The sequence below is a fragment of the Cervus canadensis genome, chromosome 10, assembly GCF_019320065.1.
Source record: "Cervus canadensis isolate Bull #8, Minnesota chromosome 10, ASM1932006v1, whole genome shotgun sequence".
In the NCBI taxonomy this organism is placed as follows: Eukaryota; Metazoa; Chordata; class Mammalia; order Artiodactyla; family Cervidae; genus Cervus; species Cervus canadensis.
This window is the reverse complement of record NC_057395.1, coordinates 75,583,087-75,708,354: the sequence shown is the minus strand read 5'-3', so window position 1 is coordinate 75,708,354 and position 125,268 is coordinate 75,583,087. Positions and strand designations below refer to the sequence as shown.

Sequence of the window (125,268 nt, the reverse complement as noted above, 5' to 3'; positions counted from 1 at the left end):
CCAATGTTATTCTCAGAGAGTTGAAGTGAATGTTCTCAACATTTAGTCTTAAGCAATATTCTACTTCTGAACTGTGGTACCAGCTCAAGATCGGTTTGCTAATGTCATGTTTTCATTAATTCCACAAGTATTTATTGAACTCCTGATTTGCTCCAGCCTCCCTTCTACACACTGGGCGCATTGCCCTCTCACTCCTCCTCTCTCCCTCTCATCAGAACCAGCCATTCTCGTGAAGTTGAAGTGTAGCCTTCCTAATGATGCTACCATATCCTCATTGTACAGGTGAAGAAACTGAGACACAGGGAGATGAAGGAAATTGCCCAAGGTCACACCCTTGGTAGGTTGTAGAACCAGTTCAGTTCAGTCGCTCAGTCCTGTCTGACTCTTTGCAACCCCATGGACTGCAGCACGCCAGGCCTCCCTGTCCATCACCAACTCCCAGAGTTTACTCAAACTCATGTCCATCGAGTCGGTGATGCCATCCAACCATCTCATCCTCTGTCGTCCCCTTCTCCTCCCGCCTTCAATCTTTCCCAGCATCAGGGTCTTTTCAAATGAGTCAGTTCTTTGCATCAGGTGGCCATAAGTATTGGAGTTTCAGCTTCAGCATCAGTCCTTCCAATGAACATTCAGGACTGATTTCTTTTAGGATGGGCTGGTTGGATCTCTTTGCAGTCCAAGGGACTCTTGAGAGTCCTACAACACCACAGTTGAAAAGCATCAATTCTTTGGTGCTCAGCTTTCTTATAGTCCAGTAAAAACAGATAATAAGTAAGATGAAGAAGCCAAGGGAGGTTGATAAGGGGACTGTTCCAAAGCAGAGAACTGAAGGTGAAGAAAGGCACCAAATGAAGCTTTCTTGGAAATCCTCCCCACACACCCCAGCCTTAGGCACCCACTAATCTACTTTCTATCTCTATGGATTTGCCTCTTCTGGAAAACTCATGTAATTGTATAATATTTTGACTGGATTCTTTCATTAGTTTTTTTCTCCCAGGTTAATCCATGTTGTGGCATGTATCATTACTTCATTCTTTTATACACAGCTCAATAATCCATGGTATGGATATGCCAGGTTTCATTTATTATCTGTTTTTGTAGAGTGATTTTAATGGTATGTGAATTACATCTCAGTTAAAAATAAAGCAATAGATTATAACCTGTTCAATACAAGAGAAAAATAAATTGAAAGTCTGTATCTGTACAAACTACTGCGCATAAAATAAGGTACAAGGATATATTGTACAGCACAGGGGCTGTAGCCAATATTTGTAATAACTGTAAATGGACTATAATCTTTAAAAATTCTCGAACACTGTGTTTTACACCTGAAACATGAAATATTGTACATCAACTATACCTCAATGGAAAAAATTTTTTAAAGAAAGAAAAGTCTGATGAGGAATACGATATTTACGTAACTTCAAAGTGCCTCTCTACAAAATACATAATAAAAAGGGAAAAAGAGTAACTATACAGATGTGAAGCCCAGCAGATGCCGCCGGAGTCAAGCGTGCAGAGTGAACGCCGTTAGCGAGGGGACAGGTCACAGTCCCACGTCGCCTGGCCAGAAGTCAGTGAGAACATTCCATTGTTGGTGTTTGATTTTCCTGCCAAAGACCTGAATAGAGTCATGAGGAAACCTCAATTAAACCCAGATGGAGGAACATGTCGCATGTTCCCCTTCGATCTTCAAACGTGTCAAGGACGAGAAAGTTGAGGAGACTGAAGAACTGTTCCACACTGAAAGAAACAGAACAATCCGAATGCAAAGATCTTATAGCTGGAAGTTACATGATTTGGAGAATCGGCAAACCTGAAAGGGGTCTAAGGATTAGATGATAGTTCTGTATCATATTAACTTTATTTGGCTGTGTGTATCACATAGCAGAAAGTCCTTGTTGCAGGAAATACGCACTAAAGTGTGTGGGGATGATGAGGTATCAAGTTATCCTTTACCCTCAAATGGTTCAGGACAAAATATCTGAACCATATTTGCAACTTTTTTCTGCATATCATATTGTTTTTAAAAATCCATACACCAGTTTCCACTGACCCCACATGCCACAACTACTAAAGCCTGGGCACCTAAAGCCCATGTGCTGCAACTAGAGAAAAGCCCTTGCAGCAACAAAGACCCAGAACAGTCAAAAAAAGATAAAAATAAACAAATTTTTTAAAAAGAAGAAAGAAAATCATCCATCCATACTGTTAAAAAAAATTCATATGCCATTTTCCAGTGTGGTTTCATACTTTCTCAATTATTTTAACATTAATCTTCACTTTATAATCTTATATCTCATTGAATATTAATAATAGCTACCATCTATGTAACATTAAATTCTTTATACATGTGTGACAACACGCATGAAAAACCCTATAATTTATCATATCACATAGAGTTCAGAAACCTGCTGTAACTTAAGCAAGAAAAGGAATTGACTGGAAGGATGTGAGATATATGGCAGGCTCTGCTGGAAATAGCTCCTCCCTCTACTTAATAAAAGTTTGTTGATCTTGGGCAAGTGACTTAACTACTCTGTGCCTCAGTTTCTGCATCCATAAAATGGAAAAAATTATAGTACCTACCTCATAAGATTGTTGTCGGGAGTTAATTAGGACATGTAAAGCACTTAAAAGAGTGCCTGACACATAGTGTTCCTCCATAAATGTTATTTATTATCATTAACTGACTTGTCCAAAGAAACCAGTGAGTGGTTTCAGTGCAGGATCTGAACCGAAGTCCACTGGAAACCAAAACCTGAACTTACCAGCGACACTTTGTCCCAACATTAACTGAGCCATGATTCTCCCTCTCTTCTCCTAAGCCTTGGTGCAAGCTGAAGGACGTTCCTTCTCCTGCCCCAGGAGCAGTTACTTCCTTTTGCATTCTTCTAAGCACTGATAGCACTGATGAACACAAACTTGTCAAGCCAGCTCCACCCTTTCAGAAGGCCTGTGTCCACACCCTCCAAAAACTTTTGCTTCACTGGTACACTTTGTTTGCCTTGGGTAATATTATTCTTTTAAGTATGGAGGACACTTAATCTAAGTGACACTTTTCATGATCTTTGATCTAGGCCTGCCACAGTGCAGCTATGAGTAACATACTTGCTTTATGCAACGTCTACCGAAATATTACTCTTCCTTCTCATGGATGTGTGCTAAGTCGCTCCAGTCACGTCTGACTCTCCACAACCCCATGGACTGTAGCCCACCAGTCTCCTCTGTCCATGGGATTCTCCAAGCAAGATTACTGGAGTGGGTTGCCATTTCCTCCTCCGGGGAATCTACCTGATCCGGGGGACCGAACCCGCAGCTCTTATGTCTCCTGCATTGGCAGGTGGGCTTTTTACCACTAGCGCCACCTGGGAAGCCCCTTCCTTCTCATATTTGATGGAAACTATTAGGTTAGCATCTGAAAGAGTAATGCAGTCCCCTGGGAGGTATAGTATTGATCATGTTTTAAATTTTATGTATTTTTCTTTTGTTATGATATCTTAAAACACGACATCCTCATGGTCCAGGGGTTAAGAATCTGCCTGCCGGCATGGCGACGTGAGTTCAATCCCTGATCCAGGAAGATCCCATATGGCACAGAGCAACGAAGTCCATGTGCCACAGCTACGGAGCCTGTGCTCTAGAGCCTTCCAGCTGCAACTACTGAATCCACGTGCTGCAGCTGACGAAGCCCGTGAGCCTGGAGCCTGTGCTCTGCAATGAGAGAAGCCACTGCAATGAGAAGCCCACGCCCTGCAACAAAGAGTAGCCCCCCACTCACCACAACTAGACAAAGCCTGCACACAGCGACAAAGACCCAGTGCAGCACCCTCTCCCCCTCCAAAAAAAAAAAAACAACTTGTTGATAGAGAAGAGACTGCTCCTCCCAGAGCTACTCAATCCTTAGAGATAGCAAAGGGCTCAGCTCAGAGCACATCTTTCATACACAAGCCAACAAATCTCTAGTCTATAACTCTAATCACCTCCTTATCTAACTCATTCATCAAGCCAATATACTCATCAAACCAATATTTCCCCTGCCCTACATCATCCCAAGGCTAGGTGTAATATTAGGAATGATAGAGAAGTCATTTTTCAAGGCCTTTTTATTGACAAAAGCAGTTAGCCAGCCAAAGTGCCTTTCACCTACATGATACATGTGTGGTCTCACTACCGCAGTAGGTCAAACAGAACAGAAGGTGTAAGAGCCAAAATTTCTCTGCTTTGTAAATACAATTCTATGATAGGAAAAGAGTTGTGTGCTTTCTGATAGCTCTAGAGTTTGAGAACCTGACAATATATAATGTTTCCCCACCACCAACAGCAAGAAGAAAGAGGAGGAGGGGGAAAGAAAGGCAGAAAAGAAAGAGAGAGAAAGGGAAGAAATAAGAGAAAAGTTGGTTTCCCATCTAAGTGTAAGGTTCTAAGGAACAGATTTCCACTCCCCCCATCCCCTCTGCCAGAATAAGATAGAAAAATTCTGTGTTCTGAAGGGACAGTGTTTTCTAACCTAAAGTTCTATACCCAGCCAAATTATCCATGAACTGGGAGGATAGAATGAAGACATTTCCAGATATGTAAGCTCTCAGCATCTTTTCTTTCTCAGAAAGTGAATGGAGCATGAGGGAGAGAGCCATGAAAAAGGAACTTATGGGATCCAGAAAACAGGAGATCTAGCTCAGGAAAGAGGCAAAAGGAAGGGCTAGTGCTGCCACTTCTAGCAGGCTAGAGAGGAATCAGTCCCAATCAGAGCAAGAGGACAGAGAAGCACAGGGGAATGTATCCAGGACAAAGAAAAAGAAAAACATTAATAGACTATCTTATGTATTTGAATCTATTGAGAGGTTTTCTATTCCTGTCAGAGACTTTGTGGGTCGACTGGTGATAAGCACATAGAAAACGAAGTGTAGCCAATTTGTTGAACAGATGGGACCTATGAGGTGTAGGCAGAAAAGAAGTTTATTCTTGGATGCAAAGTTTATTCTTCGCATCTTCAGATTGTCTCTGGGAAGCCAGTTCTTCCCTCGTACCCATTTGATGAAGTCTAGGGCAAACCTCACTCTGAGGTAATAAAACTCTCTTCATCACTTAAAACTCCCAAGCAGTCTCAGTTCAGTAATTATAATGTCCCCTCTTATGCATTCTGCTGAATCACATGAAATTGTCATTCTCGTGAACATAGGTGGTTGAATACTGGCAGTTTCACTTGATTCCCTCTAATGAGTCAAAACTTTCAAATTTATTTAAAATAAAAATCATCTCCCCGTCTGCCTCTTGGGACTGGTCACCTGAGGTGAGAAGGGGCAGCCTGGTGGGCTTCTCTCTTTCCCCACTCAGGCCTTCCACCACCCTCCTCCACTCAGGAGTCAGCCTGTGCTGCCTCCAGGAATGAAGCGGGCTATGGAGGCAAAACAGAAGAGGCGATGTGGGTGCTCTGTGACCTTGGCAGGTGTTCACAAGGAACTCTACCTCTCCCATCTGTGAGGCTCCAGAGACACTCCTCCAACCCCCCCCCCCCCACCTACCAGCGTGCACTCCACTCCATGCGTGGGGCCTTGGTCAACCTGAAGACCCCTCGATTTGATGACTGCTTACAATTCCGCCTTTAGCCCCCAGGCATCCAACCTCTTTGATGGGGTCGCCTCACACCACAGGGAAAGCCTCTCAGAAAAGATGCAAGCTGGTGTTTCCCCAGCCCAGCCCAATCTGGTCCTCAGGACACTGTCCTGCACCCTTGAACACCACCTCCCCATTCCCTCTGCCTCTATCAAAGCAGTCGGCCAGTCTCAGGGCCTTTCATCTACGCCTCTCAGGCGTGAGTCAGACAGCACTCACTGTGTCACCTGGGCTTCCAGGGACACATCAAGCTCTTCAAGAGGTCTTACTGGAGTGCCTTTCTTTAGGCTCAAAGAAAAAACATCTTTCTCCTCCCCTCCCCACAAACGAGCAAATGTATTATCACATCTCATTCTCTCCAAACTTTTTTTTTAATAATCTCTGGAAATTTCAACCTTGCCCTTTCATGCTCTTGAATGGGTAAGGGACCAAAGATAAAATCAGTTTTTTGTTTTTTTTAATTTAGTAGATTTAATTTATTATTATTTTTAGAGCAGTTTTAGGTTCACAGTGACATTGATCAGAAGGTAGAGAAATGTTCTGTGTATGCTCTGACCAAACAGATACATAGCCTCCTCCTCTATCAATGTCCTGCACCAGACTGGCACATGTGTTACAATCACGAACCTACTCGGGGGTTTCCCTGGCAGTCCAGTGGTTAGGACTCTACGCTTCCAATGTAGGAGGCATGGGTTCAATCCTAGTTGGGGAACTAAGATCCCTCATGCCACTTGTAGTGACCAAAAATTAACAACAACAAAAACCTACACAGACATTATTATCAAAGTCCATAATTTACATTTGGATTCACTCTTGGTGTTATATATTCTATAGATTTGAGAAGATATATAATGGCATGTATCCACCATTATGGGGCTTGCCTAGTGGCTCAGCTGTAAAGACTCTGCCTGCAATACAGGAGCTGCAGGAGATGTGAGTTCAGTCCCTGGGAAGATCCCCTGGAGGAAGCACGGCAATCCACTCCAGTATTGTTGCCTGGAGAATCCCGTGGACAGAGGAGCCTGGCGGGCTACAGTCCATGGGGTCACAAAGACTCAGACGTGGCTGAAGCAACTGAGCACGCACGCATCCATCATCATAGTGTCGTGTAGAATAGTTTCACTGCCTGAAAAATCCTCTGTGCTCTTTTTATTCATCCCTCCTTCCCTCCAAGCCCCTGGCAACTATTAATCTTCTAACAGTCTCCACAGTTTTGCGTTTTCCAGAATGTCATACAATTGAAATCACATGGTATGTACCCTTTTCAGACTGGCTTTTTCTCAGTAATTTGCATTTAAGTTTTCGTCTTGTCTTTTCGTGGATTGATGCCTCATTTCTTGTTAGTGTAGAATAATAGTCCATTGTCTGAATGTACCACAATTTATCCATTCACTTACTGGAGGACATGCTTCCACATTTTGGCAATTATGGATAAAGCTGCCGTAACCAGTTTTTAATCACCTATTTTACAAGTCCCGCCTGGGTGGATTTAACTTTGGAATGGGGAAGCATCAGTTGAAACTGAGACTGAAATAGTTCTCTATTACATCCTGTTACATGAGGAAATGAAAAATCAAGGCAAATAATAACTTCAGGGAAGAAAATGTATGTAGGAAATGCAATTTAACCATATTACTCTATATAATCAGTGGTGAATACCATTACTTATACAGTCAATATAAATATTGAATCAAGAATTGTGATAGAAACATGTTGGAGGGATGAGAAAAGGAGAAATTTGTGTTGTGGAATGGGTTGGAATAGGACTAAGAGAACAAAATTCTCTATACCATGGTGAGCAAGCAACAGTAGAAGTCTAAACTGAAGAATCAAGAACTATCTGCACAGGCATGTCATTTAGAAACACAAAGGAAGAGACTTCCCTGGTGGTCCAGTGACTGACTCCACGCTCTCAGTGCAGGGGACCGAGATTCAACCCCTGGTCGGGAAACAAGATCCTACTTGCCTCAGCTGAAAGTCCTGACCACAGCACTAAAGATCCCAAGTGCCACAACTAAGATCCAGCCCAGCAAAATAAAAGAAAGAAAGGAAGACAAAAGAAGATACCAGAAGAGCTGAAAGAGTTCACAGTGAGTGGGTTGGGGTGTTGGTTCATGATAAGCTTCTTAAAACTATTTGACTCTTAAAACTATGGATGTATTACATTGAGTAATTGATTTAACTTTAAAAACTGTAATAAAATACATGGCTTCCCTTGTGGCTCAGCTGGTAAAGAATCCACCTGCAATGCGGGAGACCTGGGTTCGATCCCTGGGTTGGGAAGATCCCCTGGGGAAGGGAAAGGTGACCCACTCCAGTATTTTGGCCTGGAGAATTCCATGGACTGGACAGTCCATGGGGTCGCAAAGAGTCAGACACGACAGAGCAACTTGCGCTTTCACTTTTGCTTTCCTTTCAAGCGATTTAATTTAAAAAACTGTAATAAAATACAAAACCTATCTAGAGACTACATAATATTTGAGTATAACAAGAGCACTTGTGGGAATCTCCTGGTGGTCCACTGGTTAAGATTTGGAGCTTTCACTGCCGTGAGCCCGGGGTTCAATCCCTGGTCAGGGAAATAAGATCCCAGAAGTTGAGCATGACAGCCAAAAAGAAAAGTGCCCTTAATGAGAAATTATTTGCACGAAGCCAGAAGTTATTTTGCATGCCCAGAAAGCTTTCTAGTGTTACAGATAAAATTGCTCCCTGTAGCCTTCTGCTTGCAGGATAATATAAAAATACATCATCTTATTTCCAAATAACCTTGAGATAAGCAGTGGATTCTCCTACAGGCTCAATTTAAACTTATATCGTGAGGGATCTGTTTTCCCTACTGGATTATTTAGTAATAAATTTGAGAGATAACCAGATCGGCTAAGCCAACAGGGGCTACCTCATTGCCCTAGAAGTAACTCATGATCACTACTTCTCACCTCACTTATCCTGGAGCCCATAACTTCCCTAAAATGAAACTCAAGCAAGATTTTTTAGGACAGGGACCTCCCTGGAAGTCCAATACTAAGACTCCATGCTCCCAATGCAGAGTTCAGTCCCTGGTCAGAGAATTAGATCCCACACGGTGCAACTAAAGACCCTGCATGCAGCACAGTCAAATAAATAAATTTTTTTTAAAGATTTTTTTGGACAACGGGCAGGAGAAAATGACCAAAAAATGAAAAAGAGAGGTATGTCCTTCATGTAACCTCCATGAGAACAGGGGTCTGTCTTGAACATTTCAGTATTCTCAGTGTCTGGCCCATAGTTAATGCTTAGTAAATATCTAATTTTGTTTATTTATTTATTTATTGAATAAACAAATCAACAAGTGACCCTACCTCCCCAATTTTCCCCAAGATCTAGGTGCATTGGAAAAAAGTTATATCTACCATAAATCTAGAAAAATCAACAGGTAAGAGCCCTTAGATAAGGTTACCTCACTGGGTATTTTGTGAAACAGCCAATTACAAATATTGGAAACGTAAAATCTACCAAGTGCATGAGGAGATATGTGAAGATGTTGACACTAGTATTAGTTATAATAGCAAGAAATGGCACTAACCTAAAAGTCCATCGAGAGAAGCCTGGGTAAATACAAGATGGTATACTCATTTGATGGGATACTCTATAGCAGTGACAATGAACAGACTCAATTTATATGTATATAAATATAGATGAACCACCAAAAAATGTAATGTTGAAGGAAAAAAAAAGCAACTCGTAGAAGAATTCAAATAGTATGATGCCATTTATATAAGATTTTTAAATATACCAAAGAATATTGTTTCCAAAGGCTTCATCTGCAGTGAAAGTATAAAAATGCATGTTGTTGTTGTTTAGTTGCTAAGTCATGTCCAACTCCTTTGTGACCCCGTGGACTGTAGCCCACCAGGCTCCTCTGCCCATAGGATCTCCCAGGCAAGAATACTGGAGAGGGTTGCAATTTCCTTCTCCAGAGGATCTTTCTGACCCAGGGATCAAACCCGCATCTCCTGCATTGACTGGCAGATTCATTACTGCTGAACTACCATGGAAGCCCCAAAAATGCATGGAAATAAGAAATACTAAATGTTGAATGAATGAACCTGTGCTCCCTGCTTTCAATTTTATTGATGTCCGCTCTTTGTTATTTCTTTCCTTTTGCTTGCTTTGGGTTTAATTTGGTCTTTTTCTATCTTAAGTGGAGACTTAAGAAAGTTTCTTAAGAGACTAGGATTGAGACTTTTATGCTGTGCTGAGATAAGCATTCAACACTACAAATTTTCCTCTCAGTTCAGTTCAGTCGCTCAGTTGTGTCCGACTCTTTGCAATCCCATGGACTGCAGCATGCCAGGCTTCCCTGTCCATCAGCAACTCCCAGAGCTTACTCAAACTCATGTCCATCACATTGGTGATGCCATCCAACCATCTCATCCTCTGCCATCCCCTTCTCCTGCCTTCAATCTTTTCCAGCATCAGGGTCTTTTCCAATGAGTCAATTCTTCGCATCAGGTGGCCAAAGTATTGCAGTTTCAGCTTCAGCATCAGTCCTTCCAATGAATATTCAGGACTGATTTCCTTTGGAATGGACTGGTTGGGTCTCCTTACAGTCCAAGAGACTCTCAAGAGTCTTCTCCAACACCACAGGTCAAAAGCATCAATTCCTTGGTGCTCAGCTTTCTTTATAGTCCAACTCTCACATCTATACATGACTACTGGGAAAACCATAGCTTTGACTAGACGGACCTTTGTCAGCAAAGTAATGTCTGTTTTTTAATATGCTGCCTACGTTGGTCATAGCTTTTCTTCCAAGGAACAAGCGTCTTTTAATTTCAGGGCTGCACTCACCGTCTGCAGTGATTTTGGAGCTCAAAAAAATAAAGTCTGTCACTGTTTCCACTGTTTCCCCATCTATTTGCCATGAAGTGATGGACCAGATGCTATGATCTTAGTTTTCTGAGTGTTGAGTTTTAAGTCAACTTTTTCACTCTCCTCTTTCACTTTCATCAAGAGGCTTTTTAGTTCCTCTTCACTTTCTGTCATAAGGGTGGTGTCATCTGCATATCTGAAGTTATTGATGTTTCTCCCGGCAATCTTGATTCCAGCTTGTGCTTCATCCATCCTGGCATTTCGTATGATGTACTCTGCATATAAGTTAAATAGGCAGGGTGACAATATACAGCCTTGACATACTCCTTTCCTGATTTGGAACCAGTCTGTTGTTCCATGTCCAGTTCTAACTTGCTTCTTGACCTGCATACAGATTTCTCAGGAGGCAGCTCAGGTGGTCTGGTGTTCGCATGTCTTTAAGAATTTTACATATTTTGTTGTGATCCACACAGTCAGATAGACAGAGTGCCTGAAGAATTTTCCTCTAAGTATTGCTTTAATTGTATTTCCAAATTTTTTGATGTGTTATAATTGCATTTTCATTCAGTTCAAAATACTTTTAGATTTCTCATTCCTATGAGGAACAAATTTACCAACTAGAACTAGTGTTTTTTATTTTTTCTTTTTAATTTTACTTTAATGCGAGTGTTTTTATGCAGTTCTTTTTGCCATTAACTTTACAGTTACCAGTCAAAACACCATTTTCCAATGTTATTTAGGTCAGCTGCTTTTTTATCTCACCCCATCAGTGAGATCTATTTGTTACATTCTTCATTCCATCTTGGAATCTTTGTTGATTTTTAAACATTTCCATACGATAAAGTTCATTCTGTAATGGTTTTGGAAAATGCAGAGTCACATATCCACCACTTCAGTGGCCTGCAGACCAGTTTAATCACTTAAACACCTAGAGGTTCTTCTTTGTAGCCTTTTGGTCCACTATATCCCTTTCCCCCAACCCTGGAAACCAGTGATCTGTTTTCTGTCCCTATAATTTTGCCTTTCTCAGAATGTCATATGATCGGAGGCAAACATATGTAGGCTCTTGGGTTTTGTTTTTCTCATCTAAAGAGATGCAATCTGGATTCATCCTGTTATTTCACAAACTTGGCTCCTATTCCTTGTCATTGCTTTGCAGTGTTCCACAGCGTGGACGGACTGCCATCTGTTTGTCCGTTCACCTGTTGGAGGACATCTTGGCTTTACCCAGGATCGACTGCTATGAAGTTACAGTAAACATTAGTGTAAGGTTTTAATATCTTTTTAATTCACTTGTATAAATACCTAGAACTAGGATTGCTGGGTTGTATGATAAGTGTGTTTAACTTTATAAGAAACTGCAAGCTGTCTTCCCAGTGGCTATACTGTTTTGCATTCCCATCAGCAACGAATAAGCATTCCCGTTGCTCTGCATTCTTCTATTTGGTGTTGTCCTGTATGTAATAGTATCTCATTGTGTGTGTGTGTTCTATTTGCATTTCCCTAATGACAAATTTTCGTGTGTTTATTTGTAGTTCATGTGTTTATATGTGTTCATGTGTCTATTCAGTTCTTTTGACCATTTTTTTCGCTCAGGTTTATTTTAATATCATTGAATTTTAAGAGTTCTTATGTATTCTAGAAACAAATCCTTTATCTGGTATATGACTTGCAAATACTTTTCTCCAAGTCTGTCTTATTTTTTCATTTTCTTTATGGTGTCTTTCATCATTCCTCTTTTTAAAAGAAACCATTGATTATTATTCCACTGTATAAATTCATCATAATTCATTTAGCCAGTCTCTGGTTGATGGACATTGATATTATTTCTAAACTCTTGCTATTAAAATCTGTGTTTTCTTGGATTCATGTTTTATTTCTAAGAACAATTTGTTTTTCATTTCCCATGAGCTGTCTGATGCTATCCTTTAATTCGTTTTTTTTTTTTTTTTGGCTGCACCATATAGCTTATGGGATCTTAGTTCCCCCATCAGGGATTGAACCCAGGCCCTCAGCAGTGAACCTCAGAGTTGTAACCACTGACCGCCAGGGAATTCCTCTATCCATTCTTCTTTTGGGTTACTAATTGTTTTGTTATTCATAGAAACTCTTCTTTCCCCAGTTTTACTGAGATGTAATTGACCTACAGCACTGTGTAAGCTTAGGGTATACAACATAATGATTTGACTCACATGCATGTCATGCAGTGATGACATGAGAGGTGAAAGAGCATCTATCATTTCTTATTGAGACATTCAAGAAATAGGAAAAAAATTTTTTTCACTTGATAAGAATCCTTAAGATGTAGTCTTTTAACAACTTTTATTTATAACATGCAACAGTGTTAATCATCTTTATCATGTTGTATATTACATCTCTAGTACTTATTTACCTTATAATTAACTGAAAGTTTGTGCTTATTGATGACCTTCACCTAATTCCCCTCCCCCTACGTCTTAGGTCCTCTTTACATGTTATAAAATTTGCCACACTATGCCGCAGCTTATGAGATCTCAGTTCCCCAAAAAGGAATGGAATCCAAGCCCTTGGCATTGAGAGTGCAGTCCTAACCACTGGGCCACCAGGGGATTCCTGAAATTCGCCTCTTCTGTAATTGAGATGCAAGTCTTCCTCCCGTTGGTCATTTGTCTTTTTACCTCACACGATTATTCTTTGTATCTTCATGAAGTCAAATACATCGATCTTTCCCCCTCAGGCTCCTGAATTTTGTGTTATAGTTACAAGGATCTTCTCCACTTCAAGGTTATAAAAGAATTCTCCCAGGGATTCTGCTGGTACTCACTTAAAGCTTCCCTTCTTTCCATTTAAATCTTTGATCCTGGGGATTTCCCTGGGGGTCCAATGGTTAAGAATTCACCCTTCCACTGTAGGAGCCATGGGTTCCATCCCTGGCCTGGGAACTAAGATCTCACATGGGCAAAAACAAAACAAAAATAAACTTTTATCCTTTGAGTGCTTTTCCGGGTATAAGATGTGAAGTACGGCCTTAGTTATTAATGTACGTATTTATTTATTCAGCTGCACTGTGTCTTAGTTGTAGCACTCAAGATCTCCAGGTGCGGCGTGTGGGATCCAGTTCCCTGTGGTTGTTGTTCAGTCACTAAGTCCTGTTTCTTTGTGACCCCTTGGACTGCAGTGTGCCGGGCTTCCCTATCTTCCACCATCTCCCGGAGATTGCTCAAATTCATGTCCACTGAGTCAGTATTGCTCTCTAACCAACTCATCCTCTGCCGCCTCCTCTTCCCCCTGCCTTCAGTCTTTCCCAGCATCAGGGTCTTTTCCAATGAGTTGGCTCGTCACATCAAGTGGCCAAAGTATTGGAGCTTCTGCTTCAAGATCTGTCCTCCCAATGAGTGTTCAGGGTTGATTTCCTTAGGATTGACTGGTTTGATCTCCTTGCAGTCCAAGGGACTCTCAAGAGAGTCTTCTCCAGTGTTATAATTTGAAAGAAGCAATTCTTCAGCATTCAGCCCTCTTAAAAAAAATTTTTTTTTAATTTTTAATTGGAGGATAATTACTTTGCAATATTGTGTTGGTTTCTGCCATACATCAACATGAATCAGCCATACATATACATATGTCCCCTCCCTCTTAAACCTCCCTCCCATCAGCCTGCTTTGTGGTTCAACTCTCACATCCATACATGACTACTGGAAAAACCGTAGCTTTGACTATATGGACCTTTGTTGGCAAAGGGATGTCTCTGCTTTTTAGTATGCTGTCTAGGTCTGTCATAACTTTCCTTCTAAGGAACAGGTGTCTTCTAATTTAATGTTTGCAGTCACCATCTGCAGTGATGTTGAAGAAAATAAAATCTGTCACTGCTTCTACTTTTTCCCTTCTATTTGCCATGAAGTGATGGGACCAGATGCCATGGTCTTCATTTTTGTTTTTTTTTTTTTTTTTGGTCTTCGTTTTTTAATGTTGAATTTCAAGCCACCTTTTTCACTGTCCTCTTTCACTCTCATCAAGAGGTTCTTTAGTTCCTCTTCCCTTTCTGCCATTGGGGTTGTATCATCTGCATATCTGAGGTTGTTAATATTTCTCCATGCAATCTTGATTCCAGCTTGTGATTCATCCAGCCTGGTATTTCGAATGATATCCTCTGCATATAAATTAAATAAGGAGGGTGATAATATACAGCCTTGACATGCTCCTTTTCCAATTTTGAACCAGTCCCTTGTTCCATGTCTGGTTCTAATGGTTGCTTCTTAACCTGCTTATAGGAGACAGGTAAGGTGGTCCGGTATTCCCATCTCTTTAAGAATTTTCCAGTTTGTTGTGATCCTCACAGTCAAAGGCTTTAGGGTAGTTAATGAAGCAGAAGTAGATGTTTTTCTGGAATTCCTTTGCTTTCTGCATGATCCAGCGAATGCTGGCCATTTTATCTCCGGTTCCTCTGCCTTTCTAAACCTAGCTTGTACATCTGAAAGCTCTCAGCTCATGTACTGCTGAAGCCTAACTTGAAGGATTTTGAGCATAACCTTACTAGCATGTGAAATAAGCACAGTTCAGTTCAGTCACTAAGTCGTGTCAGACTCTGTGACCCCATAAATTGCAGCACGCCAGGCCTCCCTGTCCATCACCAACTCCCGGAGTTTACCCAAACACATGTCCATCAAGTTGGTGATGCCATCCAGCCATCTCATCCTCTGTCGTCCCCTTCTCCTCCTGCCCCCAATCCCTCCTAGCATCAGGGTTATTTTCAAATGAGTCAACTCTTCGCATCAGGTGGCCAAAGTATTGGAGTTTCAACTTCAGCATCACTTCTTCCAATGAATACCCAGGACTGATCTCCTTTAGGACAGACTGGTTGGATCTCCTTGCAGTCCAAGGGACTCTCAAGAGTCTTCTCCAACACCACAGTTCAAAAGCATCAATTCTTTGGTGCTCAGCTTTCTTCACAGTCCAACTCTCACATCCATACATGACCACTGGAAAAACCATACCTTTGACTAGATGGACCTTTGTTGGCAAAGTAATGTTTCTGCTTTTTAATATGCTGTCTAGGTTGGTCATAACTTTCCTTCCAAGGAGTAAGCATCTTTTAATTTCATGGCTGCAATCACCATCTGCAGTGATTTTGGAGCTCAAAAAAATAAAGTCTGACACTGTTGCCACTGTTTCCCCATCTATTTCCCATGAAGTGATGGGACCAGATGCCATGATCTTAAGTTTTCTGAGTGTTGAGCTTTAAGCCAACTTTTTCACTCTCCTCTTTCACTTTCATCAAGAGGCTTTTTAGTTCCTCTTCACTTTCTGTCATAAGGGTGGCGTCATCTGCATATCTGAGGTTATTGATATTTCTCCCGGCAATCTTTATTCCAGCTTGTGCTTCTTCCAGCCCAGCGTTTCTCGTGATGTACTCTGCATATAAGTTAAATAAGCAGGGTGATAATATACAGCCTTGATGTGAAATAAGCACAATTGTATGGTTATTTGAACATTCTTTGGCATTACTCATCTTTGGGATTGGAATGAAAACTGACCTTTTCCAGTCCTGTGGCCACTGCTGAATTTTCCAAAGTTGCTGACATATTGACTGCAGCACTTTAACAGCATCATCTTTTAGGATTTGAAATAGCTCAGCTGGAATTCCATCACCTCCACTAACTCTGTCCATACTAATGCTTCCTAAGGCCTACTTGACTTTACAATCCAGGATGTCTGGTTCTAGGTGAATGACCACACCGTTGTAGTTATCTGGGTCATTAAGACCTTGTTTGTATAGTTCTGTGTATTTTTGCCACCTCTTCTTAATCTCTTCTGCTTCTGTTAGGTCTTTACTGTTTCTGTCCTTTACGCTGCCAGCCCTTGCATGAGATGTTGCCTTTATATCTCCAGTTTTCTTGAAGAGATTGCTGGTCTTTCACATTCCATTGTTTTCCTCTATTTCTTTACATTGTTACATAAGAAGGCTTTCTTGTCTCTCCTTGCTGTTCTCTGGAACTCTGCGTGTTTCAGTTGGGTATATCTTTCCCTTTCTCCTTTGCCTTTCATTTCTCTTCTTTTCTCAGCTATTTGTAAAGCCTCCTCAGACGACGCACGTCAGGTTCCCCAAGCAGGGGTCTGGGTTCTGTCTCCTCACAATGTGACCTGACCTTCGCCACCTGACCACCAGGGAAGTCCCTGAAGTATGGATTTAACTCTTCTTATTTTTTTCTTGAAGACGCTACATAGCAGTTTTCTCAAACAACTTATTGAATGAAATCCATCTTAACCAGTTTGGCACCTTTATTGAATACTAAATGCCTACATGTGTTTGGGTCTATCTGGGAATTTCTTTTCTCCTCCACTGATTCATGGAACTTATTAGGTACTAGTACCTAATAGTCTTAATTATAATAGTAAAGGCTTTATGATACATTTGCTACGTGGTCAGGCATTTTCAGAAATGTTTTCTTGTTGATTTTTCCATAGGAATTTTAGTCGTGGTTAATCTAGTTCTAAAACAAGATCCTGTTTGTGTTGTTCTTGGGCTCTTATTAAATGTCTATATTATATCTCATTAACTATCTGATATCTTAATAATGTAGTGTCTTGCTAGCCATCAACATAGCTTACATTTCTAACTGTTGAAGTTTTTCCTGTGTCAATCTATGGAATTAAAATTTTTCTTCACATAGGTTGTGAATTTTTGTTGTAACGTTTATTCCTAGGAATTAAATAGTTCTTGCTTTGCAAATGGGGTCTTCCATTATATCTTCTGTTGCATCCCTAAGATGTCTGAAATAGCTTAGGAAATCAGTCTGCCATAAATAATCACTGTGACTAGCAAGTAGTTCTCAACCAGTTTCCCCTTGCAACATGTACTATAGGTGACCTTGACATACGCCATTCAATCCTACAGGTGTTGCTTGTTTTTTAGAGACTAGCAGAGAAAGCGAGGCTCTGGTTCTTCAGCAGTTGATGGAAGTTTATATGTATCAGATATTGTGTTGACAGTTAAGGATACCATGGTGACCTGAGTCCCCACCCTCATGAAAGCTGATCACATAGTCCTAGCCAAACAGGACAAACTCAGCAAATAACTGAATAATTATAAAGGTGCAAAGTTCTGCTAAGGGGCTATGAGATTGGAGCAGTGATAATTGTCAGGTGTTAACATCAATTAACACCCACACTGAAGGCTTCAATTACCTCCCAAATGCTGCTCACTCACCTGCCTTGTCTCCAGTCCTGACTTTCCCTTAAACTCCATTTCCACTTCTCCCTCAGGAAGTAGAGTCTAATCGCCCTAACCCAGTCTGGACTGGCTTGTGTTTTGCTTGTAGCCAATGAGTGCAGAGTGAGTGGGCCAATGAGTGGCTTAACGCTCAACATTCAGAAAGCTAAGATCATGGCATCCGGTCCCATCACTTCATGGCAAATAGATGGGGAAACAGTGGCTGACTTTATATTTTTGGGCTCCAGAATCATTGCAAATGGTGATTACAGCCGTGAAATTAAAAGACACTTACTCCTTGGAAGGAAAGTTATGACCAACCTAGACAGCATATTAAAAAGCAGAGACATTGCCTTGTCAACAAAGGTCCATCTAGTCAAGGCTATGGTTTTTCCAGTGGTCATGTATGGATGTGAGAGTTGGACTATAAAGAAAGCTGAGTACAGAAGAATTGATGCTTTTGAACTGTGGTGTTGGAGAAGACTCTTGAGAGTCCTTTGGACTGCAAGGAGATCCAACCAGTCCATCCTAAGGGAGATCAGTTCTGGATGTTCATTGGAAAGACTGATGCTGAAGCTGAAACTTCAATACTTTGGCCACCTGATGCGAAGAGTTGACTCATCTGAAAAGACCCTGATGCTGGGAAAGATTGAGGGCAGGAGGAGAAGCGGACAACAGAGGATGAGATGGTTGGATGGCATCACCAACTCAATGGACATGAGTTTGGGTAAACTCTGGGAGTTGGTGATGGACAGGGAGGCCTGGTGTGCTGCGGCTCATGGGGTTGCAAAGAGTCGGACACGACTTAGCGACTGAACGGAGCTGAATGAGTGCTGAGGAATGGATGCTTTTGAGCTGTGGTGCTGGAGGACTCTTGAGAGTCCCTTGGACAGCAAGGAGATCAAACCAGTCAATCCTAAAGTAAACCAACCCTGACTATTCATTGGAAAGACTGATGCTGAAGATGAAGCCCCTATACTTTGGCCACCTGATGCAAAGAGCCGACCCATTGGAAAAGACCCTGATGCTGGGACAGATTGAAGGCAGGAGGAGAAGGGGACAACAGAGGATGAGATGGTTGGATGGCATCACTGACTCAGTGGCCATGAGTCTGAACAAGCTCTGGGAGATGGTGAAAGACCAGGAAGCCTGGCTTGCTGCAGACCATGGGGTTGTGAAGAGTCGGACAGGACTGAGTGACTGAACAACAAGTGAACTACAGTGGGTGTGGCTCTATGTGCCATCCAAGGCTCAGGCAGATAAAGAGTGTAGGTCCGCCTTGCTCTGTGGGATCCTTTCTCTTTAAGCCTTCAGCTGCCAAGTAAACAATTTGATGGCCCTGAGGCTGCCATGCTGTGAGGAAGCTCAAAGTAGCCCATTGAGAGATCGATCACACGGATAGGCTTTCCAGAGGCCCAGCTGGCATCCAGCCACTCTATCCCCCAGTGGTCCGTTTCACACTAGAGATCCCAAATTAGAAGATCCTCGTCAAGCTCCTTCCAAACTCCAGACCCACAGATCTACTAGAGATAATAAAATGATTGCTGTTCTTTCAAGCTACTAAATTTGGGATCGGTTTGTCTGGCAGTGTAGTAAGGGGACCTGGGCCACGTTTCCCCACACAGGGCTTTGCACATGCTTTCCCTCCTACTTGAAACACTTGCACTGCTTTTCCCTAGTTATCGCCTACGTGTCCCCTTGGATCCTGGTAAAGCTACAACACTTCTGGAGGCTCCACTCCCCTAACCCTGAAACTGGGATTTCATAATGCCCCCAGAACACCAGACACCGCTGGTACTTGTCACAGTTGTACTTAGAGATTCTTTCACTTGTCTTTCTGACAAGTCTTCAGCTCCATAGACCAGCATTCAGTCCATGCAGTTATAATGTAGGCCAGGTATTGTAAACTCAAACATCAACAGGAACAGGGGAGTAACATAAATGAGAGATGCAGGGAGGGCAGGGGTTTTGGTGAAATAAAAGTACTCATTCCTAGGGCACAGGTGCCACTCAGCAGGCTCTGTGCAGCCAAAGCTGTCTCCTTTTTTTTTTTAATTTATTATTTATTTATTTGGCTGCACTGGGTCTTAGTTGGGACACTTGGAATCTTTAGTTGTGGCATGTATCTCCACCAGGGATCGAACTCGGGCCCCAGTATAGCATGTGTGGAATCTTAGTCTACTGGACCACTAGGGAAGTCCCAAATCTGCCTCATTTTTAAGGAAATGACATGACACAAACCCAGATTATTATGTGAATGTTACAATGACAGCTTCCCTGGTGGCTCAGATGGTAAAGCGTCTGCCTGCAATGCGGGAGACCAGGGTTCGATCCCTGGGTTGGGAAGATCCCCATGAGAAGGAAATGGCAACCCAATCCAGTACTCTTGCCTGGAATATTCCATACATGGAGGAGCCTGGTAGGCTACAGTCCATGGGGTTGCAAAGAGTCAGACAGGACTGATCGACTTCCCAATGACAGCAACAAATTAAAACTAAAAACCAGAAGAAAGAAAAGGAGAGAAAAGATAAACAACAATCACCTGAAGATTTGATACTCCTTCTTTTTTTAGAACAATTTTGAACTCTCACTTTGCATAACCAAGGAACTGTATTTAACTGAGGCACAGGTTAGCTGTAGGCTGGCTGGGTGGGGATTAGGAGTGGGTCACTTGGATTTGTTTTTCTCTATTTGTACCTAGAGACTGTCAGTCAAATTTTCTTCCAAGGGCCAGAAGACTTGACTCTTGCCTAATTATTAAAAAGAAAAAAATTATTTTTAGGAATTACTTATTTTTCTTTAGGAAGAAGATGGAAGTAAGGAATTGTGACCATTAAGTTACACTAAATCCTGTGTATCCCTTCCCAGAATTTACATTATATGTATTTGTAATAAGGAATGGGAACTTGCAGAGCTCATGAAGGTCCTGTGAGAAGCTGATTTTTATCTAAAGATCATACCTATTATTTAACGTATCGGTTAGAAAATAGAGAAATGAAAAGGCTTGATATCTTTTCAAGGAATCAAGGAGGATGGAATTCCTGGCCGTCCAGGGGTTAGAACTCTGTCCTTTCACTGCAGTGAGCTGGGTTCAATCCCTGGCTAGGGAACTAAGATCTTGAAAGTCACACAGCATAGCCAAAAAGAGACAAAGAGCAGTTAGTCACCTTTGCTGATCACAGCAGCATACTTAAGTCTTTACAACACTAAGGTGAGTCCTTTGAGTCTTTAGATGGGGAAGCTGAGAAAGGGTGTCTTCAAATTACTAATTCTCATGACCCCTAGGTCAAATGGGAACTTGTTCCTATTTAACTAAGAGGAAAACTGAGGCCCAGCTGTATTGAGGCTCAAGGACTGCACTGGGGCTGGGGGATGGGGAAGAGAAATATCCCCCTCAATGTATAGAAGGAGGGAAGAAAGCTGAGTCTGGGAGTCATGGGCCCATCACCTGGGTCACCAGGGGTGATGTACAGTGGGTCAGAATGCTACCTTCTACTTTTAAACCTTTGAAGAGGTTGTCTGATTGTGCAGAGACCTCAGCATTGGGTTTAGGGAAACATTTCTGTGCTCTTTTACCCAAGTGAATGATAGGATCAAGCTTGCTTGAAAATTAGAAAGAAAAAAAAATTCACCTTTAGCAGAGGGCTGGACAATATCTGAATATTGCTTAGCACTGTCTTACATGGGTACTAAACGGACAGCGAAGTTCCTTTGACTGTTTTTGGTGTCCTAAAATTCAGGTTCCTTTTTTTTTAAGACTGCATAAAAGTGCCTTTTTATTTAGCTAATTTATTATTTTATATACAGTTTATAAGTAAGGAAAATAACAAGAGATAAAAGTCACTTTTTTAGATCAATGGGGAAAAATAATAAAACTTTTAACTCAATTACTTTCTCATCAACAAGCTGTTATTGCAATTGTTTTTGAATCATTTTCTTTTTTCCCCCTAACTTTAAACTCTTTATTTTGTATTGGGGCATAGCTGATTTAACAATGTTGTGGTAGCTTCAGGTGAGCAGCGAAGGGACTCAGCCATATATACATGTATCAGTTCTCCCCCAAACCTTGTCCCCATCCAGACTGGCAAATAACATTGAGTAGAATTCCATGTGCTATACATGAAATTCTATACGTAGGTCCTTCCTTGTATTTTATAAGGAGCAAAGTCAGGAGGCTTGCCCGATCCAGAAAAGGGAGTCCTCTATCTATTTCTGGGGCAAGGTCCCAAAGCACTGTTTGGAGCAGCCCCGTCAGCCACTTGATATCATGAACTCATGCAAATTAAACTATATTGCCCTGGCAAGAGAGACTGAGCAATAGTTAGATTGAGAGATACTGACAGAAAGATAGAGAAACTATTTTTAAATAGTAAGGACGCAGTCCTAGAATAAGCAAGAGAGAACGTGCCTGGACATCAGCAGTCCCTTCGCTTACTGTTTCCTCGACCCCCACAACGTGTGCAGTTCTTGACTGCGTCTGATTCAACGTTCCCCATGCGCAAATCTCAATCTCTTTTTATTTATTTATTTATTTATTCAAATCTCAATCTCTTATACGAGGGCTGCAAAACACTACTTAGTTCATCTAGAACTCGGCGAAAGAACTAAAAACCCGGCCCTTCTTGCCTTTTATTTATTTATTTTTTGCCTTTTAACTCACTATAGAAGTTGGTGCTTTTATTGTGTTTTACCCTCCCTAGAACGTGAGTTCCATGAGTGGAGGGGTTTTTGTCTGATCACCACTATATTTTCAGCCCTCGGAGCAGTGCTCTGCATGTAGTCGGCGTTTCATAAACATTTACGAAAAGAGGAATTGACAGGCGAGAAGGGAGTAACGCACGTCGGAGGAGACGAAGACGGAAACGGGAAAAGGGAAGAACGAAGCGGAAGGAGGAAAGAAGGAAGGCCCAGCCTCCGCTCCGCTCCAGCGGGCAACCCACACCTCCCCCCGCCCCCCAGAGGACTACAACTCCCAGCAGGCCTCGGGCGCCTAGGGCCGGCCGAGGAGGCCCAGGCGGGGTCGGCCCGGCTCCAGCCAGCCCGGCTCCCGTCGTGCCTCACGTGACGGCGGCCGCCGTAGCGCCCGCCGGGACCTGTAGTCTGGGCCGCGGGTGGGGGTGGGGCTGGCCACGGAGACGGGCGGGGGCCGGGAGGGCTGGCGCAGGCCCCTCCCCCGTCACTTCCTGCGGGGCTGCGGGCGCCGGGGCGGCTCTTCAGCGTTTGCGCCGGCGGCGGCCGCGTCTGGCTAGGCTCCCCGCCTCCTTCAGACCCCCCGGCCCGGCGGCGCCCGCCTCCTTCGCTGCCACTCCGCCTCTCCCCACCCGCCGTCCCTTCCTTCTGCCCCTTCCTCCTTCCTCCTTTCCCTCTTCGCCGCCTCCCAGGACCGCCGGCCGGGGGACGAGCCCGGGGCAGCAGCCAGGTGAGACGGCCGGGCCTGACGGGGCCGCGGGGGCCGGTGGGCCGCGCGCCTGGGGCTTAGGCCGCGGCGGGCCCGCGCGCGCTCGGCCTTGCTCCCCGCCACCCCCCGCCCGGGCCTCTCTCCCGCCCGCTGGGCCTTCCCGGAGGAGGCGGGCTCTTCCGCGCCCCCCAGCCCCGGGGCGCCCAGCGCGGCCTGAACCCCGGGACGCCCCCAGCCCCTCCGTCCCGCGCTGGGGGGCCCAGAAAACAGGTGCCACGCCGCCTTGTCTCATTCCTTTTCCTCGCGCGGCGTTGCCGAAGTTATTCCCGGGGCCGGGGCGGGAAGGGTGAGGCGGGTCCCCCCGCTTCCAGTCCCTGGGGGATCCGGGGCACCCAGATCACCTCAACCGGGTGTGGAGCGTGATACGAGCGTGGCCCAGGTGTCCGACGCGGGGGTTGGGGGGCAGATCCGAGCCCTGTCCCCCTCCCTTCGGCAAGTCGCTGGAAGTCTTTTGTGTTTTGGTTAGTAAAAAAAGGGGGTGAATGCCGTCCGTGTCTCCGAAGGCTGGTAGAGTTCAGTGAAACGGGGCGTGGGAAGCGCTTATCAGGGTGCCAGACCCACAGCGTGTCCCAATACACCGCCTGCATAGTTTATTAGCGTGATATTAGGGTCTAACTTAATGGGTAGAGAGATCGGACCAGAGTTGACCTACCTACCCGTTTTGGGTTTCCTTAGAGGCGGAAACGTTTCAGCTTCGTGCCCACCGCCAGCCCCGGGGTATTGTTTTGGGGTGGTCTGCATCTAAAAGGGGCGTCCGTTTCATGGGGACACTGTAAGCCGGCAGTCTTTGAAAGATAAGTGTTATTTCCATCTCCTCCGCTGAGTCAACTGCAGGATTTTCACCAGTTCCCTCAAGTCTATGAGCAACCTGTGCTTGTTTTGTTTTTTTTCTTTCCTTTTCCCCTACCCATCATCCGGCTTCTTCTTGTCATTCCATTTCTGGGAAAGTTTCCTTGAGTTTAGCAAACCATTCTGGAGCACTTGCTGTGTTTGTCAGGCTCTGGAGGGAGGGTGTCCGTATCCGGAGCTGGAAAAATGTCTTGTCTTTTCTCGCCGCTGCATCTCTTAACTTCTGACTTTTTTTTTTTTTCCTCACCGCAGCTTTGCTTTTAAGTCCCCTCTGTCCCCGCGGGCCGGCTTTGCTTTTAAGCCGTTGCCCCACCTCAGTGTTGCAGAGTTGCGTATGTGGAAGGTTTCTTCTGTTCGGGCGAAGATGTGTGCTTCGGTCTGTTCTGCCTGTGTTCTCTGGCTCTGGGGACGTTTTTAAGGTCACTCTTGCCCTTCTGCTTGTCGCTTTCATCGTTTAGAGGGTGCTGGAAAGAGACCAGATTTTTGGTTGATTTTGGACTTTCCAGGAATCAGTGTGCTTACCAAAGGTAGATTGCACTGCAGCTTGTTGAAGTCAAAACTAAAAATACAATGGGATGGTGGAGGGAGCTTCAGTCATCCTGGTCACGGGTGGGATTTTTAGTTTTTAGTTTTTATTTCTTTTGGTGGTGGTGGTGATTCAGTTGGAGCATTATTGCTTCCAACGGTTGTGTTAGTTTCTGCTGTCCAACCTTGGGAATCAGCTGTATGTATGCATATATCCCTTCCCTCCTTAGCCTCCCTTCCCGCAAGTGGGGTTTTTAAAGCAGCAGCTTGATTTGAAGATACTGAGTTGCTTTTGATTCTGTTTTCAGTTGTACAGTTGTCCTCTGTCCCCTGTCCTTTCATTAACGAAACTTAGTTTATGGGGGTTCTTAACTCACGGAAGGCTGAGGAAGGTGTGTTTGCTCTGCTGACTGAGCCTCCTATTTCATAGGATTGTTCTAGGTAGTACATTTCCTTCTGAACTCAAACTCTTTTGATTTACACCCATCTCTCAGTAACACACCGGCTGCCAAGTGGCCTCCCAGATTTTGACGTTTTCCTAGAATTTTCTGACACAGTCTTACACCCAAGAGATAGTTTGAAGTCTTTGTTTGGATGACTCTCTAAAAACAGCTATACACGCAATACAAACCATGTCTTCTGCCATATTCAAAATTGTAGTGCTAGGGAAATGACTTTTTAACCCTGCAGTTGATAATCTAATTTAAAGAAAAATTTTATTATGGAAAACATACAAAAGTTGAATAGTATAGAGAACCCCCTGAATTGATCATTCACATTTGATAATTATTAACTCATAGCCAAGGTCAGTCTTGTTTCATGTAGTACCCCCTCCCCCAAACTGGGCTATTTTGAAATAAACCCCAAATATCATACAATTTTACCAGATTGCCCCGGACTCTTAATCTGTCACAAGGTTTACCTTTAGTGGAATCATAGTTCTCATTTTGTTTGTTGGGGTTCTTATCTCTGTTTATACATGATTACTGTATATCAGGGGGGAAAAGAAAAATTAACCACTCTCAAAGACGTATCCAAAGTGCTGCCCTGCTTCTTTGTGTACAGTGGCAACAGTTCTTGAGCTATTAATGACTGTAATTGAAAAGCAATCAGGAATACAGATATCCCTAATCTTGTTTTGGTGGAGGCCTACCTGTTAAACCACTTTTAATGGAGAAAAGCTTTGTGTCACAGTTAAAGTACAGTTAATAATTCATTATGAAATCTCCAAAGTTTCTTTACAGTAGTTGTGTAAATATACTGCTATCACCTTAGGTTAAGAATTAAGCAAAGGATATTTTATTTCAAAATTGTTGTGAATTATTTTTTAAAGATGGCCACTCCCCACAATCTGCTGTATTTACAAACCAATTTTGTAAATAAGAATGAATTCACAGCATGAATATTCATGTTTTTCTTTCTCATCTAAAAAGAGATCTCTCTTAGAATGGAGGTTGACAGGAATATTGTGTTTGTTACTGTTACTTTTGAAATTTCTGGTTATGAACAGTTTTCAACTTGTAGACCTGTCACATCATTATTTCAATTGTTCAAATTTACTTTTGAGCTTAATCAGTTAATTTACTTGTTAGTTACTACAGCCTGGGAGATGAGCAGGAATATGTCTGCCTCTTAAAATTATGGAGGGGGGGAAGCCCAACCATTTTGATATCTTAAGAAAGGACACAAAATATAGCTTATTTTAAAAAAATGCATAGTGCTTCCCAGTAGGCCTTAAGTAAAACTTTTCAATATTTGGAATTGTTACTGTTTGTTCAGACTAAAGTGCTCGCTTTTAAGATTCGGCCAGAAAGCCTATTTATATACAGATTATCTGAAGTTTAGAAATGAGCATGACTCATGGAACTCACCCCCGCCCCACTCTGATTCTGAAGTCTAAGCCATTAACATTCTGGATATAATTATTAAACATGGGCTATAGCATGCTGCTTTATCCAGAGTTTCTCCCCAATAAGACTTGACGATGGGTGGAGGCATAGAGTGGGTCTCAGCTTGTGGGGCAATTTTCTCTGATGTGCTTTGACTGGATGGAGTGAGAAAGAGTGAAATTCACCAGCAGAAAGATGCAACTTTCATGAAAAAGGTATCTTTCTGTAGGATGTCATATATCAGTACTAGAAGCCTAGTTTATGAATCTCCAAACTGGATCATATTTGATGTCCTACTTAGTAACAAAAAATTGCTCTATTTGGGGAAATATTAATTTCTCTCCCTCAAATGAGAGCTTTTGGAGTTGCTTTATTTCTCTCAGAATAAATTTGGGGGCCTCCAAAATTATTTAGAGAACTTTTGTTTCACTTATATATGTATATGTGTTATATATGTGTGTTCATTGAATTGTGTACAATTATTTTTTCAATCAGAAGTTCACAAGCTACTGTTGTTAAGTTGTACTGGTGCAGATTCACCTAAAAAAAAGTTTAGAGAATTTTATAGCATACTTTTGTTTCACATTAGATCTATAACAGATTGTTTCAGATTAACTTCTTGTGACAGAGACCTTTGTAGTTAAAATGCTTCTGGTGTAATTTTCTGCATGGGCTTCTCCTTAAATGCTTGGTTTTGACCAGGTTTTATTTATGCTGTTGCAAAAAATATAATTTATACATTTAACCATGAGAAGACATTTTAGTTGCTATGGTTATTTTTCCCTAACATTTTGTTATGAAATTTTTCACACATATAACAGAGTTTGAAGAATTTCAGTGTACACGTCTATATTTACCACCTACTTTCTGCCATTATTTTACTGTATTTGCTTTATCACGTGCCATTTCTGTCTGTCCGTCTCTTTCAGTTCATCAATCTGCTTTATTTTCAGTACATTTCCAAGTAAATTATAATATCAGCACACAGCATGACTATCTACCAGAGCTACTCTTAAATTGAGACAATTCTACAAGGTATTCCTTGATCCTGAAAGCCAAGAGCTTGGTTGACCTTTGTTTCCAAATTTTATTTTAGTTACAGAACTCTTTGCTTTATTTTTTTGGCTGCACTGTGCATCATGTGGAACTTCCCAGACCAGGGATTGAACCCGTGCCCTCTGCAGTAGAAACCCAGAATCTTAACCTCTGGACCACCAGGGAAGTCCCAGAACTTTGCTTTCTAAAGGGAATTGTTTTAAGAACTTTTTGCATGAAGATGTGCTTATCCATGTATCAAGTATTATAAAGTTTGAGTAATGTTGATCAGATCCTTTCTTCTCACATAAGGAGATAATAAGATTATAAATATGCAGCTATGTTGATCTTAACAAATGCTGCCAGATGGATGGCTTGGATATATTTTGCTGACAGCTTCATGCTCTGAACTAAAAAATGCTCTGAACTATCAAAGAGAATTATTTATTTTAATAAAATGATAGAATGAGGAAATTACTGCCAATAGCTTATTTATTTTAAATATGTACATTTCCATAGAAGTGAATAAGGCTGATGTAAAGTGATTTGTGTCACCAGATAAATGGAGGTAGAAGCAAACTCTCTTCAGACTTAATTATATTTTCTGAAATAAAACATGTTCAGTTGTTAAAGGAGTATATTCAGGGGACTCCCTCAAAGTATATTTACTGAAAACAAAAGTAGGAAAATCTATCCAAGAATGTATTTGCTTTCAATTAAAAATTGGTCTTCTAAATATTAAATCTGTAGCCCATCTGCTTCTGTTTAAACTGGAATCTAATTTGGAAAAGTGTGATGACTTTGTGAGTTTTTAACGGTAATGAAAGCAAAACAGAAAATTATTTTATCATATAATAGAGGTCATAATTATCCCAGAGGCCTTTTGAAATATCTGCTGAACTACAAAGTCTGAGAAAACCTATTTAAGTGCCCTGGGGTCTTTTCCCAAAATGAAAATATTTGCTCATCAGATTGTCTGTCTACCTGAGGTATCGGTACAGTTGGTTACCCAGTGAGTGTGCGTTGATTTTAATCAGCATGTTCTCTACTTCCATTAAAAATGTTTTGTTTTTTTACAAGTGGTATGTAACTGTAAACTTATATTTATAGATGTTTTATGACTGAGGACAGGATCAGTGAATTTGCTGGATAATAATATTTGCTGCTATTTATTGAGCTCTTACCATGTGCCAGGTTAGGATTACAGGGTGAGAGTTACTTGATGCAGCAAAGGAATCTGAAAGGTCAGATTGAATGTTTTTAATAATATAAAAGCTGCTGTTCATTGAGCTCTTCCTTTGTGCTAGAGGTTGAAGTGGACACTTTATGTTGTATTTCTGATCCTTCTGAGCTGTCTTGGCAGTAAAGGGTTGTAATAACTGAGGTGCTGAGGTCTGTCCAGGAGGCCCAGTTACTGGAGCGGGTCCTGAGCGCTTTCTACTGAGCAACACCATCTCTAATTATTCTCAGGTGATTTTTGTTTAGGATAATTGATTCTGTGTGTCAACAGTGCTTTCTTCCCAGTTCTCCCACCCATGGCAGTTAGGATGAATTTTGTTCACTGAGGCTTTAGACCAATTTGGGAAAAAGTCTGGCTCAGTAATAGTCTTTTAAATGAATGCTGTGTCATTTCCTTGAAGTAGCTTGGATTTACAGTTTCCTTTTATTTCTTGTGATAGATTGCTCCAGTCAACTTAAACTCTTAGGCTGATTCAAAGGTTGAGGGTAGGGCTTAGAAGTAAATGGGGAGGAGGAGGTTTCATTAGCCTTTCCCTAAATATTGCTATAATTCCCCCTTCATGAAGTTTATTATAAATGATTGATTAACTATAGACAAGATTGTTGCTAAGAAAACTAGTTTCTTTAGAGTCATGTTATTTTGCTTTATTGGAAATGAGTTAACAAAGCCTCTAACTTTATAGGGCTGTTGCCCTCTTTGGTTCCCAGCCATTTCTAACATTCATTTCCTGGCTGACGGTACTCAGAATATTTAATGTAACTTTCTATTTGGTATTGGACTGCCTCTTAAACAGTTTCTTTTTTACTTTCTTTGAATCCATGGTCCTCTGAATGAGAAGCCTCTTTGGTTCTCCAGCTCTGCAGTCGTCATCTCTTACGGCTAGTCTTAAAAGGCTAGATCAGTGAAACTGAGTGTGCCTTTGGTTTTGGGGTTTCAGCGAGATGGTGTTTGAGTTTCCATTCTGTGTTTAATCTCAGCCAAGGTGTTTTAGGTGTGTCTCATTAATCAGGAAAAGGTGTTGGAAATAGGTCTTTTCTGGGAAGGGAGTGAGCAGATAATGCTTCTTAAGTGGTTACTGTATTAGCTCCTCTCAGGCAGGAGCTTTGGGATCTACCTAGATCTTGTCTAATTCTCGCACATTTTTTCTTTTTTGAAGTCCATGCTTTCTATAGATTAAAATTAACTGAGGCATGAATTTTCTACCCTTGCAGATTCCATCCTGATACAAATAGGGCCACTGTCTGCCATTGCCATTGTGATTTGGTACAAAATGCTAGGTGGTCCTTTCCTCTGTTAGCAGAGAATTTATATGTAATAATAAGTCTGATTATTCTTGGAGGCTTATGTTCTTCGTTGCACAATTTAACCTGCTCATGAAGCTCCATGACACTTTACCTAGATGACAGTCAAATATGGTCAGGTAAATAAGTTACCTTTTGGTTTATAGTAGAATGAATCTTTAGAGTCTGAAACAGAGGATGACTGCTTCAGGGAACTATTTTTCCCTGTTAACTCAGAATTTATTAAACATCAAACAAAAAAGAATAAAGTAAAAAAATTTTTTTGGAGGGGATGAGGTTGTTTTTAAGTTTGCTACAATCTTTTTTTGCCCTGTTACAAGGCATGTGAGAGCTTAGTTCCCCAAGCAGGGATCAAATCTCCACCCCCTGCAGTGGAAGTATGGACTCTTAACCCCTGGACCCCCAGGAAAGTCCTATATATTTTTTTTTCTTTCTCAAATACTGTATCTTTAACATAATTTATTAGTATTACAATGTTGGTTACTGTGTACCCTAAGAAAGTGATGTTTAACAGCTGACTTTGGTGTGACATGTCATCGTTTACAAGCATTTCACCTACATTACCAGTTAATCCACCCAGGAATAATATGATTAAGATTTATTAATCATATGAAATTGGTGGCAGTAACCCTATTTAACATATTAAAAGGTTGAGCGTACAGAGTAAGTTGTTCAGGGTGATTCAGCTGAGCACCAAAGTTGGGACCCAGGCTCAGATCCCCAGTCCAGAACTTTCTTGGCCACTCCTTCTGGGTCGGCCTGCCCTCAAGGCCTTGAGGGTGCACTATCCTTTGTTTACCAAATAAAATTCTGAGCTGTAATCAAGCTGTTAAAAAAAAAAAAGAAGTTTTCTGTACCTCACCCAAACAGCCGTGTAATAGCTAGCTTGCCCTCATCCTGCATCAGTGTCTTGCAGCCAAGGTGCCTTTTATGTTTTGTTGTGTCTTCTTTAGTGATGAGGTAATATGTATTACAAATGATGTTTCTACCGATTAAAATGCTACTGTAAATGATTTATTTAAATTTGTTTGGGTTCAGGGTTGTTCCTCTATGCCTGTGGAGTCCGTGCGGACAGGAGCCGCATCTTACTTGTGTGCCCCTCTCTCCCTGGGGCCCAGCACAGGGCCTGCGGTGTGGTGGGTGTTGAGGAGTGAGTTGTGGAGTGAATGCAGCCCTGAGTTCAGTTCACTCTCTTGCTTTCTAGTGCGTTTCTTGAGTGGGAAAGAAAGGGAGTTGGGCTTACCCTATAGTCTTCTCTGCTGCTTCTTGGAGTGAGTGCTATAAACACTCACTGATAATAACCATGATGGCTTTGGAAATGGTTGGGGGTTTAAAGAAGTTTGCTCATGGAAATGTGAATGTGTTGTGTGAATCTCAGCTATCACTTATGTGTGGTGAGACATTTGAAATCCAGGTGGTTGTAGACTGCCCCCCCACCCCTGTTTTCCTTGCTGTTAAGTTGCTGGCAGTTGTTTCTCACTGTTTTCTGAATCTATTAATAGCAGCTGCTTTATTCTATTTAAATTAAAAAAAAATACTAATTAATTTATTTGACTGTGCTATATCTTAGTTGCAGCATGCGGAACCTTTTGTTGAAATGTGTGAATTCTTAGTGGAAGCATGAGATCTAGTTCTCCAACCAGGGATCAAACCCAGGGCTCCTGCATTGGGAGCACGGAGTCCCAGCCACTGGACCACCAGGAAAATCCCTTATTTTAGTTTTTTAACTTCAGGTTTGGGCTGGAAAACCAAAGCTACCAAAAGCATTCAGCATAGATTTAGGTGGGCTTGAATTGAGGAAAGCTCCCACTGATCAAAGTCATGGGCTCTATTAGGTGGTCTCAGACATCTGCTCAGGCTGTGCACAGGCCTTTTCAGTTTCCATTCATGCTAGTCTTTGAATGGGCAAGACTGGAACAGTAGGGTTCTAGATTGGAAAACTGTTAGTGTAGTATACTACATACAGAAAGAACTTGGGTTGTTAAAATACTGCAGAACAATTAGAACTCATGATTTTATTTCTGAAATTAGTTGGACAGCAAAGCTACTTTTTATTGCTTATTAATCACAGTAGCAGTGTGAAATTGAAATGAGCAACATTAAAATTATTTTATGTTGTAAGAATGCAAAAAACATCTCAAGGTAAGGAATTCTGTTTGTTACTGACTATTGGCCATTTAAAGAGGAGGGGCTGCTAGGTAAATGAGACTTGGGAGTTTGAGAGTTAAACGTGTATGTTAACCTGAAATTCAGTTCTAAAGAATGATTATGATTTTAGATTTACTAGAGGTAATGTGTTTTTTCATATTTTGCAGTTTAATATAAGAATACTTGTGTACAGAGTGCCTTTTTGTAAATTTTCCCATGTAATTGCATTTGAATCATCAAGCGTATGGTAAGGACATTTATGCCCTAAAATATTTAACCAGTAGTTAAAAGAGGGGGGCTGCAAATTTATGGAGTTTGCTCAGTGTTCAGATGTTCTTTCGATGAATTTGTAGGGGAGAAAGCGGTCTCCCTGTCCTATTCCTCCGCCATCTTAGCTCCTCCTGGGGGGGCTGCAAATTTAAAAATCAGACTTGTGTGGTTGGAAAGTATTTTATGTTCAGGTCCTTTTTTTCCTTTTGGGCCACGCCATGCAGCTTGCAGGATCTTAGATCCCCAGTGAACAATCGATTGAGCCCGTGCCTTGGGCACTGAGAACAGTGGAGCCCCAACTGCTGGACCGCCAGGGAGTTCCCTTGAGTTCCTTTTAAAAAATTAATTTCCGAGGTATTCATAGTTCTCTTAGCAGGAAGTAATTAAGACTTAAAAAGGAAATTTCTATTGTCTCTTAGGTTTGTGTCTGCAAAGTGCTTTGTTCCCAGGCAGTTGTGTCTTCTAGTAGACGCTACAGTGTGCTGCTGCAAGCCTTGACTTCATGCTTTCAGAAACTTCCCTTCTTGTAAATTTTTAGTCTCCCCCAAACTTTAGCAATATATATCTTTGTTTTCAGTAAAATTTAGTAAAGTACCATGCTTTCTTATTTTCCAGGAGTTTCCTAACCACCTAACCTCTCAGAACTGAACCAAAACGACATTGTTGCTGAAGCACTTGTTTTTAAGGTATGCATTATTTGGCTCTATAATTTCAGGCTTGCTCATAATCTATAATGTTTTTGAATTCAGTGATTTGTGTGGCAAATGGCTTTTACTTCTGGCTATAATATTAGAGAAACAGAAGAAACTTTATGCAGTTTGATTTCTTTTTACTCTTGGGATTTTATTCGAAAGTAAATACAGGGAAAATTGTTGAAATAATGTAAAACCTTCTAGCCAGCCCTACCATGTATTTTAAATGTAGAGACATGAAAATTGACCACTGAAGTGGCATTAAACATAGCATCTTGGTCATAGAAACTTTATTTAGTTTGCCTTCGATTTAGAGATTTGCCTTTGATTTTTGCTAAACTTGGTTTTTAAGCTGGTGGGAATAATTCAACATCGTTTTCTATTGTGAATGAAAACAAGTTCCATTTCCCACTGGCTGCTTTTGATCGTCTCAACCAAAAAAGGTTTACAGTAAGTGTGTTCAGGATTTTACAGTCCTTGATCAGGACGCTGCAGAACCCAGTGCAAGCACGGACACCGCTGTGTGCTCTGAGGCGCTCTCCCTCTGTGAGCTCAGAGCCCAGCATCACACCCTCTCTCTGACGTGCGGATCCGTAGACACGTGAACCCTTGCTTTCCTTGGGAATGAGGACATTGATGCAAAAGAAATTAAGAGAAATTATACAAAGCCCAGGGAAATGGATATATATGCACTCATCACATTGAATTTGTAAAATGCTTTTCTTTTCAAAGAACTGAGTAACTGCTATGGTGCCTCAGGATTCCTTCAGGGTTGCAGCTTTCAGATCACTACAACTGAGGCTTTGTCAAAGACCCTGTACGTGGTGCTTTGGGCAAACTGAGGCAAGCAAGCAATGGATTGCCAGGAGTTGGACATAATAATTGCTGTCTGAGCTGGGAGTAGAACTGAAAGCTACAACTCAGAAGTTTGATCTGATTTATCACTGTTGGTCGCTACTTAGCAGCACAGGGCCTCCCAGGCGGCTCCGTGGTAAAGAATCTGCCTACCCGTGCAGGAGACGCGGCTTCATTCCTGGGTTGGGAAGGTCCCCTGGAGAAGGAAATGGCAACCCACATCAGTATTCTGGCCTGGGAAATTACACGGTCAGAGAAGTCTGGTGGGCTACAGTCTGTGAAGTTACGAAGAGTTGGACACAATTGAGCGTACACACTTAGCAGCAAGACTGGTTTCTTAGAAACTTAAGTCTTGGCACTGGTCTGTTTTGCCTGAAGATGGTGGTAAATGCTATTGTGTTTCTAGGTAGATGGCACAGACTAAAACTATAGACTAAAATTTCTCTTCTCTGAAAGGAAAAGCCAATTAATGGAGTTGAACCAAGCCTCTTCTTATTCAAGATATGGTACACTTTTAAAAATCCCCAGCAAATCACAGATGGATATTCATTTTGATTGGAAAACATTTCCATTTTGGGAATGCCGTGGTGGTCCAGTGGTTAGAATTCCTTGCTTTCACTACTGAGGGTCCGATTCAGTTGCTGGTCGGTGAATTATATAAGATTCCACAAGTTGCGCTGCATAGCCAAAAAAACATACCAACCTCTCAAACCCACTTCCATATTTCCAAAAATAATGTGTTTGTGTTATTTTTAAGAGTTACTTCTAGAAGAAGGGAGATGGGGGGGCGGTCTTGATAAGGTTTCAAGCCTTGAGAAGAAAGATTTGCAACTTGCTAGGCTGCAGAAGGAAATCTTTTTTTCCCCCACTTTAGCGTATGGTATGGTGTGATAGCTTTTCTGTGATGAACAGTTAATAATGAACTCTCTTTTAGGAAGTTTTTCTTTAAACTGACTACCCAATGGTTACGTGTGTGGAGAGAAAGTTGTCCGTTGCCCACGTGGCATTGGGCCAACTATGTGAGGGGGCTGCAGTCAGGCACTTGTATTGGGTGCAAAGGTCTTGACCAGTCTGGGTTTCCAAGCGTTATTTTTGGCTCACTTTATTGTCTTGCAGGTGATTGTGCCTCAGCACGGCTGTTTGTCCTGTGTCTTTCCTGGGCGCCAAGTACATTGTGGTCTCTTTTTTTTTTTCCTCTTAAGTAGTTCAGTCATGCTTCCTTTGAAGAACCTTTTATTACTGTGTGACTTGATACATGGGCCTGCGGTTGAACATGACTTGCTTGAGGTTGACGCTGTCTTTTGGGAATGATGATGTAGGATGACAGTGAGTGCCGTGTCTCTCTGCCTCAGGTGTTTGGAGGGCCTTTGGAGTCAGGGGACTGCTGTTTTCAGGGGGCAGGGGCTGGAGCATGCTGGTGGGGGGTGGCGAAGGTAGGGTGAGGTGGTGGTTGGGGAAGTGAGTGCACTTGCAGGAAATTGTATACCCTCATTGCAGCTAGAAAGATGTCTGGGAGAAGGATCTTGGAAGTAACCTGTTGGATGTAAGGGAATGATGTGGGTATTTTAGGTATATTTCAAGACTTTTATAGGAAAAGTGGTTTGTTCCTTAGCTTTTTGTTGTTGTTGACAAAGTTCCTCTTGAGAGGGAAGCTTCTCAGAAGCTGTGAAGAACAGATTAATAGATGTACAGTTGGTTGCTTAAAGGGCTCTTCTTGTGTCTTTGAGGAAAAGTTTAACAGGTAGTTTCTAGCACTTGCGAATGTACAGTCTGCCATAGAAGAGTTCACATGTAGTAGAGGCTTAATAGAGTTTGTTGAATAGTGAATAAATGCAGCCTAAAATTGCTGTTGGTACTGCTAAAGTTCTGTCATGCTGAAGCACAGATCCTTCATATCTGTGTACCCGTACTATGTAGGATGTATTAGGTTGGCACAGAAGTAATTGTGGTTTTGGATCATGAATTTTAAATCATTATAACTAGGCTCAAACACATATTTATTACTCAAAGTAGGGACCATTACAGTCGACATATTTTTGTCAATGAGAAATAAGTTAGTTTATTCCTGTAGCATAAAAATCCATGCCTCAGGGTTCAAAGAACTCATGGAAAGCATTTTCTGCCTCCTGATGGTTGTGGAAGTGTTTTTCCCTGCAAAAAGTTGTCGAGATGCTTGAAGAAGTGGTAGTCGTTTGGTGAGAGGTCAGGTGAATATGATGGAGGAGGCAAAACTTTGTAGCCCAATTCGTTCAACTTTTTGAAGTGTTGTACAACATGCGATTGGATGTTGTGGAAAAGAATTGGGCCCTTTTTGTTGACCAATACCAGCTACAGGCATTGCAGTTTTTGGTGCATCTCATCAATTTGCTGAGCATACTTCTCAGAGGTAATGATTTTGCCAGGATTCAGAAAGCTATAGTGGATCAAACAGGCAGCAGACCACCCAACAGTGACCGTGACCCTTCTTCGCTGCAGCTTTGGCTTTGGAGCTTCCTCTCAGTCCAGCCACTGAGCTGGGCGTCGCCAGTTGTCATATAAAATCCACTTTTCGTCGCACGTCACAATCTGATCAAGAAATGGTTTGTTGTTGGTGTAGAGCAAGAGAAGATGACACTTCAGACAATGATTCTTTTTTTTATTTCTGGTCAGCTCACAAGGCACCCACTTACTGAGTTTTTTCACACTTCCAATTTGCTTCAAATGCTGAACGGCTGTAGATGTTGAGTTCTTTGCAACCTCTTGTGTAGTTGTAAGAGGATCAGCTTTGATGATTGCTCTCAGTTGGTCATTGTCAACTTCTGATGGCCATCCACTACACTCATCTTCAAGGCTCTCCATCTCCTTTGCAAAACTTCTTGAACCATCACTGCATTGTACGTTCATTAGCAGTTCCTGGGCCAAATGCATTGTTGATGTTGTGAGTTGTCTCCACTGCTTTACAACTCATTTTGAACTTGAATTAAAAACTTGCTCGAATTTGCTGTTTGTGTAACATCATTTCCATAGTCTAAAGTAAATATAAAATAAATAGCAAATAATGTCATTAGCAAAAATCAAAGTGAGAAATGTGCATTAAAGTGATATATTAATACAATATAACCACATTTAAGGATATATTTCCATTATCAAATGGCAAAGTTCAATAGGGCAAAATCGCAATTACTTTAGCACCAACCTAATAATAAAGGCAAGAAGGGGAAATATTTAGTGCAGTGTTTTGGATCTTAAAAGCCTGTCCAGAATTGGGACGACTTTTTTCTTTTCTTTTTCTTTCCTTCCTTCTTTTTTTAAAAAAACACATCTTGTTTGGAAACATCACTTATTACAAAGGGGAATGATGTGTTGATTGCACAAAAGTATGGACACTTTATTGTTATGTGTTAATCCTGTTAAAAAATGGATATTAGTAATAGAAATGATGTTTTCCCATAATTGCTGAAGTAGGTGTTTCATACTGCAGCAATTTAGCAGTCTGTTAGTTGAAAGGGATTAGTACTAAGCAGTACTGTAGGTGGTTCTGTAAACTGTTTCTAGAAGGATCTGCCTTTTTGTGTATTAAGTCACTCAGGCTGTGCACTCAGTATGGCCCAGTTTTGGTAGATTCATTGCTGAGTTAGGAATGTGCATTTTGTGCTTGATCACTTTTTAGCACATCATGTACAATTTTTCAAGATGCTTTTATATAGTTCATGTGCCCATATTCCCCTTACCGCAACCCATTAAAAAGTACTTGACACTTGTAAAGTGGAAATTGCCAGGTGAGCGTGTTTTTTATGAGATTTTTATGTCGCCAGGCCCAAGTTAGGATCTGGGGGGACTTGGAATTAGGAATCTTTTAAAAAGAGGTACCCAAAACTCTTGTCATCTCACCACTCATAGTTTTGTAGTCCTCTATTTGCATTCCATAAATTTAGGATTTGAGAATAGGATGAAAATGGTTTCTTCAGTTGGTATCTCAAGCTCCTCAATTAGGGGAAAAAACCAGGAGATGAGCGGTTCTCATCTGTGCTGGAGGCAGGAGGCAGGGAACAGCACCGCCCAGGCTTCACAGGCAAGTGTTCCAGCCTCAGGGGAAACTGCAGTCTTTGTGTTTTAAACTTTTCAACCTAATTTTCCTGTGTGTGAAATACTGTTCTTTTGTAAGAAGACTCTAATAAAGCATTTAAATCTCTTTTAAGTCCCAAATTTATCTGATGGAAAACAATGCTTAAAGACAAGTGTAAAGGAAAGTGTAAGTTTTCATTTAAGGATTTAATCTCAGGATCGGGTAGTGTTGAGCAAAAGGTTGTTAATTTATGTAGAAATAATATATCTGAAATTCTGTGATTCCCCTGAATGCTTCTGTGAACTATATAGATGGCAGTAGTGAAAAGCTTTATTTGTAGCTGCCTGACTTCTCTTATGGGAGGAGCATGTGTTTGGGTAAAATATTAGCATCAGGATTTCAGAGCCTTTTGAGGTGAAAAGGGGGTTTTCTTTTCCTCTCTGAGAATATAAGCTCCTTCATACATTAGTAAGATTTTATTCTGTGAATGCATGTATATGTGCTAGGAATAGCACCCTTGCTCCTCTGCCACTGGATACCAGCAGGGTCTCCTATTTCCCAGATGTGACGGCCGGATGACGTCTCCAGATACTGTCAGGTGTCCTTAGGGAGCAGAACTGCCTCTTTAGAACTACTTCTTTAGATTCTCTTTTCAGGCTTAAAGACACATAGAAAAGTTAAATTAGTAAATGACTTAAAATGAGTACTGTGCTGAATTTTTATTGGTCATATTGCAAACTAAAAAATTATAAAATACAGAGCCTTATTGGGGTTTAAAATATTTTCTATCTGCAATTTTGAACTACTTATTTCAACCAGTGTTTGAAAGACATAACTCTTCCAGGTGTACTAGAGGTTAGCATTTTTGGGGCAGTCTTAATTAATATCTTGTTTGTTCTATTTCTCAACTTCTAGCAAACCTTTGAATTTATGTCTGTCACTGGAAATGCTGGCAGCGGGCCTGCTGTAGAGAACGCTAGCCAAAAAAGATCCCTTTGGGCTCCACCCTTTCTAAATTTAGTTCATTCAGTCTCAGACACTCAAGAGCCACCCAGGGCAGAGTTGGGTTGCTTCTTCTGGGATGCAGGTAGACTCTGGAGCAAACACTCTGCTTTTGGCTTATGTTTGGACCTGTGATGTGTGGTTGGTGTTGTGAAGTTGTGAGTACAATTCTCAGTGTTTTTTTTTTTTTTGCAGGGGAGGGTGGAAAAATGCCCTCAGGACAGAATTGAGAGAGAGGGAGAGAATGAGTAAGAGCAGGAAGGGAAGATTGAGAGAGAAATATTTATATTTTGGCAACTGATTGAAAATGAAAGAAGGTCGTAGCTGCCTTCTAAAAGGTTCTGGACTTGTTGCTTGACCCTGGCAGCTTGTCTACTAAGACCACTGCCCAGATCTTCAGTGCATCTCCTCTGTTATTTTGTTCTAATTTCAAAAGTAAACAGGGAACAGCTGTAATGTTGGAGAATTTTGTCGTGTAAGGTAGTATTTATACCTGTTATTAACCAAAGTCATAGTTTAGCCAAGGTGCTTTTGTTTCTGATTTTTTGCCTTGTTTTGAGTTTTGTAGTCCTTTTTGCTCTCTGCAAAGGGCTTCCCTGGTGGCTTAGATGGTAAAGAGTCTGCCTGCAGTGCGGGACACCAGGATTTGATCCCTGGGTCAGGAAGATCTCCTGGAGAAGGAAAAGGCAACCCGCTCCAGTATTCTGGCCTGGAAAATTCCATGCACAGGAGCCTGGCAGGCTACAGTCCGTGGGGTCATAAAGAGTCGGACACGACTGAGCAACTTCACGTTTTCACCTTGCTCTCCACAAGGGAGAGTGTTCCAAGACTTCAAGGAACTTATCTGCTTTGGTCATTCATCTGTTTGTAGAGGTTTGGCTTTAATTAAAAATAATTTTGAGACTTAAAAAAAAAAAAACTAACAAAAATTACTTTATAGTAGAACTTCTAATTTGTTTGCTGGTTTCTGCCTTGCTTGGCTTTTTCTGTTCTTTGTTGCTTAATGGTTATTTTTCAGTACTTTTGATTTGCTTAAACATTTTCGGCTTTTTGAACGATGGCCATGAAAAGGAGCAGAACTGTCCTTATTTTTGACGTGTGAAGAAATTTAAATGTATTTAGAATTAATGCCTTTGGAACTTACAAGATACAGTAAACAATCTTCTCTGCTCCCCCCACAATCCACACTAGTAAAATCGTCAGCTTGAAATCTGTTCCTCTCTTCTGCATCTTCTTCACTTTTGCTTTTAATAATAAACATACTATAGAATGTTCTTTGCTATTTTGAGGATCCATGAGCATGGTTGTGGGTGCAGCAATTCTTGTTTGGAATCTAAATAAATGAGACTATCTCAAACAAACCTCACGGGAGAACAAAGAGGTCTTTTATCATCATAAGGAAAAAGAAATGGCAAAAGTGAGGAATTCTTCTCTTTCTTCAGTCAACTTAAAGGAGAGCTCCAAAGGTGTCAATCTGACTACATGGCCTGAAAATGGAAGCAGTGTTTACATTCACCAATAATGGTGTTACAAACTCGGTTTACTTCCAGTTTCTTATCATTTTGAGCCCAGAAACCTTTACCATATCCCATATTCAGTGGAAAACCTCTTCATGTTTTTAATTTGATTTTTAAATGTAGGCTACAGTTTATAATTCTTAATATTAAACAATAAGTATTATTATACCCTGCTGATTCTCTTTGTAAAATGAACATGCAGGGTATGTGGGTATTGTAAGTCATTTTAAAACACTGTGGAAAAAAAAACACTATGAGAAATTCACAAAGCTAGTGAATCTTACTGTACATCACAGTTACAGACTAAACGGGCTGTTTTCATACTTGAGTAGGTGACACCAGTTTTTGACTGAATATTGGCAATTACATATCTCTTCCATAATTTATCTTTTTATTTTCTTTCCCTTACAACTTTCAGGTAGAACTTTAGACTTCATAGCACTGAATTAACCTGCACTGAAAGCTGTTTACCTGCAGTTGTTCACTTTTGTTGAAAGTGACCATGTCTCAAGTTCAAGTGCAAGTTCAGAACCCATCTGCTGCTCTCTCAGGGAGCCAAATACTGAACAAGAACCAGTCTCTTCTCTCACAGCCTTTGATGAGTATTCCTTCTACTGCTAGCTCTCTGCCCTCTGAAAATGCAGGTAGACCTATTCAAAACTCTGCTTTACCCTCTGCATCTGTTACACCCACCAGTGCAGCTGCAGGTAAGCTATGATCCAAGTGTCTTCTGTTTCAAATGTTTTCTTAGCCTGTGTTCTGACCTGATCAGTAGATTGCAGATACAGGGAGCTCTTGCACATTTACCTTCAAGAAGCAGGAGAAAGTATACCACCCACACTTCTTTATACCAGATATAAAACACACTTGATGATATCCTGGCTTGATGGAGGCCTTTTACATACCATTTCAAAGTGTAAGGAAGAAAATTGGAAACCAAACTATAAAGCCTACTCTGTTATAAACTGGTAGCTGGCAGAAAAAAATTGAGCAATAAATAGCACTTTGGATATTCATTGTTATATGGGAAAATTCTGCTGTTAAAATGATTTCCCAGAACTGATTTGTAGGTGTGAGTGCCCTTTTTGTAGGTCTGTAAGATTTATCCCAAGCAAGGGGGACAGCCAGATTTGGGGACACAAAAGAATGTGTTGGCATTTGCAAATTTTTATTTTGACTAAGTAAGTTTAAGTTGCCATCCAGAGGTAGTTGAGAAATCACAGTGAGGGCCAATGAGAAATTGAACAAAGCAGCAGAGATGTTTAAAAAGGAAGCCCTCAAATTTGAATATTAGGAAAACAAAAATGAAATAAAAATATCCATGGATCGGAAAAGACTTGCAACCCATGGGGAAATAACCCTTAAAAACAATATTCTGCTCCCCAAATCTCCCCTCTCCTCCTCCCAAGTTGCAAAGCCAATTAAAGGGGGTATCAGCATAGGTGTCTCTATACTAGAGTCACCTTGTAATAAACTCTTCGTAGCCCTTAGTGCCTGACATTTCCCTTGCATTTCCTCTTCCATTCTCTCGTTTCCTTTACTTTGTATCTCTCTTCTTAGAGTTTTAGCTTGTCCCACGCTCAGCTGCACAGACTCTGTCATGCTGCTACCTCTAGACTTCCTTGGACCAGCTCACCAGATGGCGTTCTTGACTTGTCATAGTCCCCTAGAGGTTCAGTGTTCCCCATATTTGCCATTTGAATACCATCTTAATAGGAAATGGCACGGACTAGTTCAGTCCTCTGGGATTTAATTGCTTTTTCTTCTAATGTGTTCTTATATCCACATTTTGTTGACTTTATAAAACTCCCGCCCTCCAAGACCATTTTATTTTACTTACATAATTATTAAAGATAGGTAAAGTCTGAGGATGGCAGCCTCTGGAGATAAGACGAGAAGCTGCCCCAGGAATGAGAAGTATTAGCTATTTGGAAAAAGACAGTCCTTGTTTGAGAAATGGTATTGGCATATTGCGTTTTGTGAAATAACGAGCCGGGTGCAGCGGACAGCTGTTGCAGTGACCAGTGCGTGTGTGTGTCTCTGCTCAGAAGGCCTCCTGGTGCTCCCTTGGTTATGATAGCAGTCCTTCATCTGATTTCAGATCTCGCGTGCTTGCCACGGCTTAGTTATTCCTCTGACTTCTGTTCTCTCTCTCTTGAAGACACACCCCCCTCCTAGGTTACCTGACTTCAACTGGTTCAGAAAAGATCCCAGCAGTGTCTTCAGATATTTGCCCTCAATGTGGTTTGCAGTTTTGCATCGCTGTTGCTCTGAATCGTTAGACTTTGCGTTTGCTTTCCCTCTCTTCATATCCCTGGAGAGCCGCAGTCTCAAACACTGCTAGTTGACTTCAATGCTCTTACATTATTTTTCAGTTCCTTCTAACATGGCACACCCTAAAGAGAAAACCCCAATGTGTCTTGTGAATGAGTTAGCCCGTTTCAACAAGATTCAGCCTGAGTATAAGCTTTTGCGTGAGCAAGGTCCAACTCACTGTAAGGTAAATATTGTCCATACTGCTTGTGCATTTATAACCCACTAGGAATGTTTTCTTTCTTTTCATACAGTTGCAAGTGGTGCAGTGATTCAAAACACATATTTGAAACTGCTGAGGTTGTTTTAAAGAGATGCAGAAGTACAGATTTTGGGCAAGTCACTTCTTTTTCCCATCCTTGCAGAGTGGGTCAAACAAAAGAGATGCTCCTCTGTGGGATATTTGGCTTTTAAAACTTCAGTTAGCGTGTGGTTGTTTAGGATTCTGAGTCAAGACGAGTCCCAAGCACCTGCGAATGGTGTCCTGTGCGTCCCCAGGGTCTGGGCCTCCTGGTTGCAGCCTCTGTCTGGCTCCGTTCCTGTTTGTTTGCACGCGCATAGGTACCATAGATCTGGTCAGGGAGAGGAGGTGAATGGGAAATCAGTGTTGCCTCTTCTTCAGAATCAGATACAGGGTTTGAATGTGCGAGGTAGAAATTAATCTCCCCGTGAGTACATGGAATTATCTCTGATTTCAGGTACCCTTGACACTCTCATCTTAGAGGATGAAAGACTGACTGTAATTTGAATTTTTACTGTCTGTTATTCAGGAGTTCAGTCTTTTAAGCTTGCTTGATATCTGTGCTAAGGTACCTCTTGGACCCTAAATGTTTGCGTATCTGGCTTTATCTTTTGCAGCTACAGTATGAGAGATAAGGAATTAGGCCTATTTCTGATTCTAGCCTTGAAGTAAGATAATACAGTTTTATAAGGATGAGTTGTTTGTCTCTTTGTGCCTCAGTTTTCCTGAGGTGCAAACCTCAAACCTTGAATGATACCAAGTTTCTCTTTTTTCTTGGACTAAACGTAGCACTGACCACAATCATGAACAGTCCCCATAGGGTAGCGCGTTTTGGTTAGTTGTCTTTGGAGTCAGACAGATCTGGGTTTGAATCTTAACTTTTTACTAATTTGGTGACCTTGTGCAGGTTACTACTTTTTTTGAAACTCCGTTTGCTCATCTGTAAAATGGAGATAGTATTACCTACCAAGTAGGTGTATTGTGAGAATATATATCAAAGTGTGGAGTACAGTGTCTGGCACATAGTAAATGCTTGAGAAATGGTAGCTATTACAAGTAAGCAATTATACATTTAAGAAAAACAAATTTCCCACTCTCATAAAGGTAGTTTTAATATTATTCTAAAGCATAATTATATTTGAAATATTTCTTTACTTTTAGAAGGCAATTAGCCAATTTTTTGGTAACTGTTCTGTTTCTTCTACAGGATTTTTTTTGCAGATCTTAACTTTGGGATTCCCTTTATTAACTGTTTCTGGTATTTTTGGAAGTATGTACTTTCTCACTTGAACTTTAGTACTTTTTAGGTAATTTGGCTGTGTGTTCAGTCTGTAGCTGCATTTTTTTTTTTTGCCTACAAGTTGTTCAAAGAGAAAAATTTATTCCCTCCTTGATGATTATGACTATAAAGTCAGAGGTCTGGTGTCCTTTTAATTCTGTGTGAACCGAGGTCTCACCTCACCACCGCCCTCCACCCAGAAGGCACGGCGTGGCGGCAGCGCCGGGGGACAGTCCTGGAGACGGCGAGACGGACCGTGAATAACTCTCTTCTGTCTTATAGCGCTGTCCCCCTTCCATGTCTTCCCGTGAAAGGGTCACGGAAATGACGGAGGGATCGCACAGCGTTGCCGGCTGCTTCTGCTGTGTGACTTCTCATGCCAGCCAGGGTTTTGAGTTCATGCTGTTGGTGCTTAAATGAGTAACTTTATGAACTGCAACATAAATACAGGAGACCCCTAATATTTCAAGGGGGATGAAGGATTCTTAAATTTTTCGCCCTTTAGTGGAAGCTGTGCACTGAGGGAATCCTGAAGTTAAGACCTACAAGAAAAATCAGCTGTAAAGGCAAGTTAGCCCCATCCCTTGAGGCACCAAATTTAGGTGACCCGGACATACTCAAATCACCATTTCTCACGTGAATTATTTGTAAGTGAAATAAAGTGATAGATTCCGTGATCAAGAAAATCAGAAGAATAGAAGCTCCAAAGTAGTGAACCTCAAACACTGAAGTGCGTCAGAGTGACTTCGGGAGCCTATTAAAAACGCACAGGCTCAGGCCTCCCCTCGTGCTGTTCTTTTCAGGCGGAACCCCTGGCACACGTGTCTTACCAGGCTTCCTGGGTTAGTCTTCAGATGCACACGAGTGTTAAAGAATCACTGCACTGTGGTGGGTCCTAGTGCTTTTTGGATGAATTATTTGTCCATCTGATGGGATTAACATAACCTAACTTTACAAATAGAGCGTGCACACAAGTTCCCTTTATATTTAAAAAGGAAAAAAGAGGGTTGTCATTGTCCGCAATTGTTAAGGACAAAATTAGCTCTTTTGAGTGCCTCCTTAGAATTGAGTTCAGAAATGTTAGATCTTTGCTTGCAGTGAGTCTCAGCTTCTGAAAGGAGGGGCAGTGTCTGAATAGTACAGTCTTCGGAAAGTAAAAGGTAGTGTTGTAAAACCTGAATGACATTCCCAAATTCACTTGAGGTTTTGGCCTAATGGTGTTGTATTTTCAGACAAGAATCAATGAACAAATTAACAAATGCTGTCTTCATTTGTCTGAGGTACTATTATGTGTCTAAATTAAGCTTGCTAAATTTCTTCCATGAGAAGAAATGGGAAGACAATTTTTATTTGGATGGCTTCCAGATAATCAGCATTTAATATTTTAATATATAAGAGAACAGTTTTAAATTTCTGTACTTATACCCATCTTTCAAAAGATACTTTTTTCATGGAGTGCTATGCAATACAAGTCAATGATGTATGTATCTTTTCATGTTTCTAGAAAGAGTGAAAAGGGGGATGAAGGGATAAATTACAAAGATAATGACCAGGCCTTTTAAACCATGACCATAAGTTATGTTCAAGGTCCGAGTGACATGTTGTAGCCAACATCAGGTTTCCTGAATTGAGAGCTCACGATTTTCATTTGTAGGTGTTTACAGTGCAGCTCACACTTGGCGATCAGCACTGGGAAGCTGAAGGAACTAGTGTTAAAAAAGCCCAACACACAGCTGCTGCCAAAGCTTTGGAAGGAACAAAATTTCCTAAACCTATAGTCCGCCCTTTTCGTAGCGAAGGAAGAAATCCAGGTATTATGCGTGGGCCAAGACAGGTTCCTTTCAAAAGTGTGTCTAGAGGTATCCGTTTAGTATGTGTATGAATTCTTTCTTAACTAACTCGTTGATTTTGAAAGCACAGAGTCTGCACTACCAGTGGCAAATGCTTATCTTTGTGGAATCTTACCACACTCTAAAACAGTGGTTCCCAGTCTACAGTCCCTCGATGCCTGATGATCTGGAGAGGTGGTCACGGGAGGTGGGGACTGTCACCAAACGATTTCAGAGACTTTCAGAAAAGCTTAATGAAAGGAGAAATTTTTTTTTTTTCCTTTTGATAAGGGTTGTATAGATTATGAGAAGGTGGGTTTTAGCTAAAATCACTTCAACTTCGTGTGGTAATATTGATTATAACATGTTGATCGTAACCCGGATTGTCAGTTTTATGTCTCTTGATGATTAACAAGAATGAGAAAATAATTTAGATATTTATTTCTTAAATTCAGATTAATAGATAGATATCTCTTCAGGCAAGGGTCCCAGTTGGGGAGAATACTGTTAAAGAGGAGTGTCCTGTGAAATCTTGGGGACCACCGACCTGGCAGCTGTAGGTAGAAGTGGCTGTTGTAGGAGAGTCCCCCCTCAAGTGTATGAAGTCACCCGGGCCCTTGGCATGCAGGAACGATCCGGGAAGGCCTCGGCCACGCTTTCTCTGTGGGATCTTTGCTTCACGTTTATCCTCTGCTGCAGATAAATTTTATGGGTCAGAGCTGCTCTTACTTAAAACACAACTATTTGAATTGTGTAAAAAATATAGTTCATATGTTAGCTAAGAAAGAAAAAAAAGGCTAATTACTTATGTGACCCTCTGACTTTGCAGACTCAAAGATATTCTTATAAGTTTGATTTATGCACTAGATTAGTCAAACCAGTTATGGTACCGAATCAAGTCATTTTTATTTTCCTCTACCTACATCCTAAAGAAGCATTTTCAAGTGGATTTTTGTGTGCATTTCAATTGAACTTTGCCATTGCTAGTGTTGTTCTGTGTTTGATATGAAGCTATTGATTTTAAATGTGACTGCACTGACACTAATCTTTCCAGGTTGGTTTTCTTTTTAAATGATTTTTAAAGGTTTATGAATTGGATGAACTTAGAGGGGAAAAAAGAGAAGGATGAATGATGAGTATTTTCTAAAGTTGATAATTCTGAGATAACCTGAGATAAACTTGTTCCTGTTGTATATGGAAACAGAACTCATTTTTCTAACAAGTATTACCACAAATCAAATCCCATTATAAATATTAAGAATGAAGACATCTAAGTATTTTGTGGGTCTCATCTGACTTCTCCAGATAGAATTTACAGGCTCCTCCTCGGCGATTCTGCACCTTTCCTTACAGCACACATAATGCTGTATCGTAGTTCTTGCAGTGTGTCTTGTGTTCTCTGGACTCCTCTGGGACAAGGATTGTGTTTCTCAAGCTTAGCACAGAGCTTTGCCTCCAGTTAGTACTGAATAAATGCATTGTCCTATGAAATAATGTGTACGGACATCCTTCCAAGTGTAAGCCGGCCAGTCAGTACAACCAAAGTTATATTGGTTAAGTATTGCCAAACAGTGAAATGAGTTGGACAGTCCTGTGGGATCTCTTAATCATGAAATCTGATGTGTACTGGAACCTGTTTCTGACACCGCCTCTCACCGCTGACGTCTCGTGTCGCGTGGCTGCCCCTCAGCAGCCCTTACTGTGTATTTTGTGCTGTGATTGTGTATTAATGCCTAGAAATCGTAGCAGATCCTTGGATTTCCTGACCTGATGCCTAGCAGTGAAGTACTTAGAGCCTTTCATGAAATGCATCATGAGTCCAATTAGTAGAAAGCATGCTATTCTATTTGATTTTAGTGAGTATCATTCTCATATGAGGAAAAAAAGTTGTTTGTTTTGATTCTGTGTTGCAGAAAGCATAACCCCTACTGTAGAGCTAAATGCACTGTGCATGAGACTTGGGAAAAAACCAATGTATAAGCCTGTCGACCCTTACTCTCGGATGCAGTCCACCTACAGCTACAACATGAGAGGAGGTGCTTATCCCCCAAGGTACGTGTCTGTTTTGGTTTAGATCCAGGCGAAACGATATTTGCTCTTTGATGTAGAATAGTAAGATGTATAGATTGTAGAGTGCGTAACGGTCTGGTCCTCTTTGGCCTGCCAAAGGCTACTGTCAGTCTGCATCGTCCTGGTGTCACTGGAACTGCATTTTGATGCTCTTCCGACTCCTCTCATTGGAAAGGTCTTAGGCACATTCCTCACAAGCAGTACAGCTTGTGCCCCGAGCAGTCTGGTTAAAGATCACCCGTGTAACTGCTTTGTGCAACTGAGTCATATTTGAACACGATTCCTGTGACACCACAATTCTCAGCCCTCATAGATTTCTTGATTATTGTTTACTGGGTACTTTTTGACTTTTGAACTTACTTACGTGCTTTGAAATAGCCTTGGTATACAGGTGCAGTGCAATATTAATTGAAATCTGAAGGTGCCATGCATTTAAAACCTTCTCCTCGAGGTCTAAAGACGCTAGTGGAGAGATTGATGATCAAACTTAGGTCTTTACTTCCCTGCCCTACTTTGGGGTGGGAGTGAGGTGGAGGCCAAAGCCATTTTAAAAATAGAAACCAGCCTCTGCCAGGCTCTAGGCTGTTGGGATTTCTAGAAATGAGGGTCCTTTCTACAAGACTTTGGTTAAAAAATTTCCATTCTTTTCTGGAGACATGAAAGGGTAAATTTCAGGTACGAGAAAGTAGAGCAAGTCAAGTTTTTTTCTTAATCAAAGTCTAATCCAGTTTAGATTTTGTAAGTATGGGTTAGCTTTATAAATTGAACTCATGTAATTTGTAAGCCAACTTATTTTGTGAAATGTAAACAGTATTTGCTCATACTGTGTGGCAATTCTAATCTAGCATAAACATATGAAATCTCTGGGTGTGTTGAGGAGGACTCATTATTGGCAAGCAAACGCTGCTGTAATTAGGACCTGTGATGAAGGAAGTACCTGGAATCTGTCAGAGACGGTATGGTGACTTATTTGAGACTAATTTTCCTCACCCCTTCTATTTTTAGGTACTTTTACCCATTTCCAGTCCCACCTTTACTCTATCAAGTTGAACTTTCTGTGGGAGGACAGCAATTTAATGGGAAAGGAAAGACGAGACAGGCTGCGAAGCACGATGCTGCTGCGAAAGCCCTGAGGATCCTGCAGAGCGAGCCCCCGCCCGAGAGGCTGGAGGTGAGGCTCCGGCCGAGCAGGGGCCCCTGGCGTTGGGGGTGGTGCGGGAGGGCGCGAGGAGACACGGCTTCAGGCTGGGTTTTCTAAGAGGGTGCGTTGAGAGCTGTGCTTACTCTTCATTGTTAGGTAACGTACAGGTTCTGATACCCTGTAGGTTTCTTGCCTTTCTCGCCCCCCATCCCCCTCAAAAATTCTAGCAGGAAAGTCAGGTGCCTTCTTGTGCACTCAGTGGCGTAGTTCTGAGTGAACGTGTTAGAAAGATTCTGACTCACTTGAGTGGTGAAGAGCACACGTGGATGAACTCTTCCGTGCTGAACATTATTCTTGTCAGAATCTGTGATTTATGGTACCAGGTTAGGGGATTTTCTGAAGCCATTTTGATCAGAAGTTTTCTGTATTATCTTGAAATGCCTGTTAACCATTTCTGCTTAACGAACTGTCCCGAGACTTCGTGGCTTAAATACCTCCAGGCCTTTATCCTGCTCACAGGCCTGTGGTCCAGGGAGAGCGTGGCATGGAGACCTTATGTCCGCCGCACGCAGCTCACGCCGAAGCAGCGCCGTGGGCCTGGAGGGTCTCTTCCGAGGTGGCGCTCTCGCCAGGCGGCTGCGCTGTCGCCTGCGGTCAAAGAGGGGGCCTTGGTCCCGTGACCTCAGTTCCCCTCCTGGTTGGCCTGAGCAGAGACTTTACACACCCTCACGGTATGGTGGTTCGGTCCCAGGAGGGCGCGTTCTAGAAGACAGGAGGTGGAAGCCACCGCCAGTGTCTCAGGGCCCCGGCCCAGAATTCAGCCCAGCACCACTTCTGCCGTATCCTGTAGGTCAAACAGGCATGAGCCCAGACTCAAGAAGGGGCTACAGGAGCTCACTTTTATTTATTTATTTATTTATGTGTTGAGGTAAAATTCACATAATTTCATAGTTTTAACCATTGTAAGTATACAGGTCAGTGACCGTTGGTACGTTCACAATGTTGAGAAACCCCACTTGTGGATGAGATGAGTATCAAAGAATCTGGGGCTTATTTTTTTTGTTTTTGGCTACAGCGTGCAGCTTGTGGGACTGTTCCCCAACCAGGGATCCAGCCCAGGCCCTTGGCAGTGAGACTGTGGAGCCCCGTCCACTGGACCCCCAGGGCGTTCCCCTGGGGGCTGTGTTTTAAGATGATCACGATAGACATAGGATGTTGTGAGTAAATAGGAGTATAGGTCTTAGAACATCACTAAGTCATCCCTGAAAGGACTCCATGCTATTGAGCGGCCACAGTATTAGTGGCTGGCTCTGATACAGCGGTCATTCCCCAAACGTCCAGGAGAGCCCACTGAGTAGAAGGCGTTGTGATTTCATGGTTCTGTTTATCACAGCATGAAATGCCTCCTGAACATACCCCTCGGAAGCATTTGACTTTTCTTGCTAGAGAAACAAGTTCTCAAACAATCAGAAGATCTTGCACAGAACGTTGGGCCAAATGGGTGATGACAGGTATGAAGTTTGGGGACCCTTGGCAGGATGCTTGCAGAGGTCTGCTGTGCCCAACCGTCCCCTGGGGCCACCCAGCTCAGGGCAGTGCTCTGTGGCTTCATGGCCAGCTGCATGGGAAGGGTTTGTTTTTCTTTTGTTTCGGTGCATTTCCATCTTGAGTGCAATCACACATTTTAACAGAGATGTTCTATTTCCAGAGTTCGCTGAGGACCAAATAGAAAGGAATGGACTATAACTTAGGAGGATTTATTGAAGTGAAAGGATGAAGTCCTTAGTGGTGAAATTTGTTAAAGCACTGAAGGTAGTGAAATTTGAGTCATTTTTGGAGGCTTTGCATTTGTTGAGTTGACTTTGGTGCTAATCTAATTGGAATCAGATGGAGTAGGTATTTCTTGGTTCCTTCTAGCCAGCAGTTGTTAAACGATTACTGAACACTGGTATGTGGGTTGTCTGCTTCGGAATCACTTGAGAACTTAAAAAATTCCTTGGCCTAACCCACACGATTCTAGATTCTAATGCAGTAGGCTAAGACCCATGAGTCTGGCTTTTTTTTTTTCTTTTTTTCCTGGCCATGCCACATGGCATGTGGGATCTTAGTTCCCTTACCAGGAATTGAACACATGCTGCCTGCATTGGGAGCAAAGAGTCTTAACCACTGAACTGCCAGGGAAGTCTGACTTTTTATTTTTTATTTTTTTCTTTTTAATGAGCTCTTAAGAGTAAAACAGTCAGGGTTTGGGAATCACAGGTCCTAAATATTGTCAGTGCTTCCTAGGCAGTTTTCGGCCTTTGAATCCTCCTTGGAAGTTTGAACTCACCATATTGCTGCAAAGGGAAAGTGCCTGTCAGAGCCTTAGAGTGACCCATCGCCCACCGGAGCAGTTGGTTGCCTCAGGCCTGAGGGCAGAGGCTGGAGCGGTGGATGCCCTCTCCTCGGCTCCTCTGACTTCTGTCAGCAGCTTGTTTGGGAGTCATGGGCATCTTTTGTCCCCTTGTTTCCTCCTCCTGGCCCCTTTTCTAGTTTCGTGTGATTTGAAGCAGAGACAGTTCCCTTAAGAAATGGTGCAATGACTGGCCCAAACAGTGCCTCAGAAATACATTTTCTTTGAAGTTGTAAGTGAAACACTTGGCTTTCCACCTAATTGAGCTGTTGCTGGTCTACCAGGCCCTCCAGAAAGTGGGCAGCAGGGGAAGAAAGACATTTTTAAAAGATAAGTTTAATTTTTTGTTCTTAACAAGGAATGCCTATGAATTATAACAATTTTTAACATCAAAAAAAGAAAGAAATTTCCCACTTGTAGGTAGTCACTGTAAACATTTTTGTGGATGTCAAGGCATATGTAAGTAAGCACACACACCTGTCTATTTCACAAAAATGGGGTGATATTGAACAATAACCGGTGTTTTTTTTTTCCCCACTGAAGTGCTTATTATGATGTGTTCATGCTATTTACTTAAAATTCCATGGAGGACTCAAATTCAGCATGCCTCTAAGCCGTTTTCAATGGCTGCAAATGCTCCATTGTGTGAGCATACCAGTTTAGTTTTTCAACAACAGAAGCTTGATTTTTGGGTTACTTGCAGTTTTTCCTGTTATAAAATAGGTAGTGAACAACATTGTTCTATGTCTGTGGTTATTTTTGTGAGCCATAGTCCTCAAAGTGGAATTGCCTGGTAGTGTATGTGGCCAGGTTCCCCACCAAGAAGACGGTACCTGTTTAGGCCTCTGCCAACAGGGCCTGAGGGGTCTGTTTGCCCACAGCCCACCTGCTTTGGACATCCTCATTGTAAATAAATTGTCTGTTTTGTTCTTGATAATTTTAGCACTTGTGATTGTGTGGTGGGTCAGTTCATCTCCTCTAGAGCATAGCCAATAAAGCCAGCAGTTTCTGTCTGTGAGACAGGTGTAGTCTGACCCCTTGACAACAGGCACTGCTTTCGGCCAGCCCTGCCAGTAAACAGCTGCATTGCCCCTGCCCATGTGGAGCTTGGTTGAATGGAGTGTCATCAGAAAGTGCTGCGAATGCGCGGATGAAAGGAGCAGGTATCACGAGAGCGCAGTGTCTTGTTTAGGTTGGCGTGATGATGGTGCACCAGGGGACAAGTCATTTAGGCTCAGGATGAAGACGAACAAGAGGACAGGGCAAGTACTTCCCAGCAGAGGGAGCAGCTTGTGCAAAGGTCCTGAGTTGGGAAAGCAGTTCTTTTCTGTTCTATCTATTCTGTTGCTTTCCTTTCTTTTCTCTTCTGTGACTTGTATTAATAAAAGATGACTTACTCAGTGTTGAGGCGTTAGGACTAAGATGGTCATAGCTACAGTGTCTGTAACGGGGAAAAGCAGGAGGTAGCCTCATAATGGCCGTTCGTAGGGAATGGTTAAATATAATAAATGAATACATTTATCCCAACACTGTCAGAGTGTGGTAGATCTGTTTACGTGGACCTAAAAGAAGGCTTATAATCTATTGAATGGGCGGGGGAACCATGATGCAGAGCTATTACTGCAAGTATAGTGCTATTGTTTGTGTTAAGTAAATGAGGTCGCCAACTGTGTGTGTATCTGTATATTTGGATGTGCATGGTTTCTGTCTTGAAGGTTATATCAAACTTGAGCTTTCTCGTGGTGGTAGTGTTAGAAGCCAGACTTTTAAAAATTGTACTGTTTGAAGTTTTCTTTTTTTAAATACTGTGCTGTGCTTAGTCACTCAGTCGTGTCTGACTCTTTGCGACCCCATGGACTGTAGCCCGCCAGGCTCCTCTGTCCATGGGATTCTCCAGGCAAGAATACTGGAGTGGGTTGCCATGCCCTCCTCCAGGGGACCTCCCCAGCCTAGGTCTCCCATGTTGCAGGCGGATTCTTGACTGTCTGAGCCACCAGGGAAGCCCGAGAATACTGGAGTGGGTGGCCTAGCCCCTCTCCAGGGGAGCTTCCGACCCAGGAATCAAACCGGGGTCTCCCGCACTGCAGGCAGATTCTTTACCAGCTGAGCTGCCAGGGAAGCCCAGTTTTTAAATACTACTTCTGTAAAAATAAATAAATGCAGCTCTTCCTGTTCTTGAATTCTTATCTTCACTTGAGCCAGGGATGTGTTTAAGTAGGACTAAACTAAAATTGGAGACCTTACTCTTCATCATGCTTATCTATACTTCGTTATACGCTCAAGGTCCATTGAACCCAATTTATATTTTTGAGCTTTTTTCTAGTTCTGTAAGAATTGATATTAGTGACTTTTATTCTTTTTCTAGAGGTTTAAAAGAGCAAGGTAAAAATATACTTAATTTTGAAATTAGAATGATAGTCTGTCTTACAATCATGAGGGTCCTTTGGACCCCAACATTATGGACTCTTAATTTTCTTGTGTTTTGAAACATTTTGCTGCTTGTCATCCTACATACTATTTCAGCACTATCTCCTAAATCTGCAATAAACAAGACTAAAATAATAAAGAAGTGGAAGAATGATGAAATCCCTTGATGGATGATACAGTCATGAAATAATTGTCACTGTTGCATCATCTTTAATGTTCTTATTGCATTGCCTAATGCATCATACTTTCTTTCAAGAAGATACAAAAGAAGACTGGAGATACTGGTCTTTTTACTCTGTTATTAGCTTTTGTTGAACCCAGGTGAGAATTCAGAATTTTTCTTTTTCCATTTCTACTGGCAAACAAAAGAAAACTGATGGAGGGAGACATTTTCCTTGTTAGACCAATCGGAAGATGAGTACAGAGAGACAGACAGCAGCACTCTGGGCTCTCATGGGGATGGGGAGATTGAGTGTGGATGTGACTTGGACTGGGAGTCTTCAGATAATACCCTAGATAAGTTTGCCCAGACTAAAGAGTCTGCGAGGGGACTGTGTTTCTGTGGTGTATGAAAAAGAGACATGCATTCTCTCCTGGCCAGTCATTCAACAGGAAGGACTTTGACCACACAGTATTTTACAACAAGAACTGGACCATCCTGTTTGGACTTTCTGAAAATATATGTGTGACAGCCTTCTTGCATATGATGTTTAGCCACCAGAATTTTCTTGCCACTTAATATCCAGAAAATAACTGGATCATGCAGAAGGAGGTGTGTGTATTGAAGGAAATTGATGATACAGTAATGACAAAAAGATCATTAGGCTGATCCTTCTCTCGGTGTTTATAAACCTGGAAATGAAAGCATCTTGTAGTTATGGAGCAAAGGAGATGGCTGTTCTCCCTTCAGCGGTCATGAGTCATTTTCAAAAGTACCATGTTTTGACAGTGCGAGTACAAGAAGAATTAGAATCACGATGAGCCGGAGCCCACGGGAGTGGGTTTGCAGTCTGGCATCGTTACTGTGGGTTGTGCTCTTCAGTTCAGGCGTGGCAGCTGGCGAGCCGTTAGCTGTGTTTGGTGTCTCTGCCTGTTTTGGGTATATTTGCCTTCATTCCTGACTACAAACCTGGAATAAAAAGTTAGGTTTGTTATTTTAATTTTTTTATTAAAATCTATAATGGAATGATTTTTTTTTGTCCTTTTATTCTGTATGTTATTTGTACAATGACTTTTTTTTTTTTTATAAACAACATTGTAGTGGTTTTTGCCATACATTGCCATGAATCAGCCATGGATTTACATGTGTTCCCCATCCTGAACCCCTCTCCCACCTCCCTCCCCATCCCATCCCTCTGGGTCATCCCAGTGCACCAGCCCTGAGCACTTGTCTCGTGCATCCACCCTGGACTGGCGATCTGTTACACACTTGATAATATACATGATTCAATGCTATGTAAAATGACTTTAAATATAGAAAAATCTAGAGGGTCCATTGGAGCTGGATGGTAAATGGTGGTGATTGTTTTTCTCTGGCATGTTGAGGGTTAAGCATGGTTCAGAGTGTTTTTGTTTTTTTTCCTTAATGTTGCCTAGATTTTATTGCTGAACCATACACTATGGGATTGATGTTAACAGTAATTCCCAGTTCCTGAAGGTAAGACTAAGGGCCCGCTACAGTTTCCTCATCTCATTGGGAATGATATTTGTGGATTTTTTTTGAGTCATTTGCTGCTTCCCCCATTGCAACATTTTGTCCAATCTAGATAATATTAAAATTATTTATGTAAAAGCAATATAATCTCTCTTCCAGATATATGTATATCTTTGTTTTCTGATTTGCATTTTTATTTTACTGGCTGCTTTGTCCAGTCTGCAGTTCTGTTTGAAGCAGTAGCTTCGAGCCGTGAATCTCAACTCTGGTCGCTACGGGACTTTTTAAAAAACAAAAAAACAAATACCATGTATAAAACGGATATCCAGGCCCTACCTGCAGAAATTTGAGTTCAGGTATCTGGAGCGGGGCTCTGGCATCTGTATTTGTGCAGCTCCCGTGTGATGCTGACGCTGCTGTGCTTGAGGAACAGTGGCAGAGAGTTAGAGTTCAGTGGTAGACCAGGGGTCCCCTAGACTCGGGGTCCCCTAGACCAGGGGTCCCCTAGACTCAGGGGTCCCCTAGACTAGGTGTTCCCCTAGACTCAGGGGTCCCCTAGACCAGGTGTCCCCTAGACTAGGCGGGACCTCAGTGTGTAAAATTGAAAAGTGACTAAGTTCATTAGCAGAACTTGTCAGTTTGAATTTTAGAGTATTTATAAAGGCGGTCAGTGAGAATGATTTATCTGAATTTTCACAACAACAAATTACACTATATATTGTTTTTGTCCATTAAAAAACAACAACAAAAACCCACATGGCTGGGAAAGATCCAGTCCCATTTTAGAGCAGTGGTTAACTCTCTTGTGGGAAGGAGTGTGAGAAGGATTTCATTGTTTTCTTTATCAAAGGAGAAAAATAATGTCAGTGGTGTTTAGTGTTGCCATTTGTTATATCCTGTAGAGTTGTGTGTTACATTATTATCTGTACTTTTCTGTATGTTTGAAACAGATCAAAACTAAAAGTAAAAATTAAAAGGAATTGAACTGGTAAAATGAACAAAAAAACCCTGGAAAATTGGGGTACATGAATGGCAATTGAAGTCTTGTGTCAGCAGCGCCTGGTTTATTTCCAAATTTGGTTCTGGTTGCACCTAAGGAAAACAGTCTCATTGACAGAGTTACATATCATGAGAGTATGTAAATAGCTCATGTATTTTTAAAAAAATAGCTGATGTATTGTAGAAATCTCTGAACTCTTCAAATAAACAGCTGTCAGCAGATGTGGTTGTGCACAAAAAGTGGCCTTAAATACAGTCTCAGTGCTGTGCAGCTGTCCCAGGGTCCATTTTCAAAACCCTTTCATCACGTCGCATAGAAACTCCAGGAGTCAGGGACACGTTCAGCAGTAACTCTGCCTTCCCCCACCCCCGCTGTCTTCAGGCCCGTGGTAAACCTCTCTCCTGCTTCTGTCTCTGTACTTAACTGTTGTAGATACCTCGTGTAAGTGCACATTTGTCTTCTGTGTCTGACTTACTTCGTTTATCATAATTTTTCAAGGTTCCTCTGTGTTGTAGCTTGTTTCACAATTCCATTCTCCCCGCCCCCCCCATTTCTTTTTAAGACTGACCATTGTATCTGTGTTCCATGCTTTTTTCATCCATTCATCTGTTGATGGATGTTTGTGTGATTATCGTCTTCTGGCTATTGTAAATAATAATACTGCTGTGAACATTGATGTACACGTATCTGAATACCTACTTTTAATTCTTTTGAGTATGTGTTTAGCAGTGAAATTGCTGGATCATACTGTAATTCCATGTTTAAATTTTTTAGAAACCCACCATACTGTTCTTCATTGAGGCTACACCATCTTACATTTTCAACAGAAATGTGCAAAGATTGCAATTTTTGCACAACCTTGACAACATTTGCCATTTTCTGTGGCTGTCCTTATGGGTGTGAGGTGGTATCTCATTATGGTTTTGATTTGCATTTCTCTTTGAGTAGTGATGTTGGGTATTTGCGTATCTCCTTTGGAGAAATGTCTGTTCAGATCCTTTCTCCATTTTTGAATTACATTATTTGTTGTGGAGTTGTAGTTCTTTATGTATTCTGGACATTAATTCTTTATCAAATATGTGATTTGTGAGTATTTTCTTCCATTCTGTGGGTTGTCTTTGTTCTCTTGTGTCCTTTAGTGTACCAACACTTTTTGGGTAGTTTTTTTGTACTAAAGTTTTAAATTTTGATGAAGTAAAAATTTATGTTTGCTTTTGGTGTTCTATCCAAGAAATCATTGCCAAATCCAGTGTCATGGAGCTTTCCCCCTGTGTTTTCTTCTAAGAGTTTTACACTTTTAGCCCTTAGATTTAGGTCTTTGATCCATTGAGTTAATTTGTGAATGTGGTATGAGGTAAGAGTCCAACTTCACCTATTTAAAAAATAAATTTTAAACCGAACCTCTGTGGAACCCTAGAATTCTAAGACACCTTGCTTGGAGATTTATGGCTTTAAAGATTCACTCATAAAAAGGCAGGCCCTCTTTCTCTTTAGGGTTTTTAATCAACAAGTGAAAAACTGTGTTTGGCTTACTAAACCATCAGAAATTGCTATGTAAACAGTATATCACCAGGCAGCAAGTGAAATGAAACCAGATGGAAAGAAAACATTATCACGAAAGGAGAGACGAAATTACATTGTCTGGTTAAATTTATGTGTATAGGATCCTATTCTTAATTATTATTATTTTTTTAACTTAGAGCTTTTATGTATAGCTTGAAATATGGATCCTAAGTTAGGGTTAGACTCTACCTCAAGAAATACACAACAGATCAAATCCTGGATTTTGCTGCACATTGCCTGTTCAGTAATTTCAGCCACAGGTTCCTGTCATAGAAATTCTGATCTTTAAAATAGGACTTCAGAAGTTCTTTGACTAAAGAGTCCCCGGGAATAAGAAAAACACGGTGCCTTGCCATGTTTTGGGGTCACTGCTGATCTTGTTTGTCGTGTTATCACCCCTGCGCAGTATGGAAGCCACGGGGGCCACATGCATGGAGCTCTCTGCCCCCTCAGTGCCCCCTCAGCCCCCCTCTGGAGGGCTGTAAACGAACCTTGTCACAGAGCCGGAGGCCGCTTCTGTTGAAGGCTCGTGGTCCTGGTGGTAAGGGACCTGCCTGCCTGTGCAGAAGACATAAGAGTCATGTGGTTGATCTCGGTCAGGAAGACCCCTGGAGGCTGACATGGCAGCCCACTCCAGCATTCCTGCCTGGGGAATCCCGTGGAGAGGAGCCCGGGAGGCTGCCGTCCTTGGGGTCGCAGAGTCGGACGCGACTGAGCGGCAGCCAGTTCTGTTGGTTAGCATCTTGCACTTTCGCCAGCAGTAGTCACGTGTCAGACCCATAGTGGTTTTGTAACTCTTTCACTGCATCTTTTTTAAAAGTGGTTTCTAGCGACTTTTTGTCCAAAGAAGAAACCCACACACCCCGGCGGCGAGACCTGCCCTTGTCCTCGCTGTGGCCCAGCTAGACTGTCTGTGCTTGGACTTCTTCCAGGGTGTGGCTTGCCTGTCCCCGGGGGGGACAGATCCAGGGGGCTTCGGGAGCCCCGCTCCCCGAGCAGCCGCGTCTCACCATCAGGCTGATTATATGTAGAGCCCTGTTATGTGTGGATGGTTTATGGTGTATTTATGAGGTACAAACTAACTAAAATTTGATAGGACATTTTTAAAAACCTTTTAAATCTCACTGACACACAGTGCATGTGTCGCCCTGTTCACGGGGTTGGTGCTCAGTCCACAGAGCCTAGGTTCAGGGCTTTTAATTTTAAGGTTTATCATCGCAGCTGGGATCTTGACAGCTTTTTAACACGCATTAACTGCTAACCAGTTATTCTTCCCTTAGGTAAATGGAAGAGAGTCGGAAGAAGAAAATCTCAATAAATCTGAAATAAGTCAAGTGTTTGAGATTGCACTTAAACGGAACTTGCCTGTGAATTTTGAGGTAAGCTTATTTTATGCATCTATTATACTCTTGGTGTTCATCATCAGAATAGTATTTTTCCCAAATAACATTGGAATGATGATCACATATATGCGAATCTTCACATCTGAGATTCGGACTTCATATTTAGCAAAGCAGTATTTGGTCCTAGGGCAGCCGTGAGTCTCCAGACAGTCCGTAGGTGGCCTCAGTATGTCCATGAACCTCCTAAAATGGTCTGAAGGGGATCGTGTTTATGTTGCCATGTGTTTTCTTCTGGAGGGAGGGTTCATTGCCTTCATAAGAGTCTCAGAAGCGTATGCTACCCCCCAAATCCCAAGACTCTGCTTAAGTGCCCAAGTAATTGTTAAAAGAACTTAGGTTTTGTCATTGTCCAGTGTGTGCCTCCCAGTTTGCCCATTTAATAACCTCAATCTGTTGTTGGAGACTTTATGGTCTAAGAACAGTAATTAACAATTACTAGTTCAAAATGGAAAATAAGATCATTTAGTGTATGTTTCCTTCAAACACACAGTGAGTCCAGATTGATTAGGCAGGTCAGGGGTATTTTTTTTTATTTTAGGTTTCCCTAGCTTTGGAAAATTATTTGCAAATTCTTTCATTTGATCTGTGCTTGGCTATGCAAGGTTGTGTTTTAATAGTTTTTTTAATCAATTATTTGGTTTTTCAAAATTATAAAGTATATGTATATAATTAGTTTTCCAAAGCGCTTTAAGCTCAACATATTAGTTACTTCAGACAAATGAAATTTGAGGTGGGACATCTGCTTAAATGGAGAAGGAAGTGCCACCCACTCCAGTGTTCCTGCCTGGGAGATGCCATGGACAGAGAAGCCTGGTGGGCTTCAGTCCACGGGGTCACAGGGTCAGACACAGCTGAGTGACTAAGCGCAGCATGTCTGCTGAAAACAATTCCAAGTGGCTCATAAGTTCTTTGGGCCTATTTCTGTTTTTAAAAGCCTGCCTGAAATGTATTATCCTGTAAAATACTTTAGGTAATCCCCAGATTTCATGTCTGACTTCCATGACTTTTATAAGACATCTCCTATTATGTACTAGTGCCCTAAGCTGGCTCCTGAGTTCAGTCCTTATTCTCTCATTAGAATAGTGATGAATTCTGGCCTAGCCAGCCGTGCTCACCTGCTGCCATGAGGCCCAGATGGGGGTGGGGAGCTGCCCTTGGGTCACAGGGCCACCCCGCATCCCGCGGCAGTACCCCGCCCCGCCCCAGCAGGCAGGAGTGTCTTTGCCCCCCTTCCAGAGCGCAGCATGCCAGATGGGGCTGGCATCTTCCTCTCTGGCCCCGCATCCCTCCCAGCCTCCCTCTCTCTGTTCTGGGAGGGAGGCAGTGAGACCGGACATTCAGAATAACAGGGCTGTTGCTGGGTGGGACCCAGGTGGGCGCTCCACCCGAGGAAGCCTCAAGGTCTCCCTGGGAACCTGTTGTGGAAAAGGGAAGAAACACTTTTTCCCCACACTAGTCCCTGCTGAGGAATTAGTGTGGCACATGAATGGGTGTGTAAAGACCTGAGGGAGGGATGCGAAGACCGTGGGGTGGGAGAGGCCTGCCTTCTCAGGTCACGGAAAGGTCACAGAGGTGACTGCTGGCCAGGCCCGCGACCCCAGTGATGCTTCTCGCCTGCTCACGCTGATCTCTGCTCTGCCTGAGGGTCCCCGAGCTCCCTGGGCCTCAGTAAGGGATTGCCAGTTCCTATTTTTGCTGTGGAATTCGGGGACGAGATTGCCTCTGCCCCACCTCGACTTGTGTTTGGGTTTCAGACTTGCCTTTCAGACTCTGCTGTTGAGGAATAAGGAACATACAGCAGGGAGTCGTCAGGTAGTCACAGAAGAAATTGTGGGAATGCCCTCTGGTGGCGACTGTCTCTTAAAGTAGTTATTTTAAAACAGGACAGTTTGTGTGTATGTGTGGCATTGAGTTTGTTAATGTGAGTGCTTATATTATTAATTAGCTCTCACGTTGATCAAATGTTCATGTTAGCTTCCATTATTAGGTTGAGCAGGAGCTTTCATTTTTTTCCCCACAGTTCTGTCTCTGGCACCTGGAAGATTAGTTGGCGTATATTGGATATTGGATGCTCAGGGAACAGTTACTGAGTAAATAAATAGGGGGTTTTTTTGTTGTTGTTGTTGTTTTGACAGCAAGATATGTCATGTTGGAAGCAATAGAAGACCAGAACCATTCATATAATTTTTCAGAAAAGTATAGACGGTTTGCTTTTTGATAAAATCGTTGCAGTTAAAAGTATCATGGCTCTGACTGACAAGTCCCTGGGAGGCAGCCGTGACCTGATCCCACTGAATATGTTTCAGGTCAGATTGCAGACACAGCTCGGTGGTGGGTTTATGATGTCAGCAGCCGATGAGAGTGGCTGCCGGAGGGCCCAGGATGGGCGTGGATTTGATGTGACCCGTCGGGGTGGCTACTGTTAATTCTCGAGTCTAGTCTGAGGACGTGGAGAGCCCTGCTCAGGGAGGTGGGCCGTCGGGGTAGGGGGGCAGCCGGCAGGCTTGCTGAGATCAGCCTGCGGCGCCCTGGGAGCAGGGCTCTGCCGCAGCCTCCTTCGTAGGGCAGCGGGCTGCTTCCTGATCTGAGGTGCCCCGCTCTCACCTTGGGGGCACAGCACACGAGGGCTCACACGCTTTTCCTCGCCGTCTTTTCCACTTCTTTCTTTGAAATTTTTCAGGCCAGTGGAAAGTTTAAGGATAGGACTGTGACTGTTGCCTTCACATAGGATCCCAATGCTTAACACTTTAGCACCTTTGCTTTTCTGTTCTCTAAATGCACACACTTTTCTGTATTTTATTTGGCAGAATCATCTGAGAGTAAGCGGCAGGTTCCATGTGCTCTGGCTCCAGATGTTTCAGTATGTGCATCTTAAGAGCGAGGACATGATCTTAACTAACTGCAGTCTAATTGTCCTCACAGGAAGCATAACACTGCTGTAATACTGTTAGCTAATGTGCATCCTGGTCTCGCGTGTTGGCATTGTCCCCATGATGCTCCTCTGTTTTCCTGGTCTTGAGCCTGGTATAGGATCACACATTGTGTTTAGCTGGTGCATCTCTCTAGTCTCCTTTAATTTGTTACTCGGCCTTTTTTTGGTCTTTTATGACATTGGTATTTTTTAAAGTCAGTTTTATGTAATGGCCCTAAATTTGGGTTGGTTGGATTTTTTGCCTCATGATTAGTTCTAGTTTGTGCTTTTTTTTAAAAACAGGAACACTGCAGAACTAATGTCAGGTCTTCCCAGCATTGCATGATGTCATTTTATCTGAGTCAGTGATGCTAGTTCTGTTGTCTACACCGGACGTGTGCCCCTCCAAGGAGACTTTCTTCCCCTTGTAGTTAACCCACAGCCTGTGGGGAGACGCTTGAAGGTTGTGTATGTCCTTACAGAGTTCCTCAGTGTTTCTAGCAGTCATTGATGATCCTTCCCAGCACCGGGTATCCCTGTGGTGGGTGTCAAATGTTCATTTTCTGCACGTCCAAAGAAAATCTCCCCCTGCCTTACATTGTGCGTAGTCGCTCAGTCGTGTCTGACTCTCTGCGGCCCCACGGACTGCAGCACCCCAGGCTCTCTGTCCATGGGGATTCTCCAAGCAAGAATACTGGAGTGGGTTGCCCTGCCCTCCTCCAGGGGATCTTCCCAACCCAGGGCTTGAACTCAAGTCTCAGGCACTGTAGATGGATTCTTTACTGACTGAGCCACCAGGGAATGCGTTAATTTATATTAGTATAGATTCATTCTACATGTTACTTCATTATTCTCGCTTGTCATTTGAATGTTCAGATTGCCCTTCAGACTAGCTCTGGTATCCTTTGACATGCCTCTATCAGGTTATTTTTGGGGGGCGAGGGGATGAGGGGTCAGATTTCTTGAGTATAATTTACATGAAGTAAAATGGGTCCTGTCTGTGTATATGATTTGATGTGTTTTGATAGTGTAGCTGTGTAACTCCTGCCACCACTGTGATAAAGAACATCTTCCATGCCGTTAAGTTTCCCGTGCCCCCTAGCAGTCAGTCCCTTCCCTCCATCCTCACCCTTGGGCAGCCACTGATCTGATGTCTGTCCATATGTTTTGCTTGTTTCCAAAATATTACATACATGGAATTATTGAATATACTGCCTTTTTTTTTTGTCTTTTGGGACTTTCCCTTTGTCTGTTTATTTAACAGGAATGGGTAATAACATTTTGAGAAGCTTGGAAAGAGCACATAAAAATACAAAGCCATCTTAGAAAACACAGCCCAGACAAGACCTTTGCGTAATGACATTGTAAATCATGATGAGAAAGGCCGTAGTCCTTGTTCTGTCCCTCCCCTCAGGCCTCTCACGTTGTGGCAGGTGGCCCCCCAGCTACCGTGTGTTCAGTGTTGTCCCTTTAGAAAGTTATCATCTGGAAGAAGAGACACAGATGCATAGATCAGACTTTTGGACTCTATGGGAGAAGGTGAGGGTGGGATGATCTGAGAGAACAGCATTGAGACATGTATATTATCAAGTGTGAAACAGATCGCCAGTCCAGGCTGGATGCACGAGACAAGTGCTCAGGGCTGGTGCACTGGGAAGACGCAGAGGGATGGGATGGGGAGGGAGGTGGGAGGGGGGTTCAGGATGGGGAACACATGTAAATCCATGGCTGATTCATGTCAATGTATGGCAAAAACCACTACAATATTGTAAACTAATTAGCCTCCAACTAATAAAAATAATTGGGGGGGGGGGAAAAAAGGAAAGTTATCATCTGAAAAGGTTACAGATGTACTGGCAAGGGTATCTTATTGCCTATTATGTGGCTTCTTTAATGTAGTGCAGATTTTGAGTCCATATGTTGTATGCATCAGTAGTTTTATTTCTTATTTCTGAGTAGTATTCCACTGTCTGAATTTACCACAACTCACTCGTCCATTTCCCAGCTGAAGAACATCTTCATGGTTTTTAGTTGTTAGTGATTATGATTAAAGCTGTCACGTACATACATAATCTCATAATCACTAACAACTAAAAACCATGAAGATGTTCTTTAGCAGGGAAATGGATGAGTAAGTTGTGGTGAATCCAGACAGTGGAATACTACTCAGAAATAAGATGGACTACTGATGCATACAACGTGTGGACTCAAAATCTGCCCTATGTTAAAGAAGCCGCATAACAGGCGATGAGACAGTTGTATACTTGGGCTTCCCTGATGGCTCAGCTGGTAAAGAGTCCGCCTGCAGTGGAGGAGACTCCAGTTCGAGTCCTGCGTCGGGAAGATCTGCTGGAAAGGGATAGACTACCCACTCCAGTATTCTTGGGCTTCCCTTATAGCTCAGCTGATAAAGAATCCACCTGCAACGCAGGAGACCTGGGTTCAATCCTGGGTTGGGAAGAGCCTCTGGAGAACGGCATGGCAACCCACTCCAGTATTCTTGGCTGGAGAATCCCCGTGGACAGGGGAGCCTGGTGGGCTGCAGTCCATGGGGTCGCAGAGTCAGACACGACTGAGCGACTTAAGAGCGCGGCACCCGCCGTGTATGAGAGCTTTCGTGGTTCTGCACCCTCTCTAACACTTCATGTGGTCGGTTTCTAGTTGGTGTAGTCGTAACTTACGGTTTAAATTTGTATCTCCATGCATACTAGCAATATTGAGCATGTTTTCATACGCCTATTTACCATCTGAACATCTTTGGAGAAGTGTCTGTTCTTATCTTTTGTCCTGTTTTTGAGTTATGTTTTATTATTGGATTTTATGTGTTCTTTATATATTCTGAATACAGTTCTTTTCTCAGTTAGGTATTTTCCAGATATTTTCTCCCAGTCTGTGGCTTGTCTTTTCATTTTTAAACAGGATCTTCCAAAAAGCAAAAATAATTTAATTTTGGAGAGGTCTGGTTTGTTAAATTTTTCTTTTATGGTTCATGGTGATTGTAATCCATCTGAGATAATTTGCCAAATCTAAGGTCGTTCTCCTTTGTTTTCTTCTAGAAGTTTTGTCTCTTAAGTTTAGATTTATGTTTCATTTTGACTTATAATTTTTTTATGTACTCATGAGGTAGTAGGCAAGGTATTTTTTCTTTTGTGTTTTGTATTTGGAGGCCTTATTGTCCCTGTGTCCTGGCTCTCACCTCCCCTTTTCCGATTCAGAGACCTTCCTTCCTTTGTGATACAGCAGTCTTTTCGCCTTACCTGGAACGTTCCCTGTTCTAACTTTGGCCCTGGCAGAAATGGAAATTCTAATACAAATGGTCTCAGCTGTTCTTCCGAGGAGTTGTGGTTCCCTTTAACAGAGTGGCATGTAAGGGCTGGGCTGAGGGGAGGTCGGCTGGTTGCTGCTGCAGGTCGTTGCTTCCAGACCCTGTTAGCAGAAGATAGCACTAGGAGGTAGGTACACTGTTCACAGAACCACAAGTTCATCCCTCTAATTTCAGGCCGTCATCACAGGGCTCTTCCTCTGTTTCATTCCTCCATGTTTGGATCTGTTCCTGTCATGAGACTCGGGCTCCCAACAACATCAGTATATTTATCCACACCTTCAACAGCAAACATCCTAAGCAAAGTCTAAGTTATCTCCACACTTTGTAGCTTCACGCTGAAGGTGTATCCTTTCAGAGCATTGCTTTCGTGACTTCTTGGATTATTCTTCCTCTGTGCTAACAGTCTATTATATAGTGAATATAGGTATCTTAAGTGCACAGCCCACTAAATTTTAGCATGTGTGAAAACCCATGATTCACTATCCAGATAAAGATACGGAACTTTATCATAACCTAAGTCCCTGTGCCCCATTCCACCCAGAAACAGCTGCTTTCTGCAGTCTCTGTAGATTTGTTTTCTGTGTTCTTAGACTTCATGTAAATACAGTATGGATTATTTGTTGTTAAGTCCCATCCATATGTTTTAGTAGTTTAATGCTGAGTGGTATTCCACTGTAAGAATGGAATGGAATGTATCCATTGTTCTACTGACAGACATTGGATAGTTGGGAACTACTATAAAGAAGGCTGCTAAGTCGTCTTGGGTGCACGTGCAGTCAGAGTTGCTAAGTCAGAGGGTAGGTGTTCATGTAAAAATTGTCAGACTATTTCCCAAAGTGATTGTACCAATTTACACTTCTACCACTTGCTCCCTGTCCTTGTCAAGAGTACCTGTTGAAGTATTTTTTTAGTTGAGTATTTGTCTTTTTATTATTGACTTGTAGGATTTCTTTCAGTGTTCTGGGTATAATTCTTTTGTTTGATACGTATATTGCAAATATTCTCTCCCATACTCTGAGTTCCCTTTTTTACCTTTTTTCCCCCCAGATTTTAAACTGTTTATTTTGTGTTGGGGTATACAGGCAGTTAGCAATGCGGTGGTTGTTTCAAGTAAACAGCAAAGGGACTCAGCCATACATATACATGTATCCATGCTCCCCCAAACTCCCCCTTTTTTACTTTTTAAATGTTATCTTTTGATGAGCAGTATTTTAATTTTGAGGAATTCTAATTTTACTTTATAGTTTGTGTTTTTTTTGTGTCCAAGAATTCTTTGCCAGCCTCATGGTCATGAAGTTTTCTCTTATGTTTTCTTCTGAAAGCTTTACAGTTTTAACTTTCATATTTGGGTGTTTTAGCTTAATTTTTGTTTTGGGTAGAATTTGAGATCTTGGTTATCTAGTTGCTCCAGTGCCATTAAAAAAAGAGAATGCCATTGCTTTTGCTCTGGTTTGTGTTTGCTGAACATCAAGAGGCTGTATATGTGCAGGTCTGTTCTGCTTTCTGTTTTATTGATCTGTTGGTTTATTGCTAAACAATACCATGATGTCACAGATTCTGTAGCTACAGGAAGTCTTAAAGCCTGGCATTGTAAGTCTGCCGACTCAGTTGTTCTTTTCAAGGGTATCTTTCCTAATGTAGATTGGATTTGATTTTTATCTTCCTTCTGTATGATTATGTGATCACTTTAATATACAGTTAGCTTTCTGTTCATAATCCATTTTAGTATTTTCCCCCATTTCCGTTGACTTATATTTTAAATATGTGTAACCGTAAATGGTCCACAGTGTCAAAACTACACAAAAAGATACTCAGAGGTGTCCTCTTGTTCCGCTACCTCAGTCCTTCCCCCCACCTACTGTAGGAAACTGTTTAATTCCATTGGTTTGTGCTTTATCCTTCCTGAGTTTCCTTTTGCAAAAACAGAAGCATATAAACACATACGTGTGTCTATTTATGTGTGTGTGTATGTATATATAGATTTAATACTCTGCACCGTTTTTTTTTTTACACTCTTTGCAGTTTGCTTTCTTTACTTACCAAGTGCTAGAAATCACTGTATGTGTTTGGAGATTTTCTCATTCCTTTTTATAGCTCAGAGCAGCCAGTATTTAATAAGCTCGGCCTTGGCTGGCAGCTCAGAGCAAACATTAAACTTGAACTCTTAGTGCTGCATTTATTTCTGGGCGTTGCTGGGCCAGCTGCCTTGCTGCCATTTGCAGGGGAGCACGCTAAACTCGGGACCGTCTGTGACCCTGGGTGGTGGGCACAGAAAAGGGTGCCCTGTTCCATGGCTCTTTTGGACTCATCAGACCTGAGAACTTTAACAAGTAGGGGGAAGAAAGAAATGGGGGAAGAAAGCATTCAGAATTCTCCACATTGACACTGCCTTCATTTACTGAGTCTTGGCCTTAATCGCCCTTTCCCTGGGTTTCACGCTGAGCAGTGTGCCTCGCAGCCGGTAATGCGTGTCTGTCACGCTTTCACTCAGTCTTTCCCTCCAAAACAGGTTGCCCGGGAGAGCGGCCCACCCCACATGAAGAGCTTTGTGACCAGGGTGTCGGTTGGGGAGTTTGTGGGGGAAGGTGAAGGGAAGAGCAAGAAGATTTCAAAGAAAAACGCTGCTATAGCTGTTCTCGAGGAGCTGAAGAAGTTACCACCCCTGCCTACAGTGGAGCGGGTGAAGCCTAGAATCAAAAAGAAAACAAAATCCATAGTCAGGGTAAGAACGTGCCTGAAAGAAGAGGGCGTTTCCATTGCCCGAAGACAGCTGGGGGTTTGGAAGGTTGGTGAGAGAGGCGGGGTGCCGGCCCGCACACACCCGGCCCCGCGAGTCCTTACAGGGCCGCCTGGTGCCGCTCCCGGGAGCCCCGGGTCAGGCGGGTGCCGGGCCCGGTGGAGGCCCCAGGTGTGGTCCCCGCGAGGAGCTGTGGTCATCTGCGGGGAGAGGAACCTCAGCTGCTTGTCTTGTGCCCGCTGCACGGTTCTGAGTGTGCGGGAGACTCCTGGGCGGAGGGGTGTCCGGGGTGGGCCAGGAGTCAAGACCCATGCACCTTCTGGGTTTTTGAGTCATGCTCATGGACCATTCAAAAACTATACTGTCCCCCATCCTCCCAGAGAAGGGAGGGGTTCCATTTTGGGACAGTTATGAATGCCAGGATCTGTTTTGTTCTGATTGTCCATTAGTTTCATGTTGTGTCAGAATACAAGTTTTTCTCACACACAACCTAACATTCTCTGCATAGGAGAGTTAGCACACTGTGGCAGTTTCCTTTGTCCACTTAATGTCTCCTCCGGTGGCTGTTACCAGTGAGCAGATGAGGATTCCCTGTGGGAATTTTAGGTTCTTTCCACACGGCGTCAGCATTTCCATATTTATATATAAATATATAAATGATTTCTGGATTTTGAGTCATCGTTAAGAAAGCTGGAAACCCATCCTGATAATGCAGGCTTTGGGGTAGTTTTAGGAAGAGTTTGTTAAATTTTCTACCTCTTCATTTATTATCATCCATTGATATTTATTGTTCAAAAGCAGACATTACGATGATGCTTGCCTACTCATAATGAATGGTGATGTTGGTTTGCTAAGAAGACCTAAAATCACCTCAGAGCAATCAAAATCATTGAGGCATCTTTGAATGAAAACAAAAGGTTTAAAAAAGATGTGATTAATTCTGAGCCCTGAGATGAATATAGACGTCTTCAGCGGTCATGTCCCGGCGTCTGAATTGGCAGGCTCCTTTCTGTGACTAACTCGGCACGTGTTCTACCCTGATTGTTCCTCAGCTACAGAGCGGCCCTGACTATGGCCAGGGGATGAACCCGATCAGCAGACTGGCCCAGATCCAGCAGGCGAAGAAGGAGAAGGAGCCGGAGTACGTGCTGCTCGCCGAGCGGGGCCTCCCGCGACGCAGGGAGTTTGTCATGCAGGTGGGCTGGCCGGGCTCCGGCGTCCTCCCGTCTCAGCCCGAGGCAGGCCAGGGCCAGGCCCTCCCTCAGCAGGCTGAGCCCAGTGCCTCACCCTGCCCGCTGTGTCACTGAGATCATGCTGCTTGCCATAACTTGATGCCTTAACGCGTGCTGCACGGCGCCCGGGCTGCAGTATCAGCAGGAAGGCACCTGCTGCTTCTTTGTTATCCCTCAGAGATTTATATTGTCTCATAAACTGTGTAAAGGATCTGTTCCTGCTCCTCCTGATGCTTCCGTAGGATCTGGAATCCATGGACTGGGCTTACACTTCAGATTGTGCAGAGGGAACAGCTGCTCATACGGGCAGCTGAGTTTGTGGTGGGGATTTCATAGTGTTTTCCGGTGCAGCAGTGTAGAGCTTATAGAGCACCAGCGGTTACCCTGGTGTCTCCCTCCACCGCCAGAGGGCAGGAGGGGGAATGATCCTTCCACGTACAAGAGAGAACTGAAGCTTGTGGAGAGGCCCAGTAATTTGCCCAGGATCAGATGGCTGGGGATGCCAGGTTGGGATTCAACCTCACACCTCTCTTCACAGGCCGGGGTTTCCTTGACTTTTGTGACACGGAGCTTTTGGTTTTGGTCTGTCGTCAAGACCAGCTTCCCAGGTGGCTCAGTGGTAAAGAATCGGCCTGCCAATGCAGGAGATGCAGGTTCAATCCCTGGGTCGGGAAGATTCTCTGGAGAAGGAAGTGTGATGGAGTTTACTGGTATGAAGTATAGCACACAGTTTACAGGGACTGTGTAACACCCTCTTGCACATTTCACGCACCTGTGACTTCAGTGTGGCGGTCACCTGTAGCAATGTCACAAAATGAGACGCGTGTGAATTCTTTATTTCTCTCCGGTCCAGCAGGGAGGTTTGCTCGTGTCATTGTTGAGTGACTGCTACTAGCGTGAGTCCTGACTGCTGTTTTTATTTACATTAACGACAGAGACACGTCAGAGCTTAACTCACAGAAACAGTACGAACAGCTGCTTTGCTGTATCAGATAATTTTCCAGGACTGGAAGTTTCAGTTTGCTGTGCCGGTTACGTCATGGCTGCAGGCTTGATGACACTGTAAAGCTTAATCTGCATGGTTAACCGTCACTTATGTCTAAGAAAACACCCGTGCCTGTGGCGACAGTTACACGGCTCTGTCACTAAACCAGAAACCATTGAATTGTGCAAGTAAAGGGAGCGAATGGTATGGTATGTGGATTATAACGCAATAAAAAAATTTTTTTAGATAGTTAAAAAGAATAGGTAAATCAGCAGAGTAACTTAATCCTTGAGAAGCAGTATTGCCAGAGTCTGGTGTGAGTGCTCCCTCTGAGCAGGAAAGAGATGTGTTGCCTCAAGTGGACAACAAATACATACCACAAGTATAAAGAACCTCAAGAGTGTAGATACTTTTAAAATGGAGTCCAGCTAGGAAGTGATGCATTTTAAGTATTCATTATCTCTGTTGGTTAAAGTAATTTAATTATAAGCTTATATAATTAGTTTAGTAATAACTACCTTTAACCACCAGCTCTCCAACAAATTCTTCAGTATTTCATGATGCGCTCTCGTGGGCTGGTGGAAACCAGCTCCAGGGCAGCACTGTGAAGCCTTCCAGCTTCTGATCGTTCTGGGTTTTTTTCCGTTCCTGGCGGGTCTTTATTCTGAGCACTGATCCGAGTCCTGTCTTCCTCACATAGGTGAAGGTGGGAAACCACACGGCAGAGGGCTCGGGCACCAACAAGAAGGTGGCCAAACGCAACGCAGCCGAGAACATGCTGGAGATCCTTGGCTTCAAAGTCCCGCAGTCTCAGCCCTCCAAACCAGCCCTCAAGTCAGAGGAGAAGGTGCGCCCTCGGGCTCTGTGTCCTTGCTCTCTCACTGCAAGATGCCCTTCTCACCGCCCGGGGCCCTCAGGCTCCTCCGGGGCTGAGCTTCAGGGCACGGCTGCCCCCAGCCCTGGCTGTAAAGCAGCCCTGCCGAGCAGGGTCTCACCTGCTGCCCCTTACCCTGTGCTCAGAGGCGGGCGCACGTCCGGGCTCCGGGCATGGCGCTGGGTTAGGTCGTTACTGGTCCAGTGTCTCTGTGGCCTGGGATGCTTTGCTGGAGGCCAGCTTGCTCTAAACCAGTGTGTGATTCTGTCATTTGTGCTCTTAGAACGAGGCCTCCATAAAAGACTCATCAACCTTAGGCTTTTGTTAATTCTAGAACAGGCTTTGGTTTTCCTGGGACATGGGGATAGCGTGATGTCAGATCCAGGGCCAAGCCATAGTCTCAGTTTGCGGTTTCTTTTTCATTATGAATTGAACATTAGATAGAAATGATCCCATGTTGAAAATTGCACTTCTGCCGAGGTTGGTAAGCAGGACCCGCAACAAAAGCCGTGGCTGACCTTGTCTGCAGATGCTGGGTGGTCCTTGTGGGATAAACCTGAAAACACCAGGACTGATTCAGTTCTGCTGGCCAGTGCTGTCAGCAGGGACAGACGGGTGGTGTCAGCTGTGGCCACATAGTAACTGGGATCCCAGGCACTCACCAGAGAGTCTGCAGACACCCTGGACTTGGCTTTGGGGGTTTCATTCCAGAACCTTCCAGGGCGTCATAGGCACCTTCATCTTCCCAGAAAGGGGACTGCTGTGTTCGGCATAATTTTTATCGTGTAATATTTTCCACCTTTGATTCGTCACCTTATCCTTTAGTTGGACATGTGCTCCCGGAAACAGTCTTTATTTAATTGTTTAGCATCAACCTAAAAGTTTCTTTCTTGGTCAGCTCTATCAGTCTGACATCTTCCGGCTCTTCCTGGTTAAACGTTCCCCTCTCCTCTTGCGAGCGCCCCTCTCTTAGATGCTCTTCACGGGCAGGCTGACGTGGCTGCGTGTGCGCCTGGGGAGGAGGCAGGGGCTCCTCCTGCCTGTGCCCTCTTATTTAAAAGTTAATAAACCAAGAATTGTTGGTTGGTGTTTGTGTAGTTTTAGACAGCAGGAACTAATTTTTGAATGGTTTCATTGATGCTCATGGCCTTTTTTGTTTTTTTTTTTTTTAAGACACCTATAAAGAAACCAGGGGATGGAAGAAAAGTAACCTTTTTTGAACCTGGCTCTGGGGATGAAAATGGGACTAGTAAGTGTGATATTAACACTGTCCTGATCTGAATGTGCTTCTGGTCTTTGCGTGGTTCCCGGTGGTAGCAGGTGCCTGGTGAGCGAGTTACAGAGTTTGGTGTTTGGCTCCACCGTGTCCCTGTGCTGTGCTGAGGGAGGGCCAAGTTGGGGCTTTGTAACTTTTTTCCAGGCAGTGCATTTGGACTTGTGTTGATTTGTCTGTGTCCCTCCCCAGGCAGTAAAGAGGATGAATTTAGGATGCCTTATCTTAGTCATCAGCAGCTGCCTGCTGGGATCCTCCCCATGGTGCCCGAGGTTGCCCAGGCAGTGGGAGTCAGTCAAGGACATCACACCAAAGATTTCGCCCGGGTAGCTCCGAATCCTGCCAAGGCCACGGTAACTGCCATGATAGCCCGAGAACTGTTGTATGGGGGCACTTCGCCTACAGCCGAGACCATTTTAAAGAGTAACATCTCTTCAGGCCACGCACCCCACGGACCTCTGACGAGACCCTCTGAGCAGCTGGACTATCTCTCCACAGTCCAGGGATTCCAGGTAACCGCCGGCTTGGGCTGGGCGGGCTGGGCCTCAGCACGGTCCTCTCTGGTTTCTCTGGGGATGAGGCACCTTGTATTTTAAAGCAAGCTTTTTGTCTGGGTGGGTGGTTGGGGGAAGCCTGGCGAAGGGTGATTCTGCGGGAGGGAGGAGGCATGGGAAGTGTTAGAACCCTGGACAGTAAGAGAATATTCTCAACCTTTGGTGAACTTAAAATTCCAGGGCAACCATCATAATGAAGCCTCTAATCCAGTGGTCGTTACAAATTTAGACTGCAGTGAGAACAGCTGTGTTGTGCTGGCCCTTTCTGCCTGCTAGGAAAGGACACGGCTTTCAGACCAGGGTTTTGGAGTAGATGTCTAGGTTCTTGGGAGATTCTGGAAGCTGGGGCTCTGGTATCATGCCTGCCCCTTCACAGCAGGCCCCACGGATGGCCTTTTGTGCCTCCGCGCTGAGACCAGGACGCGCCGGGCTGAGACAGGGACACAGACCCAGAGCCACAGCCCGACGCCCCCTTGACCTCCTCTCCTCTCCCAGTCCCTTGCCTCAGCTCTCTTTTCCTTTGTAGGTTGAATACAAAGACTTCCCCAAAAACAATAAGAACGAATTTGTATCTCTTATCAACTGCTCCTCTCAGCCGCCCCTGATCAGCCACGGTATCGGGAAGGACGTGGAGTCCTGCCACGACATGGTACGTCCCCCGCTTGCTGCTGGCCTCAGGGAGACAGGGAGGGGGTTCTCCGCAGACTGTGGGACAGCAGACTGCTCTGTAGAGTTCATCTCTCTGAAGACTTCTAGATTATTGGCGTGATGTCTCATTCTGTTTATCAGAACTCATGGGCTTTGGCCTACCCTCTCCCACCTTCCCTTGCTGATCTGAGGGGGACTCGGATCCTGAAAGGCTCCAGATACTGTATTCATTTCACCTCTGACCAGAAAAAGGAATTGCATCCCCAAGTTCCAGCAGCTTGGAAAGCCTCTCATTTTAATGTTCTGTTCAGATGAAATTGTTACTGTTAAGAAATACTAAAACCAGGAAAAGGAATTGATTAAATTAATAGACATGAACTGTGGTATATTCATCTGATAGAATATAATGCATTCATTATATGTCACTGAGGGGAATGTATTCTAATGCTAACACAGAAACATAGGTTTTACATTAAAATGGGGATATAAAATTTGTAGTCTGGTGACCACAGGATGAAAATACTGTAATGTAATACATACTAAAATTATCAGAGGATGTGATTCAGGGAGGTAACCATGGGTAACTTCTTTAATTTGTATTTTTAGTTAGAAATGCACGCGTGAGAGGGTTGTTCAGTGGGCCCGTGTGCTTTGCTGGGCAGTGGAAGCCCGCAGGTGGCTGAGTGTCGTCGTGTACTGTAGTCCTGAGCGGTGGCCACGGTTTGACTTTGACTTTTCATTCTCACCAGGCTGCACTGAACATTTTAAAGTTGCTGTCTGAGTTGGACCAACAGAATACAGAGATGCCAAGGACAGGAAATGGACCAATGTCTGTGTGAGTGAGCTGATTTACATGGAAAGGCAGTTCTCTTCCTCATTTGCATTAAATTCAAATTGTCTGCTCAGCTTAGGAGTGAAACACTTGTTGACTTAGTCACTTTCTGTCCCTTTCCCCTGAAAGGTTTCCAGGTTTTGGGCAGAGAGTGCTACCTTTAAAAAAAAAAAAAAAAAAAAAAATCTCTGACTAGGTAGTACAGTCACGTGGTGCGAGTCAGTGACCCTAAGCGGCATCCACGGTGATCAGTCCCGCCCTCGTGCGGTCCAGCCACACCGTTCTCTGGGTTAGCTTCCTGTGTGCCTTTCCTGTGTGTTGTCTTAATGCAGACACATTTCTTTCCTGATTTTCCTCCTCCCCCCCAGAGATAACATCCCGTCTACCCGTTCTCTCCTTTGCTGTTTTCTCTCGACTGCGTTAGTCGCTCAGTCCTGTCCGACTCTTTGCGACCCCACGGACTATACAGTCCATGGGATTCTCCAGGCCAGAACACCGGAGTGGGCAGCCTTTCCCTTCTCCAGGGAGTCTTCCCAACCCAGGGATCAGACCCGGGTCTCCTGCACTGCAGGTGGATTCTTTCCCAGCTGAGCCACCAAGGAAGCCCAAGAATACTGGAGTGGGTAGCCTGTCCCTTCTCCAGGGGATCTTCCCGACCCAGGAATTGAACCCAGGTCTCCGGCATTGCAGGCCCCCAGTGTATATCAGTTATCATAAAGTAGGGCTTGAACTAGCAGGCTTCTTGATATCTGCTAGTTCCATTTTTAACATGGCTGGGCATAATTCTCTTAAATTTTAAAACTTAGATCATTTTCATGTTTTTCTTCCTTAAAGGTGTGGGAGGTGCTGAACTTTATCTGGCCATGAATCATTGAAAAATCCCAACATATATACTGAAAATGCTGAAACTGCTTTGAAAATTTGGAATTTCTGATACCTCCAGTGGGCCGAGAGACACGATGGGTAAAGGCCTGGAGACGGCAGTGGTGAAGACAGCGGGACCCGAGGAGGCGGCAGCTGCGGGGGGCTGGGCGGCTCACAGCCACCCCGGCTCCCTTGGGAAACCGCAGGCCCGTGGCCCAGGCACCCGAGTGTTGGTTTTGGTGGGGTTCTGTTGTTTGTTTGTTTTGGGTGTTTTTTATTTTTTTCTTGCTGTGCGGAAGCAGCAGCAGAAGGCACTGCCCCTTCTCAGACTGGCTCAGAACACTTGGGGAAACCCTGGACACCGCGCTGCAGAGGCCTCAGCCTGGTGCCGGGCTGAGAGCACTGGAGAAAATCACACATGCTTCCTGCCGGGCCGGAGCTGACCTGCTCGGCGCGCTCTGGCCCGCACCTCCCGCGGTACCCACGGTCACCACTGCTCTCTTCCAGAAGAGAGATGTATTCTTAGTTTCATTATTTTCTTTTGATTGAAATGACACTATATAAATTTTCATTTGAGTTTCTCAATTGTATCTAGTTACATAGCACAGTTTAGAAACTTGTCTGAGACTGACTTTATCAGCAATCTAACCGGCAAAGATCATATCCATGTGTATGTGGTTATACATTTTTATTTCATTGGACTTATTTAACCCAGGACCATTTCAGTGATGCAAATTGTGTGCCGTCTGGTTTAGCTGAAACAGTCCTGGCCTTGATGAAACCTTGATGAAGTCTCCCACAGTGGTATAAATTGGACAACTTAGGAATTTTAAACTTTAACCGATCATTTGGTTCCTTTTCTATTTTATTTTTTGTTAATGCACCAGGATTTAAATGAACTTCGATCTTTGTTTTAAAGATTATTAAACAAATTGTGTGTATATAATACAACTCTTGAGGACACGTAGCTCTCACTACACTACAGGATATGGTCTCCACGTAGCACATACACAACTGCAGATTGATTTTCCTTGAGTGCTCTATACTGTTGGTTACATCTCCATGGAGGGCTGAAAAGAACGACCCATGTTTCTCTCTGTAACTCTTGCTTCTGATGTCGTGTTGCTCTGCACAGACATGTGGGCGGTGAGGTCCCGCGTAACGGCCCAGACAAGCACGGTAGCCTTGCGAGTTAAGTACTGCTTGGATTCATTGTTTACGCTGGAATTTTTTCTCCCCATGGAATGTAAGTAAAACTTAGTGTTTGTCACCAATAAATGGTAATACTAAATTTTTTTTTTTTTTTTTGTTAATTTATTCTCAAATGCCACTACTGCTAGGTTGGTCCCTCCCAACCTGCCCCCAATCCCTTTTTTATTTTTAAGAGAAAAACTTTGTAATGCTTGTGATTCCATTTGGGCAAAATTCTGAAGATCTGAAATAACTTTATATCAAAACCATTGATCAATAAACAGCTACTAATGAACGTTTGGTCCTGTCGAGCAGTAACTGAAGAAGGAAGGGAAGGTGTGAGGGCATGAAGCGTGCTGCTGGGGGCAGAGCTGCCGGCGAGGGGCGTGTGGAGCTTGCTGCTAGCGGGCTGTTGGGTCGAGGCCCCGTGGACAGCTAGGAAGAGCATCTGTCTGTATGTGCACACACGCCTGCCGAGTCATGTATCTGTTTAAAGGCCACGCGTTTGTACTGATGCCTTCGGCACCTCGGCGTTCTTCAGCCTCCCCACTGTCTGTGTGTTTTATTTGGCTGCGTGGGGTCGTGCAGGATCTTTCATTGCGGCGTTTGGACTCTCTGGTTCTGGCTTAGTTGCGGGCTTAGTTGCTCCTGGGCCTGTGGGGTCCCCAACTAACCTGGTTGGGTTAGTTCCCCAACCAGGGATCGACCCTGTGTCCCCTACACGGCAAGTTGGAGTCTTAACCACTGGACCACCAGGTAAGTCCCTTGGCTGATTTCTCAGCTGTGTATTGGCTCCAGCTGCCAAAGTCTTCCGCAGGAAGTGGCCTAGGATTCCCCCGGGCCTTCGCTTTTCTGTGCACGTTCCCTGGCCTGGGTCTGTCTGCCTGATGTGACTGTCCTGTGCGCCGAGCGCATGCTCACCTGGTGGATTCAGAACGCATACCTGCAAACGCTTCTCTGGACCGTGATAATTTTGTCGACTGGCTCCTTGGGTTCACAAAGAACAGTGTAAACCAGGCTGAATCCAGCTGAGAAACCTGGGAATGCTCAGACCCTCCACAGCCCAGGACCGGGACTTCCGGAATGGTGGATGGCTAAGGGGGGTGGGGGGCGGTGGCGGCCAGGCCTAGAGTGTCCGTCCGAGATCCCCGCCCAAGTGGCCCCAGACCCGGCCCGGCTCCTTCTGCAGTGGTCTGTCATCGCTGCCCTCAGCGGAGGCCCCAGATGAGGGACAGCCCGGGGGATGGTGGTTCTGTGTGGCTGAGTCTTCTGTGCTGTGAAGAGCGCCTGTGACTAGATCACCTCGTAAAGGGTGGACACTGACCGGAAGCAGCTCCCCAGCGTGCAGGGCTGGAAGGTCAGCACCTTCCACTGTCCTGCAGCCCAGGCGCTGACGCTGTTTCCGAGAGTCCCCGCTCGGGGGCTGAGGCATTGGCCGACTCCCTGCTGGACGCTCGGAGCCTTCCTGCCTCCTCCCAGGCACTCCCTCATTCTGTCCTGTCCCACGCTCAGAGCTCTTCTCAGGGACGCAGACCCTCATCCATGTCTGAGCCTCTCCCAAGAAACAGGGCCACGAGAGCAAGAGTTCCTGTCCGTCTCAGCTCAGTGGGAGGGAACGGATGACTTCTGGAAGAGGCCCCAAGGCCTGCGGCTCTGTCGGCCACAGCAGCGATGTCTGCCACCCTTTATGCAAAACTGTTCTTTCCCTCTTTTAAGTATGATCCCTTCTCCCTTTTGAGGCCATAAAATGTTGAGACTCTGGTGACTGTGTCCACAGCTTTTGCCACGCCATGTCTTTCTGATTCACTTTTACTTTACTTCATCCAGTCCTTGTTGAGCTGCTTGGGCATGAGCATCCGCTCCCTGGGGAGACTGTTTCGAGGCTGCTGGGTGTCATTCCCAGAGATTCTGTCACAGTAGGTCTGGGGTTGAGAATGCGTTTCTAATAAGGTCCCAGGTAATGTAGAGGTACTTCTAGAACTAGTGTCCTGAGCAGCGAGACCATGACATTGCTAGTGATTTTTATCCTGATACAAAAACACAAATTAAATAGGACAGACAGCTTTGGCTTCACTGTTGTGGGCTCCATAGGCCACTGTCTCAGCCCGTCTATCCTTGGAACGGGAGGCCGTGTTCTCAGCCGCCTGTTAGGACGGGGGTTTGGAATGCTCAGCCTGTGGCAGTTGGCCTCATTCGTTTGTTGCCTCCAGCCCTCACCCCGGCTTCTCGTTGGGAAGGTTTCTCTGCAAGGACTTACTGCAGCCTGAGACCTACCATCATGACTGGGGCTGGCCTCAGCTCAGCTGTGGCTGAGGGGCTGTGCGCCTTCCGAGGACACCCAGCTCCGCTGTCTTGAGTGGCGGGACCCGGTGGGAGCTAGGTTCCTCCCCGCTGCTCTGCGGACCCACCTGGAGACCCTTTAGGATCTGTTGTCTTAGGGAACATCTGAGAAACCCAGTTTCCTGGAGCAGCATTTCCCTCTCTAGACCCTGAAGGGTTGACTCTCAACTGCTTGCAAGGAGCCGGATCCTCTTCCAGTACAAGGTAAACCCCCCCTTTCGCTCGCCGCCTCTCCAGTCCTTCCGTTGTCAGGTCTGAGCAGCTTTTCCCTGACCCGTCTACAGTGGCTACTCTGCTCTTCCTTCCATGTTGCCACGTTTTGCCTTCACATCATCAACTTTATTAGAGGGGGAAAGTGGACTTTTCTAACTTTTAAAAGTCTCCTATCACACAGCAACCCGAGAAGGGTGGGTGGATGAGGGCGGCTGCCTGCCCAGGGGCAGCGTGTTCGTCTATCACCGCATTCTTAGCTCAGAGAGAGGACCCACAGGAAACTGCCTTGTACATTCTTTTCACTGGATTTCAATGCTCCTACCAAGAATACACCAGGGTGGACCCAAACCCATCTTGCGTTGTTGCACATGACACATGTAGGTCACGTTTCTCAACCAAGGAGCAGAGAGCAAGGAATAATCAAGAGTTGGGTTGCAGAGCTAACACTCAGGTTTTCTGAAACGGAGTGAAAGATCACAATCCAACAGGGTGGAGAGACCGCCAACAACATTGCTGGTGTTTGCCTCACAAATCACACCTTTGTTAACAGATTGCGTATGTGCTAAGATGCTTCAGTCGTGTCCACTCTGGGACCCCGTGGACTGTAGCCCGCCAGGCTCCTCTGCCCGTGGGACTTTCCAGGCAGGGATACTGGGGTGGCTTGCCATGCCCTCCTCCAGGGGATCTTCCCAACCCAGGTGTCCCACATTGCAGGCAGATTCTTTACCAGCTGAGCTAGACGCCCTATTATTAGACTTTTACCACATGCAGCTAACATTCTGACTGAATGCCGGATCCGTTGTGCCCCACAAATAACGACGTAATGCCCAGTGTGGGCAAGGACGTGTCAGAACCTGGCAACACCTTTCCCACAGGAGAACTGGCCCAATAATTCCACCTTCAGGAAAAAGATGAAGATTGGCCTAAAAGGTGGTCTACTTCAAGGTTCATAAAATAAAAACTCTACATACCTAACAATGATTGTATAATTTAGTAATGATATATCCAAATGATAAAACTATATAACCACTGAAAATTATATTTGCCAAGTAAATGTTTTAAATGGTAAAAAGGTTTTTCTAAAAAGCTTATAAAAGTTTATTTACAGAATGATCTAAACTTTGCTTAGGAAAGAATAAAAATGCTTGAAGGTAGGAATATGAATGATTTTTAATTGTTAAAATATTTTCCTGTATTTGCCACAAGGAAAACATTTATAAAAGAGGAGATATGGTCAACCGGCGGGAGAATCACTGGGTCCAGCAGGAGACTCTCATGAAGAACTCTTCCGTGACAATGGCCCCGTGTCTACAACCGTCCTGAGAAGAGGGCTTTGCCGAGGCCAGGACTCCTCGTCTTCCCGTCCCCAACCTAAACAACTCAACTAACTGACAGCTTCGTACTGACGAGTCCTCTACAGGTTCTCCTAAGTACTACCATGTTGATTTGTTAAAACCATCCTGACGGTAAGTAGTGGTATTCTCCTTTTTCAGAAGAGGAAATAGAACCGTGGAGGTCACGGCCTCAGTGGCAGACATGTGATTTAAACCCAGCTCTTCACACACCCAGACAACTGGCACCACCACTGAGGAACGGTCACTGAGACTTCTGGAAAACACACCACAGCAACTCCAGCCTCCCATCTTTTAAACTTAATAAAGATAGATATAAAAACTGTCTTGGATGCAGTAAGAAATCTCAATTTTAAACATTAAAAAAAATTTTTAACAAAATATTCATGAACTATGCTATAGTAAAAAGAATGCAAGTACCAGCCTTCCTGTTCAAGAACTATTTTAAGAGGTGCAGTCACAAAGTGAAATGGTCTTTCATTCATTTTAACCAAAGAAGAAATTCAGAACTCAAACTCAGAAGACTGATGAGGACGCTGAAACCAGGGTCCTCCAGAACACTGACCTGCCAGCACCCACTCAGCTGTTACCCAGCAGCTTTAGCAAGCTCAGAACCAGAGGTCCGCCAAGCGCCAAAGCAGCACCAACTCTGCCATTTCAGATGCTTCATCTGTACTAGATCATGCTCATAGTTTAAAAACAGATCTCAATGCCATCTCAATATTCATCTGCCAGTGACAACTTTGGCTACATAGTAAATATGATTTAATGCTTCCATTACTACTCAGATCAAAAATAATTAGGTTGGTAGGTACAAGTAAACTAGATTAAACTGGAAATCTCTCAAGCAACAGAACAAAACCAACGTGAAGAAAATAAAGCATTCAAGTCAGGTGGGGAAAAAAAAAAACCACATAATCTGTACAGAATCAGATTCTGGTCTAACTGCACTAAACAGACACCCGCATCCTTTATAAAAACTGCGCCTCCCCACGTCGGTAAGTCTGATTCTTTATCCTCTAAAGACAGAGGCCACGGAACTCTGGACTCGGTCCAGGGAGGAGCCAGGCTGGCAGTCTTTGCCAAGACAGATGCCATGGTTCAGAAAGTTCCAAGGAACCTCTGACCTGCAGAGAAGACAGACACCGTAACAGGGGCAAACACCGGCACCGCCTAAAGCAGTCCCAACAGCCTTGGGAAGAAATGCTCTGCTGGCTTCACAACTCAGAGGAAACCACTTCCCAAGGTTCACGTTGCCACCAGGAACTGGGCTAGTTGAAAGTTCTCTAACACACAAGCCTCAAACCTGCAGTGATGTTCCCTTTCCCTTATTAAAAAAAGACTAGGTAATCTGAAGGTGAATTGTTTAGAAATTAGGATTTTATGGAGTCCAGGAGAGGAAAAACTTAAATTCTTCATTATAAAAATATCAGCACCAGAAACCTGCCCTGAAGATGTTCTTGGATACATATTTTAGGACTTTTTTTATTGCTGATTACAGATTTAAAACTATGAAATGTGCACTTCTTGGTAAGTTACACAAGTGATTTCTTTGCTTATTCACATTTTCAGTAAAAGCTTAAGGAAACAGACAAAAACACAAAGGACAAGAGAAATACGAATGGCAACAGCCTCGAAACAAAAGGACTCAGTAACAGAAAAAGTGTCTCCACAGTCAGTGTCCGTCAAAATGTTAGAATTGTCAGAACAGTACAGTGCAAATGCTGAAATCAATGTCATACACTAAGCTAGTAATGCTTGCCTTTGTAGCTGCAAACTGACAAAGTCACTCAATATGATCACACAAAACTAATCTGCTCACGGTTCAGCTTAAAACAACATTTAATGGACAAGTTCAGAAAGAACACGCGTTGTTTTAATGCAGCTGTGCTCAGGTGCCTACGTGATGTCCTCAGAAGCCATTCTGGACTAAGCCAGTTCAAAGAGGGCAGTTCAAAGCAGCGTCACACTAGCCGCCTGAAGGTATCCTTGGAGATACTGGAGCGCTTCTGCATTGAGGCTGGTGCTCACCATTGAGGGGACCTACAGACGGGAAACAGATGACAGATCTAAAACGTGGACCCACAGGAGTTACTGTTTCATTGTTCAGTGTGATAGTGGTATTATGGCTGCTTAAATCAAGTCCCGTTGGTTACTGATGCCTCATGACGTACTCATGGTGAAAGACATGATGCCTAAGGCTTGCTCTCAAATTACTTAGTGAAGGTCTGTAATAAACATGAGTATTTATTACACTAAGTTATGTCCTAAATTTTCCAAAATAAAACAACCAAAAATATAGATTTTCTGACAATTTGTAAGACTGTTTCTGGCTAATGCAATATAAAACCATTATTATATTTAATCTATGGTCCATTATTTCTGAATATGTTGCACTTAAAAACATTAATACCTCTATTTTAAAAATGGAAGGATTACTTCATTCTTTGAAATAAATACATTTCTAGTCAAAGGGTTTTATCCTCCACTTTGTCTTTACTCCTAAAATCATTTGCACATCATAAAGGAAAAAAGAGCCTATCACTTAAGAGAGACCTTGCCTGTGACTACCTGAGCTCGACTGTGCTGAACAAGGGAAACAGGCACTTCAGTGCCTGCCCACACAGCTCTGTGAGTGAATCAGACTCGCCCAGAGAAGAGGAGTGCTCTCTGAGGGAAAGGCACCTACCCTCCCCGGGCAGGCAGTGGACAGCTTGTGCAGTGACTGTGCCAGGTGAATCTTGGGGTTGTTCACCATCTGACCCACAGGGTCGTGCTCCTTCTTCCCAGCAAACGCCAACTGGGAGAAGGCCGTCTGGTACCCTGGGGTATCTTCTATATCAATGAAGTGTTCTTCATCAGGAATGGTATCATCCTCAGGTAACTCGAATAGGCCAATCAGAGACTGTAGTAAAGGAGTCCTGGATTGGAAGATGACAAGATTTAAGTAACTTCTCGGAAGATTTAAATTATTAATAAAGGAGGAATGTCTTCAGAGACACGAACTATAGACTCATCGTCTCAGGAGGAATAAGGGATCCTTGAGATTAAGACGGACACCAGTGATTTTGTCTAACTGGAAAGCATTCTTCAATTCTTTGGGCCATAGCATGCCTATGTCCTTTGCCCAGAACTTTCAGTGCTGGCTGTGTGACCCAGGCTAGTTGGAAGGCCATGTGTGTGAAGTCAAATTGAGGAGATTCAATGGTTTTAAGTTAGAAGAAATAAGCTTCAAGTTGTCAGATCATCTGATGTAAGAGGCTGCCTGACTGAAACCGTAAGGGAGAGGAAGGGGTCAAGAAAAGCCAGGTCATCAAGGAGCAAGACATCAAGCACAGCATGTTAAGGCCTTCTGCCTATTCAGTTTCTCCTTTTAAAGACTTAAGCCAGTTTAATGCAGTGACTGTGTAAAAGCCTTAGAGATCACCTGGACCAGGGACTCTCAGCAGTCTCTCTAAGGGGTCCATGACTTTCCCCCCAAACTTCCCTGGTAGTCCAGTGGTTAAAACTCCTCGCTTCCACTGCAGGGGGCACAATTTTGATCGCTGGTTGGGGGAACTAGGATCTTACATGCTGTTAAGCATGGCCAAAAGAAATAAAAATAATCAGGAAACAAAACCTTTCTAGGTCCAGAAGAATCCACAAGTCATGTCTTGGATTTGATGGTAGCTACAGAGGAGGCTGAGGTCAAAACCCAATTCTCTTGGCCCCCAAGAGAATAAGCTTGGTTAATTTTGTTATCACAGGGGAAGGAAACTGGAATTTCCAAAAACTTCAGAATGGAGTACTTACCATAGTTTGGTGTACTCTGTGTCCATCATTGGGGGACATTCTGTTAGTAATTTAGTTATCCCAACAGCACAGATCTTTTTCTCTACATTTCCAGATACTTTCTGAATTTCAGGAATAATGATTTTTTCCAAAACCATTCCAAACATTCTGTTAATCAAAGCAAAATAAATTCACTCAATATTTAATTACAGTAGTCTAACTTATTTACACTCAGTGACTCCTTAGGAATATAATAAAATACAAAAAAAGGCTGCTAATTTTGGTCAACAGAAAGAAAGAGATCTAAAAAAATTAAACTGCTATTCTGACCAACTGCCACCATCTTCTGTGAATACTACACCTTAAGCCACGCTCAAGGAAAATCTTTAAAGCCGTATCTTGAACTAACAATCAGAGCACAGATAAGCAAGAAGAAAAAAAGAATCACTATCACCTCACCATCCAGCAATAACCAGTTTTAACATTTTTGGATTATAAACTTTCCAACTTTCTATGCTTACATACCTCTAAGTATGTGAATGTTAAAAGCTGTATTTTAAAAAAAATGATTTGGCCAATGATTATTGTTGCAAACATCCTGGAATTAAAGTTTTCTGTAATTCTACATGGTATAAAATTCTTAAGTTTGTACTTCTGTTATTAAGAATTTATCTTATTAAATTCTTTGAAATGGAAATGGTAAATATTAAGGCACATGGACATTCTGATCTCTGACAAGTGTGTATTTTCGCTCTCTGGAAAGACCCTGCTAGTTTAATGCCACGAGCACTTAGTGAAGCTGCTCCGCTCCGCATGACTTCCTGTAGCTAGAAAATGTATTTTCTGGTACTTCTCAGGTTAATTCCTTTTTCACATTTCAATCAATCGGGAATTATTTTTGATTTACTACAGATATCTATAAAGTTTTTTCAAGAAGTTATTCTCCATCATTACTTTACTGCCTTCCTTCCCTAGTAAATGGGTAATGCTGCTTAACTGTATTCTTAATGCATATATACTAAGTCAAGAGCAAAATTTCACTGATCCAAACTACTCTCACTTGAAAAACCACTGTTGACCTAACAGAGGGAGGCTCCTGGAGACATGCCAGACATCTCACACAACATAAAGCCCTGGCTGTAAAGAACACAGCGGGCAGGGGCAGGGACCTTTAGGAATAGAAAAATGCTTGCAGGTATTTTCTGTACAGCCCAACCTCCCCCCACAAGGATATTTTGGAAACCACAAAGATATTATAACTGTGTCAAGAACTATACAGCCATCTATAAAACATTTTGTTTTTGAAAACAGGATGATAAATAATAAAAGCAGACTTACTTTGGTTGTATACCATCAAATATTTCCTGCAGTGCTAGCGCCCCGTATTTTATACAATACAAATTAATAAAGACTAAGAAACCTGTTGAAAGGAGATGTAGAGTATCAATACAGAGGACTGCATTAAATAAGCAATTTAGTCAAAGTCTGCCAAATAGCTTGGCATCAATACTGGCCTTTTAATACAACTTAGCATTAGTCACTCAGTCGTGTCTGACTCTGCGAACCCCATGGACTGTAGCCCACCAGGCTCCTCTGTCCATGGATTTCCCAGACAAGAATACTGCTGTGGGTTGCCACTTCCTTCAGGGGATCTTCCTGATCCAAGAATCAAACCCACACCTCCTGCATTTGCAGGTGTATTCTTTACCATCTGAGCCAACAGGGACAAAAGGTTTACATATGGTCTCTCTCTGATTTATATTTCTTTATGATTTTTCTATTAAAAATATTTTGATGTTTAAACTTACAAGCTAACCTTTGGAGCATAGTATATTGAAAATGACTTAGTTTAGAGAATAGAAGCATCTTAAAATATTTTATATATAAAATTTATAGATGATAAAAATTTTCTGTAGGAAAACTCAAATGACTTTACTTACTCTTGATAAACTTTGTTGTTTTGGAATTCTGAAGTCTTTGGAACAGAAGAATGAAGATTTGCTTCCTGTATTGGTCAACTGACTCACTGAAGAATTGAACAAAAAAGCAACAAAATAAATCCAGCATTTTTCTGAGTCCCGAACGGACTCCTCAATTAAATGTACAATGAAGCTGTATTCATACTCACGGGGGCATGTGCTCTATTATACTATTTAGAAGATAAAAACCTTGGTGGTCATTGGCTTTGGATGCAATCAGCTTCTGGAAGACACCTAGTAACCCAGGCTACAACAAATTAGATTAAATAATAATTAGTTAAAGAGGCAAGGATTAATTATTCTGAAAGTTAAACAGGTGATCTGTTTTGGAAAAGAGTGCATGCTTTAATTATCTAAATAGCATTTTCTCTGTCTTACCTCTGAAGTATAGAGGGGGGGAAAAATCCCAAATAATAAGCCCTCAATGTTAAGTTTCTACCAAAGAGATAAATAACTAAGGGATACCTAGTTCTAATAAAATGTATGTTAACATTTTCTACTAATTCCCTTTATAGTAAGTTCACTTTAAGAAATTTTTTAAAAATTAAAAAGAATCTGCCATCTCTAGTTTCTCAGTTATCTTAAAAGTTAGTTATATCAAAATAAATCTGACTCACAATTTTGTCAGCTGCAGCACTTGCTATTGTATTTGAACCTCGTTCTAAGAACGCCTGGAGAAGCCTCACTAGAGCGGGAATATTTCCTGTTCTTTCCCAAAGCACTGGCTGAAGGAGATGAGGAAATAAGGCCATGTAGGATGACGGGATGTCATTTTTGTGTGTTTCCAGAAGCAAAGACATCACTTGAAAGACATACGGAATAAATTCTGTTGATAAAAGTAAAAACAGCTTTCAGCTTCAGAATTAATGGCCCTGACGCAAAAGACACATATCTCTTAGGCAGATTGCATTTTATAATCACTTGAATAATTTTTAATCAACCAGAAAGAAAATAACTTTCTTTACCTACCTTGTACATCATTTTGTAAAATTTCAGTAAACACCAGAAACAAAGCCTCCTCAAAATTTACAACAGCAGCAGGGTTAGACTTGCAAGTTATTCTTATGGATAAACATATTGCCTCAAACATATAGTGATTAAAATGAGGTTTGCTTGGGTTCTGAAAAAAATAAATAAATAAAAAGCTTATGTCTAATAATGTAATTCACTACCTAAAACACATTTAACCTTACTGAAAACATTATTAAGAAGAAAAACACCAATTATACTAAAAAGCCTAGATGTTAAAATTTTATAGTGACTTGAAAATTCAGAAAATGAAATAGTAATACTAATGCCGGTATGGACTTTATTTTTAACGGGCAAATGTTTACTTATGAGAAATACTTCAGAGGCACAGGAAGGTGACCGCACAAACCCCAGCTCCCAGTGTTTATGAGGGACTTTTGCAGGCCTGCGTGCTCCCCCAGCGCCGTTGCTGTAACAGGGATGGAGGAGACGAACTGGGACATATAGGGCCCGACCCTGCCTCTGGCCTGGTGTGGGACCTCAGGCAAACCTTAACCTCTGCAGGCCTCAGTATGCCTACACCTGCAGTAGCAATCCTTCAAACCAGCGGTTTTCAATTTTCGCTTTCAATCAAAATCTCTTGAAGGCTACCATATAAAGCTGAGGAACTGAAGATGAACGTGCAGCACAGGGCCAGGTGAAAGTGGAGACACCTTACTCTCTTTTCTCTCAATTCCCCAAAACCCAAGTAGGCCCTAGACACTTACCCAGGATTCAATGGAAAAATGATCAGTATTCTCAAAGTCTCCCTAATACTTTCTAGGACTTCATCTCCTTTTAATAGAATAATTAACAATAACCATCTACACATGAATTTTATTGGACTTAAACAGATTTTTCTTTTCTAAAACTTGGTATTAATATTTAAATATGGATCAAAATATCTGTAAAATTTTTGATCAAAGAAGGAGTGAACTTTATTTTGGGGGAAATGAGTCAGAAAGAAGAGACACAAAAGGACATTAATCTGAATAGCCTCTTTTGTGTCCATTTGGGGCAAAGCCTACTTCTTCCATCTAAGATTATTTCAGATTGTACTTTCTCAATTCTCTTCAATGAACACGTTACTTTGGAAAGTGAGAATAAAACGTTTTAAAGTTTCTGAGCTTACACTTAGAGGTGACTGCTGCCATGTCTCCAATCTATGTCACCCCACACTTTCAGAATCATATATTAACTGCTGGTCAGGAAGAATTCATAGATCTTTCCCTGTCCGACTGATTGCCAAGGAGTTCTGAGGCTCAAAGAGTTTGAAGCATTTAGGTTAAAAAGCAACCGCACTTTGAAAACTGGCTCTGTTACCTTACTGACAGCTAACAGCTTCCGTGTGAGCTGAGTGATGAGGGTAGGGATGTAGGGGATCATGGCTTCCTGTAGGAGGGAAAAGCTTCTCATGATGGCTGTAAAATACAAGAGCAGAGACAGTGTAATTAAGCCTCAGGATAACACTTCTTGGGGGAGAAGAGTCTTCTGATTCATAAAATAAAATTTTAAGGCTCTGAAACAACCCTCAGATAGCTCTCTACATTTAAAAATAATCTAAAATTTCCCTTCTTTCTAAAATCAGGCAACAAAATTTATTTATTTATTTGTTATTTCCAGAAGGCTTAAGGGACAGTAAGAAACAATGAAGTGACTAAAGAGGCAGGTAAAGAGGAGGTGAGCGAAGCAGGAGGCAGACGCAGGGAGCAGCGTGTGGAAGGGAGTCTCCTTCACCAGCAACCAGTGGCATGGGATTTTACCTACAGTCCCCTGGAAACATCACAACCCACCACAAGCTGAAACAGAAGGCCACCTGCCCATCTTCCCACAAAAGAGAGACGAGGAGCCTGAGAAAAATCCAGAAATACACAGCAAGCGATAGAGGGCCCATACTGTGAAATTAACTGTTCATTAACAGACACCCAAAAAACACTGGGCAGCAGAGATAAATACATTAGGCTAAAACTATATGATGGCTGTTTCTACACAAATGGAATAGAAGGTTACTAAGTAGACCATCTACAACATGCCAGGCACACAGGACAGAAAGCTATCCTCTTTCCTCCTAAACTTTGCTGTGATGCCAAAGGCTCGCCCTGCAAGTAGCTAACCGCCCCCTATCCTGCAGCTCAGCTTAGACACCACTTGCTAGAAAGCCGAGGTTACAGGGTGGATTAGCGTCCCTCCACTGGGCTGGCACAGAATCCCTGCATTCACGCATACAACAGTCTTTACTGGGAAGCTGCTCCATACTACATACATGCTCCTGCACACCCTAGGAACACAGCAATGAAGACCTCGGACCAGTCGGCTGCCTCAAAAAATGGACATTAAACAACAGTAGTTACACATCACTGTTGGGAGAAATACAGTGCTGAAAACACAAATATACCTAGATACACACTTACAAACAGAAACACATGCATATACACCCACCCAACCACCTAAGGGTTCTGACCGACCAAGCCGGAGGCACTGGGAGCAGTTTCTTCGAAAAGCACTTCCTGCTGCTGCTAAGTCGCTTCAGTCGTGTCTGACTCTGTGCGACCCTATGGACAGCAGCCCACCAGGCTCCTCTGTCCACAGGATTCCCTAGGCAAGAATACTGGAGTGGGTTGCCATTTCCTTCTCCAAACCATTTCCTATGTGTCATATAAACTGTGCTGGACTCTTGGAATGTCCCAGAACTGTTACTAAGACACTCCCCTAACACAGCAAAGGTGCCTACAGCTAGCTGCCTGCTTCCTCGGCAGTGGTGTCTATGAAGGCAGATCTGTGTGGGGTCCATCAGACACACCCAGGTTTCACACCCAGACCCAGCAGAGCATGCTGTCAATAAATGTAGTCCCAGCTCATCTCTGCCCTCGAGTGTCAGTCAAGGAAAAGAAAAAAGGAGTTTGATACGGTTTATTTATTTATTTTTGAAATGGTTTAATAAGAGGAGTTCTATATCAAGTTAGGGTAAAACTTTCTCTGAAAACACTGTTAACAGTATTTTTCATTTAAAAATATCTAAACCTACCAAATTCTCAACATAACCTGAACTACAACTCAGTGTTGACCACCCCTGCAGTCTATGAGATTAGATGCTTAGAGTCTGTATACCAGGGAAATGGCCTACCTTTCATAATATATTCATTTTCTGAAGAGCCAGGAAGTGTGAGAGCTTTGAAAAGGTTTGTTAGCAGAATCTCAACAAACGGTGCGATTTCTGCAGCTGTAAAGCTATAGATGAAAAAACAGCTTTCAGTCACCACCAACTCTTGAGTGTCACTCTGGAATACCCTTGGCAACTACTAAATCACACTTCTTGGCATAAAGCGAGCCATCTCCCACCACTGACAATTGGTACACCGCTTACGAAAAGATTTCTTTTACATGTACTCATGTTAAGTTCCTAAGAAGGCATGTCTGAGACCAATCACAATTAAACAAACCCCAAACCAGGCAAACCCACATTGTCTAAACTGCTGAGGTCATCACTAGTTTACACCTGTCAATGTTGAGAATGGAACTGGTACTCTCAATCACCTAGCTTTCCAGGAGGTAGAGCAAGTTCAGAACTCTTTTCTGCATAAATTCTGAGCCTGAAGACAGTACTGTCTTAACTCACCTCAAAGGATAACCATTTAATCCTTAACTAGCCACTGAGTGTATCTGGACTTCAAGTTCTTGATGAAGAAAAGAACCCAGAATGCTTTCCATCTCTAACCCAAAGCTCAGTTTTCAAGAAATAACACTGCTGAAGAAAGGTCTGAAAGGCACTCAGACCATCCAATCCCCTTTTTATCCTTGCAATAGGCCTCAAGAGCCACTACCTTGACACCCAGAGAATTACTTTCACTCAGCTGTGTCTCGTCTCAGCACTAAGTAAGATGACAAGAACAGCCAGGTAAAAGGGCTACTGCACAGTATTCCCTTAACCAAGGCCTGCTTCTGAGATGCCTTCTGAATCACCATTCTAGTTTTAATCTCACAGACATTATGGACATTTTAACCCACCAGGTTTCTCTCTTTGCCGTGGTTGCTAGAGGATTCCACAAAGAAGTTCTGAGTTTCCTTACTATACTATACTCTGACAAACCTCTGTTTATTAACCTCACACCCCAGTTATTTTCCTTTGCTCCAATCTCCTCCACTTAACTTTACTGTCGTAACATAGCTACTCTGGCATGGTCTCAAATCCTTTTGGAATGAGACATATTTGTATAAATGAGTGAAATATTCACATTTATTTTTCTAACTTCTAATGAAATTATGAATACACTGAGCTATCTCTAACCAGTACCGATGGTCGCCACCCCAAGATGAAAAAATATACACGTCAAATACTTACAGAGTGGCGCTATTAGGCCCTCTCATAGTAAACAGTCTCTCAAGAGCATGTGCTGCGTAAGTATGAACAACAATACTTTCAGCTTGAAGATGATTGATTAAGAGGGGAATAGAGACTAAAAGATGCTCTTTTGGTACCTGAAAAAGACAACAATATGTATGCCATAACTCACTGATGCCGTCTTTGAGTAAAAGCCAACTGGAAGAGAATGCTTTGCTGACTCTAAAAAGTTAGAACCTAATTTTAAAAATCAGTTAGAATCTGATTCTAATTTCCAGCTACTATTATAATGGAGATGATAGGATACAGGTGAGAAATCAAAACTTCTTCCATGCAACGGTTCAACTCACATTCACTTTTCCAACCAATTCTCTAGCTCTGAGCATGAAGCTATGACTTTAGGGTAAAAAAGAAATCATGGATAAGCAGACTGATTTAATTCATCTTAGGAACTATACTTTCCACTAGCAAGTTTCTTAGAAAAATCACTCAAGCTCTTTGTGCCTCATTTTCTCTTCTTTAAAAAACAAAGGTGAGAGGGGAGGCATAAACATAAGCATACTACTCTTCATTAAAAACTTCTAAAACTTTAGAATATCTAAGATCCCGCAAGCCATGTGGTGCAGCCAAAGAAGAAAAAACGCAGAAAAACTGTTTAGCAAACTCTCTTCTGTATAGGAGAGCGGGAAATATATAAATAGATAGGGGACAACTGTAGGTTATATTTTCAAAATTAAATAATGGAAACAAACCAAAACTCAGTAAAAAATGGTTACCTTTAGGAAGAGAGAAGGAACAGGGAGGAAAGCTAGACCTTTCTGAATGTACCCTGCCTGACTTTGGAGGCATGTAAAGTAACCTTTCTCAGGTCTCCCGCCGAAAAATAAAACACAAGTATGAATCTAATTATTTATCAAGTTAGTAGCAAAAATGCAGAATAATTTCAAGTTGTTTTAAACAGTTATTTCTTGACTATCCATCCAATAGGATAATATGCTAAGGATATAAGATACACAAAGAAATCAAATGGCACTTAGTACTACTTTGTTGATAATATTGGTATTATTTATTTCCCGGATCTCTTCATGAAAAAGCATAGAATCAGTTTCCCCAGCATCTAGATTATGGTCTCTAAGTAACATTTCCCACCTTCAAGGGTAGCAAACTCAGGTCTGGGACAGGAAATATACAAGATGAACCTGAAATAGTGTCATATTATCAAAGAAAAGCTGCTGCTAAAAAGTTACTAAATTTATGTCAAGAAAACACAGGAAGGGACATATGTATACCTATGGCTGATTTATGCTGATCTACAGTAGAAACCAACACAATATTATAAAGCAATTATCCTCCAATTAAAAAAGAAAAGAAGATACAAAACCCTACATAATGGGGCCCCTACTGGCCAAAGATGGCACTAGAGAGTAAAAAAAAAAAAAAAAAAAAAAATCCCATTTGTCCTCTGGAGGTTGGTAAGGTACCAAACTCACTACTCTGAACTTATAAAGGGGAAAAACACAGAAACTTGTATCCCGTTTTCCCCATTCAAATTGGTAATTAATTAATCTATGAGGCAGTAATGTTGGTTGTGCAAAAGAATAAACATACTAAAAACCACACAACTATACATTTAAAAATGGTGAATTCTATATTAAGGTTACCTATACCTCAAATAAAAAATGTGATCATCACTCTTAACCTCACATGAGAAATACAGGGAACAGAGGAACAAGAGGTAAATTATACCACTGAGGATGCAATCAGCCAAAGGCAGAATGAGAAACTCTACAAGATAAATGACTGGTTTCTTTAAAAAAAAAAAAAAAAAAAAAAGGCGTAGGAAAGGGGAAGAAGGACCCCTTTGTTGTAAACTAAGGGACATGAGACATATCAACCATAAGCAATGTGTAAACAATATTTTTGAGAAACTAAGAAAAAGTAATCACGGCCTTGTATCTTAAGTTCTGAAGGAGATATTGTTAATTTTGTTAGATGTGGATACCAAATATGACTGCACAATAGAAGGGAAGAGAAGCTGGTATACAATAAAGCTCTTAAGAGAATAAGTGGCATGTAACATATAAATGAAAAGCTACTTACTTGATTCCTAAAAATCATAATGTATTTGATGCCATCAGCTTTAAGAACAGGAAACTCATTTACTATTAAAAGAAATAAAAAGTCAGTTATTTAACTGTTACTCTCAAACCAGTCACAATATTATCAGATTTTAAAAATATGGTTCTGGTAAGCAAATGTCAAGTAATTAAAGCTTAGTTAATTATATAATGATCTACCACACAACTATTAATTCTGGTAAGTTTAAGAATAATTTTATTTTTTTCACCTTTATGTTTAATTTTCACTACAAAGGAACATACGTTACTTATGTAATTGAACAAAAATGATTTGGGCCACGGGAAATAATGACAGTATCTTTTCCCAGAACTGGAGCTATTCTGAATCAGGAGCAAGTCTCTCTAGATGAGCTTACACGAGCAGTGGGAAGTACACTAACTAGCAAAAGGGACAGAATATTGGCCAACTGTCAAAAACTCTTGAAGCTAGTAGTAACATGGAAGTTCTTTATGTTATCCCTACTGTTCAGTGATTTTAAAATTTCCACAATACATCTATCTTGTAACATACTTTTATAAACATATGAAAGTATCCTGAGCATCTATTAATCTCAAGTGCTTTAAATTTACTTTCATTTTTATGAGTTCATTTTTTTTTAAGTTTTATTTTATTTTTGGCCATGTTGTGAGATCTTAATTCCCTGACCAGGTATTGAACCCGGGACACCTCAGCAGTGAAGCACAGAGTCCCAACCACTTGACCGCCAGGGAATTCCCAAGAGTTTTTTTTTTAAATGAGAAGGAAAACAAAAACCAAAGTATGATTTCTAGTGTGAAATTATTAGGATAACAAAACTGATTGACAATTCAGTCTCACTTGTTCCTCTTTTCCTTCTATATAAGCAACATTTTCTTTAGGGAAAGTTAATTTCACCTGGGCAAGGTGTTTGAACGGTTGTTTGAAATTTTATCCAACAGACGTAACTGCAAGGATAGGAGCCACTGTTTTCAGTATCATGAATGATATAGAGCCACGACAGCATTCATTTGGTAGTTTAAAATAACAGTGCACATAAGAATTACAGGTACACTGTAAGTTGTATTAAAAACATTTCACAAAACTCACCATTAGCTGATTTTAAATCAGGGAGAATGTGATTCACGAAGAACTCAGTCAGGTTTACAAGCTCATTTGCTTGTGTAATCCCATGCTAAAAAACATTCATAACAGTAACATGAACTACCTGTATAAATCTACCACAATGGAAATTTAGGCAGCTTTAGAAAACCAGGTTAAAGATAAATACTTCAAAACATAAGCTGCTTACATATAAAATAAGACTGGTTTAAAAAAAAAAAAAAAATTAGACTGGTTTAATAGATAATAAAGAAACTTCCCTAAATTAAAGAACAGCTAAATTTAAGCTTAGCAAGTCTCCTATACTGAGTGTCACCTAAAGAAACAAGTGTATCATTTATACTGTGGTCTATAAGAAACATGTAATTAATACATCAACATAAAGTCATTTCTGGAGACTATGAGTTCTAATCAGAACACATTATCTAGCAGAGTAGGCTATATAACCAGAAATATATCACTTCTTTTTTACTTCCGTGCTAAAGGACAACTATGTTTTGGAAACAAAAATATACTGAAAAGAGTTACCTTCTGTGTTTGGGCTTTCGATGCCAAAGATGTCACCAGGTAAATGGCTGCATCTTTGTGTTTCCAGTTGACAGATGGATTTTTGGCATATTCCTGCAGCATGGAATTAACATAACCAGAGAAGATTCCTGTCACGGGTCCCTCAAAAAACTTGCATAATCCTCGAACTAGATCACAAGCAGCCCTGCGTCTAGTATCAATATCTACAAAATCAAAGGGAAATACATCATGGGAGAAAGAAGCAACCACCAACCAACTGATCAAGTTTATATGAAAACAAATTGCCATCTGATAGCTATAAGCAACAAAAAATAATGAAAAAAAATTCTCTCCCCACAAACAAAAAATGATAATGGAACTAAAAGATCATAGTATGATAAATACTAATAAGTATATAAAAAAAGAGAAGACAAATGATTCAACATCTGATACTTCGATATAGCTCATATAAGGGCTGCTTTTTACCATGCACAAATTAAAGAAGGAAAACAGTTCTCAGAGAAAGACAGCTGAAATGACACTTACCCTGACTCCCTTACTTCCTCGTAACTATCAAAAAAAGAGCTACTTTAACACTGGCTCCTAAGAGACCAACAGTTAAAAATCAACATACCAGATCCTTCCAGATCTCTTCTTATGTACTCCTCAGAATTATCCTCAAAGGCTTCTTCATCAGCAGCTGCAAAAGCAAGATGACATTTCAGATCACCTCTTACAAGACATGGCAGGTCATTCTAGCTTTACAGTTGGGTATGCAGAAGAGCATGTGGAACCACCGTGCTTTACCGCGAAGTGTTCTTTCCCAACCAATGACTATTTCACATACTCTTACTAATTGTTCTTAGAGCAGTAAATGCTACCCAGAAAGCTTAGGTAACAGGTAATTTACACAGCTGTGAGACAGGCTCACTGTTCTAATGTGAGCGTACACAGAACTGCACTTTATCACCAACTTTCCCAAGTGCTGGAGATCAATCCAGGGAGGCCAGCTCTTCATTCTGACAAGTAAAGACATTAAACAACCGCCTAACCACTACCATCACCATTATTTCAGAAAAGTCACTTCAACACCAAAACAAGTAGGACAGTATCAGAATAAAGATCTGTCCTTTAAATATGGTTTTATGAAAAGGAAAGGAAATAGAACCCCATGTTACACTTTTATTTCCTCAGTCTGTTCCAGATTGAATGATCTAATGACTGCTCTTCTTACTCATAAGAAAGACATCCTATACAAATAGACTCTTAGGACTATTTTAACCTTAAAGCACGAACTAGGTGGGCTTCAATTCTGTATTTAAAAGTTATCAATCACTTCTAGTCTCAAGTCAGCTATTCAAAAATAGCTTTTGCCTTGGTAAAATACGAAATCCAATAAAACGCAGACTGAATTTGTTACAAAAAGCAACACAGAGAAGACTTCTTAAATTCACACTAACATTAATTCAATGTTAATTAAGTTAATTTTACAATAACATAAATTTAAACACTAATTTACTCTTTTAAAAAATGAGCTTTTAACTAATCTCCTGAAAAAGCTTTCCACAATTACCTCTAAATTCCATGTTAGGCACAATAACCTTTTCACAGATACTTGTCAGCGTGTTCTGGTCCTCAAAGAGATTCTTATAGTGAGGTCTCTCACAAACTGAAGCCAGAAACTGAATTGCATTACTTACCAACTGGAATAAAACACAAAAATAAGCATATTTAAGAGCAAACTGAATCATTTACTTCACGGGGGAGGGAGGGGGATGCCTTAATTATTTGTCTCCACCATCATCTTACCAAATCATATTTAACCTCTTGACCTGTTGTAACTAGTAAATTCCAGATGGCTGTGACAAAACGAGGCAGGTACCGTTGAAATTCTTCATCGTATTTTTGTGCATAAAGTGCAGCATTATCACAAATCTGCGATTTTAAGAGCTCCAGTAAGCCTGCTTCCTCTTCATCCTCACATAAGAGAAAACAGAAGACTCAAACATACAACTTCAATGCTACCATAAACACGGAGAGTAGCCAAACTCTTCAAAAATTATAAATTCAAAGTGCTGTAAACACATCTATGCCACTGCAAATTTGTTTACCTGGTCTTTCAAATAAATAAAATATGAAAATGCTTCTTATTTATTCATCAATGAGAACAGTTATCAGAAGTTTTCAAATTAAATAAAGCCCTTTCTTCCGGTTGCTGGATTACAAAATATTTACATATTAAATTGAAAATAATATACTTCTAAAAAAATCTGAGCAATAAACATCAATCATATCACACTTCCATTTCTAATGTAGTCTTGCTATCTCTCAAAAGGTTCTCATTTTCAAATATATTAAAATGTGCTCTCTTCCCCATAAGTTAATACTATAACATTCTCACAAATAATAGTTTGGTTATAAAATGTTGGAGAAGGCAATGGCCAGCATTCTTGCCTGGAGAATCCCATGGACAGAGGAGCGCGGTGGGCTACAGTCCATGGGGTTGCAGAGTCAGACAGGACTGAGTGACTAACACTTTCACATTTACTGTAAAATGTTAAACAACCACCTAAAGCAGGGGTCAAGCTGCTGCCTAGTTTCTGAAGTACAGTTTTACTAAAACCCAGCTACACTCATTGTTTTCATTTATACAACTTATAGTATTGCCCATGGCCGCTTTCAACTACAACTGCAGAGCTGAGTATATAGTACACAAGTCCAAAATACCGGGACCTTTACAGGAAAAGTCTGCCAGCCCCACTCGCAACCATGACAGTGACTGATAAAATAATCCTTAAGACATACAGCAGCAATCCACAAATACTTTTTGAGCTATATTATGTGTCAAAGAACTCAAATTGAGAAGAGACAAAAAGTACAGCTCCTCAAAGCATAAGTATCACAGATGACACACAGTTAAATGAATCCTGTGTGAGAAACTTCCTTTAGACTTAAGTGTAAAGACAAGCTTGTTTTCTGAGGGGGTGCTTTCTTCCCTAGTGGACTGAAGAAGTTATTTTTTAGGAACCCTTTTCTTGGTTGCATCCTCTCTGTAAATCTCAGGTAAAATGTGCTGTATACCCACAGTAATATTCTCCCTCTGTACACCACTCCCCAAACAGATTTGCATCACCAATTGTAACTTTTATCTGGTGTTGAAGTATTCTTACTATATTACCTTTTACATTTTTTGTTTCTTGAGAAAGAGTAAATCATAAATATAATAATAAATAAGCAAATGAATAACACAGAAGTGTTATTATGTTGAAAAGCGCTTATTACAAAACCCAGATCAGAAACTTACACACATTACCAACTTTCATGTACCCTCTTTCCCGCACTGTAGATGACTTTTTCAAGAGAGGCTGTTATTACAAAGGTTTAAGTTTTCTTACTATCTTCAATGACAAGTGATTTTCTATTTCATAAAATGCTCACAATGTGAATATTCTTGAAGACTTACTTTCAATAATGTAATGAAATAGCCTTACCTGTAAATTGTGACTTGAGTCAGTACTATAAGAGTAATTCTGCACATTATAAATAATCAAATGTGGAACATCCCACATAATCAAATTTTACTTGCATTCTTAGAATTTTATCTATTAACAATGCAAGAGTAAATAAATAAACACAATGCTAAATGTTCTCAACTTACATTTTTCTGAAGACGAATTAACTATCCTCTCTCCAATCTTCTCAGAGGTATTCAAATAGTTCTTTTTTAACATTTAAAAATACTGAGATATAATTGACATTTAATATTGTATTTCAAATAATTCTTAGTTTAAAAAAGCCTACTTAGGAAATAAATAGTACTTACATCAGTTTGTAGAAGCTTATTATCTAATGTTAAAAGAGTATGAAAATTGTTCATCCAAGTTTCCATATTATCTTCAAAAAATTCAGGGAGATCCTAAAGAATAAATGGTGACTTGAAACTTTGGGTTGAAATTATTATTATATTTGAATAAGTTTTCCCCATGACAGCAAATGTTTTCCACATGCCTATAGACTCAAGTCCACATTTCTCAGCTGTGTCAACCAATATCTACTTTGACAAGAATTTGCTGCTCCAGCTGGGTCTGGCAGCTGAGTAAACCACTCTGACTGTCTCCGTAAGCTTTCAATCACAAATGATGCCGCCTGTTTCCTGTCCCAATGTAAATCTACTTATTCCTTTAAGGTCAAGCTAAGGCTAAAGACTTCCCTTACACCAACACAGTGCTTACCGATACATTTCTTTTCCTTTCTGAATTACTGCAGTGTTTTTAAGATGACCACCAAGTCAGGCTCACTGGCTGATACAGTTACTGATTTCCTGTGGCACAGTGCTGCCCTCTTAATGAGGAATAATCCCCCAAGGGTAAAGATTATGCCTCCTTCCTACTTATTAGGCTTTCGTGACTAACAAACTATTAAGCACCTCATTCTACCTGACTTCTAGGAAGTAGAATTCAAAGGTGTTTAAAAAAAAAACAAAAAAACCCAGTGGTACCCTTTAAGAATTTCTCAAATTGCTGTCCAGGTGGACACAAATGAAGGTATGCCATTTTGGGCTATTCATCTCCTATTCATTCTATCTATTCCTTTTAGGAATGCTGTCCCTACCACTATGAGGGAGTAATGTTGGGATGATTAAGTCTGGTACTTGGCTCTGGCTAAAGTCAACGAAAAGGCCACATCCTTCCTCTTAAATCTCAGTATAGGAATCTATACCAGTAAGACTTCCTTCTTGTCCTGAAGCCCTGACTCTTGTTGACTCAAGAACAGAAACAATGACTGGAGGCCACTACTTCACTAGCAACAGGGTGACCAAGCATTTTCTACTTTGAGATTGTGTCCGTGTTTCCTGTGAAACACAGAGGTTCTGGTTCATTATACTTTCCCACGCCTGCTTCTGCCCTGTTTTGTCTACCCGATATGCTTCCATTAAAAGCTATAAACTTTTTTTGGTATTACCTAGCCAGAGGCCTCTAATCAAAACAGGGTTCCCCCAGCGTCAATACCCACTTAAATGAACAAGAGGAAGGCCTGAGAATGTGCTCTGTGTCTTCAATAAAATAGAATATAGGATGACACCCCAACAGTCATTTAGGATGTGGGGTTTCCCTAACTTACTATACTAAGAGAATGCTACTTTTCCCTATGAAACATCTACCCACTAACATGTCTAGGAACTATACTATAAAATAGAACAGAATTTGTAGATAAAAAGTGGGGGGAATCAGAAAACAAAACAAAACAACTAATACTTATCCTTCGGGCGGGGGGGGGGGGGGGTGTGTGAAATCAATGCTAGCAAGGAAGTCTTTATCAAGTGAAAAACTTTACATTTGACATCAAAGAATAAGAACCAAAAGCAAGAAATAAAACTTACCTGAAAGTTTAAACTGTAGAACAGTTTTGAGATTAGGATCAGGGAAGAAAAAAGAATCCTCAGAGCAGAGGCATCATTTGCATGGGTGCTGCAGAGTTCAATAGTGGCCTTGGAAAAGAATTTAGGAAGATGGCTTCAGTGTATCGTAAACCTTAGTGAAAAAACCTTGTACTATGCTGAACCTTTTGGCCAACTCAATATTTATATACCTTCTCCAAAATTTGGCTTTTAAATAGCAGTGTGCACTCATTTAAGATTTTTGAAAAATACTTTAAAAGTATATATATTTTAAACTGTCCATAGTAGCACTACTGCAAAGTCCAATATTAATATTTTAGACTAGATCCTTCTATTCTCCTTTGTGTATATATGTAAGTATTAAATGTTAAGACTATTAAATGCCTTCATATGCGTTCATTAAATAATTTCCTGCAACCTGGCCTTTAGGTTGTTTGCAACTATTTGTTATTCTACTGCAATAAACATGTTTATCTACAAAACTTTGTACACACACTTCTAGTTTTCTGAGTCTGAGATTCTAGAACTATATTACCAATGCAGAATGGTATGCTGTGAGTAAGGGTTTTGGAAGCCAGACAGATCTAGATACAACCCAGACTCTTACTCGCATGAGCATGACTCTGAGTTAAGTTATTTCAGAGCCCCCATCTCCTTATCTGTAATTAAGAGTAATACCTATGCAATATATATCAAATGAGAAAATATACATAAGAGGTCTTGGTAATTCGTGCACATCTATTATGTAAAAGACACACAACAAATGTTGCTAACTATATCCTGGAGTCAGGAAATACGAATGTTATGGTTTTCTCATTGAAATGTCAAAACTCCAGAAAGCTAGTACCATTTATAATCCAATGGGGAGGACACTAGTATTCATTTCAGTGCACTCTGGCGAAAAGATCCCCCGACCAGTTCTACCTGTTCCTGGCTAAAACTTTTAACGTCACTGAAAAGAAATAAAAAAACCTCTGCCAATCCAACAGGTGAAAAAAATGATCACATTTTGTCCAATTTTATTTTTGAAAGTAAGAATGTACTATCAGTAAGATATCCTAACCATGAAAAATTCTGTACATACTCTATAATTTAGAAGTTGTGACAATCACATAACCTTTCCTTTTTGAAAACAGGAAATAAGATGCTTTTCTCGAGTTAGAAAAACTATTGAGGCCTGGCTCTTTTTATTGTTTGTGAGACCAAACTCTCCTCTTTCCTTATCGGGGGAAAAAAAAAGGTTGACATTACTTCTTTTTCAATCTTAAAGGATTCTCAGAAAGATGAAGAACATGTTTAGGGAAGTTGCTTATGTACTATACAATGGTGTATATAAATTAAATTCCATAAACAGTCAAATCAAAATACAGACCCCAAAATACAGACCTATTCCTTTAGAGATACACAAATACTTGAGTGAAATAATATGATGCCTGGGATTTGCTTTTAACTATTCATACAAAATCAAAAAGATAAAACAAAGTAAAAAGAAACAAAATGCTAGTAATTTGTTAAACTTATGCAGTCAATACATGGGAATTCATTATACCATATTCTCTATTTAGATATAGGTTTGAAAGTTTTTAAAAGTAAACCATGACCTATCAAATAAGCTTTCAAAGCAATCTCTTAAAATTTATACAAATATTGAAGTTCTTTAAAATATTAAGTAACTAAAAAATACCACCAAAATGTTATTGCATACCTTAAATAGATTCGTCAAAGGCAAAGCAAAGGCATCCAGAACAAGTTTAATTTCAGTCCATAACTCGTTTGACTTAAATTCATGGCGATATCTAAAAAATCACAAAAAAAACAACAACAACAAAAAAATCAATGTAAAATAGGTAAATTCACAAATTTTTGTTAACTGACTTTAGGTCTTCAAGGCTAGATTAGACAAAAATCTATGGCCAGACAGCTTTCTGAAATAAAAAGGGAATTCAAGCACAATTTATCAAGATCAGGTATTTTTTAAGTAACAGGGAAATATGAAATAAACATCCTACACCTAATAAGAAACAAACATGATAATGAAGAGGCTTATGTTCTTATTCTAGAATTATAAAAGAATGACAAGTCACAAAAATACACACAAGCAAAAACACCTGAAAAAAGTATTTTTAAAATATCAATTTACATATCAATACCTTTTAAATAAAGAATGTGCTGTACGAAGGACTCCGTTAATAACATGGAAATCTCCACTTTGAAAGCGATTCACCATTTCGGTCAACAAGTCAGGCCATTTCTGAGGGAAATCTTCTCTGCCAATAATGCTAATGGCATCACTTAACTGAGGGTGGAAAGACACTAATTAGACGAAACCTCTACAAACAAGCCCCCTAACAAGCAGGGCCTCACATACCTGCTTCTGAATCTGCTCCGGGCTGCTAAGCATCAAGTGCACTATGTTAGCTTTAATGGCTACTCTGTCGGCTTCACAAATTTTATTTGGTTCATCTTCAACCTAAAAGCAAAACATTAATGAGCAAGTAACATAAATTCATACCAATGACTGTATGCCTTTGTAGATAAAACAGAACCATTTCTCATTTCCTGGTTTCCTAAGAAAAACAGAGGAAGACAGGGCTTTTCTCCTGTATGAATGGGTCACAGATTCCTTTAATAATCAGCTTCTCTAACTCTTTGATGTCAAGTGAGAATCTCAGTTCTATATGATAATTAATCAAAACGTGGTTAAAATCTTCAGATATATGCTACTCAGCCCATATTCATCCTCAATTTGATCATTACCTTAAGTTAAAGAAAGGTCTTGTCAGTGAAAACTTCTTGACCATTACCAGTTCAAATGCAACCAGGACTACACTGCCCAAAGAGATTCTGAGTCTAACTAGTTTTACCAATCAAGACAGATGGGGCTTGAAAGTCTACAAGTAGACGTGTGGATTTTTAAACATTCTTAAAATTCACCAACTCATTTCTTCACCACATGTGAGAACACTTGACTACAGAAGCTCAAGAACAGTATTTACTATTTTTAAATTCTTCTATGGAATGAAGAAAAAAGACTCAATGAATAAGCAGATGTCAAGTTGATTTTTTAGAAAAACTGACCATTTCTGTCAACTTTAATACCTTCTAAATGTGATTACTATTATTACTAAAAACATTCCTTTTTCTTTATCCTAACCCAGGGTTACCTCAGCCTTGCCATTACTGACATTTTGGGTCAGATAAATCTTAGTTGTGGGTCTTTCTTGTGCATTGTAGGCTGGTTACCAGTATCCTTGGCTTCTACCCACGGGTTGTCAGAAACACCCCCCACCCCCAGTGACAACCAAAAAATCTCTAAATATCCCCAGATGGGCAAAATCACCCCCAATTTTAGAACCTCTGTCAAAAGCTAAGGTAGGGAAAATACCCGTTTCTGTTTCTCAATGTATAACTTTATACTGATCATTAAACTTAGAGCACAGTAAGATTCACCCTGGAGTGGTGGTAGTTTAGTCACCAAGTCATGTCTAACTCTTTGTGACCCCGTGGACGGTAGCCGGCCAGGCTCCTGTCCGTGGCATTTCCCAGGCAAGGATACTGCAGTGGGCTGCCATTTCCTTCTCCAGGGGATCTTTCTGATCCAGGGATCGAACCCGCATCTCCTGCTTGGCAGGTAGACTCTTTACCACTGAGCCACCTGGAAAGCCCCCAATAAACTTGCAGCATATTAAGATTCACCTTATAATTAGAAAATATTTTCATATCCAAGACATAGGACAAATCCCTTGTCAAAAACTTCAAATGCATTATACACATTATATATATATATATATATGTATATATATATATATATATTTATTTATTTAAAATGTGGTTTTTCCAGCTTTATGCAATTTTTCCTTGTCCACAATAGAAACTGCTTCAATTATTCATTTAGACTGTGTAACTTTCCACATAGTGTCTCTTCAGCGGAGAGCTAAAGTTAAATTTCAACCATGGGACTTCCCTCCAGGTCCAGCAGTTAAAGATTCCATGCTCCCAATACAGGACGCACGGGTTTGATCCCTCAGATCCCACATGCTACAGGGCGTGACCAAACAAAAAAACAAAACAAAACAACAATAACAGAACACAAATTGGAGGTTAAAACTAAGTCTCACTCTCTCGAGCAGCCCGGATTATGAAGTTCACTCAATCAATATGAATTTAAATAAAATGGGAACTTTGTGTGAACAAAGACAGTTTTAAAAATATCTTCCTTCCCAAATGGTATACTCCCTTACTTACTACATTATCAAGGACCTCCTTGCAACAAAATATTGCAAAGGAGTGGCAAGAGGGGACAACCTTATTTTGCACCTGATCTTAGTGGGAAGGTTTCAAGTTTCTCACCATTATGTATATTAGTTATAGCTTTTTCATAGTCTTTATCATGCCGAGAATGTCCCCCTCTATTCCAAATTTACTGAGTTTTTAACCATGAATAGATGTTGGACTTTGACATAGGCTTTTTCTGCACCTATTGAAATAATAATGTGACTTACCTTTTCTCAGTCTATAGGTTTTTGAATGCTGAAACAGCCATGCATATTTGGGATAAATCTCACTTGGTTATGGTATTTTTACACTTTTTGTATGTTTTTGGGTTTGACTTTTTAACATTTGGTGAGGAGGGTCCTGTTTTTCATCTTTAAACTGTATCTGAATCACTCAGGAACACTGCCCATATAAATCTTTTAAACATGAAGGGTCTTAAACTAGGTACTCACAAAATACTTACAATTCTCCAATTTCTTTTAATATAGTTCTTGAATGTTACAGAGGCACACACTTTAATAACATTATCCTGGGACTTCTCTAGTAATGTTAACAGCAACAATGGGTAGTTCTGATTTCCTTCTACAGATTCGAGAAACTTCTCAGCTGGAAAACAATTCCCATGTTAGAAGATGTGTTATTAAAACCAAATCTTATGACTGTATGTATATGTGAACTATGTATATTCCTGACTGAAGCATCAACAAATAGAAAGATTAGAACTGTACATGATGTTACATTAAATTTATATAGTATCTCGGTTTTCAGTTTACTTTACTATCCATTAACTCACCAATAACTCATCTCACAAACCTATGAAGTGGCCTGATCAGATGATCACCTCATGTGAAAGAGAATCTGCTTTTCAGAGACATTAAGCAACTTTAGGGCAAAAAAATCACATACCCTGTCCTGTTCCAGAAGGATTATTATTAGTACTATTCGTAATGGTAGTGACATTTCTTTTATAGGACTGTGATTAAGATTAAATTTGTTGATTCATTTTAATATATATTATTATTAATCATATGGGTCTGATGTTTGACTCACATATGTTAAGTTGTCACGACTACCCAGAGAAGTAGGTAGTATTACCCTCACTTTAAAGACAAGGCCACTGAGGTTAAGTAAGCTTGTCAAAGATCACACAGCTAGCAGATTTCATCACTGAAAAAGTTTTAGTCCAGTCCTTATTCTATCCTACTAGTCCTCAGTATTCTTTTCAAACTAAACATAACTTCCACCCTCAAATCCTCCCTGCTTTGTGTCTACCACGTGACACAATGGTAGACTGAAAGATAAAGAATGCTGAACTAAAAAAAATTTTTCAAGAGGGGACACACTATGGTTTATATGGTTTTATAGAAGGCTTTGGTTGCTTCAATATTTGGTTGGTCAATATTTCATATCCGGCAATCCCTGTGAAATCTATGTTTGCAACTCTTCTTAGAAACATCGATTTATTCCTACATTTTGTCCTGGATTCATAAAACAAGAGCACCTCCACCTTACAAAGAGAGTTATTAAAAATAATTCTCATTAAACAGTGTTGGCAGAGGCTTTCTGGTGAAGTCTAAGACTAGAACCATTAATTTCCTTTTATCCAAGAATAAATTACTTCTTTAAGCACTAACAGGAAAATTCCCTCACAGAAATCACAAAGGCCCTTCTAGACTAGGATGGATGCATTAACATGTAAATAACAAACAAATAATTCTATTTACTATATATAATGTACAACACATATGTGCACACATTCATCTGGGTTTTCACGGAGTGCTTCCAAAATTCTCTTTATGAGAATGCACATCAGTAAATTCTGAAGAAGCAGATAAAGAGCATTTCTGGTTAATATGGCTCACAGCAAGGATCATGAGCTTACTACCCATGAGACACATGTGGCCCCCAGAAATTGTTTGTTTGGTTTGTGTGTTATTTCAGAAGTTTTTGAAGTTAATCAATATCATTTAAAAATGAGAACGCTTCATATAAGTATCCTTATTTTTCAAGCAAAGCTGGAAATCTGATCTTGCAAGACTGGTTTGAATCCCCCCGAGTTAGATGGTTCCAAATATTAATAATAACTGCCCCTTAACCAAGGCAGTTAACCCCACAGCCTGCACCCCACCCCCCACCATTTTACCTTCATGTGCAACTCCTACAGGCATTCAAGTTTGCAATTTTAAGCTTACACTAAATCTCTAATGAAAACTGGTCAAATCTGGGAGGAGGAGAAGAGGAGGAACCCTAGGTCTTAAAATATTAATTAAATCAAACCCAACATGGGGATTACCTAGTTTCATTCACTTACTCACTTTTAAGGCAATTAACTCTTACCTTTATGTTCTGCATATTATATCTCTAAAACAGGAAGGTGTAGGGATTTTCAGGAAGGTCAATGAACAAAGCATCCTAAACTTACTAGTCCTTTTTATCCCAAAAGGGATAAAAGTTATTTTACTCAAGAAACAAAAACACAACAAACAAACAAGGAAAAAATCCACTACCATATATTATAGCAGCTGTAAGCAGCTATCTAAACACTTTAGGCCAGAAAATGAAAAATAAACTATGCCTAAGAATTCAAGTGTTAATCTCTTTTTAAAAATTTACAAACAGACAGATTGCACAAAGGTTTCTCTCACCTATCCTTCAAGAATAAATCAGGGGAAAAAAAAAAAAAGAATAAATCAGGGGAGGGAGGTAGGAGGGGGGTTCAGGATGGGGAACACATGTAAATCCATGGCTGATCCATGTCAATGTATGGCAAAAACCACTACAATATTGTAAAGTAATTAGCCTCCAACTAATAAAAAAAGAAAAAGAAAAAAAAAGAATAAGTCAACCACAAAGAGTATTTATTCACCTTACCTGGACGCCTGATGGCAGGATCAGGATCAAGAGTCTTCTTTAAATATTCTGTTAGTGTTTGCAAATTCGCATCACTGAGCTCCATTGCCATTGAGCCTAAAACAAAAATGAGGTTTGGGTAATTTATCACGTGAACACACAGGGATTCACATAAGAGAATCATTTTACATTATGGATGTCCTCCTCTCTGAAAGTCATCTACTTGATATGCTTTGGGTATCGCCTATAAGCCTTATTCTTAGCCAAGACAAGGTTCCAGAAGATGGGCTTTTTTGAATCAGAGATGAGACAATTTTGAGATACAGAAGAAGAAACATGTCACAAACTAAAGATTAAAAAGACAAATTATTAGATTTTTTAAAAACCCCACAATAAAAATTAAAATTTTTAAGCAGTAAAATAAGGATCCCATTGAGTTCTGAGATTAAAGAAACTAGAGTAAATTCTTTTGTGTAGAACATGCAGCCATAGGTATTGACAACAAACTACATACTGATAATCTGCACCTGGGAAGATAATTTTGGGGTTCATAAGGTGACAGTTGCGGTCATAATTAAAAAGCAACTTTCCACACAAAATCTAAGTCAAAGCAAAAATAAACAAGTGGAATGACATCAAACTAAAAATGTCTGCACAGCAAAGCAAACCATCAACAAAATGAAAAGGCAACATACTAAATAGGAAAAAATATTTGCAAATCATATCTGATAAAGAATTAATATCCAAAACATAAAAAATTAAAAACAAACAAACAAACAAAAAACTCATACAACTCAGAAAAAGAGTCCAATTGAAAAATGGGCAGAAAAACTGAATAGATATTTTTCCAAAGAAAATATGATAAGGTGCTCAACATCACTAAACACAAGGGAATGCAAATCAAAACCACAATGAGATTATCACCCCACACCTGTTAGAACGACTATAATAAAAAAGACAAGAAATAACAAGCATTTGGCGAGGATGGGGAGAAAAGGAAACGCTGGTACCCTGTTGGTGGGAATGTAAATTGGTGCAGCCACTATGAAAAGTATGGAGGTTCCTCAAAAAATTAAAAACAGAATTACCACATGTTCCAGCTATTCCACTTCGAGGTATTTATCTGAAGGAAATGAAAATTCTAACCGGAAGAGATATCTGTACTCCCGCTGACTGCTGTTCACTGCAGCATTATTAACAACAGTCAACACATGGAAGCAACCTAAGTATTCATCAACGGATAATGCAATGTAGTATACATACAGAATGGAATATTAACCAGCCACACACAAAAAGGGAAAGCCCTGCCATTTGATGGATGGATCCTAAGGGCAGTATACTAAGTGAAATAAATGATAAATACCACAGACTAGAGAGCTCTTCAAGAAACTTAGAGATACCAGGGACCATTTCACGCAAAGATGGGCAGAATAAAGGACAGAAACAATATGGACCTAAAAGAAGCAGAAGGTATTAAGAAGAGGTAACAAGAGTACACAAAAGAAGTATACAGAAAAGATCATGACCCAGATAATCACCAAGGTGTGATCACTCACCTAGAGCCAGACATCCTGGAGGGGCCTTAGGAAGCAAAAATACTACGAACAAAGCTAGTGGAGGTGATGGAATTCCAGTTGAGCTATTTCAAATCCTAAAAGATGATGCTGTGAAAGTGCTGCACTCAATATGCCAGCAAATTTGGAAAATTCAGCAGTGGCCACAGAACTGGAAAAGGTCAATTTTCATTCCAATCCCAAAGAAAGGCAATGCCAAAGAATGTTCAAAATACCACACAATTGCACTCATTTCACATGCTAGCAAAGTAATGCTCAACATTTGCCAAGCCAGGCTTCAACAGTAAATGAACCATCAACTTCCAGATGTTCAAGTTGGATTTAGAAAAGGCAGAGGAACCAGAGATCAAATTGCCAACATTCACTGGATCATTGAAAAAGCAAGAGAATTCCAGAAAAAATATCTACTTCTGCTTTATTGACTATGCCAAAGGGTTTGACTGTGTGGATCACAACAAACTGTGGAAAATTCTTCAAAAGATGGGAATACCAGACCACCTGTTCTGTCTCTTGAGAAACCTGTATGCAGGTCAAAAAGCAAGTTAGATCTTTTACAATAAACCACAAAAAGTGATTTTGTAGTGGAAAAAAAAAAAAAAAGCAAGTTAGAACTGGACATGGAACAACAGACTGGTTCCAAATCAGGAAGGGAGGACGTCAAGGCTGTATATTGTCACCCTGCTTATTTAACTTATACGCAGAATACATCATGCAAAATGCTGGGCTGGATGAAGCACACACTAAAATCAAGATTGCCAGGAGAAATATCAATAACCTCAGATATGCAAATGACACCACCCTTATGGCAGAAAGCAAAGAACTAAACAGCCTCTTGATGAAAGTGAAAGAGGAGAGTGAAAAAGCTGGCTTAAAACACAACATTCAGAAAACTAAGATCATGGCATCTTGTCCACCACTTCATGGCAAATAGATGGGGAAACAGTGACAGACTTTTTTTGGGGGCTCTAAAATCACTGCAGCCATGAAATTAAGATGCTTGCTCCTTGGAAGAAAAGTTATGACCAATCTAGATAGCATATTAAAAAGCTGACACATTACTTTGCCAACAAAGGTTTGTCTAGTCAAGGCTATGGTTTTTCCAGTAGTCATGTATGGATGTGAGAGTTGGACTATAAAGAAAGCTGAGCGCTGAAGAATTGATGCTTTTGAACTGTGGTATTGGAGAAGACTCTTGAGAGTCCCTTGGACTGCAAGGAGATCCAACCAGTCCATCCTAAAGGAAATCAGTCCTGAATATTCATTGGAAGGACTGATGCTGAAGCTGAAACTCCAATACTTTGGCCACCTGATGCGAAGAACTGACTCATTGGAAAAGACCCTCATGCTAGTAAAGACTGAAGGCAGGAGAAGGGGACGGCAGAGGATGAGATGGTTGGATGGCATCACTGACATGATGGACATGAGTTTGGGTAAGCTCCTGGAGTTAAGTGATGGACAGGGAAGCCTGGCATGCTACAGTCCATGGGTTCGCAAAGAGTTGTACAGGACTGAGCAACTGAACTGAGATGAAATACCACATGATCATGTTTCTATGTGGAATCTTAAAAACAAAAAATCATAGATAAAAAGAGCAGATCAGGGAACTTCCTCAGTGGTCCAGTGACTAAGACTCTGCCTACCAATGCAGGTGGCATGGCTTCCGTCTGTCCCACACACTGTGGTGTGTGGCAAAACAACAACAAAAAAACAGACTGGTGTGGGCATGGCAAAACAACAACAAACAGACTGGTTAAAAAAACACAAACAGATTGGTGGTTGACTGCATGGCAGGGGCAAATGGATGAAGGTGGGTAGAAAAGTACAAACCTCCAGTTACGAAATAAACATATAAATCACGAGGATGCAATGTCCAACACACAGACTCCAGTTAACAGCAGCGTGTTGTATATTTCAAAGGTACTAGAACAGTAGATCCTAACAGTTCAGAACACAAAAGACAAATAAATTTGTAACTTTGTGTGATGATGGACGTTAATTAACTAGGTTTATTGTGATCATTTCACAATATATACACATCAAACCATTATGTTGTGCACCTAACAATGTTACATCTTAATTATATCTCAGTAAAAAACTTTTCAAATATTTAAACCTTAAAACTAAATATAAATCATAGAATATGCTATGACTGACCAAAAAAATCCACATCTAATATATTACAAATGATTAATAGGCTTTATAAAGGGCTACAGCTAATGCTGAGGTTGTGAAGAGTACTCCTTCATAGCCAGAAACCATGGCCTTCTAAGGAGACCAATCTTTGAAGCTATCTGTGTTCTCAACACACTCGTTTTTACCACAAGGGAAGCAAACACGCTGGCTGATTCGGTAGACTCCACCACTTATATATTCACTTCCTTTAATCCAGGGCAAACCATGCTATGGACATGAAGTTCCACTCAACCACACACACAACTTACTGAGAAGCAACTCTTCCTGTTTCTTACACCAAAGGTTTGGAAAATGCTATGCATCATATTCACTCTCTTTTGGAGATGCACTTTAAAAGCTTCAAGAACCAAAGAGTGAATTACCCATTTAACGTTGTTTACTCCAGAGCTTCCCCCTGAGCCTGGCCACAGAACCACTTTATTACGGAACACAGGCCGGAAAGCAGTGATTTAATCAATTTATTTCCCATTCTTTTTTGTGTTGAAATGCTGAATCTGTTATGAAAACATGAAAGTTTGCTGTTGCCAAGGAAAACCGTTTACATCAGTATGTATGAGCTAAAAAAAAAAAAGTCAGTTTTTGCTACATGCAAATTATTCTACCTTTTGGGATTTACACAAGGTAGCATGTGTGTTTAGGGGATTACAGAGGTTAATTGAACCTATTTTGTTGAGTTTAAATTTTAAACACACTCCTTAATAAATCTGCATTTTACTAACTTTCTTCATGACAGAGTCCCACGCAAGCTGGCACCTGTCAACCTTATCTCCGGCTTTCTTCTTGCTGATTATGTTTCAGCCACCAAAGCCTTCTGTTCCTCAAACCAGACGAGAGTTCTCCCTGACTGTAATAACCCTGCCTTCTAATTTGACATCAGGCATCTATCCAGCCCACTGTCAACTCCTCAAAAAAGCCTTCCACAACCATCATCTACCTCATCCCTGTCGCACTGTTCACAGCACTTATTCTCATCTGAGATATCTTTGACTTTTTATCTCTTATTTGTAAGCTCTCTGAGGCAGGGACTTTGTAGGTCTTGCTCATCTCTGAAGCCCAGGACCTTCAACATTGCCTGGCACACAGTATTCACTAAGCATTTGGCGCATAAACTAATGGATAAGCTAATATGTCAGTCAACCAGCTAAAACATGGATCCAGTGTGGATTGGAGACTATTCTGAGCATCAGTTATTAGCAAGCCTGACATAATGTAGGAACTCACGTTATATCTGTCAGATAAATAGTGACCAACATACTGACATAATTAGTTTCTGTTCATTCAAAAATGTTTCAAAGAAAATGGGAGTTTGAACGTTATCCTGTATTATTGTTCATATTTGCCAGTGCTTATTTTGGGAGTTAGGACTTACTGTCTCCTCTGCTTAGGCAGCTCTGCCCCTGGAGAGCTTTGTAGTTCACTCCCTGCTTCACTCGGGTCTCTTCTTTTTTGAGATGCTGCCCTGGACCACCCTGTCTAAAACGGCACCCAGCTCAGTCACTCTCCATTCATCTCTGATCCTGCTTTTCCAAGTAAACTTAATCAGGCCTATAAACTGCTTTCTTGTTTGCTACGCTTCTCCTTCCATTAGACTGTAAGCAATGACTGTGTGTTTTGTCCACTGTAATCTCCCCAGATTCTTAAAACAGTGAAGAGCACCTACTATGTATTTGTGCTACTATTTTCAAAAGCTACATACCCTTTATTGATCTTTTTTTCCCCCATCAAAAAGCACTATCATTCTTCACATTTATTCAGTCAACTGACAAATATGAAGAGCTGGAGACAACTGATTCTAAGGGCACAGTGACCCCCCACAAAATGACGAAGTTGAAGTGCTAGGGTTTAAAAAACAAAGTGTATCGGGGGAAAACTGTGTGTGTGTGGTGGTGGTGGTGGTGGAGGAACATAAACATGTGTGCTAAAACTGTGTCTGTGTGCGCGCGCAATGGTGAAGAAATATAAACATGTGCTAAAACTCTGTGTGTGTGTGTGTGTGTGTGTGCGCGCGTGTGTGGTGGTGCTGGTGCTGGAGGAATATAAACATGCATGCTACAACCCCCAAAAGTTAAATACTACATAAATCTTATATTTTTAATGTTAAGGGACTAAATGTCAAAAAATCCCTTTTCTGTCTCCTCAGTGACAGTGTCTCTAAATCCAAAGCTTAGTCCTGATTAGTGAAAATATGACAAATCAGGTAATTTTAGAGAATACTCCACAGGTATTCACAATGCATCAGCAAGATCAAGGTCTAGTTATCTTTATTTGCCAGAGGTGGAGGTACACTGACATTCTGAAATATGTGCAATATATAAATGTAAAAAGCATTATTGACTTTAAAGACAAACTAGAAATGAAAAAATTCACTTTTGCCTTTAAATGAAGGGTGATACTTTACTTTTCCACTGAGCTATTTTTGGAAATTTCTACCAAAAAAATGCATGGAAAAAAAAAAAAAAAAAGCATGAAAAACTTGTACCACAATGGGCTTCCCTGGTGGCTCAACTGGTAAAGAGTCTGCCTGCAATGCAGGAGACCTGGGTTAGATCCCTGGGTTGAGAAGATCCCCTGAAGAAGGGAACAGCTACCTACTCCAGTACTCTGGCCTGGAGAATTCCATAGACTCTACAGTCCATGGGGTTGCAAAGAGTTGGACACTAATTTATGTACCACAATAAATCAATTATGCCAGACTTTTTGTTGAAAGACTGGCTGGACCTAAGTCGAGCCTCTTCTCAGAGGTCCTCAATTACAGATGAAGACGTTTGGAATAAAAGCTTTGCTTTCCAAGGCCACCACAGACATCTGTGACGTAAGTTGACCCAAGATGAATGCCTTTTCCTTAAGATATTTCCTCTGCATTAGAGAACCACTCCAGAGGCCCTACATCTGGGGGAACAGAGAGAGATCCAATAAATGAAAACTATCTGGCACACACACACATTAAGAACACAGTGCAACACCTCAGTCCACCCTCTGCTTTCTAATCACAGGAATGTACCATTGAGATGTAGATCCAAATTTTTTACATTGTCTACAAAGCCCCACGTGATCTGACCTCTAGATACCTGTTCCTTCACATGCTACTCTCTGAAAGCTCGATTTTCCTTGAACCCTTTGTACTATCTATTCTCTCTGCCTGGAATGATCTGTTCCCTCATCTTTCCATAGCTGGTCTCAGCTCAAATGCCACCTCCTCAGGGAAGTCGCCTTCATCTGTCACTTGTCTGCAATTATTGAAGTCATTTATTTGTAATCTTGTTTCTTTCCCCCACTAGAATATAAGCTCCCCAAGGGAAGGAACTGTCCATTTTGTTTGAGACAAAAAAGATAAATTTCACTGTATTCAAAGCGATTAAGTGGATTAAATGAATTTATCAAGTTATTAAATGAATAAAGGAACAAATTAATACCAAAGGTAGAGCACTGCCCCCAAACCTATCTAATACTCTACAGAAAATGGCTCTCCTCTATCCTAGCTCCCAACCAGCAAAAATCAAAGTAAACAGAAGGGAACAAAGAATTCTCCTGCACTGGTGTAAAGAAATACAGGGTCTTAAAAAAGTAAGAGGCTGGGTAGATCCAGTCCCACGAATTATGTGAAAAACGGAGACACACAAAAAAGGGCAAAACTCTTCACTATGGTGGTCCAAGAGGAGGAGAAAAAGAGCACTTGTAGAATCCAAGAGTAAAAAGTCCCTTTCCGTGGATTATTATTTCAAGGAATAATACTTGTGCGTCTACCATGTGGCAAGCACTGGCCATCTGCTTACAGCAGCAAGACAGGCAAGGTACCGGCTTTTGAAATTTGGAAAAAAACAATAACCAAGTAAACTATTAATGTTTCCAGAACATGATAAAAACTGAAGTGGCTCAGTCGTGTCTGACTCTTTGCAACCCCATAGACAGTAGCCTAGAATGCTTCTCTGTCCACGGGATTTTTCCAGGCAAGAGTACTAGAGTGCGTTGCTAGTTCCTTCTCCAGGGGATCTTCCCGACCCAGGGATCGAACCCGGATATCCCGCATTGTAGGCAGACGCTTTACCGTCAGGCCCACCAGGGAAGTCCTAGAACATAATAGAAAACTATGAAGTAAATAAAACTAGAGTGATGTGACTAGTTGAAAGAGATCCTTTGAAAGGTTGGTCAAAAAAACGAGTAATGTGAGTGAAACCTGGAGGACAGGGAACCAGTCTTGCAAAGATCTGCTGTTGGCATGTCCAAGCAAACGAAAGGCGCGTCCGAACGCTTTCTGGAGGACATGCGCTCCGAACATGTAAGAAAAAGAAAACGTAAGCAGCATGGCTACAGTGGTCAAGGAGGAGAAGAGGTGGGTGGGAGAGGTGGACAACGGTCACCCCAGACGGAGCTTGGTAAACCAGGGTAGGAACTCAGGGGACCCGCAGCCACTTTACGAGGTAGATGTTTTCAACCCCGCTTTTCCAGATGAGGAAGTGGAAACTCGGAGAGATGAAGTGACCAGCCCTAAGGAGGGGTTAAATATGGAAACGAATCCAGGCCTTCCCGTTCCTAAGCTGAATCCCAATGCTCCGAACTACCACACCATAGGTGTTCCTCAAGAGGCGGACCCTGGGTCACCCGACAGGTGCATGGACCCCCTCGGGGGCACAGACCACAGTCTAACCCTCAGGAGCAACTCAGCGAAGTGAGATCACCGGGCCCGTTTCACAGTAGCGGAGACCGAAGCCCTCTGCGGTGTGGCGCTCCGCCACCGCCGCCGCCCTAACGGGAAAGGGAGGTCCAGGGTAGCGGCGACGGCCTGGACGGCGGCTCGCACGCCCGCCCCGCAGCGGACCAGGCCCCGCAGCCGCACTCGCCTCACGCTGCGGGCGGTCGGGCGCGCCGAGAACGGACGCACGGGTGCGACCAATGAGAGCAGGCCGCCCCGAGAGCGCGGCCAATCAGCGCGGCGCTGGGGAGGAAGAGGCGGGCGCTCGTGCCGCACGGGTTAGGCCTCGCCCGGGCCGCCCTCGCTCCTCACAGGCCCGGGCGGGGGTGGGGTTGCTTACCGAACCTGCACCTCAGACCTGGGATGCCGCCAGGGGAGGCGAGACGCGAGGGCGAAGCCCCTGCCCCCGGGCGCTGCGCCAGACACCGGCCAATATTCCGCTCTCGCCCGGAGGTGCGGTCCTGGCTTCCCAGCGTTCGGAAGCGCAGAGAGCGCCTCCACCCTCCTCCAGCCCGGTCCCGAGAGGCCCCGATACCAGGCCGTGCAGGCCTGCGCCTCACCTCGTGGGGACGCGGGGACGGAGAAGGGAAGCCCAGTCTCGGACTGTAGCCGGCACTCTCCACTCCTACCGCCGCTCCACACCTCACATTCAAACCCCGGCAAAATGGCGCGGCAGGGAGGCTGCGGCCGGGGCGCATGCGTACACGGGGCCGAGTAAGAGGCGGGGCCAAGGGCGCTCTGCTCCACCCAGATTCCAATCACCAATCACGGCCCCGCTCTGAGGGGGCTGACGTCACGCGCGGCAATGCTCTTTGACCGCGCTAGTGGGCATCCCTCTCCTGGTTCTGAGAAGGGCACACATGCGGCGTGTGTCCGCTGAATTGTGCCCTCTTTTGATGTCAGGGCTTGAGTCAGGCATCTAGTGGGTTTTATACAACTATCGAAGGAACTGTCCAAAGTCATGGCCAAAGCATCTCCGATAGAAAACTTTTCTGCCCCTTGTGGAACTTGTTTTAAAGAGAGGAAAGGAATAAACAAGATCTTTTCAGATTTAATAAGTGCTGTGAGAAGATTGAAAGACAGTGATATGGCAGGCAGTGACGTAGATTGTCAAGGGGATGGCCAGAGGAGACCTCTAAACAAGTGACCTTAAGTTTAACAAGAAGACAGCTGTAGATTAGCCTGCAGAGCTTTCCAGGAAGAGGGGATGCTAATAGCAAAGGCTCTGAGGCAGGACCCGGCTATATTGGGGCTTAAAAAATGAAGTGGGAGCATGGCCGGAAAAGGACTTAGATCTTCAGGGGCCAGATGATGTAGCCTCCTACCTATATTGCATGGAACGTACTTACACTAAAAAACAAAAAAAAACAGTATCTATCTGAAATTCACATAGAACCAGGTGTCCAATATTTTATTTGGTGGCCCTGAAAAGTGAAAGTAAAGTCTCTCAGTCGTGTCCAACTCTTTGCAACCCCATGGACTGTCGCTCCTCCCCGTCCATGGGATTCTCCAGGCAAGAATACTGGAGTGGGTTGCCATTTCCTTCTACAGGGGATCTTCCCAAACCAGGGATCAAAACCAGGTCTCCCGCATTGCAGGCAGACGCTTTAACCTCTGAGCCACTAGGGAAGCCCTTGGTGGCCCTAGCTCCATTATATTTTCTTCACAGCATTTATCACTCCTTGCAATTGTTTCTTTTTTTAATTGTCCCCTGACTGCATACCTAAGGACTCTGTTCAAACAAGGGCATTCTCTTATTTACAGCTGTACCCCAGCACCTAACACAAGGTAACTGTTCGATAAATATTTGCTGAATGTTGAATTAAATGCCGTATATAAATAGGTGAAGTCCATTGCGAAAGGTGTACTTTATTAGAACACTGGTGGAAAAGATGTATTTCTACAATTGCAGCAGTAGTACAAGCAATCATCTTGGTCATGTTAGTCTGCTTTTCTGGACATTTTCCTCTAGTACGGGTGAGAGCAATCTTGATGACTTAACAGTTTTTCATCCCTGAAAGCCAATCAGGAAGGAAGCTGGCTGGTGTCTTGTGTCTGTCTAGCATGAGTACCAGGTTTTGTAGGGAGCCCCAGGCTTCCCAGGTGGTGCCAATGGTAAAGAACCCACCTGCCAATGCTGGAGACTCAGGTTCAATCCCTGGGTCAGGAAGATCCCCTGGAGAAGGGCATGGCAACCCACTCCAGTATTCTTCCAGGAGAATCCCATGGTCAGAGGAGCCTGGTGGGCTACAGTCCATGGGGGTCACAAAGAGTCGGTCACAACTGAGGAGACTTAGCACACAAGTAGGAAGCCCACAGGCTGTGCCACTTTTATCATGTCTGTGGACGTGGCTCCGGCGGGGCCATCTCCCTTTGCCCTTAGCAGCCCGAGGAACCACGCAGGTGAGGGCCATGGAAAGGCTTCGTGTCCTCCCTCTCCACTCCCCGTGGGGCCTGGGCGACCCATGAAGATTCCCTGGAAATTCCCATCCTGCTCGCTGACCACATGCACACACTCTTAGGTTTGCTACAACTGCTGCTGTGTTGAAAACCAAAGAAAACAATTCAGTCATTTTTAGGAGCAAGAAGTCAGTATGCATGTAGTCTTCTTTCTTTCCAAATCCTGATGAAATAGTATATATATACTGTATGGAAAGACTTTCTGAAAGTGGAAGACACATTTGATTTGGATTCAGAAAGGCATGGACACATCTGACTGTGCTTGGAAAACAAGTCTAAGTTTGGTTTTGTCTCACTTTTAAAAGTCCAGCTGAGATCCAGAAGAGTGTTGATATCTAAATTTGAGACAGGTCTGATTGCTTCTTACCTTTTATTTTATTGATTCTATTTTTAATGTTGGCGTCTTTTTTCTTTTGGTGTGCTGCATGGCATGTGGGATCTTAGTTCCCTCACCAGGGACTGAACCTGTGCCCTCTGCAGTGGAAGAGGGGAGTCAACCATTGTGCCACCAGGGAAGTCTCTCTCACTTTTTTTTTTTAATGAAGGCAACTTTCTTTCTTGGGCACATGGTGGAAAATTCACATGGTACAAACAGACTTTGGTCTTTCACTAATTAGGACGTTGTTTAGTTGCTAAGTCATGTCTGACTCTTTTGCGGCCCCATGGACTACAGTCCGCCGGGCTCCTCTGTCCATGGGATTTTCCTGACAAGAATACTGGAGTGAGTTGCCATTTCCTTCTCCAGGGGAGCTTCCTGACCCAGGGATGGAACCCGCATATCCTGCATTGCAGGTGGATTCTTTACCACTGAGGCACCAGGGAAGCCCAGGTAGGATGTTCAGTTCAGTTCAGCCACTGAGTAGTGTCTGAATCTTTGCAACCCCATGGATTACAGCACGCCAGGCCTCCCTGTCCATCACCAACTCCCAGAGCTTGCTCAAACCCATGTCCTTTAAGTTGGTGATACCATCCAACCATCTCATCCTCTGTCATCCCCTTCTCCTCTTGCCTTCAATCTTTCCCAGCATAGGGTCTTTTCCACTGAGTCAGTTCTTCACATCAGGTGGCCAAAGTATTGGAGTTTCAGCTTCAGCATCAGTCCTTCCAATGAACACCCAGGACTGATCTCCTTTAGGATGGACTGGTTGGATCTCCTTGCAGTCCAAGGGACTCTCAAGAGTCTTCTCCAACACCACAGTTTAAAAGCATCAATTCTTCAGCGCTCAGCTTTCTTTATAGTCCAACTCTCACATCCATACATGACTACTGGAAAAACCAGAGCTTGAACTAGACGGACCTTTGTTGGCAAAGTAATGTGTCAGCTTTTTAATATGCTGTCTAGGTTGGTCATAGCTTTTCTTCCAAGGAGCAAGCATCTTTTAATTTCATGGCTGCAATCACCATCTGCAGTGATTTTGGAGCCCAGAAAAATAAAGTCAGCCACTGTTTCCACTGTTTCCCATATATTTGCCATGAAGTGATGGACCAGATGCCATGATCTTAGTTTTCTGAATGTTGAGTTTTAAGTCAACTTTTTCACTCTCCTTTTTCACTTTCATCAAGAGGCTCTTTAGTTCTTTGTTTTCTGCCATAAGGATGGTGTCATCTGCATAACCGAAGTTATTGATATCTCTCCCAGCAATCTTGATTCCAGCTTGTGCTTCATCCAGCCCAGCCTTTTTCATGATGTACTCTGAATAAAAGTTAAATGAGCAAGGTGACAACATACAGCTTTGACGTACTCCTTTCCCTATTGGGAACCAAGTCTGTTGTTCCATGTCCAGTACTAACTGTTGTTTCCTGACCTGCAAACAGATTTCTCAAGAGGCAGGTCAGGTGGTCTGATATTCTCATCTCTTTAAGAATTTTCCAGAGTTTGTTGTAGTCCACACAATCAAAGGCTTTGGCATAGTCAATAAAGCGAAGTAGATGTTTCTCTGGAACTCTCTTGCTTTTTCAATGATCCAATGGCTGTTTGCAATTTGATCTCTGGTTCCTCTGCCTTTTCTAAATCCAGCTTGAACATCTGTAAGTTCACGGTTCACATACTGTTGAAGCCTGGCTTGGAGAATGTTGAGCATTACTTTACTAACGTGTGAGATGACTGTAATTGTGCGGTAGTTTGAGTATTCTTTGGCATTGCCTTTCTTTGGGACTGGAAAGAAAACTGACCTTTTACAGTCCTGTGGCCATGGTAGGACATTAGCTGCAGGTAATTTACTGAATATTTAAGTTCTTTATGTTCTTATTTTAAAAATATTCTTTATTAATGTTCTCTGAGAGGCATATGAGTCTCCTATCGTGATTCTGATTTTGTCATTGTTAAAGGGTACTTCAGTCAGCTTCTGATTTATATTTTGAAGCTATTAGGTCAATAAAGGGTTCCTGCTGTTTCTTCTTGATGATGTTTATCATCTTATAATGTGAAATAGTCCTCTTTGGCCCTTTCAAAGCTTTCCTCTTCCAATTCAATCTTGTCTGATATCAATACTGTTGGACCTGCTTTCTTTCTGTAACAATTTCCTGGGTCTTCTCCTCTCCCAGTTTTACTGAGATATAATGGACATACTTTTCAGCATCTCTTTATTGCCAGAATTCTTTCATCCTTCTGTATATCATACTAGTTAAGAGCGTGAACTTGAGCCAGACTACCCAGGTTAAGACCCCAATGCCATCTGTGTAACACTGAGTAAGTTACTTATAACTTGGTTGCCTAATCTCTAAAATAGGGGTAATAATATGATTCTTCCTCTTACGGTGGTTGTAAAGATAAAGAATGACATGTTTGAAGAAATGATATGTATGAAGCCCATGAAAAAGCAACTGGGAAACAGTACCCGACAGTGTTAACTGTTACGACCATTTCTTATGACCAATTCAGTTCAGTTCAGTTCAGTTGCTCAGTTGTGTCTGACTCTTTGTGACCCCACGAACCGCAGCACGCCACACCTCCCTGTCCATCACCAACTCCCGGAGTCCACCCAAACCCATGCCCATCGAGTTCGTGATGCCATCCAATTATCTCATCCTCTGTCGTCTCCTTCTGCTTCTACCCTCAATCTTTCCCAGCATCAGGGTCTTTTCCAATGAGTCAGCTCTTCACATCAGGTGGCCAGAGTATTGGAGTTTCAGCTTCAACATCAGTCCTTCCAATGAACACCCAGGACTGATCTCCTTTAGGATGGACTGTTTGGATCTCCTTGCAGTCCAAGGGACTCTCAAGACTCTTCTCCAGTACCACAGTTCAAAAGCATTAATTCTTCAGCGCTCAGCTTTCTTTATAGTCCAACTCTCACATCCATACATGACTACTGGAAAAACCATAGCCTTGACTAGACAGACCTTTGTTGGCAAAGTAATGTGTCAGCTTTTTAATATGCTGTCTAGGTTGGTCATAACTTTCCTTCCAAGGAGTAAGCATCTTTTAATTTCACGTCTGCAATCACCACCTGCAGTGATTTTGGAGCCCAAAAAAATAGTCAGCCACTGTGTCCACTGTTTCCCCATCTATTTGCCATGAAGTGATGGACCAGATGCCATGATCTTAGTTTTCTGAATGTTGAGCTTTAAGCCAACTTTTTCACTCTCCTCTTTCACTTTCATCAAGAGGCTCTTTAGTTCTTCACTTTCTGCCATAAGGGTGGTGTCATCTGCATATCTGAGGTTATTGATATTTCTCCTGGCAATCTTGATTCCAGCTTGTGCTTCCTCCAGCCCAGCGTTTCTCATGCTGTACTCTGCATATAAGTTAAATAAGCAGGGTGACAATATACGGCCTTGATGTACTCCTTTTCCTATTTGGAACCAGTCTGTTGTTCTGTGTCCAGTTCTGTTGCTTCCTGACCTCCATACAGGTTTCTCAAGAGGCAGGTCAGGTGGTCTGGTATTCCCATCTCTTTCAGAATTTTCCACAGTTTATTGTGATCCACACAGTCAAAGGCTTTGTCATAGTCAATAAAGCAGAAATAGATGTTTTTCTGGAACTCTCTTGCTTTTTTGATGATCCAGTGGATGTTGGCAATTTGATCTCTGGTTCCTCTGCCTTTTCTAAAACCAGCTTGAACAACTGGAAGTTCACGGTTCACGTATTGCTGAAGCCTGGCTTGGAGAATTTTAAGCATTACTTTACTAGCGTGTGAGATGAGTGCAATTGTGTGGTAGTTTGAGCATTCTTTGGCATTGCCTTTCTTTGGGATTGGAATGAAAACTGACCTTTTCCAGTCCTGTGGCCACTGCTGAGTTTTCTAAATTTGCTAGCATATTGAGTGCATACTTTCACAGCGTCATCTTTCAGGATTTGAAGTAGCTCAACTGGAATTCCATGACCTTCGTAGTGATGCTTCCTAAGGCTCACTTGACTTCACATTCCAGGATGTCTGGCTGTAGGTGAGTGATCACACCATCGTGATTATCTGGGTTGTGAAGATCTTTTTTGTATAGTTCTTCTGTGTATTCTTGCCACCTCTTCTTAATATCTTCTGCTTCTGTTAGGTCCCTACCATTTCTGTCCTTTATTGAGCCCATCTTTGCATGAAATGTTCCCTTGGCATCTCTAATTTTCTTGAAGAGACCTCTAGCCTTTCCCATTCTATTGTTTTCCTCTATTTCTTTGCATTGACAGCTGAGGAAGGCTTTCTTATCTCTCCTTGCTATTCTTTGGAACTCTGCATTCAAATGGGAATATCTTTTCTTTTCTCCTTTGTTTTTTGCTTCCAGTCTTTTCACAGCTATTTGTAAGGCCTCCTCAGACAGCCATTTTGCTTTTTTGCATTTCTTTTTCTTGGGGATGGTCTTGATTCCTGTCTCCTGTACAATGTCACAAACCTCCGTCCATAGTTCATCAGGCTCTCTGTCTATCAGATCTAGTCCCTTAAATCTATTTCTCACTTCCACTGTATAGTCATAAGGGATTTGATTTAGGTCATACCTGAATGGTCTAGTGGTTTTCTCCATTTTCTTCAATTTAAGTCTGAATTTGGCAATAAGGATTTCATGATCTGAGCCATAGTCAGCTTCCAGTCTTGTTTTTGCTGACTGTATAGAGCTTCTCCATCTTTGACTGCAAAGAATATAATCAATCTGATTTCGGTGTCGACCATCTATCTGGTGATGTCCATGTGTAGAGTCTTCTGTGTTGTTGGAAGAGGGTGTTTGCTATGACCAGTGCGTTCTCTTGGCAGAACTCTATTAGCCTTTGCGCAGTTGAAGTATGTTTTTTTTCAAATCTCATACCACATGCCTTGGCATGCTGCGGTCCATGGGGTTGTGAAGAGTCCAACATGACTTGATGACTGAAAGACAACAGCAAGCACACCCCTTATATGTGGAATCTAAAAAGAAATGATACAAATGAACTTACTTAGAAAATAGAGAGTCACAGACTTAGAAAATGAATTTATGGTTGCCAGGGGTAGGGGAGGGATCTTAATAGTTAGGGAGTTTGGGAAGGTCATGTACACCCTGCTATATTCAAAACGGATACCATCAACAAGGGCCTATTGTATAGCACAGGGAACTCTACTAGATGTTATATGGCAGCTTGGATGGGTGGGGGTTTGGGGGGGAATGGATACATACACATGTATGGCTGAGTCCCTTCACTGTTCACCTCAAACTATCACCACATTGTTAATCGGCTATACCCCAATACAAAATAAAAAGTTTAAAGTTTGAAAAAAAAAAGAGATGTTTTTTGATGTGGACCATTTTTGAAGTACTGATGGAATTTATTACAATATTGCTTCTGTTTTATGTTTTGACTGAGAGGCATGTGGGATCTTAGCTTCCTGACCAGGGATTGAACCTGCACTCCCTGCATTGGAAGGTTAAGTCTTAACCACTGGATGCCAGGGAAGTCCCAGAGGAGTATTCTTGATGGCCTCCCATTGT

The 125,268-nt window shown here is 41.9% G+C and overlaps 2 protein-coding genes across 12 annotated transcripts; one reads left to right on the top strand and one right to left on the bottom strand.

Annotated features, from left to right (window-relative positions):
- The first annotated feature begins 22,767 nt into the window (after positions 1-22,767).
- Positions 22,768-77,509, top strand: STAU1 (staufen double-stranded RNA binding protein 1). 10 transcript variants are annotated; one of them, XM_043480674.1, is made up of 16 exons: positions 22,768-23,069; positions 32,981-33,051; positions 40,895-41,183; positions 42,852-42,976; positions 45,964-46,120; positions 48,052-48,190; positions 49,214-49,379; positions 59,666-59,764; positions 68,516-68,809; positions 69,814-69,957; positions 71,679-71,825; positions 73,026-73,101; positions 73,318-73,637; positions 74,206-74,328; positions 75,077-75,162; positions 75,994-77,509. In XM_043480674.1, the coding sequence occupies exons 3-16, from the start codon at positions 40,979-40,981 to the stop codon at positions 76,007-76,009; spliced, it is 2,097 nt and encodes a 698-aa protein (XP_043336609.1). In that variant the 5' UTR covers positions 22,768-23,069; positions 32,981-33,051; positions 40,895-40,978; the 3' UTR covers positions 76,010-77,509. The 10 variants fall into 10 exon arrangements, with proteins under 10 accessions (XP_043336609.1, XP_043336610.1, XP_043336611.1 ...); XM_043480675.1 differs by having other exon boundaries at positions 22,770-23,069; positions 68,534-68,809; XM_043480676.1 differs by having other exon boundaries at positions 22,772-23,069; positions 68,516-68,746.
- Positions 77,510-82,943: 5,434 nt separating this feature from the next.
- CSE1L (chromosome segregation 1 like) lies at positions 82,944-117,621 on the bottom strand. 2 transcript variants are annotated; one of them, XM_043480671.1, is made up of 25 exons: positions 117,480-117,621; positions 108,484-108,579; positions 106,076-106,218; positions 103,706-103,807; positions 103,488-103,633; positions 103,043-103,133; positions 101,320-101,427; positions 99,763-99,855; positions 97,749-97,916; positions 97,513-97,642; positions 96,574-96,639; positions 95,961-96,163; positions 95,421-95,505; positions 94,317-94,378; positions 92,217-92,353; positions 91,002-91,105; positions 89,201-89,298; positions 87,839-87,989; positions 87,487-87,695; positions 87,019-87,116; positions 86,831-86,916; positions 86,229-86,310; positions 84,912-85,058; positions 83,809-84,040; positions 82,944-83,162 (listed from the first exon to the last, which is right to left on the bottom strand). In XM_043480671.1, the coding sequence occupies exons 2-25, from the start codon at positions 108,572-108,574 to the stop codon at positions 83,073-83,075; spliced, it is 2,922 nt and encodes a 973-aa protein (XP_043336606.1). In that variant the 5' UTR covers positions 108,575-108,579; positions 117,480-117,621; the 3' UTR covers positions 82,944-83,072. The 2 variants fall into 2 exon arrangements, with proteins under 2 accessions (XP_043336606.1, XP_043336608.1); XM_043480673.1 differs by lacking the exon at positions 117,480-117,621 and adding an exon at positions 117,260-117,387.
- Positions 117,622-125,268: the final 7,647 nt, after the last annotated feature.

Bases quoted from the DNA above. Each gene is read 5' to 3' on its own strand.
- STAU1 (XM_043480674.1), top strand. From the start codon at position 40,979: ATGTCTCAAGTTCAAGTGCAAGTTCAGAACCCATCTGCTGCTCTCTCA. The intron at 73,102-73,317 runs GTAAGTGTGATA...GTCCCTCCCCAG, and splicing joins TGGGGATGAAAATGGGACTA to GCAGTAAAGAGGATGAATTT. The intron at 73,638-74,205 runs GTAACCGCCGGC...TTTCCTTTGTAG, and splicing joins CCACAGTCCAGGGATTCCAG to GTTGAATACAAAGACTTCCC.
- CSE1L (XM_043480671.1), bottom strand. From the start codon at position 108,574: ATGGCAATGGAGCTCAGTGATGCGAATTTGCAAACACTAACAGAATAT. The intron at 106,219-108,483 runs GTAAGGTGAATA...ATTGTTTTCCAG, and splicing joins TCCTGCCATCAGGCGTCCAG to CTGAGAAGTTTCTCGAATCT. The intron at 84,041-84,911 runs GTAAGTACTCCA...CTTCCAATCCAG, and splicing joins ACAGAGTACACCAAACTATG to GACTCCTTTACTACAGTCTC.